Here is a 144,179-nt window from a genome sequence, read left to right as displayed (position 1 = left end):
CCCCCATGGGGGGACTAAAATCATAGTGCAAATGCACTATAATGAGTCTATGGGTTACCTTGGGGCAGAAATGGAAGGGGAAAGTGCATGTGCTGCACCAGTGGCTCTTGGTCTGTTAGTCCTGGGGTCTTGGAAGCCACAAGACCAGGATGTTGAGGGGTTTTGAAAGCCACAAAGTCAGGATGCTGTGCCCCCAATCTTCTAATGTGTAACCTATTTATCAGTGTTCTTGCCTGCAGCTCATGTCTAACTAACTGCCTACTCTATCACAACCTTATATGTTGAGCAGGTCATTGGCAAAGCTCCTCTAGTCAGTTTGAGTTTTCTTTTTAGCTCAGCTTGACTAAGAATGTTTATAAGCATTACTCAGTGTTATTTATTTATTTATTTATTTATTCATTCATTCATTCATTCATTCATTCATTTATTTAAAGAATATGTAAATTGTTCTGTTTCTGTGACCATGTCTACCTAGGGAGGTGGAAGATAAATAGGTCAAGCAAGGCACCTGACCTAGGCAAACGGAGGAAGTCTTTCTTTTCCTTTCCATGCTTGGGGGCTTAGCTGGGTGAATGTGTCTTGGAATGCCCCTGTGTCACTCTTTGCAGACCTGGTCACCAGGCCTCTGAAATCCTCTGTGGGGCTGCAGAGACCACCTACTCATTTATCTTAGAGATGCATGCTCACTATTTGAGAGAGGCCCCAATAATAAAGGTACAGCTCATAGAACAAAAAAACATTTATTGAGCATCTAATATGTGCTCAGCACTGAGCTGGATGCTGAAAAAATTATATATTATAAAATTATAATGCCTATTATATATTAAGTATTAAAACCACCATTATTATTCACATTTTATGATGAGGAATTGAGCTCAAAGTGAGTAAGATTAAACAATCTCCCTAAGACCATGCAGCTGGTGGAGCAGAAATTTGATGGTAAATGCCCTTAGCTCAAAGAAGGCACTGAAAGGCCCTTTCCTGTCATTTTAGGACTTCTTTTAAGATCCTGAAATCCTGAGGATATAATGGCTTATTTTCCAGACTATGGTATTAGGGAAAATGTGGATTCATTGACTGCATGTTCGGTTCTGTCTTCTGTTTTTTCACAGTCCAAATATTTACGTTTGGTTTTGTCACAAGATCTCTATTACTGTGAGGGCTTTTCTCAAGGCACAGGAAGTATTTATGTGCCACTATTTCAAACAGTACTCAAAATATACTTTTATTTACTTCACTATCTGTTTGCTCATCTAAGCACAGAGTATTTTATCTGGATCAGGTTCATCTGACAACTCCAGAGTGATTTTTCCACCCCTACATGCTCCAAATCCCTTACGCTAGGAGTTTTATTTTTCTGTCACCTTTTCATTGGCTCAGTTTTCTCAGAACTTTGTTTCTCAGGGCCAGAGTGACTCATGCCATGCTAGGTCAGCAGGGTGGCCAGGGGAAAGGGAAGCAGAGTCAAACTTGGGTATATCCCTATTAGGGATGATGGCTCAGAGAGGAATAGTGTCAGACAAAAGACAAGTTGGTAGCCAAGGAATAATAGCCACAGGTATCAGACTATTACAATAAATCATGATGTGAGCTTTCATGGAGGTAAGTGAGGCACAGTGGAAGCTCCAACACCCATTCTGTCTCCCAAAATTTTTTCTCTTTCATCATATTTACTACAATATGAAATGAGTGTGAATGTTTAATTACCTCTTAAACGTATGTTCTTTCTACTAGACTGTGAGCTCCATGAGGGCAGGGATCTTATCTGCTTTATTCACTACTGTATATCCAAGTTTATTTATCCACTATGCCTGAAACATAGTAAGTACTCAGTATTAATTGAATAAATGAATGAATGAATGACAACCATTCTATTCTGAGAAGGACCAGGAATTTCATCTCATAGTAGATGCAATGTAGAAATGTTTAACAACAAACTAGATATAGGTAAAGATAATTAGTGAATTATGAGATAGGGCAGAAAAAATGTCTAGAGGAAAAAAAAATTGGAGAATACAGATGAAAAGTTAAGAGGCAAGGAGGATAGTATGGGAAGACCTAAATCAATTAATCAGAATTGTAGTAGGAGAAGAAAGAGAAATTTGGAAAAACAATATATGAAGAGATAATAGATAAAAATTTATAGGAAATGAAAAAGATATTTCAATACAACAATTTAAGTAGCTTAATGAAACCAAGCAACATAAATAAAAAGAAATCCATACCTAGACACGTCATAATGAAACTTCAGAACTCCAAAGACAAAGTGATTTTAAAAGAAGCCAGAGGGGGAAAAAAAGACAGATTGCTTTCAAAGGAGTGACAGATTGTCAGTTGACTTCTCAACGTAACAAGCAGAGCGAGAAGACAGTGGGGTAATATCTTTAATGCACACACACACACACAAAATTGCCAACATAGAATTTTGTATCTGTCAAGAATAAGGGTAAATAAACAAAACAGAGAGTTTTTCCACAGCAGACCCTCACTGAAAGAAGGTCTAATGCATATGCCTTAAATAGACTGAAAATCATCCTAGAGGGATCCTTAGAGAGAAGGCCTACAGTTTAAGAAGAAATAAAAGATAGTAAAAGTAGTAAATATATGGGTAAATTGACTATATAAAACAGTAATGATGTCTTGTAGTATTAAAAAAAAAAGAAAATATATGGTTAAAGTACATGACAAAAATAACATGTAAGTTGGAAGGGTTTTAAATGGTATTAAAAGTATACTTGGGCTTTGTATTTTCCAAGAGGAGATGGTGATTAATTGTACACTTTGATAATTTTTTATATTGTTGTTTCTATAGAAATCTTCAAAATAACGGAAACAAAATATTTAATTTCACACTTAGCAGAGAATAAAAGATTCTAGAATACTGGAAAATACTAAATCTAAGAGAAGGCAAAAAAGGAGAGAAAAATACACATAGAACAGATGTAACAAATAAAAAGCACAAAATAAAATGATATATTTAAACAAAATATATCAGCAATTACAATAAATATAATAATAATTAATAAACTGGATTTATAAAAACTAAGAATAAATGTTTAGACACATCTAAACCATAAAGACAGTAAGAGGTATCTTAAAAGAATGAAAAAGATACAGTATGCAAATACACCAACAAGTATGGTATGGTTAATAAACATAACACAAAGTATACTTAAAGATAAAAAGAATTACCATATGCAATGAGAACCACTCTATAACAATAAAAGGCTTAATTCACCAGGAAAACATTACAATTTGAAATTTATAATGCATCTAATTTATAGCCTTAAAACATACAAAGCAAAAATTGACAGAATTGTAAGAAATAGAAAAATGCACAGCTATCATGAGAAAATTAAAAAGTTTCTCTCAGTAGTTGATAGAATAACAATACAAAAAAGATCAATAAGGATTTAAATGATTTAACTAACATTAACAGATTTGACACAGTGAATTTATATAGGACACTGTACCCAACAACTACAAAAGTACTTCCATTTCAAACCCACAAGGAGCATAGTAACAAATTTGACAATATACTGAGCCTTAAAGAACAAAAAGCCACAGACTGGGAATCATGCAGATCATGTTCTCTGACTATGATGTAATTAATCTAAAAATTGGTAAAAACAAAACAAAAACAAAACCTAGAAAATCCCTAAATGTTTAGATAATGAGAAATACATTTATAAGTAACCCATGAGTTATATAAGAAATCACAATAGAATTTAGAAAATATTTTGAACTGAACAATAATGTATATGCTGCATAGCATACTATTGGGATATAATTAAAGCAGTTTTTAAACAGAATTTATAGCCTTAAGTAAGTAGATCAGAAAGGAAATACACCTGAATGAGTCATCTATTTAAAGAAGTTAGAAAAAGCATGACAAAATAAGCCAAAAGAAAGTAGAAGGAAAGAAATAACAAATATAAGAGCAGAAATGAGTGAAGTAGGAAACAGAATAAAATAGGATCAACAAAACCAAAAGGTAGTTTTTGGGAAGACTAATAAAATTGACAAATCTCTGGTGAGATTGAGTGCATGTGTGGGAGAAAGGTTGGCATGGGGGGAGAGAAAGGGAAAATAAAGGTACAAATAACCAATGTTAGGAATGACAAAAGAGCCATCACTACAGATCTTGCACACATTAATATGATACCAAGAAGATTTTATAAACGATTTTATGTCAATAAATTTGAAAAGTTAGGTAGATGGGAAATTTTCCCAGAAAAATATAATAAACAAAACTGATTTAAAGAGAAAAAAGTAAAATGAATAGTGCTATAAACTAAAGAAATTGAATCAGTAGTCAAAATAAGAAAACTCCTGGCACAGATGGCTTTACCAGCGAGGTCTGTCAAATATTCTATATAGAAATAATTTTAGGAAAACCTGGGTGGCTCAGTTGGTTAAGCTTCTATCTCTCAGTTCATGATCCCAGGGTCCTGGGATTGAGTTATGTTTTGGGCTCCTTGCTCAAGAGGGAGTCTGTTTCTCCCTCTGCTTGCCACTCCCCCTGCTTGTGCTCTCTCTCTCTCTGACAAATAAAAAAAAAGAAAGAAAAAAGAAAGAAATGATTCTAGTACGAGACAAACTCTTTTAGAAAATAGAAAAAGTAACATTTCTCTAACTCATTATTGGAAACTAATATACTTTTGATACCAAAACTGGACTAGGACAAGATAACTGGACAGGAAAGGAAAATTACCAGACATCTGACTCATGAAAATGGGTACAAAAGTCTGAAGCCAAATATTTAGCAAGCCAAATCTCATCATATATAAAAAGGATCAAGACCAAATTGCATTTATCCCAGAAATATAAAATTGAATAACTTTAGAAATACAATTAATATAATTAACCACATTAATGGAATGATGTAGAAAAATTGTATTATTGTCCCAAAAGATACAGAAAACCATTTGATAACATTAAGTATTCATTTATAATAATAGGATAAAAAATCTCTTAAACTAGGAACAAAAAGGTATTTAAGCTGATAATGAATATGGACAATAACCTACTGCAAACATTCTTAATGGTGAAACATTGGAAAGCATCTCCTTTGGGATCAAGAATAAAACAATGCCTGCTATCACTTCTAATCAGTGTTGTACTAAAAATCCTAGGAAATACAGTAAGTCAAGGAAAAAAATAGATGGTATAAAAATTGGAAAGGAAATAAAACTATTGCTAGTCCCAGATGACATGACTGTGTAAGTAGAAAACCTGAAAGAATCTACAGATAAATTAGTAGAATTAACAAGAGCATTTAGGAAGTTTTCTGGATACAAAATCAATGTATGAAAATAAATTGTAGTTCTAGATAACAGCAATGGTTCATTAGACATGAAATAAAACTAAAAATATCACATCAAGTGCCAAGGATCATGTCTATCAAAAGATGAGCAAGTGAGCATGGATACCATGGAGAAAATTCTAGCATTTTATTGAAAGACATCAAAGAAGACATAAATGATTGGACAGTTCTACCATATTCGTAGGATGGATAACATGATTTTGTGAAGATGCCCATTCTTTACAAATTGATTCGTAGATTTAATGTTGTGACAGTCAAAATTCAAAAAGATCTATTTGTGGAATTTGGTAAGCAAATTCTAAAACATATATGAAAGTGCTAATGGCTAAGAATAGTCAAGATAGAAAGTGGAAGAACTTGTTTACTAGACTTTAAGTTTAAGACTGCTTGGTAAGCCCTAACCAGACAGTGTGGTGGTATTGGTATAAGGACGGAAAATAGATAAATGGATAAAACAGAGAGCCCCCCCCCAACAGATCCATGCATATCTGGACAAGTGACTTGTGATAGAGGTAGTATATGGAGCAGTGGAGAAAGGGTAGATTTTTTAGTAAACAGTACTGGGAATATTAGGTATCCAAATTGAAAAAAAAATACTATTTGGGATATATACTTTATACAATACACAAAAATAAATTGTAAATAGTACTTAACATGTGAAAGGAAAAGACAAAAATATTTTAGAGCATAACACGGGAGGAGAATATCTTCATGACTTTGCATGCAGGGACTGATTTCTTAAACAATATCTGAAAAGCACTGATCATAAAGGAAAAAATTGATGCTTTTGACTACATTAAAATGAAGAACTTCTGTTAACCAGAAGATACAATAAAAAGAATAAAAAGACAAGCTATGGAAGAGGAGACAATATTAATAACATATAAAACTGATAGAAAAACCTCACTAGTAATCAAAATATATAAAGAACACCTATGAATCAAAAAGAAAAAGGTAGACAATCTAATATAAAAACTGAATAAATGGGTACTTCATAATACAGCAAATTTAGTTAGCCAATAAGCATATGAAAAGATGTAATCAGGGAAATGCAAATTAAAACCAACCAACCACAAATGAAATGCCATCACACACCCACTAGACTGGCAAAATTAAAAAGACTGACAATACCAAGATTTGACAAGGATGTAAAGTAGGGAAAACTGTCATAAATGTTGGTGGGAATTTAAATTGGAACAACTTTGGAAGAGGTTGGGTTTATCTAATAAAATAGAAACTAACCATGGCCCATGAACTTATGTATGAACCCTGGAGCACTTGTTCACATGTGCACCAGGACATGTGTATGAGAATGTCAACAATGGTATTTTCCATAACAGCTGTGCTTGGGAAAAATTAAACTGTCCATCAAGATTAAGTGGATTTTCAAAACCATGCTGAGTCAAAGAAGCCAGTCACAAAAGAATAATAATACATACTAGTTGTAGAATCACTATGTTGTACACCTGAAACTAATGTAACATGGTGTGTCAACTATACTTCAATAAAATTTTTTTAATTAAAAAAGGAATACATACTGTATGGTTTCATTTATGTAAAATACTTGAAAATCAATCTATCATCTACAAAACAATCTATAATGACAAAAAGCAGATCAGTGGTTGTCTGGGGGCCAGGATGGAGGAAGGAGTGGACTGCAAAGGACATAAGGAATCTTTTGGGAGATGTTCTGAATCTTGGTTTTGGCAGCAGCTTCACGGGTGTATAAATTATGTCAAAACTCATCTAATTATACATTTTTTAAAAGCTTCATTTATTTATTTTAGAGTGAGGGGCGGGTAAGGGCAGAGGGAGAGAGAAACCCAAGCAGATGCTGTGCGATTGCAGAGCCCCACTCAGGACTCCACCCGATGACCCTGAGAGATCACAACCTGAGCCAAAACCAAATATGTGCTCAACTGACTGCACCACCCAGCCGTCCCAAATTATACATTTTTATATAGGTACAATTTTTAAGGTTTGCAAATTGATTTAAATAGCAGCTGACAAACAACTATAGGATCAGGGCTGACCACATCATTTGGCAGGCCCAGTGCCAAATGAAAATGTGGGCACCTTCAAAAAGCAAGAAGAAAGCCTTGTCCTTTCTTCTGTGGTTTCTCTTGACCTGTCACAGTGTTTATGATTTGTTATTTAATGTCATGCTCTCCTGGGTTCTGGGACATTCATGGAACAAGTGCAGATCCTCCCAGGCACTTGGGAGCCCTACCTCATGACTCCATATTGGCATAGGCATGAAACCCACCAACTGCTGGGTTACTCTTCCCACCAGCTTCCAGACCTGACCCCCAAAGTTGAGGCAGTCATCTCCCCTTCTAACCCACAAAGTATTGCAACTTCATGCCTGGAAGTGCTAGGTTCTTGGGCATGGGTCGATGAGAGGTTCGTCCCCATCAAGTCACCTCTGAATTCGCCATGGCATTCCCAGCGTAGGACAGGGACTATTGCCATCATACTCTGCTCCCCCACCCCCCGCCCAGATACTGTAGAACATTATCCTGACCCTCTTTGTGCCCTTGACCAGACCTCTAGTAGGGGGTTAGCCATTGCTGCATGGGGCTGGGACCAGGAAGCCTGGGATGACTGGGGTGGGGAGTGGTTGGCTGAAAACCTACTCAAGGAAGATAGCAGTAGGTAGGATCGTTCTTGAGCCAAGACTTCAAGCCTGCAGCACATGCTGCATTGTTCCATCAGACTTCCCTTACAAAACTAAAATTCAAAGATAAAATTATTAAACCAAGAACAGGTCCTTCTGAGTGTGGGACCCTGTATGACTGCCTTGGTTGCAAGTCCCATGAAACAGACCTTGTAGGATATTCATGTGATGGAATAACATGGAGCACACACATAATATATGTAAATCTCACAAACATAATATAGAGTGAAGGAAATTAGTCACACATAAGAAAACATACAGTATAATTTTATTTATATAAAAGTTGGAAACTGAGGGAAACTAAATTATATTGTTTAGGGTACATACATAGGCTGAAAAATAATAAATCAAACAAGAAAAGTTAAGCACAGGGGCACCTGGTGGCTCAGTTGGTTGAGTGTCTGCCTTTGGCTCAGGTCATAATCCCAGGGTCCTGGGTTTGAGCCCCACATTGGGCTCTCTACTCAGTGGACAGCCTGCTTCTCCCTCTCCCTCTGCCTGCTGCTCCCCCTGCTTGTGCTCTCTCTCTCCCTCTTTCTCTCTGTCAAATAAATAAATAAAATCTTTAAAAAAAAAAGAAAGAAAACTTTTATCACAAAGATAAAGATTACCTCTAGGTGTGGGGGGATGGTGGGCTTGTGACCTCAGTTTTCTTATCTGTTCTTGATCCTTTTTGTTTACATATGTTAAACAGGACCTCTGAGGGTGGTCCATCTCTTTGCCCTTAGGGATACCATTTCTACAAGCCATCCCTAGGGATCACTGAGGCCCCCTGCCGACCGTTCCAAACTTGCTGCTGTTTAAGTGCTGCCCCTGCCCTCTAGTATTCCAGGGTCATGTCATCTTCCATGTTTTTAAAAGCCCACTCCGTAACAGCATCTTCTACTGTCAGTCCTCATATACAGAAAACAAATATTACTAGGTTTTCAACAATGCTTACGTCCCCTCTCACCAGCATACTTTTTACTGCTTTGGTTAATGAAGTGTCTTCTAGGCCCTCCTGATCAATGGACAGTGATAGGTGTTCCATGTTTATAGAGTAGGCTCATTTTAGCATTCTGACTTCTCTAAGCCTTCTGAGACTTTCCTCCACAGTTTGCCATCACAGTTCTGGCACCTCTACTTCATTTACAATGGGCCATGTTTTTTTTCTAATCTTCAAGTACCATTTCAGTAATATATTTGAACTGTCACCCAGGACCCTTTTACAGCCAGGTGTTAAATCCTTTATCTAGATTTTCATTCTTCCGCCCTTGAAGAGGCATCAACTCCCAGGAATACTTTCCCAGTTCCTGCCAGTACATGCCAGCCAGGTCCTTTAGCTCTTTTGGTATATTTTCTCTTCTGTTCCATTAGCAAGCCTCAGACTTCCCAGTCAGGTTTTACTTAGACGTGATAATGTGTCCAGTAGCCAGATGGAGGTGGGGGCAGATTATGAATAGGGCAAGAATTGCCTTAAAAATAGGATTTCCAGGGGTGCCTGGGTGGCTCAGTCGGTTAAGCGTCCCACTTCTTGGTTTTGGCTCGGGTCATGATCTCGTGGGTCGTGCGATCAAGCCCCATCTTGGGCTCTTGGGCTAGAGATGGAGCCTGCTTGATGATTTTCTCCCTCTGCCCGTCCCCCCTCCAAAACGAATAAATAAATCTTATAAAAAAGAGGGTTGCCAGCTTTAGCAAATAAAAATACAGGATACAGGAGACTGGGATACTAAAAAATTATTCATTGTTTATCTGAAATTCAAATGTAACTGGGCATCTTGCATCTTATCTGGCAACCCAACTTGTAAAGCACTGCCTCATTGAGATCTCCTTATAGACTTTAAGGAGTATGAGGGCTCTATCTTTCAACAAGGGAAAGTTGGTCAGTTTTGTAGGCCTAGGCGTTTCAGGCAACCACAAGTTCTCGATCTATCCTCAGCCTGGTCTTCAGCCATGCCTCCCCTCCAGCTGTAGGAAATGAGTGTCTCTTTAAATGTGTTGTCAAGGAGATACTCTGATGTTTCCACTGTTTAAAATTGTGCATTAATAAACTTGAGCCTGTGATTTTTCTCTCTGCAAAGAATTAGTGAGTACCAAGAGCTATCCAATTCCACAGTCCTTTCTTACAGTCACTATTGCTCCCATACCCCTCAATTGCCTGAGACAGTATTCCTAAACTTGTCAGCACATTGAAATCACCGGGGAGTTTCTAAAGATATTGGTGCCTGTGTCCTTCCCCCCAAGAAATTGTGATGCAGTTGTCTTATATGTGGTCTGGGCTTAGGAATTTTTAGAGATTCTAGGTGACTTTAATGCTAGGACATTGTACCAGTTAATGCATCTTCTTGTGTCTGGATCCCATAATAGCTCACTACAGGTAAGTTTTAATAATCTACTACTACAGCATCCAGGCAGTATCAAAACCTACTTCTCATTGTTATCTAGCTGGTGTGTAATTGAATTACAGAAACTCACCTTTAGTGTCTACTTTCTAGAACCCTTCCTGGTATCAACTGTTTTAGGTAGGGTTCCCTGAAGACAGGGATTCTTATCCATGTAAGTTGCTGGGAATGCTCTCAGAAAAAGAGACTGAGGAAGGCAGAAATGAGGTAGGAATAAAAACCCGCAAGAATGTGGGCCCAGCTGGAGCCTAACTATAGGATCCAATCCCATGGGAAGCTCCTACTCCAGGGTTAGCCCTGTCTTGAGGCAATGGGGCTGACCTTTTGTCCGCTCACGTCAGTTAATCATTGACTGAGATCCATCCCCAGAGGGGATGTTGGAGGGCTGGCGATAGCTTCTTAGCCAGGGCCAGGACTAGGGTGAGGGGAGCAGGGTAAAATTTGAAGGGTGGCAAAAACTCAGGAATCAAGATGAATACTATTTTAATGCAACATTTTAAGTAAATCAAAATTAATTTAAAAAATCATAATGAACAAAATCAAATTTTAAAGATAGAATTAGGGGAAGGAAATTCCTATTTGGCCTAGGGCAAGTCTCAGAGAAAGAAGGCAGCTATTGGTAGTTTATAGGTAGTTTAGTGTCGACATTCACAGCTTCCTGGGGGATGGGTGCATTGGCCAGATAAAGGGAACCTGGGTGGGGTACCAACATCCATTACACCGCTTTACCCCATACAACATTTTCTTGTATTCCAGTTTGAGTTGACTCCACTCCCCTGGGATTTTTGGGAGGGAGAAGTGAGAGCAATACTTGGACCTGTTTATTAAGGTCAGAAATCCCTGGCCATGGCGATTGGTTCAGGGATGAACTTGTGACCCAAACAAACCAATCAACATCTTCTCAAGAATATTTCTGCTGGAGCTAACAAAAAAGATTCCCCAGACAGCATAAGCTGGAACTTCTGGTGACCATCTTTCCTAGCTGTATTGAAGGAATCTGCCTGTAATAGGAGAGGAGGTCAACATGCAAAGAAAAGCCAAGCCAAAATGAAGCAGGGAGAAGGAGTAGCTTGAAGATCTTGATTGCACCTTTGGACTCAGCTGTATCAAGACATTCCCTTCTGTGATGTATCAATTAAGAATAAAAAGTCTGACTTAAGGAATAAAACCAACTTGAGGAATAAAAAAGGGTGGGAGGGGAGAAGAAGAGGGAGAGAGAGAGAGAGAGAGAGAAAAACCATTGGCTCACATAACCAAAGGTGTGGCTGGAAACAGGGCCTGCAGGACGTCACCATGATCTATTTCTTGGATCCGCTTTCTTGGGACTGGCTCCATCTTCAGGTTAAACATGAATCAAGCAATAAGCTGGGGGAGATACTCTGGTTTCCTCAAAATCTACTTACACTCTTGGCAATTGTTCCATGATGCCTGAATATTCATACCTGAATTCTTTCTTTAGGAATTATTTCCTAGTAGTATCAGTTTTCTTTGACAGTTCTGTCCTCATGATCACTTATACCCGACTCTTAATGTAGGACTACACCTCCCCATCCTGCTCCAGTACAGTGCTCCAGTACAGTAAAATACTTGTTCATTGCTGCTGTCATACTTTTTCCTCCCTTCTCTAAATTCTGGTACTACCTTACTTCACTATCCTTTCCTTTTGGTTCTCCCTTCTCAAACAAGTTCTTAAACTTCTGGATGATGCAGCCTTTCTTCCTTCTTCCCAAGATAATACACATAAGGTGGTTAACATAGTGCCTGACATATGGTATGCTTAATAAATAGCTGTGATGATGATGATGATGATGATGATGATGATGATGATGACAACTACGATGACGACAACAATGATGCAGCATCCCTTCCTTACATAGTTTTGGGAAGATTTGACCAAACCAATGCTTAAGACCCTGATGTAATATTGTCTTTATAACTTACCTATACTTCCTGCTGCAAATAAACTATTTCTAGTAAGTTCTGAATATAAGCAATTACTCAGGGAGAATGAAATTCTTAAAATTTTCGTTGATCTGTCACCTTGTTTAAGTCTTGCTAAAGTTTTTTGGTTTTGTTTTTTTCCCACTCAAGACACTTTAAACCCTAAGGACATTCACATATGTTAATATGCATGCCTGGTTTGGACATAGGAGTAGAATTTATTTTTAATATTAAAAAAAGCATTCCTTTTTTTTTTCTTTCTAAATTGATAATGAGACTCTCAAACTCTGAGACTATAACTCTAAGAGTGTTCAACAAATAAACTGAAAACTAGAGGAAAAAGTAAATCAGTAAAGAAACCCACTATGTTTTGATTGTTTGGGTTGGCTTGCTTTTTTTTTTTTTTAATGGAATAGACTTGATGTTTTCCCATCAAGTGGATACAGCTCAACTGTTTTACAAAGGTTGTGGGTCCTGAAGCCTGAGGGCACATACTTGAAGTGTGCAGTTAAAAAGTGGCAGGTGGACTGGTGAAAACAGCATGTAACTAGTTTGTGTTGTCAGTCAGCATGGCAACCCTATCCTGGCATGTTCTAGTAAGAACCTTCAGGTATATGCTGTGGGTTGCAAATATGAACCTAAAGAGTTTTAATTATTTGGCAGTCAGTGCGCTGGAAGCAAAGAAACTCTGCTTCCTGCTTTGTGTCTTTTGGGTCTCATTTCTGAAATTACCTTTGCCTTACCTTCATACTGGATCTCTGAAATAGAAAAGGATCTTTTCATCTTGGTGACTATAGCAAAGACTGTGATTTATTTATTTATTAATTTTCTTGAAAGATAACAGTTTTATTACTGAAAACTTAATGTTTCCATTTTATTAAAGAATCTAGGTTTTTTTTCCTTCTTTAAATTTTAAGTCTAGGGTAGTTAACGTACAGTGTTATATCAGTTTCAGGTGTAGAATATAGTGATTCAGCACTTCCACCCATTATTTAATGCTTATCTAGATAAGTGTACTCTTAATCTCTTTCACCTATTTCACCTCTCCCCTACCTCCCCTCTGGTAACCATCTGTTATCTATAGTTAAGGGTTTGTTTTTTGGTTTGTCTCTTTTTTTCCTTTGTTTATTTGTTTCTTAAATTCCGCATATGATTAAATCATGTATTTTCTTTCTCTGATTGGCCTATTTCACTTAGCATTATCCTCTCTAGTTCCATCCATGTCATTGCAAATGACAAGATTTCATTCATTTCATGGATGAATAATATTCTATGTCTAATAATATGTAGACATATAGATATATAGATAAATCTCACATCTTCTTTATCTATTTGTCTATCGATGGACACTTTGGCTGCTTCCATAATTTGGCTATTGTAAATGATGCTGCAATAAATAATGCATATATCTTTTTGAATTAGTGTTTTCATTTTCTTTGGGTAAATACCCAGTATGGTATTACTGGATCATATGGTAGACCTATTTTTAATTTTTTGTGGAACTTCCATGCTGTTTTCCACAGTGACTGTACCAGTTACCCCAGTTTGCATTCTCACCAACAGTGCATGAGTGTTTCTTTCTCTCTACATCCTCACCAACTTGTTTCTTGTGTTTTGGATTCTAGCCATTCTAACAGGTGTCACTGTAGTTTTGATTTGTATTTCCCTGATGATAAGTGATGTTGAACATCTTTTCATTTCTCTGTTGGTCATCTGTATGTCTTCTTTGGAGAATTGTCTGTTCATAGATTCTGCCATTTTTGAAAAAAGATTTTACTTATTTATTTATTTGAGAAAGAGAGAGTGGAGAGAAGGGCAAATGGAGAGGGAGAGTGAAAATCTCAGGAAGACTCCACCCTGTGTGTGGAGCCCAACATGGGGCTCAGACTCACAACACTGAGATCATGACCTGAGCTGAAATCAAGAGTCAGATGTTTAAAGGACTGAGCCACCCAGATGCCCCTCTTATGCCCATTTTTAAATTGGATTATTTGGGGTTTTTTTGGTGTTGAGTTTTAAAAGTTCTGTATTTTGATACTGATGCTTTATCACATATGTCATTTGCAAATATCTTCTCCCATACCATAGGCTGTCTTTTAGTTTTGTTGATTGTTTCCTTCGCTGTGCAGAAATTTTTTATTTTGATGTAGTCCCAATAGCTTAATTTTACTTTTGTTTCCCTTCCCTCAGGAGACATATCTACAAAATGTTGGCTACAGCCAATGTCAGAAAAATTACTGCCTGTGCTCTCTTCTAGAATTGTTATGGTTTCAGGTCTCATATTTAGGTCCTTAATCCATTTTAAGTTTATTTTTGTGTGTCATGTAAGAAAGTGGTCCAGCTTCATTCTTTTGCATGTTGCTGTCCAGTTTTCCCACCACCATTTGTTGAAGAGATTATCTTTTTCTCAACGCATATTCTTGCCTCTTTTGTTGAAGAGTAATTTATTCAAAGACTATGATTTATACTACTATTTTTAGTCTGGTAGCTGTACCTGAATCATCTCACCTTTCCAACATAGTTTAGGTTTTCTTTCATCCCATTCTGATTGAGTGCAGAGAACTCCTGTGGTCCATCTCTCCTAAAGCATCTCCCTTAAGTTTCCTTTTCCCTGTCATTTGGATTTGCTTCTGTAGTGGAGTGTACTTAGCCCTGCCCCTGATCTGATGAACCTAGGCACCAGGATCCAGCTTGGAAATGTAAGGAGGCTCTTCTAGTTCAGCAACTTAGAAATGCCAAACTTACAGGGGCTAATTGTGCCCGCTTTCTAACTGGTTTTCCTGCCTCCAATTTGTACACCCTTACCCTCCAAAACCATTTTCTGCATGATTGCCCTCTAAGGCAAAAGTCTTCCAAATCTGGACTGGGATCCCTTTGCCCTTGAGAGACCCTTTTTGTCTCTCAGCCTGACTGTACAGAATTTCATGTTTTATTTAGTAAGGGCAGAACTTTCTGCCACCTTGACAGAGAGGTAGGTGTTCTTGAGTCTGGAAATAATCTTGACAAAGATAAAGGTCTTAAAAAGATGACTCTGGCTTCAGCAATAAGAATGGAAAGGTCCCATGCATGTAAGGTGATTGCATGTATCATCTCAGGCCCTGGGTTGAGATGCTGAATGAAGGACTTCTCTTCAAGTGAAGCTGATGTAGGAGGAATTGTAGGAGCATTTCTGGCTTTCAGCAGGGTGTGGAGGGACTTCTGGGCTGAGTGTTATATGAAAGAATCCACATTCACCACTACTAGTCCACGATGGCTTCCTGTTCCCATCCTCCCACTACTAAAGCTCACTCACCACCTCCCAACCCACCCTACACCCACAAGCTACACAACTGCTTGTTTCCTGTATCCTTCCCCTTCCCTCCCCGCCTTTTCTCTTTTTCTCTCCTCTCTTCTCAAATGTATAATCCTCATCTTTTTTTTGATTGTGCTTGATCTCATGAAGTAGGTATTATTAGCCCTATTTTACACATAAAGAAACCTACAATCAGAGAGATTAAATTGCCCAAGGTCATATGCCAACTCCAGCAATGCCAGGTCTATCTGACCCTGATGTCCATGCTTTTGCAGCATTTTAATCTGTTGACACCCATCCCCCAGCTCTTCCAGCTAACAGGAAGCACAGAAGGCACTATAAAGTGGAAAGCACCAACCTGAAGGTCAGGAACTTGAGTTCTGGTGCTGGGTTTCTCTGATGTTTGGTTAATCCCTCTCCTCTCCGCCCTTGTTTGCTACATAAAATGAAAGGGCTCTACTAGACACTTTCTCTATTTCTTCCATGTCTAATAGACTGTTAGGATAATTTAGTGACTTTTTACTTTGTTTACTTTATTTTGGAAACCTTTGAGTTCACAGTGTGTAATCTCAGGAACAGTGCTATACAGTCGGATCATGGGAAAAGAAGCCACTGTGCCTCATGCAATGGGTAGGAGTAAGCTGGCACTACTGCTAGGGTGGAGAGCTACTTTCTGAAATAACTTCACATATATTTTTAAAGGGCTTCTTTTCACAATAAAACATTTAAAAAGTAGTAAGTACTCTAATCTTTGTCATGTTACACTTGTTTATAAAAAACTACTACATTGTTCTTGTGTATATGTGAATAGGGAACAATGTAAATGGCGCCAGGATGAAGAAAGCATAGGTACTTAGTTTTCTCTGAAAACGTCATTAGTAGACAGCTTTGACCCAAGATACAGCATCTATGGTTCCCCCAACTCTGAGATTCTGATTTAGACTTTACAGGTGTAGGGCCCTACAAAAACTGAGGTGTATTCTCATTCACTAACAACAATTTATTAATTGCTATAGGCAAAAGTGTAGGTTAATAGGAAATAATTTGAGAAGTGGGAAATCTTATGTACTTTTTCATAAGACGTGAAAACTACTGATTCTGATCTCTTTTCTGTTTCATTCATTATCTGTGCCTTTTATTCTTAATGCTTGTTAATGCACTATTTTCAGACAAATATTTTATTAGGAAATGTATAAGGAACAGACAAAAATAACTGCTCACATAATTAGAAATGTTTTAGGACATGCCAGCAAACTTAAAGTGTAGTAAGGTTCAGAAATGTTGTTGTAAACAGTTTTCATTTTCTATTCCACTTTAACTTTGCCACCACCCCACCCATCTCTGAGGGAATCTTCCTTTTCTGTTTCCACATATCTCCAGACCCTGCTTCTCAATTCCTGTGGTATCCAGCTTCCACCTCCCATGAAGGCCAAGGACTGTTTGAGTTCCTCTAAGCTCTAAGATTATATGATTCCATGAAATGAGAGGTTTTACTTAAGTTAATGAGAATGTCTACTAAAATTGAGGAGTAGATACAGGGCACACCTTTACCTCCTGTGTAGGGCCATGTGACTGTAATCCTGCTTCCTGTTGGCTGGGAAGATCTGGTCTAGTGTGACTGCTCTGAAATAATGGGCTCAGAAGGCTGAGATGGGTCAAGGGATGATTATCCTGGGTGGCCAGAGGCAGCTTTTTTAGGGAGTGAATCCAAGTCATACTTAATGTGGGGAAACTAAGATTTTAATCTGGTTGAGGGAGATGATTGTCAGATCTAAGTGGTATGGCAAGGACAGGAGGCAATTGGGTGATCAAAAGCCAAAGCTAGGATGGTTGGGAGAAGTTGGCATGTAGAGCATGAAACTACCCAGAGCAAGGGGTTTAAGACTAAGGCTTTATATAACAAGATAACACTTGCTTATTTCGTGGTTTGAAGTCCCCCTGGAAACCTGGAGCTCCTCTATATATTGTTTGATGGCCAGAATCATGGTGCTTGGTGGGGAAGGAAAGTTTAAGGATAGGAATGAATTATTGCTGGAATGAGTATTCTGTGATCCAAGGATATGGTGTCACTACAAAGCCTGGGTAGTGTTTAGGTATGTGGCCCAACAGAGGTAGTGGTATTTGAGGCAGGCTTTAATGATGAACAAGAGTCCAATAAACAGAGAAAGATGGGGAGAAATATTCCAGAGATACAGAATAGCATAAATGGAAACAACCTGGATAATACAGGCTATATTTCAGAAATTATTAGTAGCTAAATCTGGCAGTGTCATGGTTTTCCAATAAAGACTGGTGAAGAGTTGAGTTAGTTTCAAGTCCCACTGTTGATGACTTTGGATGTTAGATTGAAGGCACTCAATGGTAGAGTGGGAGAATAGTGGAGTTCCAGGTACAATGGTAGATTAAATACATACATCTAATTCCATTACCTTCTGAATTCCACTAAAACTAAAGAAAAATTATTTATTTAAGTGGAAAAATTTAACAGTACAAGAATAGGAGGGGAGACAACAGTTTGGAATCTGAAAAGTAGATGGATGAGTGATAACTAACTTAATAAGGCAGGACAGCCAAGTCTTACCTATCAGTGCAGAAACCCAAGAAACAATCCAGTTTATACTCCAGAAACATCAAAAGCCTCAGGAACTGGCAGAACTGAGAACCAATTGAGGATGAAGTTTGGGTGGAATGATAAGGGCCAAAATAAGGAAGACTGGGTAAAAGTTGTTTGATAGGAGTTATTGCTGAGCTCTTGTTTCCCATTCCATACCACTGGGCAACTTCCCTCTCCCACCCTGGTAGAAGTCTAGAGTCTTGTTCTCTGGAGAGCGTAAAGCAGAAAGTGTTTCATTTGGGAAACATCTCACACATTTGAGGATGGAGTTACCATACTGAAAGTGTATAGATTAATACATTTATTCATATTGAATAAAACCTGCACAGACCCCACCACTATCACATGTGCGCACGCACACACACACACACACACACACACACACGAGCACACACACCTCTTTTCTCTCACTCGCTTCCAAAGTGGTGACACCCAGACTTCCACCTTTTAGGCAAGATACTGGAAAACTACCAGCAGAAGAGGAAAGATCTAAATATGGTTTCCCAGCAAAGGCCCACCTAGGTCCCTTTACTGTAATGCTAAAGTTGACACGCTCATCCATAGACTTAGGTCCTCCAAACAAATTTTTAATTCCTTACTCTTAATCATGAACAATCAAGCATCATCAGACATCTGAGGAATCCTCCAACATGGATAATATAGACCAAAGCAAACACACAGGAAGAAACAACTTGGAGGACACAGAGATAAGGGAGGAAAAGCACTTAAACACCTATCATTAACATCTTCAGAGAGCCAAAAGATGATATTGCACAATTAAGAATGGACTCCTTGAAGAAAGAAACATTCAGAAGCCAAAAAAGAACTCTTGAAAATTAAAATATGATAGCAGAATACAACAGAAAGTTTGGAAGATAAACTTGAGGAAATCTTTAAGAAATAGAACAAAAGACAAAAAGATGGAAAAGAGGAGAGAAAGATAAGACAATGGGAGGATCAGTGTAGGAGATCCAACATCAGAATCCATATCACAGAATGAGAAATTAGTGAAATAGAGGGGAAAAATTAATCAATGAAATAATTCAGGAAAATTTCCTTAGAGTGAAGGACATGCGTTTTCAGATATAAAAGGCCACCTCAGTGTAAATCACAGTGGATGAATAGCCATTTCATTACAAAATTTAAGAACACTGGACATAGAAGATCTTAAAAGCTTCCACATATAAAGAGTCAGAATTTCTGTAGCTTTCTCAAGAACCACACTGAAAACTAGAAACAGTGGAAATAATTTCTAATCCAAAATTCCATATCATGCCAAAAGATTAATTAAGTGGGAAAGTAGGATAAAGACATTTTCAGATACACAAAATCTCATTAAATTAATTTCCCATATATCCTTTCTCAGAAAGCTACTGGAGTATATATACCACCAAAGTGAGGGAGTAAATCAAGAAAGACAAAAAATGACACACAGGAAATGGGAGATCCAGTTCAGGGTGACTGTTGTTGACCAGACCTACAGTAAAACTTGTTCAAATTGGAGCAGGCTCAAAAATTTGTGTCTAAAGGGATGCCTGAGTGGCTCAGTTGGTTAAGCATCCCACTCTTGGTTTTGGCTTAGGTCATGATCTCAGGGTTGTGAAATTGAGCGCTGCTTTGGGCTCCTGTGCTGGGTGTGGAGCCTGCTTGGGATTCTCTCTCTCCCTCTGCCCCTTCCCCCACAGTACCCCCAACCCCCACTGCTTGCACATATTCTCTCTTAAAAAAAATTGTGTCTGAGGATAGTGCAGGACTGTATAAGTATTTTTTCTTATGGAGTGAACAGGCAGACATGGTGAAAGCCAATGGAATCTCACTTTGATTACAAGATCTACAATAATGCTGGTATAATGGGTGAGACTGAAAACGGATACAGTAATATGTTTTTAATATGAAGGATTATACTGACGGCTGGTGTCTCTCTTAATCATCTTAGCAGAAGTCTTATGTTTAGGCTGTTTAGTTAGGTGTAGAATAAAACCAAATCTACCTAATAAGGGGAAAAATACGTACCCATACAAGCACACACACTTTTATGTATGTATATGTATATATGCATGTACACTATTTTTATGTATGTATATGTACACATACACACATATAGGCATAGTGTGTCTATGGAAAGATACATAAGAACTTGGAGATTGTAGTTGCCTCTGTGTGTCTACAGAAAAAGAATGTGAGGAGACCTTTTTTTCACTATTTATCTCCTTGTTCCTTTTGATGTTTTGGACAGAACACAGGGGAAGAGAGACAGTAGACTAGGATCCGTTGGGTAGTGATTGTCATGCTCTTGGATTGAGGAAATAAGGACCTGAATGAGAAAAGAAAGGGTGGTTGCTGAAGTCAGAGGAATATTTGCATGGTCTTGTGATAACCAAATGTGGCAGGAAGGTGGGGTGGCAGTGGGTACTGAGGGAAAGTTTGGAGGGCAGTAGTCAGAGGTGACTCTTTGCTTTCTAACCCAAGTTAACAAATGTGAGAACACTGAGTGGATGAAACTGGTTTCAGAATGGCAGAGGGAGGTAGGTGGATTGCAAAAGAGTAAGTAGTAGGGGCGGAGGGGGAGGAGTTGGAGGCAGCAGTTGTAGTTTGCTTTCCCTCTGAGCAAAAACTCAGTTCTTTTCTCCTTCTTCTTCTTCTTCTTTTTTTTTTTTTTTTGGTTTGCCAGTTTTTAATGATGAATTTAAAAGTTTTTCACATCTAAACTTTTAACATGGCAGATAGTTCTTCCTAAATTCATTGTCTCAAAGTCCATTTAGTTATTCTGCCCTTTGGGGAGGGTCGGGGAAATATGATTTATATTTCCCCATCTATACAAGTTTTAGTGTGTTCTTTTTTTAATTTAAAATCAATTAATTAACATATAATGTATTATTAGTTTCAGAGGTAGAGGTCAGTGATTCATCAGTCTTATATAATACCCAGTGCTCATTACATCACATGCCAAAAACTCATTTCTGCTGGTCATATCATGTGCCTTATCATCCACAGCTTCTGGCCTTATGAGATGCTGGCATGGCTTCTGGAAAACTCAATAATGCATCCTCTAGAGGCACCACCTTGGAGGGCTGAGGGAGTGTAGTGTAGGATGTGGTGTAGGCACTCAACCTACAACCATCCAAAGTGTTGTCTCTTCTAGGGCTGGGAAACAAAGGGGTAGAAAGAGTAATGCTTTGCAGAATTTTCCCCAGTTCTGTCATTTAGTGACCTTGGGTTAATTGCTTTGACCTGTCCATGTCTAGGTTTCCTCATCAGCAAAATTGTCATACTATCCACATACCTACATCACAGGGTCATTGTGAGGAATAAATGGGATAATGAGTTTAACAGTTTAGAAGAGTCCCCGGTACAAGGTGAGTATCAGGAGTGTTAACTAGTACTATTATTATACTTAATGACCTCTTTCAACTTTTCTTGGCTTTTCTTTCCCCAGATTTGGAACATAGAAAATCTAGAGAATTTAACATACAACGGAGGGATGTTTTCACCAGAACACACATTAATGTTTCATTCAATCTTTGAACAAATACCTTTGAGGTACTTTTGGGTGCCCAGGATTCATTGGTAAAGAAATTAGATACATTGTTGCCCTCACAGAACCTGGAGTTTTCTTTTTTCCAGAATTTTCCTGGGTCTTCTCACATTGTCATATATATATTGCTACATGTAGCAATATGTGCTAAGTGCATGCAATATACATACATTTATTTATTTTTAGTTGAGGTATAATAGGCATATAATGTACTAATTTTAGGTATACAACATAATAATAATATATATCAAATTATTATATATATTTTATAGATATATAATATATAATATATATTATCAAATTATTATATATATATAGTGAAATGATCGACACAACAAGTTTTGTTAGCATCCATCACTACACATAGATGCAAACTTTTTTTTCTTGTGATGAGAACTTTCGAGATTTACTCTCTTGGCAACTCTAGAAATATACAAAATAGTTATAAGCATTCATTTTGTAATCAAGGCATTTTAAGGAATATTTTACATTAAGCTTTTGCTTAATGTACATATGAGTACATAGTTTAAAATTACAGAATATAAGAAGTTACAAACTAAAAAGCAAGTATCTCTTTCCTAACTCTAAATTTCCCAATTGTCCTCAGAAAGAACCTTCTTTGCTTGATTTTTTATGTCTCATAACTGAGATAAACATTTAGAATCATGTAAGCCCCCCTTTTTTATATAATTGTTAAGGGAAATGGGAAGAGGAGAGGGTTTGGATGAGTCAGAGGCCTCCAGCCAGGGTGACTGGAGAATGAGGCTTCCATGGAGACATTGAGAGGGAGGAAGTACATTAGGAGGGCAGAGGAAGTAATGTCAGACTACAAGGGTTGAGTAGTACTGTTGAAGTAGAAGCAGAAAATGGAGACTTTCAAATCAATTTAAGAAAAATTTATTAAGAGCTCACTGTATAAAACATGTTAGGAACCAACAAGATGCTTAGAGCTTAATGAAGTCAGAGGCGGGGCACAACACACAAATGGTAATATTACAAGGCAAGCATGGCTAGCACAGCTGTCTACAATCTTCTAGGTTCCTTTATATAGAATAAGAAGAAATATTTCTGTGGGTTGGGCCTCCCAAAGTTCTCTTTCAGTTTGGACTGAGGCTGCTCCATCCATTAGTGATGCTGCCTTAGTGATGCCAGGGTCACCTAACTCATTTCTACCAGGCTAGTATAGTCCTCTTGTGCACCTAGCTTTCCCATCGTTGAGAATGACATAGACAGTCCTCAGACACAAATCTGCGAGTCCTGCTCTGGGCCAGCTGATCCCTTCCTAGGACACCTGCCAGCTATGTTGGCCTCTGGATGATTTGCATCTTGGTCCTCCTAATTCCACTCTAGATCCTTCTCTCCCAGCCATGAGTTGGGAGAGTACTAAGCCTCCTTCCATTTATCCCATTATCAAGATGATAGCTGTCCCTCCCCAGCTCTGCCTCCAGCCAGATGGAAAATCACAATAACTTGAATATTATCCAAACTTCTCACCAACCACCAGGGAAGGTGCTGTCTGTCTCCAGTCCTTTTGGACAGTTTGTTCACCTGTTGCTTGCTGGAGGACTGGACAGATAGGACTTTCATGCGCATCTCTGTCAGTCAAAAGCTTTCCTTCTCTCTCTCTCTTTTGAGTATTGTGATCTCTCAGTTGTTCTTGAACAGTTACCCTGGGCCATCATCTCAGTCTTTTCTTTCAAGAAGAGAAGCAGGGTTCACAGTGCATAGTGCTTTCCTGCTTTACACAGTGCTCTCTGCTAAGACTTATTAATAGCTTGTTGGGCAGGTGGATCCTCCTCGGATTCACAGCAGCCCAGACAGAAGTGGCTCCAGGATTCAGAGCTCGTTCTATCTCCATCATGCCTAATTTTCCAAATTTTGATTTGGTCCGCACACCAAGCCATCATTTTCTTACTGACCCTCACAGAGCAGTGGGTAGACTTTTCTCAGGGCATAGTAATTACATTATTATAGTACACATCTCTTTATGTTTCAAAATATTAATAGCAACACTATAAAGCCATAACATACATAACTCCCACCCAGAGTGAAGAGGTAGTCACAAATATACAAGATGGAATGAGGCACTATTTGAGAATTAAGCATAGATAAAAGCCATTATTCCAGTAATTGGGGGGTTCTACATAAAACACAATTTATAAAATTAAGAAAAGAAGGCTGAATCTGAAACAGGAGGTGTTGGTCTTAAACATTAGTCCCGAGCCAGGAGCGTGTCAGGTGAGCTCGGCCCACAAGTGTGCTCTGAAATGAAAAGAAGCCGTTAAAACCTGCTCCTGACATAGGGAGCAGAACTGGCAGTATAGGGAGGCTATCTCACTTAGAGGGAGTCCCAGAGCCTCTGCTATTATTAATGGTAATAATAATATTAATGGACAAGAAAAAAAGTAACCCAAAATTTGAAAGCGAAGGCATATAAACAATGGATGGTCATATGGACTTTACTCTTTAATTAAAAATGTGTAGTACTTTTGTCGCCCGAGGTTGTCTTCGAAATGTTAACACACTGGGCTTCATCAGCTTTTTCAGGTACATGGGGTTGTAGTCTGGAAAAACAACAACAGAAAAGGAATTGGGTGAGATTTCACAATTGACCCACTTTCTTTTTCTAGATTTCAGTGATAGGGCAGAATACAGGGAGCCATTGAAATAGCAACAAGGAGAAACAAACTGTTGAAGAGAATGGTGGAGATGTGCTGTTCATGCTTCCTTCAATTCACTTGCCTTTATTTTTGTCTGGACCTGCCCCTGCCATATGTTGATTACTTCCTGCCTTCTACTTGGAGGCTCTTCTGGACCATATCTGAACTGAGTCTAAGAGGGCAGGCAAGACCTCAGCACCTGCGCTCACCATCCAGGATTCCTAGACTCACTGCAGCGTGCGTATTCAGGTACATGCTGGGCACTCTGGGGCTGTTAACCCTGGGGTATTGACTATATCTTTGTGACCAGGCTTTTGACTTAGGATTGCCTGACCCTATGACTGTGTGGCCAGAGCCCTGATATTCTTGAGAGCCCTGTTCTTCAGGGAGGATGGAGGTACAAATAATCTGATTCCATCATGTTGTGAAAGGAATGATTGCCAGGAATCTTTATGTGTTCCTTCATGCATACATTCATTCTTTCAACAAATACTTATTACAATAACCAAGGTACGGAAACAACCTAAGTGTCCATTGATAGATGAATGGATAAAGAAATTACGGTATATACATATAATGGAATATTATTCAGCCATAAAAATGAATGAGATTTTGCCATTTAGGGCATCATGGATGGACCTTGAGAGCATTATGATAAGGGAAATAAGTCAGACAGAGAAAAAAGACAAACACCATATGATCTCTCTTATATGTGAAATCTAAAAATAAATAATAAAAAACCCACCTCATAGACACAGAGAGGAGATTGGTGGTTGCCAGAAGTGGGGGGTGAGGGTGAGAGATTGGGTGAAATTTTTGGTTTTCAGTTTGAATAAATTGAATTTAAAAACAACTGAAAACTTGAACTCTTAAAAAAAAGCACCTCACCACATTTGTCTTCTATAGCCCCTACTATGTGGACAAAGGAGAATATAAAGAAAAGAATATATACATTTCCCTTGTGCTATATTTAGGATTGCTTATTTGAATATGATTAGGTTAAGAATCTAGAAAGTAAGCAAATAAATGAAAAATAAATAAAAATCAAACAACTTATAATATTGCTCAGCTGAAAGCAAATGTAAGCTAAACCCTGATGAATAGTGTTTACACTTCCATGAAACTCTTTTTCAACATGTTATATATTTATCAAACCATGACAGTGTAAATTTTATGAGTAAGTCCCATTATCTGTAAACCAGTAGATGCCATGAAATTATAACTATAGAAAATTGTTAGTATTATAAAAAGGCTACTTTCTATGGATTAAAAAATATCTGCTGCTACAATTTCACCGTAGAAAAAAATTATTGAGCAACTACTATATGCCGGCACTAGGTGCTAGCAGCACAATGATAAGCCTAACTGATATGATCTCTACCCTCTATAAAGTTTGGTGTAGTTCATAGAGTTTAATAATGTAATTATTCAAAAATGAAGTATTACCTGGTGTTATGAAGAAAAAGCATAGGGATCCATATGACACGATAACAGGCTAACATACTCTAGTTTAAAAAAGGGTTGTTTTTTTAGAAGTGCAGCTTGAACCAAGATCTGAAGAATGAGATAAAGAAGTGGCAGAAGAACATTCCAAGCAGAGGGCACAGCAGGTGCAAAGACCCTGAAGCTAAAGGGAACATGTCATCACTCCTCATTTATTTATTTATTTATTCATTCATTCATTCCACACATGTAGGATTCCCACTAGTCCAGTCACCATGATAGGTACTGCGGTTGCCATGGTGAATAATATACAGCCCATACACAACACAGACCACTTTGCTATTAATTTTTTACTTTACCTTGACTCAGCTTGCTGTGCCCCTTGAGCATTGTGCATTGGACATCCTGCCATCCACTTATAGCTAGAACATTTCTTTCCAGATCCTAACTTTCCTTTCCCTCTCTATTAGTTCATGTTTGCTGAGGTCTCAGCATGCCTCAGACTTAACTGATGGTCAAGTTATAGATCCTCTGGAGATGGTACCTCTTTCAGCAATGTTGTAAGGTCAGGACTCACCTTTCCATGGCCTGTTCACTCTCTTTTCTCTCCATTTTGTTGGTTTCTGAAAGAGACCAAAACAACTTCAGAAAATGTATTGCCTGTAGATAGTAAAAGAGGGAAAGTTTGAAGAGAATCCAAAGTCTTAGGACTCAGAGAGAAATCATTCTGTCCTAATATGTGGAATAGATGGTTACTTGATGCAACTGAGGAGGTTTTTTTGCATCCAAAAACCAAATGCCTACCTTTATTCACCGTGCCTTAAGTTCTAATGTTGGAAATAGGTTTTTCGCTTACAGCTCTATTCTTTACTAAAATAAAAATACCGCCGGGAGGGGTAACACACTTAGTTTTAGCAATCATTTAGTGATTGGAAAAGTTTTCGATCCTTTTCTGAAAGTAAGGTTTAGAAGAAGAAAAGGAAATCTTGGAGATATTGCTGCCTTAATGGGGCACTACCAGTCAGCCGGCGCTACCAGTATGACAGTGTGGCATGGATGGGCCCAAGTGGGAAAACCTCTAACTGGCTAGACCTCCCAAAGCCTGAGCTGCTATTGGTATGGGCTTACCACTGATGCAACTTGGGGTTTAAATTCCTTTCGGTTGACTGTTGTGACAGTGCTCTTGTCCCACTCAGAGCCTTGCAGCAGGGGTTGTTAACCTGGGTATCCATGCAGGACTTTAGGGAGTGAAACAACATCCTTAATGGTTTTGAATACTTCCTACCATTGGCAGTTCTCAGATGTGTGCACGTGTGTGTGTTTAAAAATAATCAGCTTTATTGAGGTATAATTAATACACAAAAAATCCAATAATTTTCTATATAGATTTTGGTGAGTTTAGCAAATGTATAACTCATGTAACTACCACCATCACCAAGACATAGAACATTTATATAAGCCCCAAAAGTTCCCTCCTGTCTCCTTTCAGTTGGTATCTTTCCCCATCCCAACCCCTGATAACTACTGATCTGGTTAATGTCACAATAGTTTTACATTTTTTAGAATTTTATAATTCAGAATGATCATAAATGTGTGGTCATGTGGTCTTTTTGTGCCTGGTGTCTTTCTCCTAGTGTACTGCTTTTTTTTCACCGTAGAAATACTAAATGAAGTGTTTTAGAAAATTCTAAATATTATCTGATTTATAAATTTAAAACCCATTAGTAACACAAAATAAGAATGCAAGTTGGTACAGCCACTCTGGAAAACAGTGTGGAGGTCCCTTAAAAAGTTAAAAATTGAGCTACCCTATGATCCAGCCATTGCACTACTGGGTGTTTACCCCAAAGATACAGACGTAGTAAAGAGAAGGGCCATATGCACCCCAATGTTCATAGCAGCATTGTCCACAATAGCTAAATCGTGGAAGGAGCCGAGATGCCCTTCAACAGATGACTGGATTAAGAAGTTGTGGTCCATATATACAATGGAATATTACTCAGCTATCAGAAAGAACGAGTTCTCAACATTTGCTACAACATGGACAGAGAAACAAACTGAGGAATTCAGAGGGGAGGGGGGTGGGGGAATGGGATAGACCGGTGATGGGTAGTAAGGAGGGCACGTATCGCATGGTGCACTGGGTGTTATACACAACTAATGAATCATCAAGCCTTACATCGGAAACCAGGGATGTACTGTATGGTGACTAACATAATATAATAAAAAATCATTAAAAAAAAAAAAAGAAATGGGCAGAAGACATGAACAGACATTTCTCCAAAGAAGACATACAAGTGGCCAACAGCCACATGAAAAAATGTTCAACATCACTCGTCATCAGGGAAATACGAATCAAAACCACAATGCAATACCACCTCACACCAGTCAGAATGGCTAAAATTAACAACACAGAAAATAACAGATGTTGACAAGAATGCAGAGAAAGGGGAACCTTCTTACACTATTGGTGGGAATGCAAGCTAGTACAGCCACTCTTAAAAACAGTATGGAGGTAGCATACAGCTTTTGAAATCCATCCATGTTGTAGCATGTTACTAGTAGTCTATTCCTTTCTATAGCTCAGCAGTATTTCCTTATATGAATATATCACCATTTGTTTATCTACTCACCAACTGATGAAAATTTAAGACGCAAGGCTTTCAATATTATGAAGAAAGTTGCTATGAACATTTGTGTGTGTCTTTGTGAGGACATATATTTTTATTTCTCATGGGCAAATATCTAAGATTGCTGGGTTGTGTAGCAGTGTATGAGAGTTTCAATTGTGTCACATCCTCTCCAGCACTTGATAGTTACCAGGCCTTTTAATTTTAGTCATGTTAGTGGGTGTGTAGTGGTATCTCATTATAGCTTTAACTTGTATTTCCCTAATGACTAATGATGTTGTGACTGTGTGACTGTGCTTATTGGCCATTTGTATATTTTCTTCTGTGAAGTATGTGTTCAAGTCTTTTTCTCCCAACCTTTTGTTAAATGGATTGTGTTCTTTAGTGGGTAGTAATATATAATTGTACATTATGAATATAAGTCCTTTTGAGATACGTATTTTGCAAACATTTTCTCCTAGTCTGTGGCTGGCTTGAGTTTAATTTTCTTAACAAAGTCAAAGGGCAAAGTTTTTAATTTTGATGAAGTTCAGCTTATCAATTTTTACTTTTTATGCTATGCTTTGTGCTTACTGTGTCCTATCTAAGATCTGCCTACCCTAAGATCACAAAGATTTTCTCCAGTTTTTTTTAAGTCTTTTAATTTTAGCTCTTATTTTTAGGTCTATCGTCCACTTCAAGTTATTTTTTGTGTGTTGAGGTTCATATTTTTCCATGTGGCTATCTAATTGTCCCAAAACCGTTGTTGGAAAGACTACCCTTTTCTGCATGGAATTACCTTGGCTCCTCTGTCCAAATCAGTTGACCATGTGAATTTACTTTTTGATTACCCATCTTGTTCCATTGGTTGGTATGTCTGCTTTCACCAATATCACACTGTCTTGATTACTATAGCTGTATAGGAAACCTTGACATTAGGTAGTGTAAGTTGTCTGTGTTTGATCTTGTTTTTCAGAATTGTTTGGCAATTCTGTTTTTTGCATTTCCAAGAAACTTAGAATTAGCTTTTATTTATTTATTTATTTTTAAAGATTTATTTGACAGAGACAGCCAGCGAGAGAGGGAACGCAAGCAGGGGGAGTGGAAGAGGAAGAAGCAGGCTCCCAGCGGAAGAGCTTGACGTGGGGCTCGATCCCAGAACACTGGGATCACGCCCTGAGCCAAAGGCAGACGCTTAACGACTGTGCCACCCAGGCACCCCTAGAATTAGCTTTTAAATTTACACTGAAGAGCCTGCCAGAATGTTGATTGGTATATCATTGAATCCATAGTTCAGTTTGGGCTGAACTGATATCATTTTAAAAAAAGATTTTATTTATTTATTTGAGAGAAAGAGAGAGAGAGAGCAGAAGCAGGGGGGAGAAGCAACTCCTGCTGAGCAGGGAGCCCAAGAGCCAGTCTCAGGGCTCCATCCCAGGACCCTGAGATAATGACTTGAGCCGAAGGCAGATGCTTAACAGACTGAACCATCCAGGTGCCCCTGGGCTGAATTGATATCTTAATATCTACTCCTCTGATCCATGAACATGGCATAGTTCTCCATTTATTTAGGCCTACCTTAATTTCTGTCAATAGTAATGTCTTTTAGCTTTTAGTGTATAGGTCTTTTACTTGTTTTTAAAAACTTACTCCCAAGCTTTTAATATTATTTGATGCTATTGTAAATGCTATTTAAAAATTTTTTCAGTGTCCAAATTGTTTGTTGTGAGTATATAGAAATGTAACTGATTTTGGTGTTTTTTTCTTAATTTGTAACTATTTTATTAGGAAGGAGGCTGACTATATTTTTGACTTTCTTAGCCATTTACTTCAGATACACAAATTGTTTTTGAAAATGCATTGCTTTTATGTACTAGGATCTGTGTGTTTTCATCCCCTTCTTTCAAGGAAAGAATGGCAATTTTTTCATAAAATATAACTGATTTTGATTTTGTGTATTGACCTTGTATCTGGAGATTTAGCTACACGCAATTAGTTCTTTTTTTTTTTTTTTAAGATTTTTTATTTATTTATTTGACAGAGAGAGAGAGCACAAGCAGGGTGAGTGGCAGGCAGAGGCAGAGGGAGAAGCAGGCTCTCCGCTGAGCAGAGAGCCTGATGCAGGACTCCATCCCAGGATCCTGGGATCATGACCTGAGCAGAAGGCAAACACTCAACCGACTGAGCCACTAAGATGCCCACACAATTAGTTCTAATAGTTTTTTTATGGATGCCTTAAGCTTTTCTACAAACATGGTCATGTTATCTGTGGGGGAAAAAAAAGTTTACTTCTTCCCTTCCAATATGTATGCCTTTTATTTTTTTCCCTGATTGTTGCATTGGCTAGGACCTCCAGTATAATGTTGAAGAAATGTAGTGAGAGTGGTATCCTTGCCTCATTCCTGATCTTATGGGGAAAGCAGTCAGTCTTTCATCATTAAATATGATGCTAACTGAAGTATTTTGGTATATGTCCTTTGTCAGATTGAGGAAATTCCTCTATATTCCTACTTTTATGACAGTTTTTCTTTCTTTTTTAAAATTATGAATGGGTATTAATTTTGCCAAATGCTTTTTTTATATCCACTGACGTGATTACATGTTTTTTCTTTTTAGTTTGCCAATATGGCGAATTTTATTGCTTGATTTTTGTACATTGAACCTAGCTTATATTCCTGGAATAAACCCCACTTGATCGTGATGTATCATACTTTTAATAGCTTGCTAGATTGTAGTTGGTAATTTTGTTAAGGATTTTGCCATCTATTTTCACAAGATATGTATAGTGTTCTTTTTTTGTAATGTTTTTTTCCAGTTTTGGTATCAGGGCTGCCCCTACTTTTAGGGTAGCCTGGAAACTGATTCCAGGCAGTAAGTTGTGGGCAATCATAGGGCTCACCTTATCTTTTTCCTTCTTTCATGGACTACAGTTTTCTACAGCTTATTGTCTTATGACTGAAAACAGTTGTTTCATATTTTGTCTGATTTCTAGTTGTTTACAGTAGGAGGGACATTCCTGTAGCAGTTAATCTTTCATAGGAGGAAGAAGTTTTTGTCTTCTATATAATTTTAAAAGAGCCGTAACTGTTGGAAAATTCAGTCTTATTTCTTTACATCTTCTCATACTGTTCATGCACTGAGATGCCCTTTGGAGCCACAGCTAAGTAAGATCTTTGTACCCTGTGACAGCTTTTAAGATATTTGAAGGGAACACTTTTCTCCTCCCCAAGACTTCTTTTCTGGCTAAGCATTCTCAGTTACTTGAACAATTTCTTATTTGACTGAGCTTCTAGACACTGTAAATCTGGTTAGGTTTTATTTTTTTCAAACTTTCTCTTAAAAAAATGCTTACTTGTAACTGAATATAGTATTTCAGATGTCTGCAGACCAACATAGAATACTTATATTGTCCTTTCATACCCATGACAAAATCATCACCATTTCAAAAACAAAAAGTTTCTATTTTGAATGAATGGAAGCAGACAATAAAAAGGCAGATTCTAAACTTGTGGATTTGATTACAAATTTAGCATTTTGAAGGCCAGATGTGATGATATCATCAACTTTCAGTTTTTAAGTCCTGTGAAGGTTTCTGTCTAAATAGTGGTTAAAATTATTTATTTCAGAAAAGACACTTGCCCTTTAAGAAATCATTCCTGAAAGAGCCGAGACTCTTCCACGGTTGGTGGAAGGCAGCAAACTGTAAAAACTGTTGGTTGCTAGGGCTCTATTACATACAGATATCAGTCACACAAGACCCAAATGAGGAAGTAAAACTTTAGGAGGAGCTATTTTAGTCTCTCTCCCCCATGGGTAAGCTGATAGGGTAACTTCTGATTGGGAAAAGACTGTAATTCAAGGTTACAATTTCTCATGCCTAGTCTGCCCTATTTGACAAATCAAAAAAGAGAAGAGAGATTAGAAACCAGCTAGAATAACAGTGGCATTTCCCTTTCTGTTTGGCCCCAACAGAGTAAATGTGGATGGTTGGGGCCTTGAAAAACTATAACTACCGAACAAACACTGTAAAGGACTTTTGATGCCCAGTTAGTTTGAGGGCCATCTCCTCTGAGAAATGGATTAATGTTGGATTAGGGGGAAGCACCATTTTTGGAGAAATTCCTACCGGAATTTCTTACTTATCAGTAAGCTTGTGTCTCTGTGGATGGATCATATGGCTTCCATGTCTGTTTTTCAGCAGAATTTAGTTCCTTGTGGTTGTGTGACTGAGATCCCCATTTCCTTGCTGGCTCTCAGCTGAGGGCCAGTCACAGATTCTAGAGGCCACCCACATTCCTTGTCTCATGTCCCCTTCCTCCAAATTCAAAGCTAGCAATGGTGGGTTAAGCCTGTCTCAAGATTTGGATCTCTCCTCCTTCCATCTCATCTCTCTAACCCAGCCTGGGAAAGGGGCTCTGACTCATGTGATTAGATGGGGCCCACCTAATCTCATCATCTTAAAGTCAGTACCTTAAGCACATATGCAAATTCCCTTTTGCCATGTGAGATAACATATAATAGGTTCTGTGACTAGGAGGTGGACATCTTGTTGGGGACATTACGCAGTCTATCATACAGAAAATTCCAGAGGTATCCACAAAGGAAGTGCAGACATTGCTGAATTACAGAACCCAAATTTACAAACATATCTACATGGCATGGTTACTTGGTACATCTTCCTCCTCCAGTGATATCAAGACTCTTCTTTTTGACCAAAGTCACTAGCACAGGTGACTATCTGACCAAAATTTCCTAGCAATATTCTTTATCACATTCTTGGGGGGAGGAGGTCATATGTTATATTCTCTTGTCATAGTCTGCCTTTTACCACTCACAGCTCGATTTGGCCATTTCCTATGCACACACACACAGCTTCTTGAACTCTGTTCTCCTGAATTTTTCTGATTGTGTCTTGGGGGAAGAAACATTCTTCCTTTCTTTTTCTCCTTATTCTTTGTTTCATTTGTAAGCTAATCAGTCCAATGTGAAAGTAAATTAGGAAACAGCTTATTTCCAAGCTGAAGGAGCTTCTGCATAGTTAGCTAATTTTAAATGGCAATGAGATTGAAAGAAACAGCTCAAAATTCTCACCTTGAAAAGCCAAAGCTTCAATAAGCATGATATATCTGTACATCTGTCCCTGTGCTCTGAATTTTACACTTTTATAGCATAGAAATCTATTATTACATCAGCACACCCCATATTTTAGCAGTTTGAATATGACTCTACCATAAGCGTTGTATTCATTTCTTGAAATTGGATACTCACGCCACAATTTACTGTTTTTAAAATATATCGGGATGAAATGAGTGACTGCTAATGTCATCCATCTATTTTCTAGTGGATCTTAAAATCGGTACAGTGAAATCTTAAATAAGATGCTGATCAGAAGCATTACTCATCTGGTGCTTTTTACGAAAGTGAGTAAGAAAGTTACCTTAATTATTAGCACCAACCAAACTTCTAGTACAGTCATTACTGAGATAAAGTCCAACCTTACCTTGCAACTTTGCCCAAACCAGCCCAAACCACAAAGAGGCATAAGATTATTATAAAGTCAGGGACCTCTTTGTCCCCCATTAAGCACAGTGCCACTTTTACAAAAGTCAATGAGGAGGCTGCTCAGTGCAGTGCTATTTACAATAACAAAACTATGGGAACAATCTAACTCTTCTACAATGTGGAGTTGGTTGAATAAATTAAGGTGTATCCACAAAATGGAATATCTCACAGCCATTTAAAATGATGCTATAGAATGATAATTAATGACACTGAAAGTTTTCTTACTATGTCTAGTACAAATAAATTAGAAAACAGCATATATGATATTATCTAAACTGTGAAAAACAGTCCTTATAATATTATTTCACTTACAGAAAATAACATAGATTCCAGAAAAATCTGGAAGATATACACCAAAATGTTGTCTGTATAACCATTTCTTTCCTACTAGTAGAACTAAAGATATTTTTTTCAGCATATTTGGTAATGGGTATATAATACTTGGTAATCAATAAAAGTTAATATTATTTTTAAAAAGTCAATGGGGAACAATTCATCCTGCTTTTTTTCTCAGAAACCTAGACTTTTAGAGATAAGAAAGTAAATTTTATGGTCATCTAATCCTCCTCCCCCCACCCCCAAGATTCCCTGATTGAACACTGCCAGGTCCATAGTCATTAACACTTAGAAGTGTTTTCGTGATTTTACTTCTTTGAATCCTCACAGTAACTTTATGAAGTGAGGTAGCTAAAGCAAGGAATGATCAGCTTTGTCTGGAAACCAGAAGTACATTTGTAGACCTTAGTTTAGAAATGTTGCCTCTCCTAGAAATCCAGAGCACTGTTGAGTCCCATCTATACGGGCTCCAAACCCTGAGGGAAAACCTTTTCCTCCAACCACTTGCTGACTTTTTGCTAATCTGAGCTCAGCCAATGAGCTCCAGAAGGCAGCTGACCAGAGGTAGCTGCAAAATGGCAATCTGCAGAGGGGACAAGCACTGACTCACCACATTCATGAGAGGGGCCAGGCTGCTTCTTCTTCCTTTTCCTTAGTGTTAGAAAGCACACCAACACCATCCCACACAAAATGACCAACATTACAAGTAGAGCCGCAATCCAGAGGATGGGGTCTTGGGCAGGGGGGGGTTTCGTATGTGCATCTAGAAATGACCACAAGTTTTTAATCAGCCAGGAAGATCAATTATAAAAGGTTTATAATTACTGTTGTCTTCATTTACAAGTCAGCATCTCCCCAGGGCTCTACTGCCAGAGGAGCCTGAAATCCACAATATGAGGTCATAGAAAGTCCCAGGCTTAGGGCCTTAGCAGCTTAGAACCAAACCAGTGCTTCTGGCCAAATGCCTGGACTAAGCTGCCTTCCCTTCCCAAAGGTTGGGATGACAATGACTGTGATCTAGAAGAAGAAAGTCAACCTGGCCCTTAGTTCTGCATGTAGGTATGGTACCCACGCTTAAGCTTTGAATGTATAGTCATCTGTGCAACACCCTGCTTCTTTAGCCCATGTATAGCCAGGCCTGAGGTCCTGAAGTTTCCCTTGTCATAATTTCTCCATCCACTATCATCTCTAGATCAGGCTTCAGACACACCTTATTTGGATGTGTATAACAGGATAAATACCTCCGGTTTTGCTTGTTTGTTTGTTTTTCCACTGAGGTTACAGTGGAAGAAACAGGGCTTTCAGAATGTATCACCTACTAGAAAACCTTTAATATCTCTTTGTTCCCTGAGGAATCAGGGTTAGAATCAGCTCCTGGGAGGTCAGGACTTTCTTCCTTGCATGGGGACTTCTAATTTTCCAGGAAGTTGAAAAACAGATTTTGAGGGGAAAGCTTAGAACTGAATGGCCCATTTTATAGACATTTATGGGACTCATTCTGATAGTTAATCTCAAATTACAAGAAAGTAATACCAGCTGACCTATTAGTTTAGCTGCAACTTGTGGACACATGCCCCGTTCCTGGGACATTAGGAAAAGGACATTAGGATATGGCCTGCAATGCAGCAGGCCATATCCAACACTGTTTGAGTCTGTCCTAGTTTTATCCCACTTGAGCCTGTTTGGCATTACCAGTAAAGGGGGGTTATACTTGATAACATGGAGACTGCTACCTTTTGACACCCCAAAAGATTCCTTGCTTCAATGGCCTATACTATCTCTGGTTAAGCCATAGAACAGGGATACAGAGAGGCAAGCCCTGGCTTCCTGAGGCAGCTGGAGCTGAAATGTTTCTGAAGATTGTGGTAGCTGGGAAGGTTTGGGCAGTAGTTGAGAAACAGCAGAAAGGTGAGCCATGATGAAGCTATAGGGATGGCAAGGCCCTATTCATTTGTAGACTCTGGGAGCCATGGCAGAGGAAGCCATGGCAGAAGGCCCCAAGGCATGTCATGTGTGGTGGTGTTGCTGGCTCCAAACAGGGATAGTTTGAGAGAGGCTTCCTTTTTTTTTTTTTTTTTTTTTTTTTGAGAGAGGCTTCTATTAGGCCAAGAGAGGCTACAGTAAAAGCAATCAGGCTCCTGTGCAGCCTAACTACTTACTGGGCTCTCAGAGGCAGAGATGTATTAGAAGAAGGAAATCAGTACCAAGAGAAGGGATTGGCCCACTTGTATAGCTTACTGAGAGGGACTGGCTCCAGGGGCTGTCCATAAGAATGTGTCCATAGACCAAGTTATGTTTGAACAATGAGACAGCAGGAGAAAGGAAGCAGCAAGGTTAGAGGATGAAGCAAGGAGTTCGATGGATGCCTCAGGAGAGGGAAAACCAAAGGGCCAGAATTGGAGAAGGGGCCAAGGTAAGCAGAAGGCCGATGTGTGGGAAGAGAGGGGTCAGGATCAGAAGAAGCACTGATAGGGACAGTGTGGGTGCCAGAGTGCCTTTATACCAGGAGACAATCTTGCAGTTACTGCTCCTCAAAAATGGGGTCTCAAACACGGATTTCCCCCAGGGCAAAGCCAGGACTTTAAAATGTTAGGCTTCTTTCTATTAGCGGACATTGCTTTAGTTTCAAGCCTTTCCTCCAGCTGGACTGGACCCTGTACCACACTGTCAACATGCCACAAGAATTTTTGCTTCTTAGTCTTTCCTTGACACTTCTGCCCACCACCACAACCTGTGCCCATATCAAATACTGTTAACTGATTTTTGTCCTCTCACCTTCTCAGCTTGGATGCTGTCTGAGAATTTTTCTTTCTGTTCAGGAAACCACAAGTCTGATACCTGTCCTTTCTTCACCATACTTTTATTTTTTTTACTTTTTTTCCCCTAAAGATTTTATTTATTTATTTGAGAGAAAGTGAGAGAGAGAGCACAAGTGGGGGTAGGAGCAGAAAGAGAGGGAGAAGCAGACTCTGGCTGAGCGGAGAGCTGGACATGGGGCTTGATCCCCGGACCCTGAGATCGTGACCGGAGCCGAAGGCAAACCCTTAACTGACTGAGCCATCCAGGCACCCCTTCACCATACTTTTAAAGCCCAGTTATCTTTTATGGTGTTTTAAGGTCCCATTTCCTTTAGGAAGACTTCCCTAGCCCTCAAGGAACCTAACTACCTCTGAATGCCTATAAAGTTGATTATCAGTCACTCATATTTTTAAATTTATTTGCATATTTCCATGGGATATGCTTTAGATCCCAATTCAATCTTTTTAAAATCCAGTTTTTCATGTGTGTACATAATGGGGTTCTGATTCTTTTGGAAGTACTTGAAGGCAAAGAGCCCCCATGTCTTACACATTTTAGGTTTCATGTCTGCAGCCAACAACATCTATAATAGTTCTGTACTCAGAGCATGTACTGCATGTATGAATGAATGGATGGATGATGATGATGATGATGACGATGATGATGATGATGATGTGTGTGTGTGTGTGTGTGTGTGTGTGTGTGTGTGTGTGTATGAATGGATGAATTCTAGCCTGGAGGAATCTTGCATTTTCTGACTTAAACTTCAGAATCTTCTACCCAAAGGTAGCCCAGAAGACTGGGTCAGTTTCAGGTCTAAGAACATACTTCCTCAAGTGCAGCATATATTCATAGTCTCTGGGACCCTGCAGCAGATGAAGAGAGGAGCTTTCCATCTAGTTCCTTCCTAATACCACCACAAAATGGCCCTGTTGGAGGCTTCTTGGCAAGCAGGGCATATTGAATGATCTGCCTCAACCATTTGGGTATAATACCTGATGAAAGAAATAGTCTTGGGAAGCAGCTTTACCTATATTGTACGGTAGGGAGTGAAGTTCCATTGACTCAAGTTGCAGGACACAGGTGATGCTCACATTGCTTGCTTCAGGGACTGAAAAAGACAAGCTGATAGAAATGTTGTACAGTTCTGTGACATTATTTTGAGATTTCTTCATGGCAGTATCATACTTAGTAGTTGAATTCTCGGTTTTTAGCTTAAAATACATCTCCTTAGGTTCTGGGTAACCTTGTACAGATGAGCAGGTCAAATTTATGATGCCAGAATTTTCTGTTCTATTAGAAGTTACCATTATTTCAGGTTGAGTGAAGTTAGCTGAAAGCAGAATAAAGATACAAAAGAAAAAAAAAGAAATCAGTCTAAAATTTAGATGTGTCTAGAAGACAACTGCAAATAACTGGCTCTGATCCGGGAACTTACTGGGGGCACACTTGGGAGCCTCTGGGTGTCTAAAGTGTGGGCCTCAGCACATGGTGAGAGCCACATATGGACCCCACATTTATTTTTCAAGAATGGAGCTTTGGGCCATGCTTACTTCCTGCTTACATAAATCAGGGTGGGGGGGTGCTCTCTGATTGACGGGAGGGCTGAAATTGAGTCACCAAAGATTCGCAATGAGGCGTTGTTCTGAGGAGTGGAGTTTTGGGACGGAGAAGTAGTCTGACGTTAGAAACCAGCTGTCTCGTGGGGTACATTGCAGCTTGCCAGACTAAGCATCAGAAAGGGACTGACACTAACAGAGTTCATGGTGCTGGCATGCTCTGGGCCATATCTTCTAGAAACCCAGGCAGGATAGTGATAAGTGAGTGGATGGGGATTTTGGATTTAAAAATCAGAATAAAGCAAACACAACTGATGGCATTAATGAGGAAAGGGTAGTTAACCTGATTACAGTATATAACATATCTAAACATAATAAATCATTTTTTCTGGGGAAAAAAATAAAAAAAATAAATAAATATCATAAAAAAAATCAGAATATTGGTTTTGGGTATTATTGTCAAGCTTTCTTCATGATGTACTATAAGATGAAGGCCAAACCAAGCCATTTTTGGGAAAATGTATGATTTTGATAAACGCAGAGCTTCTCTCACCTTGGTTTGCCATTCAGATTTTGATGGCTGTCAAAGATCACTGGCACCTAGCCTTTCGCTAGGCCAAATCCCTTGATATTCTTCAATAGTTACTATAGTTTTCAGGTTCTACATACTAATTTCTAATTTACCTTATTGTCTCTAAAACCAGTGATTTGCATGTCACCTTTCTAAGTTTGCCGTATCAACACACTACTTAAGCACTCCGCTTGTACTTTATGTGGTCTGTAGGAAGTGCATTGTCACGGTGCTACCTCCTTTGGCCTCCTTAACATTATCTGTGAAATCACAGGTTGGATAAGTTAGTTATTGTTTTTCCTAATACATTAAAATAAATATAAGATGGTTAAAATAAAAAAAATGATCGTGTCCCACCTAAAATATACCATGTTCCTCAATGGTATCTGTCCATATTTTGAAAACACTTATTTATCACTTGGCAAAATGTTCTAAAAGTCCTACAGCCTAGTTTGAATCACATAAGGCTTAATTAAAGGGAGGGCTCCTCATTCTATTTCTACTTTCGCCTTTTCTTTACTCTGTGGTTTCAGACTCGGTGTTGATCTGCCTTTTCCAGTTTCATCAAAAGTCAATCTGAATCTAGTAATGCCACACCTGGGTATCCACCTTAGAGAAACGAAAACTTATGTTCACACTTATACGTGTTTACAGCAGCTATTTATAATAGCCCCAAACTGAAAAAATCCCAGTGTCTTTCCATGGGTTGAGTGGATAAAACAGAATGCTCCTCAGCAATAATAAGGAACAGGCTTTTGATACATGCAACAACTTAGATAAATCTCAAAGACATTATGTTGAATAAAAGAAACCAATCTTAAAGGTCACATGCTATATGTCTCTGTTTATGTGATGTTCTCAAAAAAGAGAAGACTTGGGGCACCTGGGGGGCTCAGTTGTTAAGCATCTGCCTTCAGCTCAGGTCATGATTCCAGGGTCCTGGGATGGAGCCCTACATCGGGCTCCCTGCTCAGCAGGGAGCCTGCTTCTCCTTCTCCCACTCCCCCTTCCCCCTGCTGATGTTCTCTCTCTCTCTCTCCCTCTCTCTCTCTCTCTCTCTCTCTCGCTGTGTCTCTCTGTCAAATAAATATAATCTTAAAAAAAAAAAAAAGTCCAGACAGTAGGATGCAAAACAGGGCTTAAGGGTATGGAGAGGTTACGATTATAAAGCAAAAGCATGAAGAAATTTTTTTAGGGTGTTGGAAATGTTTTGTATTCTATTTATAGTGGTGGTTACAAAAATGTATATGTATGTTAAAATTAACAGAACTGTGCATCAAAATAAAAAATAATTAATTTTACAGCATTATAATAAAAAAGGTCTGTAGTGATATTTAGGCTTTTCAAGGCCTGGAAAAAAAAAGAGGAGCTGATTTGTCAGCTTCAGGATTATGTGTGCTGGGTTATTTCCCTTTTGTCTAGCAGGCTTTTAGTTGGGCAGCAAACAACTCATAAGTGACCACCAGGGGGCTGAAGGAAAAACCCAAATCAATCAGCTGTCACCTTCACTAGGAGCTCTAGGCAAAGACTCAGTGGGTGAGAAATCTTGGACCAAAGGAAAAAAATGAATGTAAAAGAGATCTGAGGCCTGTATAGTTATGTAAACTTAGTAATGGCCAAATTACTCGTGGTTTTCCCTTAGCCACATTACCTTTGTTCAGTTAGCTCTAGTTTGTCCCCAAAGCAAATTCTTACTGATCCTTCAGAGGCAAACTATAAAAAGTACAAAGGATTTTCAGTTCCCTATCACCAAACCCTGCATTCCCTTCAAATGGACTTCCCAGAAATGGCTATCTCCTGCCTTCTCTCTACAGGTACCACTCACAACCCTCCCACCCCCTCGGCCCCCCTCCCACACACACACAACATTTCTCTGCTCATTGCTGTCTCTGAGAAGACCAGGGATCTGAATGTGCCCTTGACTACATACCAAGCACTGATAGCTCTGAACCCATGTGGTACATGGGAACTAGTCCTTTGGGCCCTTTATGGTGAATGAAACATTGATATGAGCCCATGTCCTTGATCTGAATGTTGTGGAGTTTCAGGGTCCAGTTGTCCTTGTCAAAGCTTGTGCGGCCTTTATACTTGGGATGGACATTTTGAGGGTTCTCTTTGCCTCGGTATAGCTCATACAGAACCAGCTTATCCTGGTCCTGCCAAAATACTACCAACTCATCCAGGCTTATGTTTTGAGAGTTTGTAAAATGGCACGGCAGTTCTCCAGTCTTGTTGAAATACCCTTGACTCGTCATGGAAGCAGCACCTAAAAAAAGGAAAGCTAGAGATTAGGGAAGGAGAAACAAGAAGGAAGAAGAAAAAAACAACTCCGTTTCTCTTTATTCAATACCCAGATGCTATCTTACCAGTAATAATACTGAAGAACTAGGTATTAAACTCTGGAATGTGCATACATACTGGCATCTAGAGAATGGAACTTTTGTCCTCACTCCACTGCTAACTAAACGTAGGCCTTGTGCAAACTGCAACCACTATCAGGCTGAGTTTCCTTACCAGTTTAGTGAAGGGGTGGACTAAGTGTTCTAAGAATCTTCCCAGTATTATGGTTCTGTGAATTTAAATCCCAGACCAGGAAAAAACAGCAGAGTTAGACAATGCATCCACCCATCTGTTAACCTTCCTATAACCTAAATACTGATTCTCTTCACTGTAGCTGTTTCAAGCTCCATTACTTCTATACCATTACCAAAAGTTCTCCTTCCCCTCCTCATCCCCTTATTCCTTGGCCTGTTACAGTGAAAAGATTTCTGATAATGATAATAAATTTAATATCCATCCCCCTTTCATTATGCCTTACTAGTTGGGTATCGCATTGAGTAATATCTTTGAAATTCAAATAGTTCCCTTTATAGAGCTTTCCTCATGAATGCTACTTCCATGGCCAGCTTGCCCAAGGATGTAAAACAGTTTGAAAATGACACAGTCAACCAAAGCCTCTATTTTCAGTGACCTCTCTAAGCTCTTTCAGGGATCAGAAGGAGAACTGGGCCAATATGATGGTTGTTTTGGGATTGTGGTGGTCAAAGACCATTTAAGGTACATGAATGAAATGCTGGAAATGAATCATAGATGAGAAGGTGAGGATGTGCTTTTGGAGTATTGGGAAAACCCCAGGTACGAGACACTTGCTCTTTCCAGTATGCATCGCCACTGGAAATTTTTACAACCCCTGGAGGACATGCTGGAAGAGTTTAGGGAAAGGCTTCCACCCCTGAACATATTGTAGTTTGTGGAAGGGATGTGTGCCACCTAACTCCTTAAATGTGATCAATTATAGGGCTTTGTAGGGCCTATTCTCTATCACAGAATTACTTGAGAGTTGGCCAAGAAATTAAGCAGTGGTGGGTGAGAATTGCAGGGTTAGTGGGAAATGCTGTTTCTTAGTTAATAGAAAGTTAAATGCTGCCCTGGGGAGAATGTTAGGGTGGGTTTTGAATAATGCGTCATCATTCCAGACTTCAGTGAAGAGTCATTGACATTAAGGGGGAAAGGGGAGGTAGGTTGATGAGAGAGATGAGAGGAGTTTCCTTTGAGGTGTTCTTTAAGAAATTAAATTGATCTAATCAATGGGTTTCTCTTCTAAGAGGGAGTAGGACAAAAAACAGTGACATGAACTTGGCAAAATTGAACTGTCCACAGAGTGGCCCAGTGAGAACACAATCAAGAGGGTTGGTGGTGGTCTTGAATTCTAAGGGAAGAAGACTCAGGCACCTGTGAGAGTCAGCACAAGTTCAAATCACTGCCTATTGCAATTGTGCTTACTGTGTGAAGCACTTGGCAAGTATAAAATGCAGCATATGTACAGGATGTGTTCCCCTATTGGAGGGTGGTGGGAAATTTTACCTGAGCACCTGGAACTATGAAAGGGGAACCTAAGGAAGATTTACTGTATTCAGCAATTGCCTTACAAGGCAGTCCTGGGGCTCCTGCTACTTCTTTGCTAAATTCTGAATGATAATGTAAGAGTGCCACCTGCTGTAAAAGCTTCTAGCAGCTATATCTCTGGGGAAACTCATTCTGGTTTTAGGGCAGATGACCTAAGGGAGAAACCAAACTCATAGTTGAAAATTCTGCCAGTTAACGGTCGCCGTTTTGTTATTGCTTACTAGTCAATTGTACCTCCTGTGATCGGAAATTACTTCACCTTTGGCTTCTTCTCTCTTCTTGATTTATGACTATTTCTCTGCAGAACCTCACAGTATCTTCTCTCCTTCCCACCCACTCTTTCCAATAACAGACCAGTCTAAATTCTCTGACTCAGGTCCCCCCTCCCAAAGATTATAAGGGCTTTTCCTTATACCCATCTGACTGCCCCACTCCTCACCTACCAATCAAAAGTATGGTCTGTGTTCTAAAGGCATGGGCATCACCAGGGGGCTGGTCAGAAATATGGAATCTCTGCCCCCCACCACACCTGCTGAGTCAAAATCTGCATTTTAACAATAGCTCAGTTTGCGAAGCTGCAAGAAAGGATCTCTATCTCTGTCTCCAGAGTAGAACAGAGAAGGTAATGATAGGAAAAATGTGTTCCTATCTGTCCCTCCTCCTTCTCCCCTCACTCGGGGGTGGAAATCACTCTGAGGTCCATTTTGAGTGGAACTGAAAGTATTTCACAATTTATGCTCTATAGTTCCTCACCAACTACTGCCTTCCATGACATCACTCAGAGCTATACGTGGTACACATGCTAATTCCTGATGAAATGGGAAAGATTTAGCTCAAGGTCTACTTTTCCTAAACAGCTTCAGGCCTCTGCTATGATGAATCCACATCTTAGGTCACCCAGCTGCTGGACTCACTGGGACTCCATTGGTGGGTACGCACTGAGATTCTCTCCCTTGCCCAGGACTTGGGTAAAATAAGGGTCTGGGTCTAGTTATAACTGGTTGCTATGATGATGTCAGGAGCTAGGCGTGCAAGAATCCATCTAGACACCTCCCTAATCAGATAGAGAAGTTCATTCCTTAGCAATATACTGTTTGAATGCTACACAAAAACTGTAGTCTTCTAACCTTGTGAGATCTCTGACAATACCTGGGAGATCTCTGACTACACCTGGTACTTCAGTCTTCCCTGGCCACTACCCCAAATGCACGTCTTTTACATTCAAGAACCATCTTTTTCTCAAGTTACTATGGTTGTCTGTACTCATAAGTTTTTTCTCTTTTACTAAACTTCCTTCAAAGCTTTACTAGGTCCTCTGGAAATCTCATTCCATTGTTATAAATTCTTCTGCATCTCAACCTCTTCATCAAATGTTTCCCACAAGGTTATGCTTTCACTGAAATCTGGCCCTAAACAAAGGACACCCCTTGTCCTCAGTCACTGCTTGTTTTAGCACACTTCACAGGGAACTTGAGCAACAACATCCTTCCCGTTTTGAGGTGCCCACCTCTCTCACTGTTGTTAGCTACTAATCATTTGTCATTACTTCTTGGTCACTGAAGATTTTGGCAGTAGACCTAAGGTCCTTCTTTCCAACCAGCTATTACTATCAATTTGAGCTATTTCAGCATGGATAAGTTCACCAACAACCTTGCTTCAAAATTCTTTGGTCTTTTCCATTTCAAAGCTCTTCATTCACAGGCTATTTAAGCAGCTCCTCTCCTACGACATAACCCTGAACCTTTTCGCCAAGAACAGCTCTGCTCCTAAAATCTTAAGCCACAATGTACCTATCTCTGTCCACAAGATATCTTCCTCCAACATTTGTTCTTTGACTTCATCAAGACCTCAGCTCTATCCAGTATAGACCCTGTAGTGCAGTGCTTTCCAAAAGGCCTCTCTGCAATGATGGAAATGTTCTATATTTGTGCTGACCAACGTGATAGTCACCAGCCACTGTAGCCATTGAGCACTTAATATGTAGCCAGTGTGACTGAGAAAGTGAATTTTTAATCTTTTTAAATTTTAATTAATTTAAATTTAAATAGCCACATGGAGCTAGTGGCTATCATATTAGATAGCACAGCAATAGTATAACTTTCCAATCATTCTCTTGCCAATAAACTTGCCTCCTTGTGCAGATTTCATCCTAAGAACACTTCACTGTTGATCTACATACCTGTTCTTACAACTAAATGTTTGAGCAATACTGGAGGAAATTATTCAATTGTTCAGACTGATGATGTTACAAATCTGTTCCTGTCCCATTTAATTTGTTCTGTGGGCTGGTTACCCTGCTTATTACCCTCTCCCTTCCTCATAGCAGTTTCTTCAGCAATTCCCTTTGCTACTGCTTTTAGTTTCTTTTTCTCTTATAGTCAAACTCCCTGAAGGAGTAAGTAGCAATTGCCGCCTCCACCCCTAGCCTCTGGCCCCCACCTCTCTGCCAAAACTTCCCTCACAAGGCTTGTTAGTGACTTCCCATCAGTGCCAAATTCAGAGCTCTTTTCAGACCTCATGTGATTTGACCACTCTGTTGAATGTCGCAGTGTTGGCCTTATCTCCTTCTGGAAACTCTCCTCCTTCCCATTCTCTGACCTCCTGGTCAATTTTCTCTGATCATGCCTTAAATGCTGATTATCTTGAGTGCCTGTTCTTGATCTTCTCCTTACTTTCCACTCTCTCTGGTTTTTTTCTTCTATCCCAATGGATTCAACTGCCAAGTATAAGCTATTAATTCACAGGTGCTTATTTCCAGCCAATCACTTTCACTAGAGTTCCAGATACCATATTTAACTATGTTGGATACTGCTGTTTATATGTCAGCAGACACTCTCTTCCTCCCCTGTCTCCACCTCAGTGAAAGGTTCCCCCACTTGTTGCTGTCAGTACTTATCTGAACCATCTGTAGAAAATACCCAAGAGAGGGTCTGCACAGATGTGGCTGAGGAGATGTAGAACTATGATAACCAGAGCTGAACTCTAATATGGGTAAGAGAAGGGTGAGGAGACAGTATGAAGCAAAGAAAAAATGGCTTTGTATTTATCCAGAGATCTTGGAGACATCATCTTTTACGCATGATAGAGACTCTTGGCTTGATCAAAATTTATTCAGGCCCATTATCCTTGTTTCCCTTTAGAAATTTTCCATCCACTGACCGCCCCCTACCCTGCCCCCAACTTTCTCCTTGGCTATAAATTCCCACCTGCCCATGCTATATTTGGAGTTGGCTAAATATCTCTCCCTCACTGTAAAATCCCTCTGCAGTGGTCCCTATGCCTATCTCAGTAGCACTCCCACCCCTTGGATAAAGTCTTCTTGACTGTGCTTTAACAAGTGTCATCTAATTTTTTTTTCTTTAATAGTAAACTAAAGAGAGATCCTCTATTGTAGAGCAGGGATGGTTCTTCAGGAGTTTTCATGGCCTACATGGTATTTCTGTTAAAACTAGCTTTGATTCATTTCAAGCTTACCATGTATCCTATTATCTATATAAATAAATATATATATATATTTATACATTATACATAATATCTGTATATGTTTTGTAAAATTATAAAAATACACTGTATGTTTTATGAGATATGATTGATTAAAATTTATGAAGCATCATATAATGTAAAATGGAAAACACATCATTTATATGTTAAAAAAAAAAGCCAACTCCTTCAAAGTGCAAGCCATCAGACTATACTACCCACAATCCCTCATGGCTGCTGCTGTTCATCTTCCTCCTTGGTGCCCCTTATTCACTGAAGATCTGAGCACCTGGCTGGCTGCAGCCAACTTCTCCTGCCTTCTCCTTCACTGCCCCTGTCTAGGTGATTTCAGCCTCATGCACACAGTGTGGAACCTCTCACTTTCTTGTCCTCTTCCTCTCCAGTGGTCTTGTTGTCCACTCTGCCCCAGCCATCTCCTCCTTGGACCAGACCCCAGACCAAAGTGCTCCCTCTATATCTCCTAAAAACTCTCAATATCAAGCACCTCACCTTATTACCACAACCTCCCATCTTTTCATTTCATTCCATCTCCTACCCCCATTCCATCAATTCTTCTGCCTCACTGAGATAGATTATGAATTGGAATATTTTTCACTGGGTCTGCAGATACTAACCTTGGCCAAGCCTCCATTACTGCTTGACTGGATAATTGCAATTGCCTCCTAATTGCCCACTTTCCTCCTTGCACCCAAGTCTAGTTCCTCAAGCCCAAATCATCCTTTAAAATGTATCTCCGATGACATAATTCTCCTGTTCAGAAGTCCCTGATGACTTCCCACCACACTGAAAATTAAATCTAAATCCTTTCCCATCACACTGAGAACTAAATCCAAAATCCTTCCCTGGCCTACAAGGTCTCATGTAACCTGGTCACTGGTACCTTTCAAACCTCTTTCCCTCATTTACTCGGCTCCAGCCACACTGGCTTCCTTGCCATTCCTCCAAAAGGCAGGCACATTCTATCCAAGGCCTTTTCTCATATCAATCCCCCTGCCTAGAAGACTCTTCCTCCATATAGTCTCGTAGTCACTTCTTCACTTCTATAAGTCTCTCATAAAATGTTACCCCCTTGGGAGATTTGTCTGACCATCTTATTGAAATAGCATCCTTGTCACTCCTTATTTCTTACACTGACTTATTTTTTTTTATCAGAATACTTATCATAATCTGGCATGATGTGGTATGTTGGTTATTGTCTGTTTCTCCTGAGGAATCTAACTTCTAGCTAAAAACCTATGTTAATTTTTTTTGTCCTAATCCTAGGCAATTACAAAGGTTTTACCTAGCAGGCTTCACTGGGGAAAACTGTCCTCTCCACACCAGATTTGTTGCACAGCCCATGCACAGCAGTCCCTGACGGGAGTTGTAGTCAAAACTCAAGATCTGTGGCCAGTCACGCTCATTCACATATTTACATTCATAGACCAGGCACCTTCATTCCTAGATTTCTTTATCTGAGGCCTCAAGTAGAGGTCTTCATCAGATGCCTCTGCTGAGGCCTCCTCACGTTGGGGAGGAGGGAGAGCCTTGAAGACACTTTTCTTCATGATGACTTATTATGTCCACCCCAGCCCTTCCCCACCCCCCACCCCAGGGTCCATAACATGGCTGGAGCCTTTTGTTCTGGGCTCCCTCAACAATGAGAAGAACCCCTTCCCCCATCTATGCTGATCCACCTGACCCTCGGTTGGCATGCTGTATACAGAAAGAAAGAAGTAAAAATGTGGAAGAACAGATTAAGAGTCATTAACAGTCTGAGAAACTCTAGAGTTTCTTGAGAAGAGAACGGAGGGAATGGTAGATAAACAATAGTTGAAGAGATAGATCGTGAATATTCAAATTGAGCAGAACATGAGTCCTCAGATCAAAAGTTCATTCTAAGTACCACACAAGATAAATGAAAATAAATCCACACCTAGAAATATTGTGGTGAGGCTGCTAAACATAAAGCATAAAATATTTTGTCAAACTTACAAGCTCAGTCTTCAAAAACTGGAGAAAGAATAGCTATAAAATGATGACAATTAGATTGAAAGCTCCTTAGCAACCAAAGAAGACAGTGAAGCCATAACTTCTAAATGAATAAAACACACATGCGCACACACACACAAAATAAACCAAATTATATCTTCAATTCAAGGGACTAATGCAATTTCAAAAATTATAAAAACGAAAATCATCTAGAAACTTTAGAAAGTATGTATGAAACAATATTGAGTAAAACATATTCAGGGATTTGCATATATATTGTGATCATAACTATATATAACTATTTTTACTCTAGTCTGTTGTTTTATAGTAAGAACCAGAAAAGTGACTTTTAAATGGAGAAAGGAGTTGAATACTTTTTAATAGAGACCTCTGTAAGAAGAAGTGAAAGAAAGTGAAAACGAAACCAAGAATGGGTAAATACTCTTAGAGGGTGTTAAAATTGTTTTCATAGTTTTGAGGTCCTGGAACTTGGCCCTGTGGCCTGGCAATATAAGAGAGGTCACCTCTGGGGAATAGATCAGCTCTAGAGGTAAAATCTTGCCTATATAGTAAGGGCTACCAGTGTTTGTTTTTGTTTCCATAAATCTCAACAGTCCTGGGGTGGGGTAGGGGCAAAATCCAGAGTTACATATTCTGGAAATTATATTAAGATCTCTCAAAAAGGAAAAATAAACCAGTCTGCCAAACTCCTGCTCCTTCCTGAAGGGGTCTGCCTACCATTGCAGCCTCTGTATTCCCTATTCAAATGGAGCAGGACAAGAGTTCTCAGATCAAAAGTGCATTCATTCTAAGTACCAAGCAAGATAAATGAAAATAAATCCACACTTAGAAAAAGTCTTTGTTCCCAGTTTCATTCTTGCTTCCAAACAACCCTACACTTATCCTATTTGGTGAATAACTTCCACTAAATTATCATGGCTGACAGCCCGTACTCTTTGGAACGTACTCTACTAAAATGATTAATTACTTTGAGGGTAAGATACTCCCTACTGGGTAGCATACATGTATTTCAAAAGACCTGAAACAGTAGCTTATCACGAAGGAGTGACTCCAATAGGAGAACTATTAGGCTTCATGACAATTCTTTGGAAATTTTGGAATTAAGTCTGAATTATCTGTTCACTGCCAGGGGGTGATTTTAGCGACCACTATCAACAGTAGCAGGAAATAGGAGTTAGAGTAACCATATAAACATAATCCCCATGCAATCACCCACTAGGAACCTGAAAAAATCTGGGGGGAAATAGCAGAACTTTCCATAAGATGTGAATGAGGGTTTGAGCTAATTTTATGTGAATTTTAAAGTGAAGAAAGATTTTCAGCTACACTCCGGTTACATTCATTGGACCAGCGGTATTGTTCAAGAGAAATGGGAAGCAGTACGACCCAGAGAACCCCCAGACAGTAAGAGAGCCACCATCGAAAGTCAAACTAGAAAGAAATTTCCTTCTGACGTGTGAACTAGTGATTTTCCAAATAGCACTCTGACTCCAGCTTTAAAGAGTTATGGAGGCGCTGGGCTAGCAGCAAACAGAACTTGACAGTTAAAGGTGCCTCTGCAAGTTGCACTTAGAAGTTCCTTTACCTTTATAAATGCAAAGCACAAATGGTAACCTAATTCTGCAAAGCTGTCCAGCCCTTTTCAGTCTTGAACTCTCATCCAGTTTTCACCTCAAGGGCAGGAGCAGCAACTATGATGTCTAATTTCCCTGACTGGGGGAGGACGCAGAACATATGAGGGGAGAGGAAAAACAGAATTATTTTGCTGCACTGTTTTATCTCTGCCATCAAATAAATTATTCAGCCCTGCATTTTTGTTGTGGATTAACTAGGCCAATTGCATCTCCTTTCTCCCCTTGGATGCCTGCCTATGGCCAGGTCAGTGCTCAGCAGCCCAGTAAGCAGAGATGTGTCCTGAGAAGAAAGCTAAAATTCAAGTTCATTCTTTTCCTTCGTTAAAAAAGAATGGTATCTATTTTGTTGTTTTTCTTGTTGTTGCTGTTTTTAATAGCATGTGAAGTATTGGTAATGTGATGTTCTAATCTGGTGTCACCATCTCAGTATTGAAATTTATACTGCCAAATATATAATCACTTATCCTTTTACTGCCATAAAACTTAACCAGTTACCATTTGGGGAGGTTATTTTTAAGGTTTCAATATTGGTAATTCTCTTTTCTAAGGCCAAGAAGTATCCAAGCAGGGCACTTTGAAACTTCAAAGGCGAGGCAAGGACAAAAGTGACATCTGGACTCAGCTTCGATAGGGCTTCTCAGCTTTATTCTCACTTTCAGTGTGCAGAGTCAGAAAGTTTGGGGGGAAATGGTATCAGACTTTTCTAAAAATTTGTTTCTAGGCCATTTTTCTTCATTTTTTCCCCCAAGTCATAAGAACTAGACTGGTCAATCCAATGGGTGGGGGGCCAGCATTAGGAACAGATGAGGTGCTGGCTGCAGGAAAGGTGATGGATGTGCTTGTGAGAAGCTTGTGAACTTGGCTGAGGCATAAGTGACATTATCCACCAAAGTTGTTTGGGTCTGTACGGAACAAATCCTACCACTTATGATTAGTTCATGAGCAAGAGTTGGAAGAAGCAGTATAAAGTCCAGGTGAAGTGAACAGATGCTGAATCTACACTGCGTGGGGTGAATCTAAGCTCTGCTACTCCTTAGCCAAGTTGATCTTAGACAAATTACTTAACCTCTCTGGGCATTACTTTCCACATCTATAAAATGGTAAATCATAAGACCTAAAGCAGCAAGTTATTATGATATTTAAATAAGTTATCATTTATAAAATGTTTAGAACAGTACCTGGCACAAAGTGCTACATCTAAGTATTTGTCAAGTCAACAGAATAGGAAGTGGAATGGGAAAGGCTTTCTGCTGGATAACATTCTCCAGAGCCTTGTCTTATCTTCTTCCTCACAAGTACAGTTTGCATCCCCAAGAGCTAAAGCTAGCAGGTCATTGGCCCTGCTAAGTAGAAGCTTCTGTTCTGACCTATATTAGTGAAGTGGTTGGTTAGCACATCTATAGACATACGCTCAGGGACTCAATGAGCTCCAAGGTGCTAAGCAGAAAACAGAAATCACAAAAGGCCTGTCCCAGCCAGCATCATTCGGAGGGAGCATCTCTCCCTAGAGCCTTGACTCTTTGCCACACACAGCAGGCATGAGGACAGCGGCCAAGGGCCTGGTGCATAGCCATCTGGAGGATGTGAACTCATGGGCCGGCCAGTTAGTCAGGGGCAGCCTGCCTGCTGCTGTGGCCGAGCTCAGGCTCACCCCTCACCCTCTGTCGGCCCCATATCAAGACTGGAATGGCTTCCCTCTCAGCACTGAGAGTGGGGAAGATGTGCACCAGGAAAGGGCGGGAGAGAAGAAACTAAAGGCACCCAGTCACAGGATGTGTGGCAGGAACCTCAGCCAACCCCAGGTTATAGATGAAGAAACTGAAACTCAGAGAGGAGCAGCAAACAGGGAAGATCTGAGTTTTGTGAGGCTGACTCTTCTAAAACTTCTTTCTTGGGGGGTGGGTGGGTGGGGTGCTCTTTAAGAGAGAATATAGAATTCAAGTACAAAATGCTTGTGGCCACTACCATGCCACCCAACAGAGGGAGAATGTGATGAAGGGAAAAGTTGTAGTGGAAAGAGACAGTGGTCTTAACTATTGTGGTTAAAATATCATACTTATGAAGATTTTACCAAAGAATAAGACATGTGACCACACTGGTAGGGCCCCCAATGGAGGCTTGAAGGGGACTTCGGAAAGGGCTTGTGTAAGTGAGAAACACTGAAGCTCAGCTTCATTCACTTCATGGTGACTCGGCTGATGCAGCTAGCTAGCTGAAGTGCAGTGAAGTGGGGAGTAGTGGGGCTGGGCTTCTTGATCCTCCCTTGATTGCTCCGTAAGCAGGGGCAACTGTGATCTATGGGCATCGACTTGTAGGGAAGCCTGTGGAGGAGGAGAGGGAAGGTAGGGAACATGGAAACCAATGTTCCCTAATGGAAGGCTTTTAGAAGCCCATTGGCTATTTTCTAAAAGCCTGAGAATGCCAGGAGTGGGAACAGAGAAGACCAGAAGGAAGTACATGTGGAGCAAAAGAGTTAAGCCTCAGGGGTGTCAGAGCAGGGAACTTCCCCTAGCTCCCTGGGTGCTGCTGGACAGGCCAGTCTACCCTACTTTGTGCATCCAGTACCATGGGAGTAAGATGGCAGAGGGGAGGATGCAGAGAGGGGTGGGGCACCATCCCAGGCTAGACCTGCCATCAGCTGAGATACCTGTTCTCCATCATGATGCTTCTTTCTTCTCCAGGAAAGTTGCGTTTTTTGGTTTTTGTTGTTGTTGTTGTTGTTGTTGTTGTTGTTTTGCGTGTGGTGTTATGCAACACTGGATAGAAATAAGTAAAACCACCAAGTCTCAGGCCTGGGCTTGCAGTGGCCAGTTCATCAGGAAACATAGAAGGATCTAGGACTTTATAAAGCCAAAAGGTTCTTACCAGAGATCAGGAGGGCCATCCCAAGGAGAATGTTACTCAGTCCCATAGTGCTAGAGTTAGAAAAGAAAAGATAAAACTTGATTAGAAAATGACTAAAAACCAAAACATAAGTGGAGCTTGGGATTCACTTAGGCCCATGCTATGTGTTCACTAAGGTCATTTCCTTTTCCTTCTAACTCCACAGATAAGCCCTACATCCCAGCCTCCCCTGCAGTTAGGTGGGCCATGTGGGGGGCCGTGATTGGGTTCTGGCCAATGGAATTGTGGATGGAAAAGACTGGGGTTACTTCCAGACCTGCCACTGAAGGCTCTCTCTCTTTCCTCCCTCTCCTTTCTTCTTGGATGCAGAGAATTCAGAGGAGGAGTCCAAGGCCCTAGGGGATGTCAAAGCCTCACTCTGAAAGGAAGCTGGGTTGGTGAACAAATTAATAAAGCAGCTCTTTCCACCCTAAAGTGATCCATATTGGACTGTGACTTGAGCAAAACATAAACTTTTATTGTGACAAGCTAATGAAATTTGGGGGATTGTTTATTGGAGTAGCTAGCATTACTTATTTTGACCAAGACAATGGGTGTGATGGGGCAAATGAAGAATATTTATGTTTAGAGATCGACTTGCCTGTGATTCTCAAACTTTACTGTGCCTAAGAATCACCTGGAAGATCATGTTAAAGCCGTTGTCTGGGCTTTGTCCACAGAGATTCTGATTTAGTAGGCTCAGTGAAACCCTTGTCAACAAACTCACAGGTGATGTGGTGCCGCTGGTCTAAGGACCCCACTTTGAGAACATGATGAGCCAAGGAAAGCAGCAGGTATTGCTTTATAACTTCTATCCTCCCATTCTTCCTCTCCCTTCCTCCCTCGCTCTTCACTCACCCACTTACTCCAACTTAGACCAAAAAGGCTATAGAGTGGCTTAGAATGACCAAAATTAGAAACAGCTAAAAAGCAAACCAAATGCAAGAATATAAAATAGAGCCTGATACAAGTCCAATGCTAAATATCTGCCATTTAGAAATCTGCCCACCTTGCATGGTTCAGGTCACAGGTTTGGCCTATATCTTTTTAACAGCCAAAGTGAAAATGAAAACCTCATTGGTGAATTAATTTACAGATTTGTCCATTAGAATAAAACAAGCCAATGCTCAGGACAAGATGCACAGCTATTTGTGGTCCAATAGCAGAAATTTCTTCCTTGGGGGTGGTTGGTCTAGAAGCCATTCCTGATCCGTTTGGGCTACGCTAGACACCCTTCCTCTCTGCTCCCATAGCACTCAGGACACGGCTTTGGGCTAAACGTGTCTGTTAGGTTTCTTCCCTTCTAGACTATAATCTCTCTTTCTAGTTAAAAAAATTTGATTAAGTCATACCTGCACATGGTACTAAATTTAAAAGGCACAGGTGATAAATAGTGGAAAACAAGTCTTTTTCCCAACCCTGTCCCTTAGCTATCAAGTTTTCCCCCACAGACATCACTGGAGTGACCACTGTTACCTGTTAACAGCTTCCTACCTCTACTTACAGTGATTTTAGGCAAAACAAAATGAAAACATAGACCCATATTCTTTATTCATTTTATTTTTAAACACATGGTAGCAATTAATATGTAATTTTGCGCACTTGCCATTACCTTAGGGGTTGTTCTGTATCAGCATGTACTGGGTAACTTCATTCTAACAGTTGCATATTCTGTTGTATTCTATTGAGTGACAATAATTTTTTTTACCAGCCTCTATCAATGGACATTTAGGTGTTTACAATATTCTACTGCAATGAAAAACCTTGGTCAAATGCCAAAACATGTTTGTGGGAGTAAGCTATCTTCCTAGAAGTAGAAATGGCTTGACCAAAGGGTCAAAGGGTAATTGCAATTTTAATTTTTAAAGACATTGAAAAATTGTTCTCCCCTAAGATTATATGTTTATGCTCCCCTGCAGCAAAACATGAGCATGCTTATTTTCACATAGCTTTTGCCAACATAGCATGTTTTCTATCTTGTGATCTTTACCAATAGGGAAAGTTAAAATGACATCTCATTGTCATTTTTAAAAATTATTTTTCATTGTGGTAAAATACATAGAACATAAAATTTATCATCTTACTCATTTTTTAAGTGGTATTAAGTACATTGTTGTGCAACCATCACCACCATCCATCTCTAGAATTCATCATCTTGCAAAACTGAAACTCCTTACTTACTAAACACTAACACCCTGTTCTCTTCTCCACCCAGGCCCTGGAAACCACCATTCCATCTTCTGTCTCCATGAATTTAACTACTCTAGCTACCTCGTATTAGTGAAATCATACAGTGTTTGTCTTTTTGTGATTGGCTTATTTCACTTCACGTAATTTATTCAAGGTGCGTCCATGTTGAGCATGTGTCAGAATTTCCTTCATTTTTAAAGCTGAATAATATCTCCACTGTATATATGTAGGCCACATTTTGTTTATCCATTCATCTGTTGTTGGATATTTGAGTTGCTTCCACCTTTTGGCTGTTATGAATAATGCTACTGTGAACATGGATGTACAAATATCTCTTTGAGGCCCTGCTTTCATTTCTTTTGGGTATATAGTCAGAAGTGGAATTACTGGATCATATGGTAATTCTATTTTTAATTTTTGAGGAACTGATATACTGTTTTCCACAGCAACTACATAATTTTACATTCCCATTAACAGTGCACAATTGCCCTGTTGCAATTTTCCACATCTTTGTCAACACCTGTTATTTTTTTCCTTATGGTATCCATCCTAACGGATGTGAGGTGGTGCTCACTGTGATTTTAAAATGAATTTCTTTTATTATGAGCTTGAACATCTTTTCGAATGTATAAGAGATAACTTTCCTTTTTTTTAGAGAGAGGGAGAGAGAGATGGGAGTGGCAGAAGGAGAGGGAGAGAGAGAATCTCAAGCAGGCTCCATGCCCAGGGTGGAGCCAGATGCAGGCTTGATCTCACAACCCTGAGATCATGGTCTGAGCTGAAACCAAGAGCTGGCTGCTCAACCAACTGAGCCACACGCACCCCAAGAGATAACATTTCTGTTTCCATGTACTATCCGTACATTTCTTCCACCAGTTCTTAATTTGAGTCTTTGGGCTTTTTATAAATTTTTCTTAATTTGTAGGAGCTCTTTAATATTTAAAAAAGTAGTGTAAATTAGTAACTACTTAGAAAGGCAGTGCTTTGTGACAATGAGTTGCACATATACTCAGTTGTTGAAGCACACAGTAGGTGTTCAGTATATGAACCTCACACTTACTCCTGATTACCCTCTTTCTCCCTTCCAATGATTTCAATAGGTTACAGAGCTTGGGAATTAACTGTTGGGCCAAAGCTGACACCACTCAATGGTAGAGCCTGGAAAGAGAGTTCTCTGTTCGATTCCTGTGCACTTCCTCATACTAAACACCACCAGCATCCTGTTTGTCATAGAATCTGTGGACTGGGAATCCTCTGAATCTGAACTCCCATGTAATTTAGGAATCTCCCATTGTTTGCAAACCCCAAAAACCAGCATGCTTGACCTAACAAAAGATTTGTTTTTCCTTGGGGTGATGTGTTGAACGGGGACACAAAATCAAATTATATTTTACTATAAATTTAACAAATCACCTTTAATTCAAATTATTACATGAATCAGTATGGCCCATGATATCTTCGACAAATGGTCCCTGTAATTCATGCACTGGGGAGAAGCACTGGGTATGACAAGGAAATCAATACCATTTTAACTTCTCTATTTGGAAATTCTCTCTTCCCCTGAGCAAGAAACTGCCTCTCCTTAACTTCCTCTCATTAATACTGGTGTCATTCTCTGGAGCTATGCAGAGAAATCTTAACATATTCTGGCAAAGCCCTTTAAGAATTTGGGGACAGATATCACATTCCTCCTCAAAATCCTGGCCCAGCAGTGAGTCTTTCTAATATACTTTTCTAACATTAATTTGAAGATTGGACACTGTCCTGGACAACACTTTGGACACTTCATTTGTCAGAGACCCTAATAAACTATGATGCTAAAATATTTGAGATTGACATGATCCTCTATACCCCATGTGATGAATTTCTCTCAACTCTAGCCATGGAATATGTCTGAGGATGGGGGCTTGGGTTAGGAAACCAGTTTCTTCAATGTTGTTGGCTCTGAAGAAGAGCGAAATGTCACTGTTCCCTCCGGAATGAACTTTCAACCACAACCACGAGTCATTGCTTTCTCCAGAGGGCCTGAGAAGTAGAAACCCTGGCTTTTGAAGGGAGGGAGCAAAAAGGGGAATGGGAGAGGAAAGAACCTAAGAATTTACGGGGGGATTCTCTGAGAAGAGATTTCTGCCAGCTCTGTTTAGAATAAGGTCTGTAAGTGGGTGAACTGGCCAAAAACCTAAAGCAAGTATCTTCCATGTAGCTGAAGGTTCATTACAGAAACCAAAGGGCACCTACCGTACAGCGCTTTTCTTTACTATGTGTGCCTGGCTCATCATAGACCATGAGTGAGAGACAGCTGAATGACTAGTTACACTCTTATTCCTCACAACAAAGTGGGATTATTTGCCCCCCACCCCACGTTACAGATGAAGAAATGGAGGCTCAGAGAGGTTAAGGAACTTACCCTAGCCACCAAGTAGTAAATGATAGAATTGAGTTTTAAACGCACACAGCTTCGATGTGTTCTTTTTAACACTGGTATAGTTCCTTTAAAAGTTCCAGCCAGTTTCAGCTGGGCTGTGGGAACAAGGAGATAGGATTCTGATTCTACCTAGTCTTTAGGTAGCGGGGAGCAGCACACCCCAAAGGCCAGGTGTGAGAGTGGCTCCTGGGATCAGAGTGCACGTTCATGGGAGAGAGGCTGCACTGGGGAAAGGAGGACCCAAAGGGTCCCTCCCTATCAGGAGAGTTTCTGTCCTAAGCTTCCATTCATCCCACAAATATTACGTGAGCACCCTTTACGTGCCAGGCAGAGAATGCTTCTCTCTACTCCAGCCCTGGACATGTTATCAGTTTCCTAGCATGGACCTAGCTCCAGGCATGCATTAGTGTGTTTCAGCAAGTCGCACCTAGAAGAGCTCTGAGGAAATACGTGTATTTTGGGCAGAAAGAGAAGGGGATAAAGAAGGGATCTTTTGTGTCTCAGATCTAAGGAAGATGTGGGATCTAGTTCAGGCAAAAGACTGTATGAAGGGATGTGGGGTGGTGGTGGCCAGCCAGAGGGTGGGACGGGAGTGCAGATACCGTGACACAGGAATAGAGAGAAGAATTCAAGGTAGAAGTTGGGGATCAACAGAGAAAAATGTTCCCTGTTTCACAACTTTGTCTGGAATATTAGTGGTGTCAGGATATCAGGAAATGTGCTAAGTTTGCTGGTATCTAAGCAAAATTGTTCATTGAGATCATCTTTCATGTAAACATTTACTGAATTTACTCAGTGACAGGCTTGTTCTAGAGGTTGTGGGGGAAATAAAGATGTGTGGGCCTTGCTCCTTCACCCAGTACTAAAAAGAAAGATAGGGTATACACATATAACTACAATTTAAGCTCTAGGATCAGTGTGGAAGGTGGCAATGCATATTTCCTCCTGGTACATATGAGAGTCCTTGCTTTAGGCAAAGTAGGAGATGATGCTACAACCTCCAAGGAGGGAGGATTAGGTCAGCCTCAGCCCAGTGCTCAGGGCCTCTGTCAGTTCATCCTGTCACTGGACAAACCAAGCTTGCTGGACTGGCATCGTGAATGAGGTCCAGGAGGACCACAAGCTGCCTGAGGCCTTGGTTTGCCTCTGGTTTGACATGCTGCGTGAATTACTTCTCAGAGCACCAGAACCTGAAGCTATATTGTTAGAGCAGCTATTACTACCTTTGAGGTACTGGGAGGAATAGGGTAGGCTTATTTCCTTTTTTATAAAGTTTCTGAACTACAAAATAATAAAGTTGCTGGGAATGGAATGTGTCTGAATTTTAACAAGGCTTCTGACAAGCTGTTTTGTGATATGCTTGAGAACAATACGGAGAAATGTGGGATTGATATTAACTAGTACAGTTAATGGCTGAAAAGCTGTGCCCTTATGTTGTTCATTCATTCAACAAATATTTATTGAGCCAGGCATTGTTTTAGGTGCTTGGAATATAATAATGAAAAAAAAAAAAAAAACAGAAAGAGCTCCTTGTCACATGGTTGCTTATATAGTGGAGGAGCAAGATAATCACACGAATAAGTGTAAACGTGTAATGATGACAAGTGCTACAAAGGAGAGGTTCGTGGTACTTTGAATGTCTATTATAGGACTAGTCTAAACTGAGATTTGAAGAATGATGTGATAGATTACAGATGGACATGTATTCTTTGCTACTCCCCCCATGAAGAAGCAAAGTCTAATCTCTTCTCCTTAAATCTGGGCTGGCTTGAGAGACTTGTTTGACCAATAGAACGCAGCAGAAAGGATGTTTGGGACTTGAGAGGATAGATCATAAGAAGCTTTACAGTTTCTATTTTTCTTGGAATACTCTTTCTCGGGCTCTGAAACATCATGTAAGATGTCTCACTACCCTGAGACCACGATGCCAAAGAGGCCATGTGTTGGTGTTTGGGTCAACAGTCTCAGCTGAGTCCTGCCTTCCAGCCATTTCTGCCAAGCCACCAGACATAGGAATAAAATCTTGGATCTTCTAGATCACAGGTCAGCAAACTGCAGCCTGCAGACCAAATCTGGCCACCACCTACTTTTACAAATAAAGTTTTGTTGGAATGCACCTGTACCCATTTATTTAATTATTGTCTATGGCTGCTTTTCCATTATAGTCGTAGAGATGAGTAGCTGTGTTAGGAACCATATGGCCTGAAAAACGGAAAATATTTTCTATATGGCCTGTTACAGAAAAAAATGCTGACCTTTGCTATACATCAGCACTGTCCAATAAAAATACAATGCAACCACATATATTTTGAAAATTTCGAGTAGCCACATTAAAAAATTAAAAAGAAATACATAAAAATTAATTTTAATGATATATTTTATTTAATTCAGTATATCTAAAATACTATAATCTCAACATATAACCAATATAAAATTATTAATGGATATTTTACATTCTTTTTTCTGAATAAAATCTTGTAGGTATTTTATACTTATAACACTTAGATGAGCTACATTTCAAATGATCAGTAGCCACATGTAGCTAGGGCCTACTGAATTGGACAGTGCAGTTCTAGACTACCTATTCACCAGATTAATACCAACCACCAAGTGACTTCAGCTGATGTCATGAGGAACAGAAAAATCACTCAAAAGCCTGCCCAAATTTCTGGCCCACAACATAGTAAGGTAGAGTAAATATTTGTTGTTTTAAGCTGCTAAGTTTGGGGGCAGTTTGTTATGCACTAATAGGTAAACAGAACAAATTGAATAAGTGTTTTATAGGTGAAGGGGAGTGGCTTGTAAGGATTCTAGACAAAAGGAACAGCAGGTGCAAAGGCACTGGGGCAAGAGGGAGCATGAGGGAAGGTTGGTGTGGCTTAAATGACTAGAGAAGTGGGGAGACAAGCCTGCCTAGGTCAGCAGGGACCAGACCACGCTTATCTTAGGGGTCAGTGAAGGATTTTGGTGTTTATTCTGAGTGCAACATGAACCACTAAAGAAATTAGATGAGTGACATTATGAGTTTTGCATTTTGAAAAGACAGCTTGGCTACTATGTAGCAAATGGATGGTAGGGAAGCCAGAACAGATGCCAGAAGACCAATCAGTTGGCTACTACAGTCATTTAAATGAAAAAAGATGGCCGCTTTGTCTAGGGTGGTAGTAGGAGAAGTAGAAGCGGATAGGTTCAAGCAATATGTAGGATTATAATCAACAGGATGTGAAGATGAGGATAAGGTATTGATTGACTGATTGATTGATTGATTGATTGATTCAGTCATTCATTCATTCAACAACTGAGTGCCAGGAATCACTCTTGTTTAATAGACTAACACAGTGGATGTTATGGGGCTTTTTTACTTTTTCACTTGCACAAATAATGGGATATTCATTTCTCTAAGTAGAGTAGGATAGCTTAATGGAGTCTGGAATGCCAGATGAGTTTGTATTTGATGTGATAGAAAATTGAAAGTGTGGGATTAATATTTGGGAGCAGAAAAATTATGTAATGAAAGTTTAAAGAAAATAAGCGGGTCAGTGTCCTGAGGAAGGAGGTGAGAGCTGGTACCAGGGTGATTAAGAAAGCCAATATTAAAGTCTCATAGACCTGAGATGAAGAGGCTGAATCAGCATAGGGGCAGTGGGTATGACAAGAAAGAGATGAGCATGAGTGACGCCTTGATGAAAACGTGAACCCTCCCTGGTGTATGGTGGACACAGGAGATAGTGATTAGCTATGGATGCACATCATGCATCTTGAGCTTTACTGAGCTCCCCTACCAGCCATGTCTCTTTCTAGCTCAGGCTAGATCATATGTCTGACTTGGTTTCCAGTCTTGTCTTGGAGCAAATCCTCCTGGCCCCCCGTTTGTGGAGAATTTTTCATACATAACACTGCCTTACTTTGAGTAGCTGTCCTTCCCCTCACCCATCTGGGAGCATGGTGTTTCCACACAGATATGAGGGGAACAGCATCAGTGATGCATAGGTACCAAGAAGAAATGTCTATGTAGACTCATAAGGAGGAGAAGGCTGCTTTTATTCATCCCTGATGTTGTGCGTAACTAAGTATTAAAATCAAGAGTCCATTCCCCTCACTCACCCAAAAGAAGGAGCATAACATGGTGAGAGCATTTAGCTTTTCAGTCTCCTTATAACAAGTTTGTGTACAAGACAGATGTCCAGTTCTTCTAGTCATATCTAGAATCAGATCTTTTTGAGTCAAGGAGCATCACTTTTCCAAATTATCAATAGTTTTGCAAACCATTTTTTCCTTTTCTACCAAAAAGTGCCTGTGGGTAAGCATCATGAAAAATTTTACAGGTGAGTCTGTGCACATCTGTTCAAGGGCTCCGCCTACCACAAATAAGACCCACAGAACTCACTAAAAGATATTTATGCCAATCCTGGCCCTGTAAGAGGGCCCCTTCCTGTTCTCTCAGAACCAGAATCATGGTCAAAGAGAGAAAGCCAATGTTTCAAGGGCACAATTTGAGGGACGTCCCCTCTCCCCAATCTATGTACCAACCCTACCCTGGTGCCTGGAATTCCCAAATTACTCATTCCTTGGGTTAAGGCATTTTTGAAAGCCCCTATTAAAATGCAAATGCTAGCTAGAAGGGAGTAATGTTTTTGTTTTTAGCCATTAAGAGTTAAGTTCAAATTAATTTATCTAAATAGGAAATGGAACTCAGAAAGGAATCATACATGTCAAAAGAAGGAAAATAGTGAATGGGAACCTTGCTATTCTGATGCGGAGATGGAAAGTGCTGAAGACACATTTTTCTTCTACACATATTCAAAATGGCGTCTATTTCCCAAACCTTACCCTGAGTGTACTACAACCTCAGGGAGTTCAGAAACGAGTCTCCATATTAGGTTAGAGATGAGGATAAAGGTCCAATAAAGGATTGTGTGCCCAGCCTATGGCCTGATCCTTCTATTCCGCCCCCTAAATACTCTTTATTTGCCTGACCAAGAAAGGTGAATTGTCAATATTTGCTTGGAATCTGGAAAACTACTTAGGAACCTTCCCCCCACCCTCCTTGCTTGTTTCAGACATGTTTTGTTCTTGTTCTATTTCTTCATAGCTTTAGTCTCCTGGCCCAGAGACCCCTGAACTTACCTCCCACCTCTATCCAGTTTTGAAACATGGTATTTGAATCTCGATTTTCTCCTAAAGAATCTGGCTTGGCTTACCTTTTCACCTCTTATCCTCTTTCCTTTCCCACCTTAGCCTCAACTCCATAACATCCAATCCTCATCTCCCAGAAAGAGACATCTGATATCCAGGGATAATAGGGTACACAAAATATCAAGCTCAAAGACATAGTTATTAAACAGTGAGCAAAATCAAAAGAAGCCATTTCCCTGCCTTCAAAGCATTGTTGCCATACAATCATTTTAGTGTGACTATCTAATTAATACTGTTCTCCCACTAGTCTAAAATCTTCAAGAGTAAAAGGACCATGTCTTTTATGCTCCCTGTTAAAAACCCACTACCTATGACATAGTTGAGCCCTCGATAAGAAGTATATTTAGAACGTACCAATGAACAGAGATTTATAAAAGCTTATACACAGGATAGCTCATGTAAATAGCATTAATGGTACCTGCAACAGCAAACACATGAAATAATACAGAACTACAAGCTTGTGCACATACTTAGACTCGTTTAAGTCCAGAGTCTTAGTTCCAAGATTGAGGTTACCAATCCTGGCCCTATGTCAGAGGAATAGACCATCTCCTTAGTTATTACAATTTGAGAGGAGTGGGAAGTTCCCTTGGCCAAAAATTATTTTCACCTGTCTCTCCTTAAATAACTATTAGTGGAGGCACTATTTTAAGCCTATTTGCAAATGCAAATATGTTCATGGTATACAGAACACGAGAAACCACTGCCTGGGCTCTTTTTTGACCTAAGACTTTCTTTTCAAATGAGCTATTGGTCTCTGGTGCCAAGAGGAGACAATATTGTGATGGGGCATTTTGATGGGAAGAAGAAATGGAGAAAAGAGAAAAAAAGAGAGAGAGAGAGAGAGACAGGAAGAGAAAGGCCAAATAAGAAAGCAGAGACTATGCAGAGGCTGTGGGTTTTGCTCCAGTTCTCTGGACTTCTCACTGGCACAAGGGGCTCAGGCAGGGCCAGGATCCTTGGATAGCTTCTCCTGCAGCAGAGCTACTTGGAGCCCCCAGCACCCTGAGGCCAAGGGTGGCTGCTGGTTGTTTGGTAAGTGGTGCCTTCTGTTTCCTGCCTGTCCTGTCTCTTAGCTCACCAAAGCAGACAAAGGGATCTGGCTGGAAGAGACAAGTTTTTGTAATGTCCTACCTCCAACGTAGCCAGACTCAGAATCAAGCCTGATGATCAAAAGCTTTATGCATGTACTCCACAACCCTTCTTAAGAACCCACTCCCTTTCCAGCCGTCAGACCCACCTCTGAACATCTGCCCCAGACGCAGCTTCATCTAACACCATGCTCCCCAGGCATACGAGCTTCATAAGAACATACCTGTCACAAATGCCCATCCACTGCAGCTCCCAGAGACCAGATGCATAAGCCCAGTGGCATTCCCGAGGAACACAGAAGCAAGGTATTAAGAATAAACAAAGAAGAGCCTTTGTGAGCTCCCCAGAACCTCCTAACACTCCTTGTAGAGAAACAAATAATGTCAGGGCTGAGGCTAGAACTCAAATGCAGAAAGGGGAACTGACAAGAAAGAAATAGCACCACAGACAGGGGCTGGTTCCAGATAACTTCTGATGGCAGGTGGGCATTTCCACCGATGAAAATGACTACAAATGCACTGGTGGAGAGTGAGTGAATGTAAAGCCCTGAGGAAACTCCCCAAAGACAGCCCAGCCACAAACATGACAAAGACTGACAGAGATCCAGGAGTGCTGCCTTTGAGGCCCAAAGGTAAAGGTTCAGCTCAGTTTAACAAGTGTTTTACTGGGCAGCCATGTACCCCGTACTGTTTCTGGCTTGGCAGGGCAGCAGGAGACAGTCTGCAACCAGAGAACCCAGAGACTGGGTATTTTTCTTCTCCTACCCCCAAACCATTCATTTGAGTATACCTTCATGGATTCTGTTAGAAACCAATTAACATACACGGCCCTTTTAAAAATTATCCGAATCTAATCCTCATTGTCTTAATCTAGAATGTTTCTATTACCTTGGCTCCTATTCCTGGAAGTGGATGGTACTCTTGAGCCTGGGAACAAATCACAAGCAGAAGACTGAAAGCTGTGTGAATGCCAAGTGGATTTTTCCAAACCTACTGCTTCCGCTGGGACAGCTTTCACACATACAATAATCCTGCCTCAAATGTATGGTTTCTTTTCTGACCCAATCAGGCCCTGAAAAGTCCTCTGCTCGATGGTGTGTGTGTGTGTGTGTGTGTGTGTGTGTGTGCGCGCGCGCGCACGCGCATTTATGTGTCTTCTGAGCCGTCAGCATTTGCCCTCAGGAGAGAAGGCATGCCTCCCTCTGAGCATGCCTCCTCCACTCTCTTGGAGGCTAGCTGTGCCCTGCAGGGCTGGAGAAATTAAAAGTAACAAAGGGAAAGCTGTTTGTTGCCAGGGTTGAGAAGGAGCACCCAAGCAAAGACCTGTGGTGCAGGGGAAGTAGCGTAGCATGGGTTTGGAACTGGTGGCCCAAGGTCAAATCCTGGCTTGACCACTGAGCCCTGAACAAGTTCTGAACATCTCCCCATCTCAGTCTTCTCATGCAGAAAATGTGACCAGCATCCTTGCTGCATTGTTCTGAAAGACAAATGGGATCTTGCTTGTCAATCGCCTGGCACAGAGCACGCTATGCAGCTCCCTAGTCTTCATTATTACTTTTCTGTCTTCCTTTCAGACTTTCCAGTTCTCACTTTGACCTTTTTTGACCACAAAGATTATCCTTAACCACTGGAAAGGTGATGGTCATTCTTCCCAAAACTGGCCTGTCAGTCAACTCCTTCACCTTCCATCCAGGGCCTCTCAAAGCCATAGGGCTCCTGTGTGGGTCCTGGCCCCTGACTCATACGGTCTTCACTTCCTCTCACCCATTCTGTGTGCATACCTTGGAAACTTCATCCTTTATGCGGATAGGCCCCACCTGGGGTTTTCCTCTGGATTTTACAATCGTATATATTTTTTTTATTTGAAAGGGTCCATTTAGTTTCCTTATTGTAACACATGAAATTACCCATGTATCAGGGCACAGGAGAATTAATTTACATTCCCCTCAGTTTTTAAGTTTCCTTCTTTTCCTTGTACTCAGCAGTCCAAATACAAAATAGACTAAATTGGGAAGTCTTGCTGTCAAAATGTTTGGAATAGTATTTCCCAAACTACAGTCATTCTAGCTACTGGTACCACTTCATATCTATGTCAAATCTGTGTTATTTTTTATACACTTATTTTCTCTTGACTTACTTTGAGTCAGTTTATTTTAAAAGGAATCTCTTATCAATATGAAAAATTCTAAAACCCAGTATCATTTACCATAAATGAGGGGTGAGTAAAAATAACACCTCACATAGAGCTTTGGAATTACAGAGACCTGGGTTCAAACTCTGGCTCCACTAGTTGATATGTGTGTGTTCTTGGGGAAGTCACTTAACTTCTCTGAATCCTAGTTTCACCAAAGAGGTAATACTAAATATCTCATAAGCTTGTTGTGAGGATTAAATAGGAACACATATAGATGGTACTTCACACGGATCCTGATATATAGGAGGTTTTTTTTTTTTAAAAAAAAAAAGTTGTTTTATTGTGTTCTCTTTTCCATATCTTCTCTCATCTCCTCATTTCAGCTCCTGCTTAGAGCAGTGTCCAAGGCACTGCAACATCAAATTAATGGGAGATAAGGGGTGAGGCCGGCAGCAGAAACAAAGGACAACGTGGTGCATGGAATTCTCTTACTCTATGACTTCATTAGCATTGCAGGGTTGTCTAAGGGGCCTCAGAAGTCCTCCCAGTCTCTCACTGTGAAGCAAGGACCCCTTCAATGTTATCTCTAGTAGATGGATGTCCAGTGTTTGCTTTCTCACTTATGTTGGAAAACTCACTACCTGATAAGACAGTTACAAGAGAAAGGTCTTCTTTATAGTAATCTCACATCTCTTACCTTTCCCTCCCCAGCCCTATAAGTACCATCTAGTTGTGTCTGCCATTTTCTAAAACTACTGGTATATGTATTTTTAATCCCTTTACATAGAACACTCCAAATAGTTGAAAGCAGATATCAGAAATTTCCTCAATAGTCTATTTTCTCAGCTAAATAGCATCAGTGTCCTCAACTTTTCCTCATACGACATGGTCTCTAGAACCCTAACCAACCTGGTGGTTCTCCCACTGGCACCTGACTCCCTGAATTTATCAACATACCTCTTTGCAGAGAGGGCTCACAGAATGGAATGCACGGTGATAAGATCACTTTCATTAATGAGTCAGAGATCACATAAGCCTGTGAAGAGTTGTACTGGAGTAGCTGACCATGATTTTTTTTTAAATGTCATGTCAGATCACCACCTCCTGGCCCCATCTTATTTGTGTGTTAGTGTTCAGCCAATCAAAATTACTCTGAATCCCATATATGTCTTTCATTGTATTAGTCATCCCTCCAAACCTTATGCCACTCAAAAATTTGTTAAGGAGGCCTTACTCAAAGGTCATCAGAGCCAAGGATGGATGGGGTTCAGCAGTGATGGTGATCGACAGTATCAAATGCTGAGATGAGGTTAATAAGCAAAATGAAGATCAGTTCCTTGTGTTTAGTAAGGAGGAAGTTACTAGTAACCTCAGAAAGCTGCTTTCTGTGTGGGGCTGCTTCCTCCATGTCTCACTCCCAGATGTTCTAACGTCTGAGGAGACCAAGGCTACAAGAAAAAGCAGCAGGAGGGGAGGGGCCATAGATGGTAGCTGGGTCAGGGAAATAGATACCTTCATGATGTTCTTGCTCAACTGTGCCCAAGAGATATTCCTCTGGGACCACATAGTTAGGATCTACTCTGGGGGCAGGAAAGGGCAGAGCTAGGAACTTGTGGACATTTGGAAAGATCAAACACTTGGCCAAATTTTCCAATTCCAGCCATATATTTGTTTGTTATACTTAAATGGCTTCCTGTGGTTACTGGTCAAGAGCCAATATAAAAATATTCTAGGTTGTAGTGGTTCCAATATTGCACAAGATAGTTTCCACAAATAATTGTAGCAGCATTATTTATTGGTATGTTAGCGTTTGTTTTCTGAGATTTCTTTTTTCAAGATTTACTTATTTATCTGACAGAAAGAGAGAGCACAAGCAGGGGGAGGAATAGCGGGAACGGGAGAAGCAGGTTCCCTGCTGAGGAAAGACTGACCTGGGGCTTGATCCCAGGACCCTGGGATCATGACCTGAGCAGAAGACGGACACTTAACAGACTGAGCCACCCAGACATCCCTGTTTTCTGAAATTTCTTGACACATAGATTTTTTGCAGGGGAGAAAGCAGAAGAGACCTAAAGTCAAGGCACTTTTGGACTTTGGTGAAAGCCCATGGAAGAGATACAGGTGTTCTAGAGGAGAATAAAAAAGAGAGTGCTTTTGAGATGCAAGAGGAAGGAGGGGCAGAGGTGTTTGGGTCCTGTGAACGTGGAATCCAAGCACCCCCTTCTCAGTGCTCCCAAGAGGATAAAATCTTTGGGAGTGATGGCTCTTGCCTACAGAGGCAGTGCACTTGGCTCATGGGCCTCAGTTGATAACCTCATTCCCCACTGTGGCATGGGGACAGAGAGCTGCCAGATTTCACAGACTACCATGGTTCAGATAGTTAGGTTGCCAATGGCAACCAAGACATTCCTCCATTTCTAGGCATCAGGTAAGCTTCCTGAATTCTGACTGGGCTGCAGGAAGGGAAGGGCACCCCTGTATGATCAAGATGGAATCTCTTACACAACTGGTCTCACAGGTGAGATTATGTTGAATTAAAGGAAACACGAAAAGTGATTATCTCTTACATACCTGGATTCCTGGCCAAATTCAGACTCTACGCATAGTTCCTAAACAGTTTTTAGTTTAGAAGTCATGCAGCTGAGGAGGGTTCTGTTCTTGTTCCTAGCCCTGCTACACAAACTCTCTTAGTGTAGGATAGCCAGCCACGGCTCCCAGACCTGACTCTTTCCTTTCAACGAAACTCTTCTGGGTTCACAGACAGGGTTCCCTGATACCACTTGAGAGGGAGCGTAAAACATTTGCTATAAAGTTTTTCTTTTACTGTTGTTGTAAAATGTGTTTCTAAAACGCTTCCTCCTTGAAGCATAAACACAGTAACTGCTCAGAGGATGAAAAGATAAGCCACAAAGTGGAAAACATATTTGCAAAGCACGAACCTGATAAAGGACTGATACCCAAAATGTACACAGAACTCTTAAAACTCAAGAAAAAGAACAACTTCGTCTAAAAATGGGCAAAAGATCCGATCATACGCCTTACCAAAGATGATATACAGATGGTAGCTAAGCATATTAAAAGATGCTCGGTATCATATGTCATTAGGGAATTGCTAATTAAAACAATAATGAGCTACTACACACCTATTAGAATAGCTAAAATTAAAAAAAAAAAAACCTGACAATACCAAATGCCGACAGGGATGTGGAAAAATGGGAACTCCCCTTAATTGCTGGTGGGAATGCAAAATGAAATAGGCACTTTGGAACTCACTGTGGCAGTTCCTTACAACACTTAACATAAGCCTCCCACGTTATCCACCAATCATACGCGTAGGTATTTACCCAAGCGAATTGAAAACTTATGTCCACACAAAGACCTGTATTTGAATATTTATAGCAGCTTTCTTTATAATTGCCCCAAACCGAAAGCAACTAAGATGCCCTTCAGTAAGTGAATGGACAAACTGCGGTACATCCATACAGTGGAATATTATTCAGTGATAAATAGAGATGAGGTATCAAGCCATGAAAAGACAGACAAACTTTAAATGCATATTTAATGAAAGAAGATGTTTAATGAAAGAAGCCAACCTCAAAAGGCTATGAACTGTATACTTCCAACTAGATGAAATTCTGGAAAAGGAAAAACCATTGAGACAGTAAAAAGATCAGTGGTTGCCCAGGAATGTAAGAAGGGATGACTAGTGCAGCACAGTAAAACTTTCTGCATGATACTGTAATGGTGGATATATGTTTTAAATTTGTCAAAGCCCATAGAACTATAGAACCCAAAGAGGGGCACTTAATGTAAGGATGAGTTTTAATTAACAATATTCGTTCATTAATTGTAACAAATGTACCACACTAATGCATGATCATAATAATAGGGAAAACCGTGTGCAGGGGAGAGGATATATGGGAATTCTCTGTACTGTCTGCTCAATTTTTCTGTAAATCTAAAACTGTTCTAAAATAAAGTCTATTAATTAAACACACACATGCACACACACACACTAACCACATGCACTGATTTCTGGTAAAGCAACTAAGTTAATGACATGATATTTTAGAGGGCTTCTACACTAGTGGGTAAGAAAATTAGCATCAGTTTCACGGTCCACTGTTCACTTCTCCATGTTGCACACTCATAATCAAACACCATACATAAAACATTGCTGCAAAACATCTCTAATTTTGTATTTCTGCCCTCTATTTCGCCATTTTCTGCATCTTTCTGGTGCAGAATCATAGGTTTTTATGTCAGTTCCTTAGGTACGTTAAAAAGTCCCATTGTTTTCTAAGGGCCAGATCAATAAAAAATAGCTTTCAGTTCCATGTTTCTGGAGGAACATTCTTAGAAACGTAGTTGAGTTTCTTTTTTCTTTGAGGGGGAGATACAGTGTTGGCCTACATTTAAAAGCAATTTTATACAGTTAAGCTTTGGGGGTTGAGTCTTTTTCTTTTTCTTAGCCCAAGTTTTGCAGCCTCCATTTTTATATTTTAGAAGAGGGTAGGGAGGGACCCTCACTCTTAAAACCTCTAGCTCAGGTCCTCTCTAGTCCTGGGCTGGTGTCCCTAGCTGCCCTGGGGAGTCTTATTTTATTCATGAGAAAGTGAATTCACTTTCTCGTGATGCAAATTCACACCCATCATTCATGCGTGCTAAGAAAGAAGGAACATGTATTGTTTCTTAATTTATATTCGATCGACTTCTGAGCACAGAAACTAGGACTCAGTGACACACTTTTGCCTAGATGTCCTCTAAGGAGAAGTCAGAAACAGAAAGGACACCAACAGTTATTTACAAGATTCTATCAAGTGAATGCAAAAGATTCTCATCTATACTTTTTCTCAAAACCAAATGGTGGCTTCATAGAACATATCCGAACTTCAGCAACAAGATACATTTGTTTGGACTGAGGATTACATTAGCATGTAGTAAAAGGCAGGATAAGGAAAAATTGTCAAAAGGCAAGTATCAGAATATGCACATTTTAGAAAAAGAAGTACTGTTGTACCTGGGATGGGTGTGGCCTTTAGATGAACTGTTACTTTAGCAGCATGGGCAAGTGGGGAAGTTGAAGAATGTGGCACCACGCAGAGCTCAGGCTAAGGACAGCAACTCCAAAAGGTAAGGAGCCAGCCATCCCAAACCCAGGCTCTGAGAAGGGTTGGGTATCTGGTGGAGACATGGCAGAGTGGGGTGGAGGTGTCCTGTGGCATACCCAGAATTGGGATTTTCTGGGAAGTGTGATTGCTACAGTGTGGTAGGGGGAGACACTTCGTTGTTTCTTCCAGTGGAACAAGACCCATCACTGGAGGATAGGCTCCAGGGGCCCATTGGGAACTGGACCACAGATCAGGAAACAAAGCCAAGCCAGAGAAGAACAACAGCTTGGGGAACTGAGAGACTCACAGCTCACTCCCTGGACACTAGACATCAGAATTGTAGCAGCAAGACCACATCCAGAGCACCCTTCCCACTGTGCCTGCCTGCTATCTGTACAAACATGTCAGAAAAGGGACTGGCCAGAGCTTCAAGGGTGGTTCCAGGGTGTCCATGGGAACTGGTAACAGCTGTAGACTCTCGTAACAAACAAATACACATATTTTATGCTTCACCTTTGTTTCTACCCATCTTTGTATCTTAACAATATTTCCCATTTTCCAATAATACTTTAAAATCCAGTGATGTAATTGCACCACTTGGAATTTCTACTTTTTAGTTTGCTCTCATCCATTCAATAAATGCTTCACTAGCCTTAAGTGAGTGTAGGCTTGGGCTGGTCCTAGGATACAAAATGAGCAAAAGTAGAGGGTCTCTGCTCTGCGAGAGCCTGCAGGTGAGGGCAGGAGACCTATACCGGTCTAATAATGTCAAGGGACCTGCCCCAAGTGATTTTCAACATAAACAACTTCAGTTATGTAGGATGTCCTAATGATTAAATAACTTCTTAAGAGCATGTGGTAGATTCTAACTAGGTTGTATAGGTCTCAGTTAAGAAAAAGGAATAGGCTTCTCTAAGAAATGTTGGTTCTTCCTCATTTCATATTTTAAATGGTCACTGTGTCTGCATGACCATCAGTCATGGGTGGCAGAGTAGAGAACTCACTCGAGAGAAGGGTGGACTAAAATGATACTTAACTTCTAATTTAATAATTCAATATTCTAGCTATCTAGTAATGTTTACAATACAATCGTAGAATCTCAGAACTTCTGAGAGTTTAAACAAAAGATGGCCTATTAGTTAACAAAATAATTATTAGATGGCCTATTAGTTAACAAAATAACAAATAACAAAACTATGTAAAATCTTTCCAAGATGAATGAAACACATACAGCAGTAAGTTTAAAAATTGATACCAATAAACTACCAACATCAGTGATGGCACCTTTCAGAATTCAACAAAGTAAATATATGATTCCAAATGTATTATTCTTTCAATCTTGAGTGTTACCTGGGAACATTAAACCCAAATTCAGAAGATTGTGATCTCTGAATTTAAAGTGGCCCATTTGCTTAAGGGTATGCTCTTACACATTCTGAGAAACTGTCATTTCTTTCACAAAGCATCTGACATTTACCATTTCCTTTAAACCTTAGTTAGAAAAAATAAAATGAGGTAATATTCTAAATGTAAAAGTGGCTTGAAGAGTTAGGTCCATATGCTTTTTCCTATTTGTGCAGAGGAAGGAATATAATACATAACAAAACTAACACATTTTAACAAATGGCAGCATATCTCAAATTTAGGGAAGCATGATCTGTGAAAGCACCTTTTTATGCAAAATATTTATATAAGAGCATAAATAAAATGTGCTCTACAAAGTAAAATAAAATAGATTGGGGCATTTAGAACACAGCCAATATGACTAGGCTTGTTGAAAAAACAAAACATAACAAAAAACCACTGGATTTTTTAAAGCTTCCATTTCACAACAGGGTTGAGGGAGGGGACATTGCACACTCAGAGGCTCACTTTCTTGTGGCATCTCTGTAACCAAAAGCAATGCACAGAAGACTTCTGGGAACCCTTAAAATATACATTTATCAACCTGGATTTGCAATTTTCAAGTTGATGGTACAGAACCATTGAGATGTAATTTTGCAGCTCCCTTCACATGCCTTTCTCTGGAAGATTCTAAAGGTCCACCACCACACAGACACATTGCTACCTGGAAGAAATTTTCCAGTAAAACAATATGTCACTCTTCCTACTCTTCAGCCATGTGAGTAAAGGGTAGCTTCTTTTGAAAAGTGCCTTAAATAGCTGTCCTCAAATCTGGTTTAAGATGGAAAATAATCTCAGATAAGCCTTGTACCAGTTGGCAAGTTTTAACAAGAGGAGTTGGAATTCTTTTTTTTTTTTAATGTATCTTTACCTTTTTTTTTTTTAAGATTTTTATTTATTTATTAATTCGACAGAGATAGAGACAGCCAGCGAGAGAGGGAACACAAGCAAGGGGAGTGGGGGAGGAAGAAGCAGGCTCCCAGCAGAGGAGCCTGATGTGGGGCTCAATCCCATAACGCTGGGATCACGCCCTGAGCCGAAGGCAGACGCTTAACCGCTGTGCCTCGCAGGTGCCCCAGGAGTTGGAATTCTTAAGGACAGCATTCGTAAACCAATCTTTGTGATTCATGTATTGGAGGCAAAATATTGTATTTGTCATCATACTTGAGTTGCATTTTCACTGTGCCTGGCCTATTTGCATACAAACAAAAGAGACTATTTTTAAAAGAGGTTTTCTGTGTTTTTGTTTTGGTTCTTTGGGATGACTGTGGTAAATAAGGGAGCAAGCCATTTTCATACCTTGGATTTGACACATTGTGTTTATGTCATTCTTCATTCCTCTTCCTCATTACCCACTTCCAATTCATTGGTGGCCAGTTTTGGGGTCTCTGTCACCTCTTGTCTGGACTACTGCAATAGCTTCCTGGGTGTTTCCCTTTCACTCTCCTTACCCCATCATTACCCTTCACCAAAAGCAATCTGATTATGAAACCTCCTTACTTTGAAGACTTGCTCCCTTTTCCCTCATGACCTAGTGGCCATACTTCTTAGGAAGACACAGAAAGCCCTTCACAGCCAGAATCCAACTTTTCTCTTCTGCTTTTATCAGTCAACCCACATAACTTACCTTCTAGTCGCACTTGAACTGTTTCACTGTCCTTTGACCCTCCTAGACCTTTCAGGACTTTCTGTATTCTTTGCCTTTGCACAAGCTATTCCATCTGCCTGGGATGCCTTTCTTGCCTTTCTGTATGCAAAACTCCCCTGTTCCTTTGAGATCCAGATCACTCCACAGTTCACAGTTGGAATCTTCCCTGCCATCCTTCCCTCCTTTTTCACTGTATCTGTATCTTCCTCCCTCCCAAATCACATCATTTACTCTTTCATTATAACAGTTTCCTCCTTGTGTTAAAATTTCACTGCTCATATGGATGTCCTGTCCTGACTTCCACAAGGGCAGGGAACATGTTTAATTCGTTTTGCATTCCTGATACTTAGTGCAGGTCCAGGAAACATTTTAAAGTTAATATCTGTTAACTGATCACTTATAAGCTAGCCATTCTGTTAAGTACTTTAAGTGCATTACTTCAATTAATCTATACAATAAATGTAGAAAGTTTTGCAGATGAGGAAAGTGAGTTTCAGAGAAGTTAAGCCACTTGCCTAGGGACAAGCAGCTGGTGATCTCAAGGTTTTAGCAAGATATAGAATTGAATCTGTTTTCATTTCTAGCTGATAATGCTATATGACTATCATTAGAATGTCAGTGTACTTTTTTGGTGTGGTTTGGCTCTTTATAAGTAAGTCTCTCCACTCTACATTTTACTAATTTTGCAACCTTGAGTAAGTTACCAAACCTCTCTAAACCTCAATTTCCTCATTTTTTTTCAATGGGGAAAATAATACCTAATGTATATGGTTATTGTAAAGATTCAGGGACAACACCTATGTAAGGTTCCCAACCCCACCGCTGCCCATCACAGCAATCACTTATTCCTCCTGCTCTCAGCCGTGTACTTCATATTCTTCCATTCACTCACTTCATTCTTACCCTCTGAAAATTGGAAACTATTAAACCTTCTAACAGATGAAGAAACAGGCTTAGAGATGTAAATAACCTGCCCAAAGTTCCTTTAATCCAAGGAAATTTTCTTCCTCAGTTCCCCCAGAACTAAATAGTACCCTCAGATCAGTACCTAAGTGGTGTGTAAAGGGATCACTCTGCCTGTATGTGTGAAAACACAACTAGAGGCATTAAAGAGATTGAGTTTGCATTTTTTTTTAAACTTTTTTCCCCCTGGCAACCATGAACACTTAACAAGCCAGAGAATTTTCTTGAAAACAGAATCTTGGGTGAGCCACTGCATGGACATATTAACTTTTCTGCTCCCTGCTGTCTAAATTCTCCATGTCCCTCAAATTTCCACCTCTCCACTGAGGCCTCAATCAAGTTCCCCTCTCTCTACCAATCCACTTCCTTCCAACCCCCAAGCAAAGATCTTGGGACCACTTCCAGCCCAGTCAGAAGGGAAGAGGTAAATGCTCTGCCTTAGGATCTGGCACCCTGGGGAAGTGTCTTGCTGGGTCCACATTCTCGAAACCCCTAGCTTCAGTAACTCTCAGCTCTCACCTGTCTTATTCCATTTGGTTATTCCTTCCCACCTGCTGATTCCTCACTGTCTAGGCCAAGGCTTTTAGACTCAAGTGCCTGCAGGGTCCTGGCAGATAATGGAAATCAATGAGCAAAGTAGGCCACATAGGAAAAGGAGAACTTATACCCCATTGGAAATTGAGCAGCCTCTTCCAGATTCACCAGTTGTTACCATATGGGAATGTGGGCCCAGCATTACTGGGTATTCTGATTTATGTGAATTCTCCAGATTTTTTTTAAGTATTGGTAACTAATTATAATTTAAGTTTTAAAATTTTTTTATTTTTTATTTTTTATTTTTAAAAATTATTTATTTTTATTATGTCCAATTAGCCGACATATAGTACATCATTAGTTTTTTATGTAGTGCTCAACGATTCATTAGTTGCCTATAACACCCAGTGCTCATCACCACACGTGCCCTCCTTAATACCCATCACCTGGTTACTCCATCCCCCCACCCCCTTCCCTTCTGTAACCCTCAGTTTGGTTCCCTGAGTCCAGAGTCTCTCATGGTTTGTCTCCCTCTCTAATTTCTTCTCGTTCAGTTTTCCCTTCCTTCTCCTGTGGTCCTCCACGCTATTCCTTGTGTTCCACAAGTGAGCGAAACCATATGATAATTGTCTTTCTCTGCTTGACTTATTTCACTTAGCATAATCTCCTCCAGTTCCATCCATGTCGATGCAAATGGCGGGTATTCATCCTTTAATTCTTATCTTTATCACTTGGTTGCCAGAGGTTGTTTTGGACCCTGACACAACACAGCTCTCTCCTGAGCACAAATCTTTCCACGCACAGATCTGTCTTGCTGCTAAGAGTAATCTCATCCTTTCCTGACTCCCATAATATATGCTCTCATAATGCTTGTTCAGAGCTTTGGTCTGGTATTAGACTCTGTATCAGCTATGCGACCTGGACAAATTATTTAACATCTCTAAGATTTAGTTTTCACTTGTGGAAAATGGGGGATAATAATACTACCTACCTCCTGGAGTTGTAAGGATTAAATGAAATAATATATGATGTGATATAGTATGCCATAATGCCTGCCACGTGTAATGAAGTTTCCACCATTCATGTGCCATGAGGGTATAATAAACTATAGGCCTGCATCACACTTCTGTTATCTGAGAGTCTCTATGGGCATTCTGTGATTGCCATTCCTGACTTACAGACTGTATCTCACCACTAGATTGCTTTTTAACTTGATTTCATCCTGCTTAGCAGAGCAATATAAATTCACTGTAGATTTAGCAATTTCAAAGAAAAAAAAACCCTATTTCTGTAATCCCACCAATCTAGAGATAACCAGTATGACTATTTTGACATACTTGATGCTATGTTGTTTCTATGCATTATTTTCCTTATAATTCCATAACCTTATGATTCCTTCTATCATTAAAAAGTAATCAACACATGTGCACGTACACACACATACACACACAAGTCATCAACAAATTCATTTTTAATTTACTTAACCATTCACCTACTATGAAAAATTTAGGTTGATTCTTATTTTTCATTATATTAAATAATGCTATAATAAACATTTTGTACACAAATCTTTTCCATGTCTCTTATTATCTATATCCTTGAAGGTGAAATTATTATAGAAGAGGAATAAACATTTTTATGATAAACAAAAATGGTAATTTATATATCTTCTAGAATTAGAAGTGCGAATTTGAATACGTTACCCATGATGACTAATAAGCAAACAAGTCTTTATAAATTAAGAGCAGACATTAGCAGACGTAACATACTTGAAGTCCAGAAGGCTAAACCACGGCTTTCATAGCTTTGTGAAGATGTACGTAATTACCAATTATAGGACAAGATTCTTTTTTAAATGTTTTTGGCATCCTACCTTACATAAAATATATTTTAGGTGGTTTTGTTGTTTGGCTTTCACCTTATTCACCTGCATTGAGCCTGCCCTTCTCTTATTAGAGGTTTCCTATAGTGACTTCTGGGTTTTAAGGAAGAATCCATTTGCTAGAACTGAATCAGAAAAGGCAAAGCTAAAGAAATTTAAGACAATTTAAAATACAGAAAACAATAGATTTAAAGAAAAAGAATGTGAAGACCGAAATATTTTATTTCCACGAGACTTCACGTCCACCATAAATTCTAATAAGCCTCATGGCATTGGTGAGTACTCATAGCCACATTTTACAGATGAAGGCACTGAAGTTCAGGGGGCAAGGTAACTTCCCCAAGGTGACACTGCTGGTAAACAGAGAACTACTTATTAACTACTTATTGTTTGACACCAGCCAGACTGACTCAAAACTCTGGCACTTAGCCAAGACATACTGCCTATGGACAAATGGAAAGCAGCTACCTTTGTTCTCCTGTGGAACCTCGCACACTTCATTGTTACTTTTTAAAAATCATCATATTTGATATATTTACCTTGAGAAATCATGTTACTCATTTTGGTGTATTTCTAATGTGTAGCCAAGGACCTGGAACAAAGGTGCTGAATGAACTGAAAAATGACTAAGAACAGAGAAATAGGCAGTTGGCCAGAATGGGTGTTTTTAAGCATTTTTAAGCTTCTTATAGTTGGCAAATTGCTTTCCAGAAAGGTTATCATCATTCATAATCCTACAATCAATAGTATATGAAAGTACCATTCTTCTTGTATATTTATTATTATTAGAGAGCGAGAGAGAGAGAGAGAGAGAGAGAATCCTAAGAGGGGGAGGGAGAGAGAGAGAGAGAGAGAAAGAATCCTAAGCAGGCTCCACATCCTGCATGGAGCCCTACACAGGGCTTGATCTCACTACCCTGAGATCATGCCCTGGGCCGAAATCAAGAGTCAGACACTTAAGCTACTGAGCCACCCAGGTGCCCCCTCATTAGCATTATTATCTCCACCCCAACAAAACATAATTTGATAAATAAAAATATGTAATTGGTATTTGCATTAGCATTTCTTTAGTGTTTAGTGAAGTGAACATTTTAGGTTTTTTTAAATTACTTTCTTTAAATTACTTTTTAATTAACTTTAATTCAAGTATTGTTAACATACAGTATTCTATTAGTTTCAGGTGTACAATATAATGATTCAACAATTCTTTTTTTTTTTTTTTTTTTTTAAAGATTTTATTTATTTATTTGACAGAGATAGAGACAGCCAGCAAGAGAGGGAACACAAGCAGGGGGAGTGGGAGAGGAAGAAGCAGGCTCACAGTGGAGGAGCCTGACGTGGGGCTCGATCCCGGAACACCAGGATCACGCCCTGAGCCGAAGGCAGGCGCTTAACCGCTGTGCCACCCAGGCGCCCCTGATTCAACAATTCTATACATTACTCAGCGCTTATCAATATAAGTGTACTCTTTAATCCCCATCACCTGTTTCACCCATCCACCCATCCCATCTCCCCTCTGGTATCCATCAGCTTGTTCTCTGTAGTTAAGAATCAGTTTTTTGGTTTCTCTCTCTCTTTTTTTCCCTTTGCTCATTTGTTTTTTTCTTAAATTCCACATATGAGTGACATCACTGGTATTTATCTTTCTGTGACTTATTTCACATAGTATAATACCCTCTAGCTCCATCCATGTTGTTGCAAATGGTAAGATTTAATTCTTTTTTATGTCTGAGTAATATTCCATTGTATACATATATACACCACATCTTCTTTATCCATTCATCTATCGATGGACACTTGGGCTGCTTCCATAATTTGGCTATTGCAAATACTGCTGCAATAAGCAGGGGTGTGTGTATCCCTTTGAATTAGCATTTTTGTATTTTGGAGGTAAATACCCAGTAGTTCAATTACTGGATGATAGGGAGGTTCTATTTTTAACTCTTTGAGGAACCTCCATACTGTTTTCTACAGTGGCTGCACCAGTTTGCATTCCAGCCAAACAGTGCACAAGGGTTCCTTTTTCTCCACATTTTTGCTAACACTTGTTTCTTGTGTTTTTGATTGCAGCCATTCTGACAAGTGTGAGGTAATATCTCAGTGTAGTTTTGATTTGCGTTTCCCTGATAAAGAGTGATTTTGAGCATCTTTTCATGTGTCTGTTGATCATTTGTACGTCTTTGAAGAAATGTCTGTTCATGTCCTCTGCCCATTTTTTAATTGGATTATTTGTTTTTTGGGTGTTGAGTTGTATCTTTAAATTACTTTTTAGATGTTTTATTTTGAAATAATTTAAGATGCCAAGAAAGTTGGAAAAAAATGTATAAGGAGGTCTTTTGTACCTTTCACCCGCTTTCCCCCAATGGTAACATCTTGTATAACTGCAGTACAACAGTTAAAACCAGGAAATGGACATTGGTATAACCCACAGAGTTTATTTAGATTTCACCAGTTTTATGTTTTATGTGCCTTCATCCGGGTGTATGAGTGTGTGTGTGTGTGTGTGCGCGTACAATTTTATCACATGTGCAAATTCATGTAACAACTGTCATTCATGTAATAAGGAAATATTTCATTACCACAAGTCTCCCTTGTGCTAACCCTTTGTAGCTGCATACCTCCTCCTTTCTCCAGCACCCATGGCTAAACCACCGATCTGCTTTCTTGTCTTTATGATTTTGTTATTTCAAGAATGACCTATAAATGGAATCAGATGATATGTAACATTTTGGGATTGGCATTTTCACTTCACATAATTCTCTGGAGATTCATCCAAGTTTTTGTGTCTATCAATAGTTCTTTCCTTTTATTGCTGAGTAGTATTCCATGGTACATATGTACCACAGTTGTTTAACCATTCACTCGATGGATATGGTTCCCCCGTTTTTTACTATTATGAATAAGTCTGGTATGAATATTCATGTATTGATTTTTGTGTGAACATAGGTTTTTCATTTCTCTGGGATAAATGCCCAAGACTGAAACTGCTGGGTCATATGGTAACTGTATGTTTAGTTTTGTAAGAAACTGTCAAACTGTTTTTCCAGAGTGGCTGTACCATTTTATACTCCTAACAGCAAAATATGAATGATCCAGTTTCTCTGCATTTGGCAATCATCTGATGTTACCATTATTATTTTTTTTTAGTCATTCTAATAGATGTGTAGTGATATCTCACTGTGGGTTTAATTTTTATTCTCATAATGACTAATGATGTTAAACATCTTTTCATGTGCTTACTTGTCATCTGAATATCCTCTTTGAGAAAATGTCTTTGTATATCTTCTGCCCATTTTTGAATCGGATTGTTTGTTTACTCTTTAATCTGATAAATGAAAATATCTCATTGGAACCTGAATTGGCATTTATTTAACACCTAGTAAAAAGGATCATTTTTTATCATTTATATTTATCTTTAAAAATAGCTTAATTATTAACTACATTGGATTGCTTTTGTCAATTTACAATTGTTGGTCTCTATTCCTAATTACACAATAAAGAGTACATGTTAGTTATTTTTTTTTTCTGTATTCTACACAGTTCCTTAAAATGATCAGGTTCTTGAAAAGGTGTATTGTTTTCTTGGTTGAAAATAGTTGCAAGATGAGGGTGCTGATCTAGGTTTATCTTTTGGGTAGTTATTTTTTCAGGTTTTTTCCCATAGTTAGTTTCTGGCTGATATTGACTAATTGGTTTATTTAGCTAACTATTAATTAATTCCTTTTTATTTTTATTAGGTTTTTTAGTACAGTCAAATTGCATTCATTTGATCCCATATAATATAGAACTGTGACATTTGGATTGTTTGATAATTTCCCTAAGACTATAGAAAGCAAATTTTAGACTCAATTTGACTTCAGAGCTTTCTAAGAAAATGCTTTAATACTTCTTCTTTCTAATTCTACTATATTTTCTGTTTAAATCATGAGTGAGCCCCAAAATTCCGCTTGTGTTTGTTTTCTTCTTTACATCACCAGATTTACCACAGTCTTCATCTCTGAGAAGTCTCAAGTAACAACTTTCTTATGGCTTTACAAAATAGAATGGAATCTCTTTTGTGTCAGTACTAAAAATCTAATTTGTAAAATGATAGCTGCAAAAATCTTTTTCTTCCTGAAAGCCTTCTCAAACCATTTTGGTGGGGAAAAGTATCTGGTTTTTTAGCAATTAAAGTAGAGAAAGGAAAACTCCAGGTCTGGCTGACTGGACTCTAGATTGTTTCCATGCGGCGGTTATGGACAGCAGACGTGCGTTTGGTCCATTGAGGAGATCTCCTTTCATTGCCAAATGTTTGCAGGAGTGGTCCCTGTGCTGCCTCTGTATTCTCAGCTCTATGATTTACTCCCTCTACTCAACTGGGAGATCTCTGCAAAGGTCACCAAAGGCCTCTGGACTGACATTTTCAGTCATTCTCCTACTTCACCTTTCTGCAGAATTTGGCACTGTGGCTACCCTCTGCTTTGTGAAGTATTTTCCTTCTCTTAGCTTAGGTAACATAATCCTTTTTCTTCCCTCCCTCCCCTATACACTTATCCCTAGTTTCTTTCTCTGGCTGTATGAACTCTTCTCACCAAGGTATTATGCACACTACCAAGTGTATTAGTTTGCTAGGGTCGTAGTAACAAAGCACCACAAACTGTGGCTTAAACAACAGAAGTTTATTATCTCACAGTTCTGGAAGCCAGAAGTCCTAAATGAGGGTGTCAGCATTGCTCGTTCCTTCTGAGGGACGTGAGGGATGGATCTGTTCCTGGTCTCTCTCCTTAGCTTGTGAATGGCCTTCTTCTCCATGTCTCTTCACATTGTCTTCTCTCTCTATGCATGTTTCTCTGTCTAAATTTTCTCACCTATCATCTTGGATTAGGGCCTACTCTATTAACCTCATTTTGGCTTGATTATCACTGTAAAGACCCTATCTCCAAATGTGGTCACATTCTGAGGTAGTGGGGTTAAGACTTCAGCGTATCAATTTTGAGGGGACACAATTCAATCATTGACAGTCCTTAGACACATTTTTTTCTGTTGTATCTCAGGTGTTTCAATGTAGAAGTTTGGTAAATACTGTTTGCCTTTCCCTGGGGATCTCCTATTCTTGCTTGCATCTATCTCCTCCCTTGGTTTTTATGACATCACTTTTCTCCTGCTTTGCTCCAATCTCTCTAGTCCCTCTGTGATGTCTACTGTGGACGCTTCATCCTCATCTCCCTCCTTAAATGTCAAGGTTTTCCAGGTTCCATCCTTGGCATCTTCTCACTCCATCATCCTTTCTCCCTAGTGATCTCACCCACAATGAGAATTTTAGCCTTCAGCTGTACTCATGCTGAATACTGTTAATATCTATTCCAGCCTATACCTCTTCTTTGAGTTTTGCACCTGTATATTCATTGGGCATCACCATCCAGCTGCTCCACAGGATCTCAAATTCAGCATGTTCAAAAATGAACTCACCTTCGGTCCTCTCCTTCCCCTGGCTCAAACCCAGTCCACTTCCTATATCCCCCACTTTATGAAGGATGCCACTGTGTACTTAGATCTCTCCTTCCAAGCTTCACATCTTTCAGAAAACAAATCCTGTCAATTCTTGTGCTTAAACATCTTCTAAATGCATCCTCTCCTCTCTGATCCCACCATAATTGCCCTGGTTTCATATCCTCAACACCTCTCCTTGGATTATTTCAATAATTTCCTAAATGATCTCCTTGTCACCCAAATTATTTCTGCACTCTGCTGCCAGAGGAATTGTTTAAAACAAATGTTATCATACCTTTGCTTGTTTATTATTCTTCAAACTTAGGCTGTAACTTTAAGATAATCATGGCTGGATACCCGGGCTCCAGGTTTCCTTGTTCTGGCCCTCCTAGTTTCTACCTCATCCTCTGTTATTGCTATCTGTCAGGCACCTTCTCACAGCAATACTTGCAGCCCCTCCACCCCCCATCTGTCTATTTAATCACCCAGACCTTGGGTCTTTAAACCATGTTGACCCCCCATGAAACTCTCAGCTGGTGGTCTATAAAAGCCTCAGCAGATCTCTGAGCCGTCTCTTCTCTTCTGTTCTATCTCTGCTCCTGGCTTCATCCCTGCATCGAAATTGACTCTCTGCTTTCTTAACTTCACCCCTATTTCCAGTATTTGGCTTCTCATTGTAATCAGAGTCATTCCCAGGAAGTTGCTGGCCTTGTCCTTGGGCTCTGTCTATTTCAAGTCAGCTTCACTGGGAACCCAGGCTGTCTTAACAGGCTAAGAGGGTACTGCACACTTCTGTTGGAAAAAACCTTCCTGAATTCTAGTTCTAGCATTGCCATCAAGTAATTGCGTGATCTTCGACGGATCACTTCCCCTCTATTTCTTAATCCTAATAGTAATAGTAATAAAAACAACTAATAATGATTACTGAGTACTTATCAGAGCAAGGTTCTAAGCACTTTACAGGGGTTCTCTCTCACAATCACTTATGACTTATCGTAATTATCCCCATTGTACAGATAAGAAACTGAAGATCACAGTTTTTAAGCAACTTGTCCAAGGTTATACAGTCAGAAAGCAGAAGCTAGGATTCAAGCCCCAGCACTCCGGTTCCAAAGCATGACCACTTAACCACTGCCCTGTTCTTCCTTCCAATATGCAGCTCACTCCAGAGCCATGCCATCACATCTGTAAAATACGGAAGTGAGCTGTCTGGTCTTTCCACATAGAACATTCTACGAAAACCGGCCTATTAGGATCTAGTGAGTATATTTGAAGTTAAACACAAAAGGCCAAAACCCTAAAAATGGAATTCTACAAATTATGAGTGACCATGTAGTACTAGACAGCTGTCTCCTTTTCTGAGAGAAGCCAAATATTGATTTATTTTTTTAATTATCTAGTTTTATTTTTCTGCCTGCAGATGTGATCCAAGTTCAAAAGCACAAAGTAGAAAATAAAAATCATCTGTATTTCTGATTAACATTGTGTATATACATTTATCATGTATAAAAGTAGTAACACTGTACATTCTGCTTTTTTTCTTTAGCTAAACACATTAAAAATCATTCTACAATAGAATTTTTAATGGTTCATGGTATTCCATTATGGATGTTCCATAATTAACCAACTACTTATTTTAAGGCATTTAAGTTGTTTCTAAGTTTTTCATCATTAGAAACAATGACAAGAAAAATATTTGTGTCACTAAAATTCACAAACATATATGATTATGTCTTTATAATAAATTTGTAAAAGTTGAACTTCTTGGTTAAACGGCACATACATCTTAAGGACTTTTGATTTGTATCACCAAATTTTTGTTCAGAAAGATTATATTACCATCAGCAGGTAATAAGGGTATAAATGTTCCTCCTGCCTTAGAAACTTGTAGGCTTCTTGCTTGCATGCTAGTTGCTTCTTAAAAAGAAACCTGCCATTTTGATAAAGAAAAATAATACTTCACTGTTTTAATTAGCATTTCTTTTATTTCTGTTGAGAGTCCACATTATTTATTGGTTATTTATATTTTAAAATTTTTCTGTTCATTATCAATTTTCAGGCACTGTGAAACAGTGAATCTTAACAAGAACAATATAGACAGTAGCCTGTGGTTCTATGGATGTCTGCAGGCAGCATTAGCATAATTAAATAGTATCACTGCTACAGTTTCACAAAAAGGATAAATTCAGAATCTTTTTCATACATGTGTAATATTTCAAAATTTTACTGCAAGGAAAAAGACTCTTTCCTTGGAAATTAAATTCTAATCTTCTGAAAAAGACTCAGCAAAGCTGTTTCCTGAACCAGTAAGCACTGCATAGACAAGTGTTACTTAGATTTTCAAAGAACAATAATAAATAATGACTGATTCCAGCTGGAGGGTGGATGTGACTGCTTCCAGTAAGTCACAGCCACAGGGCTGTGTCACACATGAAGAAACCTTGTGGTGCAGAGCAAAGCAGCAAGAAAGATTTTAGCTTTACTCTTACATGAGCAGTGTGATCCTAGCAAGTTATTTAGGCTCTTTAAGCCACAGTATCTTATCTATAAAACAGAATGATACTATCTGTCTGAGAGTCATTGTGAAGATTAAAATCCAATGACTATATCATGAATAAAGTACACAATACATCATGTATGTTCAATACTGCGGAGCTAATTGAATTATTACTCTACTTTTTTCTACTATCTCACCCTGCTCAGAATCTCCCATGGCCTGTTTGTGACTCATTTTCTGGTTTCTGCATTTTCTTCTTACACCTCTTTTTCCTCTTCCTTTTCCTTGGCCTCTCTCCTTCTACCTTCTCTATCTCATTCCTCTGCCCCCAGGCCAAACTGTCCTTGGCATACACAAAATTTACTCTTGACTTTGTAATGCTTATGCAGACATTTAAACTTTTCCTGATTCTTAAAATCAACAACTGCAACATTTAAATATTCGAAAAACAAATTTACAAAATCAAAATTAATCACTTAAAAAAACACAGCAACCACTAAACTTTTTGGCATCTCAAATAATTCTTAACTTTGAGTGGCAGTCAAACATCTTCGGTAGAAATTTCTTTAAAAGATCCCCTGTGCTGGAGCTACAGGATCGACCGAGAGTGGATGCTCTCAGAAGGAGAGAATGGCTTCCGGGACTTCATCTAATTTTTCACAGCGTAGATTGTTCTGTATCCCAGGTGTTCGTGCTTTTGGCTTGTGTATAACCTTGCCCTTAATACATATTAGCACTCTTGAGCAGGAAGGACAGAAAACAGAGCACCATCCTCAACCTCAGCCTTCTGCTGAGGTAACTTACCTCCATTTTTTTTTTAAAGATTTTATTTATTTGAGAGAGAGAGAGCACAAGAGTAGGGTGAGGGGCAGAAGGAGAAGCAGACTGCCCACTGAGCAGGGAAACAGATGAGGGGCTCAATGCTGGGCTGGATCCCGGGACTCCAGGATCATGACCTGAGCCAAAGGCAGACGCTTAACCGACTGAGCCACCCAGTGCGTCTGAGGAAACTTAACCTTAACTGCCTGTCAAATAATAATAAGAATGATCACTCACCATCTGAGATACATCTTGGCTGCGGCGGCTCTCGTGCTAACGTCTGGGAATGCCTCTTGTCTGTCTGTACTAATCTGTGTTACGGTGGAAGGAGGAGCAACTCCCTCTATGCCTGTGAAAGCCTTCCTCTCAATGACTGTATATCCTGTAACTTTTTTCAATAAAGGCTGTTCCTCTTTTTTCTACAGATTTTGCCAACACTTGTGGAAGAAATTTAACCCTTTCCTTGCATTTGAATTCACTGACCTAGGTCTAAATATTTTTTTAAAAACAATTCAGTGGCTTGAGTTCCAAACCTGACATTAAGATGAGACTGACTAAAATTCCCCCTCTTGAAATTCCCTCAAAAAACCTAGAAAATAAAATAATTAAAAAGAAAAAAAATCTCTGCATTTATAAATAGAATAAAGAATATTCTACAATTTTGGTAAGATAATAACAAGTATGATTTATTATGGATGTGGATTGGGAGTGATTAGCCTCTTCCTTCTGATTTCCACCACAGAGATAATAGAGGATTTCACTGAACTTTGGGAGCAAGGGAAAGTCCTGTGAAAGCTGCACAACCAAGGAGGGCAAACAAAAACTACTGCTTTTATTATTTCATTCTTACTAGAGGCAAAGATTAAATTGATCAAAGAGAAATTTCCTGAAATAGAGGACTGGAAAAAAAAAAAGCAGTATCCTAAAATTAAGAGATGCACCTGAGAGAGAAACATAAAATTCATCAAGTAGAAACTATTTTCAGACGAAAAGAAATTTCCACATATGAACTGAAAGGGACACTATGAAGGAATTCAAAGGATTCACATTGTCAAAAAAAAACTTTAAGAAAATTAGTTTTCCTCCAGATAAATCACAGTGAGCATTTCAAATTGCAAAGACATTGAAAGCTAAAAGCAAAATGAAAAAGTAGGATGACTACAGTGAAAGATAAACCAGCTTGACCTCTTACTCAATCCTAAATGTCAAAAAACCACAAAACAATATCTATAGTTTTGAGGTATCATTCTCTACCTAAAGAAGATGCCAATTAAGTGGGAAGGTCAACAGAAATATATCACCAAGCAGACAGAATAACAAAAATACCACTGCAAAGACAACCTTCCTAAATAAATTACTTGAAGATGTGTTCCAGGAGAGTAAGAGACAAATTAAGGGTGAAAGCATAGGATACAGAAGTTATTGTCTTGATTGCCTGCTCCAAAAAGGAGAAAAAAGAGAAAAATGGAGGAGGAGGAAGGGCACAGTGAAAGCAAGTGCTAAGGTGGAAATTTATAGATGTAAACACTTATTTTAAAAATTAAGAAAGATCTCAGAAAAAAAGAAGAAAGATTTCAAATCAACAACTTAACTTTACAACTTAGGGAACTAGAAAAAGAACAAACTAAACCCAAAGATGGCAGAAGGAAGGAAACTGTAAAGATTAAAACAGAGATAAATGAAATAGAGAATAGAAAAAAAAATAGAGAAAATCAATGAACCAACCCCAACGTTGGTTCTTCAAAAAAAAATTTTAAAAATTCACAAAACTTTAGCTACAATAGACTATGAAAATAAGAGAAGACTCAAATTACTAAATAAGAAGTAACCAGCGGATCAAAGAAATCAGAAGGAAAATCAAAAAAGAATCTTGAGGCAGGCAAAAATGAAAACAAAAACTTATGGGATGTAGCAAAAGCAGTTCTAAGAGGGAAGTTCATAGAAATAAATGCTTACATTGAGAAAAAAGTAAGATCTCAAATAAACAATTTAACTTTGCACTGCAAGGACCTAGAAAAAGAACAAACTAACCCAAAAGTTAGCAGAAGGAAGGAAATAATAAAGATTAAAGCAGAAATAAATGAAATAGAGACTAGAAAGACAATAGAAAAGATCCTCAAAACTAATAGTTGGTTTTATTTTTTTAAAAGATTTTATTTAATTACTTGAGAGAGAGAGAGCAGGAGCAGAGGGAAGGGCAGAGGAAGAAGCAGACTCCCTGCTGAGGAGGAAGCCACTTAAAGGACTGAGCCACCCAGGCACCCTAATTGTTGGTTTTAAAAAGATAAACGAAATTGACAAACCTTTAACTAGATTAAGGACAAAGGAGAGAAGACTCAAATCAATAAAGTTATAAATGAAAGAGGAGACATTACAACTGATACCACAGAAATACAAAAGATAGTAAGAGAATATGATAAACAATTGTATGCCAATAAGAGAGGCACATGAAAAGGAGCCCAGCATCACTAATCATCATGGAAATGCAACTCAAAACCACAATGAGATACCACCTTCCACCTGTCAGAATGGTTAGGATCAAAAAGACAAGAAATAATAAATGTTGGTAAGGATGTGGAGAAAAAGGAACACTTGCACACTATTGGTAGGAATGTAAATTGGTGCAGCCATTGTGGGAAAACAGTATGGAGGTTCCTCAAAATATTAAAAATAGAAATACCAGGGCGCCTGGGTGGCTCAGTCGTTAAGCGTCTGCCTTTGGCTCAGGGTATGATCCTGGTGTTCTGGGATTGAGCCCCGCGTCGGGCTCCTCTGCTAGGAACTTGCTTCTTCCTCTCCCACTCCCCCTGCTTGTGTTCCCTCTCTCCCTGGCTGTCTCTCTCTCTGTCGAATGAATAAATGAAATCTTTAAAAAATAAAATAAAATAAAATAAAAAATAAAAATAGAAATACCATATAATCCAGTAATTCCACTACTGGGTATTTACACAAAAAAAGGAAAACATTAATTTGAAAAGATATATAAATCTCTATGTTTATTGCAGCATTATTTATAATAGCCAAGATATGGAACCAACCCAAGTGCCCATCCATAGGTGAATGGATAAAGAAAATACAGTATATATGCCCAATAGAATATTAGTCAGCCATAAAAAAGGATGAGATCTTCCCATTTGTGACAACATAATAGATCTAGAGGGTATTATGCTAAGGGAAATAAGTCAGACATAGAAAGGCAAAAACCATATGATTTCATAAGATGTAGAATCTTAAAAAACAAAACAAATGAATAAACAAACAAAAAGCAGAAACAGGCCCATGGTTCCCAGAGGGGAGGGTAGTGGAGGGATGGGTAAAATGGGTAAAGGAGAGTAGGAGATACAGGCTTCTAGTTATAGAATGAATAAGTCACAGTAATAAAAGGTACAGGGTAAGGAATATAGTCAATGGTATTCTAATAGTGTTATATGGTGACAGATGGTAGCTACACTTCTGGTGAGCATAGAATAACATATAAACTTGTCAAATCACTATGTTGTACACCTGAAACTAAAGTAACATTGTGTGTCAACTATACTTCAATTAAAAGTGAATCAATAGATAGAATTGGCAAAATATATATATACACCAACAAATTGGATAACTTAGAAAAAATGGATAAAATCCTAGAAACATAAACCTATCAAGACTGAATCACAAAGAACAGAAAATCTGAAGAGACCAATAAAGAGTAAGGAGATTGAAGCAGTTATCAAAAACTACAACCAAGAAAATGCCCAGGACCTGATGGCTTCACAGGTGAATTCTACCAAACATTTAAAGAGGAATAATGCCAATCCAACTCAAACTCTTCCAAAAAATCGAAGAGTAGGGAACAATTCCAAACTCATTTTACAAGGCCAGCTTTAGTCTCATTACAAAGCTAGATAAGGGCACTATCATAAACAAGAAAATTACAGACTAATACTCCTGATGAACATAGATGCAAAAACTCTTAACAAAATACTAGCAAACTGACTTCAGCAGTACATTAAAACGTCATACACCATGATCAGATGGAATTTATCCCTGGGTTTCAAGGATGATACAGCATATGCAAATCAATAAACATGATATACCACATTAACAGAATGAAGGGTAAATATCATATAATCATCTTAATAGAAATGCAGAAAAAGCATTTGACTAAATTTAACATCCTTTCTTGATTAAAAAATAAAAAACAAAAAACCTCTTGACAAATTGGTATAGAAGAAATGTACCTCAACATAATAAAGGCCATATATGACAAGCCTATAGCTAACATTATGCTCAATAGTAAAAAGCTTAAAGCTTTTTCTCTAAGATCAGGAATAAGATAAAGATGCCAGTTCTCACTGAAATCCTAAAATGTGTATGGAACCACAAAAGACTGAAGAGCCAAAGCAATCTTAAGAAAGAAAAACAAAGATGAAAGCATCACACTTCCCAATTTCAAAGTATATTACAGCTTGTCTTTCAGCACTTTAAATATGTCACTCCTCTGTCTTCTTACTTGCATGGTTTCTGGGAGAAAAAGTCCACTGCAATTCTTATCCTTTCTCTTCTGTAGGTAATTTGTTTTCCTCTGTGTATTTTCAAGATATCCCTTTGGTTTTGGTTTCCAGCAGTTTGATTTTAGTATAGACTGAATTGTGTCCCTCTGAAATTCAAATGTTGAAGTCCTAACCCCAAGTACCTCAGAATGTGACTGTAATTTGGAGATATGGCCTTTAAAGTGGTGATTAAATTAAAATGAGGCCAATATGGTGGCTGCTAATCCAATCTGACTGGTGTCCTTATAAGAAGAGGAAGTTTGGACACAAAAAAAGACACCGTGGATGACATCCATGGACAGAGGCATGACCATGTGAAGATACAGCAAACAGGTGTCGGTCTTCAAACCAAGAGGAGATGCCTCAGAAAAAACTAACCCTGCTAGCACCTGGATCTTGAATTCACAACATTCAGAACTGTGAGAAATACATTTCTGTTGTTTTAGCCACCCAGTCTGTAATATTTTGTTATGGTAGCCCTAGGAAACTAATACAAATATGATATGCTTAGAAGTGGGGTTTGTGTTAGTTTCTCTTGTTTTGTTTTTGGTATTTATCCTTCATGGTGTTTACTGAGCTTCTTAGATCTGTGGTTTGAGGCATGGCATCAATTTTAGAAAATTCATAGTCATTATTTCTTCTATCTCATACTTTCTCTCTGTTCCTTCTGAGATTCCAGTTACATGTATATTATGTTTGATATTTTCCTTCAGCTCTTGGTTGCTATGTTCTGTTTATTTCCCTCCCATTCTAGTTTTTCCTCTTGCTTATCAGGTTAATGATTTTTATTCACCTATTTTCAAGTTCCATGATTTCTTCTTTTGCTATGTCAGGTCTACTAATGGGCCTATTTAAAGCATTTTTCATCCCTATTGCTACATTTTTTTTATTTCTAGCATTTCCATTTGATTCTCTTGTTTATAGTTTATATTTCTCTGCTAAAATTATCTGTCTGATCCTGCATGCTGTCCCTGTAAGATAGTTCCAACATGTCATATTTGTGCCTGGTTTTTTTTTAAAGATTTATTTATGAGAGAGAAAGCGCACGCACGAGCATGAGGAGGGGTGGGGGTGCTGGGAGGGGCAGGGGCAGAGGGAGAAGCAGACTCCCTGCTGAGGAGGCAGTCCCCCTGATGCGGGACTCAATCTCAGGACCCTGGGATCATGACCTGAGCTGAAGGCATATGCTTAACCCACTGAGCCACCCAAATGCCCTTGTGTCTGGTTCTGATGATTGTTTTGTCTCTTCAGATTTTGATTTTTTTTTTTTTGGCCATTTTGTATTCCTCTGCTATAGATTGAATTGTATCCTCTCACAAATTCATGTGTTGAGGCTCTAACTCCCAATGTGATGATATTTGGAGATGAGGCCTTTGACAGGCAATTAGGTTTAGATGAGATCATGAGGGTGGGGATTTCATGATGGGATTAGTGCTCATATAAAATGAGATACCAGAGACCTTGCTCTCTTTGTGTCTCCACCATGTGAGCACATAGTGAGAAGGCACTTATCTAAAACCCACAAAGAATTCTCACCAGAACTCAGCCATGCTGGCATTCTGATCTTGGACTTGTCAGCCTCCAGAACTGTGAGAAATAAATTTCTGCCCAGGCTATGGTATTTTGTTATGACAGCTTAGCAGACTAAGACAGCCTCATGATTTTTTGTTCAAAGTCAGACATGTTATATAAGATAATGGATACTGAGGTATACATATTTTATGCCTAGAGATAAGCATACCTTTCCTTTTGCTAGGCCCTTAGTGATACACAGATTTGTGTTAAGTTTGTCTGGAGTTGAGTTGGGCTGGAAGTTCGGTGTTGCTATGGTTAACCTCAGTGTACCACAGGCTTTCAAATTTCTCTAGTGATACCTTGTGTGGGCTCTTTGTCAGAGTGTTTCTCTCAATATCTGCTCTACACTTGGCTTCATGTGTTTCTGCTTTCCTTTGAGTCTTCCCTTTGAACTGCTTCCCCCAAATAATCTGTCTTTTGAAGCTCTCCTAGCTGTATTCCATTCTTATTTTTACTTACTGTTTATTAGAGTAGTTATGGGGAGGGGGGTAGGCAAGGCTTAGGTCTCTGATGTTCTAATTGCTTCAGTTTTTATCAGACATTGTGAACCTGTGGGCCTTTACTAGTGTTCTTGCCTTCCACTGGACCTAGTGCTGGGCCAGAACCTATTCTTAACTTACTCCCAGGGTAAACATTTATTCTCCTATTTTCCTCTCCCAGTGGCAGTGGGCTTCCACCAGTGCCCTAAGGATACAGTTTTTGTTTCCATTATCCCTGCATATTGAGCCTTTTGTTTCATAAAAGAGATAGAATAGATGGGTTTGAGCAGAGTTTTGGCAATGACTTCTAGTCCCCCTCATCCAGCCATCCCTGAAGGAAAATGTCCTCAGAGTTTTCTTCAATTTTCTTTGTGAGCTCCTGGTGAGGTTCTCACAGAAAAACCCTTCAAGAAGGGTCCACACTGGTCCACACTCAGCCTTTAGAAATTTATTATAGTTTTCCAGCTATTCTTGTTACTGGCTTATATGGCATTGGGAGGCATCTGCCCCAGATAATCAAATGTTCTGATTATGTTTTTCTATAAAGGAGTTGTCTCTCCCCAATTTTGGGTTACATTTTTGCCCTGTGATAGCAATTCTCTTAAGACTTCAAGAATCTATTAGTTTTGCAGTTTGTCCAGCATTTTCTTGTTGTAAGGGTGGGAACAACTCTCTTCATAGCTCTCTATACCTCTGAAGTGAAACCAGAAGTAATTCCTATATTTTTTTCATATATTTCATACAATTTCTAGGACTTGACCAAAATAACCAGACACACCAGTTTGCTGAATACAAGGTCAATATACAAAATCAACTGAATGTCTATACACCAGCCATAAACAATAGAAAATATAATTTTTAAAATGATATTTAAATTGATATAATTTACCATCAAATTATATCAATACCTACAAATAAGCCTCATGAAGATGTATGATATTTCTACCCCAAAAAACTAAAAAATACATATATTAAGAAAAATTGAAGAATATAAAACAAATGGAGGTATATACTAAGTTCATAAATTGGAAAGCTCAAAAATATAAAAATGGCAATTCCTCCCAAATTGATCTATTGATATAAGGCAATCCCAATTAAGATCCTAGCAGATTTTTGTGTAAATTAGCAAGTTGATTCTAAAATGTGTATGGAAATGCAAAGGACTGAGAATAGTCAAGTCATTCTTGAAGAAGAAAATGAAATGAAAGGACTTGCTCTAGTAGGTGTGAAGAGCTGTTATGAGGCTATAATAATTGAAAGAATGTGGTATTGGCACAAGGGTAGGCAAACAAATAGAAAGACCAGTGAAAGAAAATGGAGAGTCCAGAATAAGATATACACATGTATGGACACTTCACTTTTGGAAAAGCTGACATTGTTAAACAGAAGGGAAAGGAATTAACTCTTCCTTCTTTTCTTTTCTTTTTTCTTTCTTTCTTTCTTTCTTTCTTTCTTTCTTTCTTTCTTTCTTTCTTTCTTTCTTTCTTTCTTTCTTTCCTCTTTTTTAGTGTACCCCCAAGCAAACACAGGAATTAATATTCAATAATTAGTCTTGGTCAATTGGATATCTGTATGAGAAAAAAAATGGAGGGGTACCTGGCTGGCTTAGTCAGTAGAGCATGTGACTCTTGATTTTAGGGTCATGAGTTTAAGCCCCACGTTGGGTGTGGAGCCTACTTAAAAAAGAGAGAGAGAAAGAGAGAGAGAGAGAAATGGAATTTAACTCCCTACTTCATAAGTCAGTTCTACGTGGATTGTAGATCTAAATGTAAAAAGCAAATATAATGCTCCTTGGAGATGACAGAGGAGAATATCTTCATGACCCTAGAAAAGGCACGTATTTCTTAAAAACACTAAAATCTCAAAGACATTAAAAGAGAAGATTGATAAATTAAACTTCTCCAAAATAAATAATAAAAACCCCTGCTCATCAAACAATATCACTTAGAGAGCAAAAGACAAGTCACAAATTGGGAGAAGATATTTTTAACCTGTATAACCACAGAAAGGACCATATCCAGAATACAATAAGAAACTCCTGTAAATCAAGAAAACAACAGAAAACTGAATAGAAAAAAATAAGCAAAAGATTCTACCAAAGACAAAAAAGGATATCCCGAAGTCCTGAAGGCCGATAAACATATGAAAAAGTGTTCAAGTTCATTAGTCATCAGGGAAATGCAAATTAAACCACAATACAGTACCATTACACACCCACCAGTAGAGCTATAATTGAAGACTGTCAATCCCAAATATAGCCAAGGATGTGGAACATTAACACTTTCATACATTAGTGGTATGTAGGTAAATTTGGAAAAACCTAAGTCTGAACATATGTTTACTATACTGGTAATCTATTGCTGCATAACAGCAATATTGTTTCAGTGGCTTAAAATAACAAACATATATTGTCTCTCTTTCTGTGGGTCAGGAATTTGACAGTAGCTTAGTTGTGTGGGTTTTGGCTCAGGGTCTCTCATGAGTTTAGTCAAAATGTTAGCTCTTCTGAAGACTTGACTGCAGCTAGAAAATTTCCATCCAAGAAGGTTTATTCATATGGCTATTGACAGTAAGCCTTATTTCCTCACCATGTGGACTTCTCCATAGGACTGCCTTAGTGTCCTCATGATATTGCAGCTGGCTTCCCCCAGATTGGGCAGAAAGAAGCTGTAATACTTTTTATGACCCAGTCTTGGAGGTAACACACTGTCACTTCTGCTGTTCTGTTCATTAGAAGTAAGTCACTAAGTCCAGCCTACACTTGAGGGTCATGGATTTATGCTCCCCCCTTTTGAAGAGAGGAGGGTCAGAGAACTTGGGGATATATATTGAAATCACCACACAAAGCCCATGAACAATTTTACTCTGGGAGTTACAGAAGCAAAAATGGGTGAGTGTAAGGCTCTCCAAACATTTACAACAATGTTTATAGCATCATTATTCATAATAGCCGAATAGTAGAAACAAAATGCTTATCAACAATACAATAGATACATAAATTGTGCTATATTCTAACAATATAATACTATTCATAAGTAAAAATTAACATAGATACATGCAAAACCACAGATGAATCTTGCTAATACTAAGATTGAGCAAAAGAGACAAACTCCACAAATGTGTACTACATTACTTTCTTTATATAAATGTTAAAAGAGGCAAAACCAATCTATACTGTAAGAAGTCAAGATGGTGGTTACTTCTGGGGAGGAGAAGGGTGGGAATGATTAAGAGGGGTTATAAGGAGGTGCTTCTGAAATCACCATTTCATTACTGATCTATAACTTGCCCAGAGTGGTAGTTGCAAAGATATGTTTACATTGTTATAGTTCATGGAGCCATATACATCTGATTTGTGCAGATTTCAGAATTGTCTTATACTTCAAATTTGGAAAATTTTACAAAGATGCCAAAGAAAGAAAGTATTCTTCGGGTAAAAACAAAACATGTCTGTGTGCTGAATTTGGTCTGCAAATAGCCAGTTTGTAATATCTGCTTTAGACCAGGTTGATAAATATGATCTTCAGTAGGCCTCAAAGCATATGGGTTATGTTAGACTTTGGTGGTAGAATAAATCTATTCCTGTAGAATTTAGAATTGTCGAATGTTGGTTATGGAAAAACCCTTCTGGATCAGTTAATCCACTGATTTTTCAAATGGACCTCTCTGGCAGAGGCAACCCTTTAGGTACTCCACAGACTGCAAGTGCTTCTCAGAACACAGTGTAAAAACCACTGATCTAGCTAATGCCCTTGTGTTACAAATAAAGAAACTGAGGTTTAGAGAGACTGTTATTTGTTTAAACAACCACTTGGTGGTAATGTCCTGAGATTTACTTCCACGTGGAGGTACCATGAGTGTATTGTGATGCCCTGGTGAAGAAACCCAAAAAGGGAAAAGTTACATATCTCAGGACCTTGGTCTTTGGAGTAGAAACTCTCCAATTCTGTCATTCACGGTGGTGGTAAAGCAGAATTATCAAAGATAACCTGAGACAAGAAATGTGTTGGAAAGTGTTGTGTGTAGGGACTGCCCTGGGGAATACCCTATTTGCTAACAAAGATGTGGGGCATTCTCTCATCCAGCTCACCCTTCAACTAGCTTCTCAACTCTGGCTGTACATTAGAACCACCTGGGAACTTTTGAAAAAATACTGCTTCCTGGGTCTCCCCATAGAGTAATTGAATCAGATTTTCTGGACTGGGCTGGAAAGAACTGGATATTCTGACCCCTGCTGAGCTTTACTGAGATGTATATGGACTGAGCTCATCATCTCAGAGAAGCTCTGCATCTAAACAACAAATTGGGCCTTGCCACAAGATGAAAAAACACTAGAGAGAGAGAAAAAAATCCCTCTGGTGGTTGCAAAACAGGCTGCCTACCTTTATTACTATGAGGACTTGGACCTCTTCTGTGTGGTTCTGGCCTCAGGAAAGCAGCCCCTCATTTGTCCCTAGTTTTTCTCCTTATAATAAAATATTGGGAACACCAGATTCTTAGGCCTTACGTGAAAAGTGCAATTAAAGCACCTTGGTTTCATGCATGGCTTTCGCAGAACATGGAGTCTGTACCTCTGCTTAGAATGGGTAGAGCCCATTCTCTGAGGAAAGTTACCCTTAGGGATCCTTTGTTCTGTATTCCTCTATCCAGTCAAGGGACATCTTCCTACTCTGCGTCCTTCTCACCTTTGTAGAATACTAGAAGTGTGAAGGACCAAAGAGGTTATTTCACCCAGTTTCCCACTGATAAAAACATTCTTGGCCATAAGTAACTTACTGAAAGTCATACGGGATATCAGTGGAAATGTCATGGCACAAATACACATGGTCTGATTCTGTACCCCGTGCTCACTCTTTTTTGTCTTAAAAGTATTTTTAATTACAAAATATGCTGAAGATAGAGAAAAGCATATGAAATTTAACTGATTTTACATTTTTAGCATATATTTCAGATATTTTTTTAAAAAATAAAATATTACAGGGGCACCTGGGTGGCACAGCGGTTAAGCGTCTGCCTTCCGCTCAGGGCGTGATCCGGGCGTTATGGTATTGAGCCCCACATCAGGCTCCTCTGCTATGAGCCTGCTTCTTCCTCTCCCACTTCCCCTGCTTGTGTTCCCTCTCTTGCTGGCTGTCTCTATCTCTGTCAAATAAATAAATAAAATGTTTAAAAAAAATAAAATAAAATATTACAGATTTAGCTGAAGTCCCTCCTAACCCATACCTCTCTTCCCTCCCTCTCACAAATAACAGCACTCAAAGATTGGTGAATCCTATTCCCTGGAATGTTGTTATACTTTGTTCTACATATATATGAATCTTCCATAATACTATATGATATTGTTTCTTGTCTTAAAATTTGACAAAATATTATAAATAGTAACCTGCAACTTCTTTTATTCATATATATATATATATATTATATGGTTTAGATTTACTTAATTCATTTTAACAGTGTCATATTATCTCATTTCATTGATAAGTCCCATTTTATTTACTTATTCCCCTCTGATGGAAAGTTGTTTCCAGGTTTTGCACAAATTGTTTCACAGCCAACATCCTTGACATGCACCTCTGTGTACAAGAGTGAGAATTTCTGTAGATTGGAGACATAGAAGGGAAATCACAATTCCTGGATATATGCGCCTTCAGCTTTAAGATATTTTGTCAAATTGTTCTCCAAAGTAGTTGAACCAATTTACACTTCTCACATCTTTACCAATACTTTGTTTGCTCAGACTTTTACATTTTAATCAATTTGTCACAGGTGAAATAGCATTGTTTTAAATTTGTAATTTCTGATTACTAGTCAAGTTGAGCATCTTTTCATATAATTAATAGTGAATCAGATTCCCTCTTATATGAACTGGCTATTCATCTCCCTTACCATTGGGTTGTCTCCTTACTTTTTAGGAGTGTTTTAAAAACATATGGTGGAGAATATATCTATCTATCTATCTATCTATCTATCTATCTATCTATCCTTTTAAATGCACAGAAAATATCTTTCTCCAGTTTGTGGTTTGGTTTTTCATTTTGTATTTATTGTCTTTTGCTTATAGAACTTTCAAATTTAATATAGTCTTCTGTATCAGCCTTTCTCAATGAATTATTCTTTTCGTTTTCTGTTTAAGAAATCGTTGTTTTCCTCAAGGTCATACGGGTATTCTACCATATTTTCTTCTAAAAGCTTGAAATTTTTGCTTTTAATATTTAGATTTTAATCAGTTTGGAATTTTGTATGTAGTATGAATAAAAGATATCTTACCTTTTAACGTAATAAACACTAATTGTCCTAGCATCACTTAGTGAATAGTTTATGGTTGTCCCATTGAATCATGCCACCTTGGTTACATATCAAGTTCCCAGCTATATGGGTATCTATTTACAGAATCTCTTTATGTTCTACTTGTCTGTTTGCCTATCTATGCCAGTGCCACATTGTTTTAAGTGCTCTAGCTTTATCATTTAAAGAGGCAACTTCCCCTCTTATTTTTTTTCCAAAATTATCTTGGCTATTTACCACTGTATTCCATTTAATTTTAGGAATATCTTGTGAAGTTCTGGGGAGATTTTTCAGGTTTGTGTTAGAAATATTTAGAATTTATTATGATCAGCGTGATACATCATATCAACAAGAAAAGACTCAGGAACCATATGATCCTCTCGATGCAGAAAAAGCATTTGACAAAATACAGCATCCTTTCCTGATTAAAACCCCTGTGAGTGTAGGAATAGAGGATACATTTCAATTCTTCATAAAAGCATCCACGAAAGCCTACAGCAAATATTATTCTCAATGGGAAAAGCTGGAGCCTTTCCCTTAAGATCAGGAATACACGACAAAGGATGCCACTCGCTAACTATTATTCAACTATAGTACTAGAGTCCTTGCAACAGCAATCAGACAACAAAAAGGGATCAAAGGTATCCAAATCGGGTAGGAAGAAGTCGAAATAATCTTACTCCAGATGACATGATACTTATGGAAAACCAAAGAATCATCAAACTACATTAGAAGTTATAGAGCAATTCAAAGTAAGTGGTGGGATACAAAATCAATGCTCGAAATCAGGATTGCATTTCTGTACATGAATAACGAGACTGAAGAAAGAGTGTTCAGGAACCATCCCACTATTGGGCTTCAGCACCAAAAACCACGCTACCTTGGAATTAACTTAACTGAGAGACTTTTAAAGGACTTCATGGATTCTAGAAACTATAAATCCCTCTTGAAAGACATTGAGGAACATTACAAAAGATGGAAAGATATTCCATGCTCATGGATCGGAAGAATTACCATAGTGAAAAATGCCCATGCTTTACCCAGAGAACACCTACACTTTCAATGCTATCCTGATTCAAAATACCGCAGGCTTTTCAAAGAACTGGAAACAAATAGTCCTTTTAAATGGAAGTGGAAACAGAAAAGGCCCCTTAATCCCAAGGAATTGTTGAAAAGGAAAAAACTAAGCTGGGGGCATCACAATGTCGGGATTTCTGAGCTGTACTACAAAGCTGTGATCACAAAGACAGTATGGTACTGGGCACAAAAACAGACACATAGACCAATGGAACAGAATAGAGAGCCCCAGAAATGGACCCGGCTCTTTGGGCAACTAATCTTTGATAAAGCAGGAAAAACATCCGGTGGGAAAAAGACAGTCTCTTCAATAAATGCAGGCTAGGAAAATTGGACAGCTACATGCAAAAGAGTTTTGAAACTGGCCACTTCCTCACACCATACACAAAAATAACCCAAATGGATGAAAGACTCTGCATGTGGGAGACAGTGAATCCATCAAAATTCTCTAGAGGTGAACATAGGCGGCAAACCCTACGATTATCGGCCAAAGCAACCTTTTTCATGACACATCCCCAAAGGCAAGAGAAACAAAAGATGTGAACTTATGGGACTTCTACCAAGATAGTGCTTCTGCACAGCCATGAAACAGTAAAAACTAAGAGGCAGCCCAAACGGAATGGGGGAGAATATATTTGCGGTAAATGACACTACAGATAAAGGATCATATCCACATCTACAAAGAACTTCTAAACTCAACACACGAGAAACAAAATAAACAATCAAAATGTGGGCAGAAGATATGAACAGACACTTTTCCAATGAAGACATGCACAAATGGCTAACAGGACACATGAAAATGTTCAAAATCATTAGCCATCAGGGAAATTCCAAATCAAAACCACACTCGAGATACCACCTACGCCAAAGTTAGAATGGCAAAAATTAACAGCAGAAACAACAATTGTTGGAGAGGATGTGGAAAGGTGTGATCCCTCCTACATTGTTGGTGGGAATGCAAGTTGGTACAAGCCACCTGGAAAACAGTGGAGGTCCCTTAAAAGTTAAAAATTGAGCTACCCTATGATCCAGCCATTGTGGTGCACTACTGGGTATTTACCCCAAAGATACAGACGCAGTGAAGAGAAAGGGCCATACATGCACCACACCCAGGCAGCAAAACACTGTCCATTATTATCAACATCTCTCGCCTATTATCTGATCAAGAGTTTCGTGTCCATATACGCCTTGTACTGCAGAATATGCTTCCAGTCATTTCCAAAACAGAAAAGAACGAAATTCTCAACATTTGCTACAACATGGACGACACTGGAGGAGATAATGCTAAGTGAAATAAGTCAAGCAGAGAAAGACAATTATCATATGATTTCTCTCATCTATGGAACATAAGAACTAGGATGATCAGTAGGCGAAAAAAGGGATAAAGAAAGGGGGGGTAATCAGAAGGGGGAGTGAAGCATGAGAGACTATGGACTATGAGAAACAAACTGAGGGCCTCAGAGGGGAGGGGGGTGGGGGAATGGGATAGGCCGGTGATGGGTAGTAAGGAGGGCACGTATTGCATGGTGCACTGGGTGTTATACGCAACTAATGAATCATCGAGCCTTACATCGGAAACCGGGGATGTACTGTATGGTGACTAACATAATATAATAAAAAATCATTAAAAAAAAAGAAATATTTAGAATTTATTAATTTGAAAAAATTATCGTCCTTAGTGATATTGTTTCTTTCCATGAATATGGTACATCTTTGCATTTATTTACATCTTTGAAAACTGTTTTCATTAACTTTTTACAATTTTCTCCATAGAGCTATTTCACATATATTGTTAGATTTATTCCTAGTTACTTTATAGATTTGCTTCTATTACAAATATATATTTTAAAGTAATATCTTCAAAATGGATGTTATTGGTATATACAGATGTCAGTGACATTAATGTATTGACCTTGTTTTCAGCAACCTCTTTTGTTAGTCCTTATACGTATAGATTCTCTTCAGCAGTCTGTGTAATCATAACACTGTGAATAACAACATCTTTATTCTTCATTTTTGGCCTTTTAATTTTCTTATTGTGCTAATTAGAAGATTCAGCATAATGTTGAGTAGGAGTATTAATAATGAACAAATTTGTTCCCAAACTCCTTTCACTAGATTCCACCACCTCCTGCTTTTAGCCCTACTCCAGGGTGAATTGTATCTTGGGTTATATCCCACTGACCAAAAAGTAGGTCTCCCAGTTCCTACTGACCCAGACCTCCCTTATCAAGCATGCAGCTCCTACCAACCTCATTCAACCAATTGCACTTAATAAAGGTGTCCAACCATCCAGAGGGGTTTCATTTGGATACTCCACTATTCTCTCAGGTGCAATGTGTCTGAAATGATTCAAAACTTTTCTATATATCTGTGTTCTTTAATGGCATCACCATCCACACTGACTCAATAATCAGAAACCTATATTCTCTCAATTCCCACATCTAATTTACCATCAATCTTGTCAATTCCACATTCTAAGTATCTGCCGAGGTATTTTCTCTTCTGCATTCTCAACACCAATGACTGAGTTGAGCCCTCAGTATTTCCATCTTGACCATAATAACAGTTTCCTAACTGATCTCTACACCTTTCATCTCAATTCTTGCTTACAATTCTTCTCATTGCTGTCAAGTTTAGTTTCCTAATATGCAAGTCTGATCATGCCTCACCCAGCTTAAAACCCTTCACTGCTTTCCCATTGTCTACTGTATGAAGTCTTAGTTCTCCAGCTGGTCATACAAGGCCCTTTATTTACCCTGGCTCTCTAACATATTTTCCTACCACTCCCCACCTTGCCCTAGCAAAACTGAAGTGCTTATAGTTCAACTGTGCTATTCCCTGGTGCTATGATTTTTGCACATAGTCTTTCTGTTTGGATTGCTCTGGCAAAATCTTTTCACTTTCAAACCCAGCTCACATGTCACTTCTTTCAGAAACTATGGATAAAGAGCTCAGCAATATTTATTGAGCACCACCTATATGTCAGCTAGATGCCAGACATACAAAATGCATAAGATGTGTTCCAAACGTTGTGGCATCAGTTAGCTAGTTTCATTTCTTGCCTCCCTTTAGGTTTAATGGCCTGGAGCAGTATTTTTACTTACATGCTTATTTTCTTTCTTTCATTCTTTTTAAAAAAAAATATTTTATTTCTTTATTTGACAGAGAGTATAAGCAGGGGGAGCAGCAGGCAGAGGGAGAGGGAAAGGAGACTCCCTGCTCAGCAGGTAGCCCAATATGGGCCTTGATCCCAGGACGCTGGGATCATGAGCTGAGCTGAAGGCAGATCTTAACCGATTGAGCCACCCAGGCGCCCCTCTTTCTTTCGTTCTTGATAAATACACAGTTAGATATAAAAATATCACACTTTTCTTAAGAAGAGATGTACATGCATATAGAGACAAGTATTCAGTAACATTTATGGACAGTTTTAACTAGAAAGTGTGATTATAAATGATGAAATCATAAGCTCTGTATTTTGTGGTTAGACTCTGGACCAATGAACACAAAGAAACACAGTATGGCTAGGGTAGTAATTAAGGGTGTGTTCTCTGAAGGCAGATTGCCTGAATTTGCATCCCAGCTTTGCTACTTACAAGCTGGGTGACCCTGGGTAAGTAACTGGACCTTTGTCCCTCAAGTTCCTAAGCTGTAAAATGGGGACAATAATAATCCCTGCCTCAGTGTTGTTGAGAGAATTATTGAAGTTAATATAAAAGTGCTGAGAATAGTCCCAAGCACATTATAAGTGTTTAATAAATGGTACCTATTTTTACTTTGTATATGAGGACACTTTTGTCTCAGTCTCTATCAGCAGGTCAAGTGACTTTCACTTCTATATTGAGCAATACAAGAACTGTTTGTTGTTCTGAGCCAAATGTATATTTTTACCAAATTTTTATTGAACCAATGCCACATGTTGGCAGAACAACTGGCCCAGGAAAGCTCATAGTAGTGGAATGGAGTTTTACTTCATATAGAGCTAAATGATCTCTGTGGAAACAAACAGCAGTAGCTGACAGAGTCAACTAGCTGTAAATTCAGATCGAGACATAGCTAGGTGAGACTGTATGGTCTAAGAGCTAACAGCAGAAGGTATGGAGTCAGACTGCCTCACTTAGATTCATAACTCTACCACTTACAAGCTTTGTTACCTTGGGCAAGTTACTTCTTTGTACCTCAGCTGCCACATTATTATCAATGGAATTGATAATAACAGAAAAACAGTCTCTATTATGTATAGTTACTGTAGAAATGTAATGAGATAATGCATATAAAGCACTTAGAACATTGCTTGGTACAGAATATAAGTGGTAAAGAAAAAGATGCATGTAGTAAGCAGAGAAATATATAATCTATGTGTTCACTCCAAGAAAAGCAATGGAGGTAAATGTTCAACTGAATGAGTAATCCCAAGAAAAAATAAAAACATTTTAATTCTACTACACTTGGGATAACCTTTGTAAAAGTCATATTTTGTTACTATAGCAGCCTCCAATGTATGCCTCCAGTTATGCTGGGTTTAGCCCTCCAGAACTTCCCAAAATATGTTCCATGAAACATCTGCCCTAAGATATGTATAAGAAAAAGGGCTTTGGGGTTGAATAATACTGAAAAATGCTATATGACTTATTTCCTTAGAAATTTCAAATGTAGGGTCACCCGGGTAGCTCAGTTAGTTAAGCGTCTGCGTTTGGCTCAGGTCATGATCTCCAGGTCCTGGGATCAAGGTCTGCATCAGGCTCCTTGCTCAGCAGGGAGGCTCCTTGCTCAGCAGGGAGCCTGCTTCTCTCTCTGCCCCTCCCTGCTGCTTGTGAGCTGTCAAATAAATAAATAAATAAAATCTTTAAAAAAAAAGAAATTTCAAACGTATAGTGGCACTCTAAGGGCTTGAGAAATGCTGCAAAAATGTTTCGTTTAGTTTAATCCAGCATTTCTTGAATTTGATCACAGAGCCTTTTTTTCTATATGCTGTTTATTAACATGCCATGGAATAAACATGGAGAAATGTTGGCCTCCAATGAGTACTAAAAATGACCTTTATAGCAAAACAAGGGCTGAGGGGCATGGGAGGTAGGTTTGAAAGAGAGGGCTCATACTTTTTTAGACTGGGATTGAAAATTTGTCTAGAGCAATTTACAAATCTAGGGGCCACACAAACCCCTCAAGGTCACAAACACTCAAATACATACAATGTTCCTGGGAGCAATATTCACAGTCTGGAGGGGGCTGGGGGAGCACCCCTCACATTATATCCTGCTTCAGCTGCTGTGCTGAGATCCCACTGTGGAAGGTCTAAAGGCCCCTGAACATACTGTACCATCTGCCTTTGGCCATGTACTACCTGAATTTACTTCCCACTTTCTTGAAGAGAAGAGGCTACAGGAAAAACATTTAAAGTGGAGAGGCCCAATTGGGGAACTAGAGGCCAGACTCAGGGGGAAGAGGGGAAACTGGGAGAAGGGACTGGGTTGACCTCTAACCAGTTTCAGGACAAGGATGTTCCTCTGGGAGGAAGTGAGATGGGGGACACCAGTAGCTCTAATGAAGAGCACCCGTCACAGCAGAGCAGGTCAGGAGATACACTTAAGAAAAATAATATTGCCTTCCAAGGGCAGTGATGAGAATGGGAGCTTCCTGAGGGGCAGAAACCATGTTTAATGCATCTTTATAATTTTTTTCTTAAGGAAAAAGATGGCGGCTGGGGGTGGGGGGGGAGGAGAGTACAATGAATAATCCCTAATAAGGGAGAAGTGTATAAAACAGCTTGCTATTTCCATTAACCAGTGTTTAGGTGACTTTCCAAGTTAATGTTGTTGGTTGGTTAGTTCCTGAAGGCAGGTGTGTTTTACCGCTCCTGGTGGGTTCCTGCCAAGAAAGGAGAGACTGGATTATATCCTAGTTGGCCTGGTGCAGAGACCTTGGGAGGGCTGAGTCAGTGAGGAGCTGCTGAGCTGCACTTCACGCAGGAGGGAAACTAAGAACAAGGAATACATCAACACTAACAATGCCTAACTATGAGTGGTGGCAGCAGGATTTTTTTCTTATCTCCAATAATTTATTTTTCTAACTTTTCTATAATAAGCATCTATGACTTCTATATTTGTGGAAAATTAAATCTATCTCGCTAGGTTATACTGTCCATCTTTAGTTTCTAGAAAACCTGAGCAGACATTATGTGCAAACTTCATATTCGTGTGTTTTTAGTGGGGAAAAAAAGGTTTTCCAAGCATGTATGAGGGAATGGAAAATACAACGTAGGAAATACACCCCAGAAAGTTATATCCACATAATTCTACAAAGAGGGGAAGAAGTCTGCTAGGGATAAGATTTCCCAAGAACTTCTGGGGGGAAAATGGTAACGTTCTCTATAGGTGTGGCAAGAGACAGGGTTCCAGCGAGACGAATTACCTGGCAGCCTGGGGAGGAGGCGGTGGCTGGTAGGAAAGGTGGCCCGGGTCCTCCGGGACGGGGGGCGGAGCAGGAAAGGGCGGCGCGTGGGGGGCGGGAGGCGGAGCCGCTCGCGCCCAGGTGGGGATGAGCCGGGGCCGTACCTGCTCGGGGACCGCGGCCGGCCCTCCCGCCGCCCAGCGCCGAGAGAGCGGACAGCGGAGGGATTCCCTGGAGAAGCGGTGCGTCCTGGGGCGGCCGCCGTTGAAGAGAGACGCAGTGCCCCTGAGCTGACAGGGGCCAGAGAGCGGCCGGCATGGGCCCCGAGCTGCCTGCGCCTTGGCTACTGCTCTTCACCTGGCTCCCGGCAGGTGAGCCTTGGGACAAAGTGGGTCTCACCCTGGGCCCGGGGAGACAGGAAGCCATTGCTGCCTGGCCTTGCAGAACTGGTCACAGGCAGGCCAGTGGAGGCCTGGGCCGCGCTCTGGCAGCTCTTGGCACAGGCGCCAGGAGGTGCGGGGACTGGCTCGAGTTTCTGCCTGTGGGAACCTGTTGTTTTCCTCTTTTATTAGCCCCGGCCCTTGCGAAACAGGTGCAAATAAGGAAGAAACCCAGAGCCTCTGGGCTTCCGTCCTGCAGTCTGTAGGCACTTTTTGGTCTCGAAAGCTGAACTGTTAAACGTGGAAGCACCAGTCTTTTCGCCCCTCATTACTTTGCCCTTTCATCGGATGCTTGCTTTTAGGTTTTCAATATGGTGACAGAAATGCATTTATGTCGCTCCTGGGAGCTTATAACGTGTCCTCAGTGTCATGGGATGTTCGAAATGATTCCGAACCTGTTTTACAGGACTGAACCTTGCGTCTCTTTGCTCATCATGTTCAGTGTCGTTTTTCTACTTTCTTTGTATCCACCCACTTTCCTAACTTTATTCCTTGTTCGTTCTCTTCCCATCAGGTGCCCAAACACCCACCCACCCCTCCCTTCTCTTAACCTTCCCACCGTCTCCTTCGGAAAGCATGGGTTGGTGTCTCAGTGTATCTCTTGGAAATGTGACAGGAGTACGTATCTGCAGGAGTAAAATCAGGTAGGAAAGGATAGCCCAGTGCCTGACTGTGCAGGACTTCCAGCCCTTTTCAGTTTGGGTGTAGGTGTGACCTTGCAAACAGAACGGTATGAGTTCCCTTGGAAATTTCATTTTACCATTCCCCACCCCCTCTTTTAGAAATAACTGCCCTCTCATCTCTAGGTTGTCAGTGGGAAGTCTGCTCAGTTTGCTCACAGACCAACCTGAGTCTTGCATTTTTCTGAGGGAAAAGATGTAATATGAAGGTGCGGGCAGAATTTCATTTTTACCAGCTTGATAGGACTTGAAGACAACTCGGATGTAACTAAATCTCATTCAGCAAGATTCTACAATAGTTTAAGCTTAATGCTGAGAATAAAAAACGGAGAATTGCAAAAGGGTGAGAAAACTGGAAAATCAGTATTCCTAAGATCCTCGGGCTCATGCCATTTGCTGCAAGATATGTGTCCTATCAGTTGTCTGAAGTTGACCAGGGTAGATGTTGGACACATGGTACACAAGGAAATGGACTAAACCTCACCTAAGTTGAAGTGCCTGAAATTCCACCAGAGCAGTTACCCGCTTAGACTGTGACAGCAAAATCCTAAACGTCCCAGCTTCTCACAGTCCTCTCTCCTTTGCCTTATGTGTTTAGCTCAAATTCCACAGCAACTAGGTGTTTCTGAAGCTGCTCGAGCTGCCTTTTCAGGAAAATCGAGGTCTACTCCCACCTCTGCCCCTTAGCACCCCATCCCCAGATTAGGACTTTGTAGCCAGCCATCATCCAGGTCAATAGAATAAGAAAAGAAGCCTTACACACAAAGATCTTATTAGGATATAAACCCCAATCCTTAAATATCAGCATAATGTTTTAAAGGCTATTTGATTCTTATGAAGAATATTGAACACTGAACATTTTTTCAAATACAGTGATTATGACCAAAGGGTATATTCTTATAGTAAGCAGATTGCTAAATGGACAGGGACTGTTGTTGTTTTTTTTAAGATTTTATTTATTTATTTGTTAGAGAGAGAGCACAAGCAGGGGGGGAAGCAGGCTTTTCACCTAGCAGGGAGCCTGATGCGGAACTCGATCCCAGGGTCCTGGGATCATGACCTGAGCTGAAGGCGGATGCTTACTGACTGAGCCACCCAGGCGCCCCTGGACAGGGACTTTAGAAAGTGGGGTTCCAATTGTTCAGGAAAGAGCCATGCAGTGTTAGTAGCACGATGCTGAAGTGGTAAAATTCTACAAACTGCCGTGTTTCCTGCCTTCTTTAACTAGAAACCTACCTGCATGACCTGCTTTAGAACCAGAGAATTCTGAATTCAAAAAAGTCCTAAGTGAACATCTAATCTCACTTTTATTTCATAGGTACAAAATTGACATTTCAGCTGTTCAGACTCCAACACTTTGAGAGGAAATAACTATTTGAGCAGATATTTTCCCCAAATGTGTTTAGGAAATGTAAAAAAAAAAAAAAAAAAAAAAGACGAAGGAAAAAAAAAAGCTGCATTCAGCTATTTAATGTGCATTTGGATTTTGCATCCTCAATGTTTGTGTGACTCTGGTCAACTTACTGAACTGCTGGAAGTCTGCAGTAAACCGGGATGATTATAGTACATATCTCAAGATTTTTGTGAGGATTAAGCGATATGAAGATTTTAAGGCACTTAAGATAGTGGCTGAAACAAAGTGAGGGCTTAATAAATGTTAACCTTGGTGATAACAATACTCATGATTTAGACCCAAGGGGGACTTTTTAGAGCTAACTTTAAAGAAACAATTTAAGTGTCCCCTCCTCCTCCTTCCCCTATAGCTAAGAAACTGCAGTTAATAGTAAGTCAGGTGGACTGTCTGGAATTGGAATTCAGATTCTTTCTCTTACTAGCTGTGACTTCAGAGGAATTACTTCAATTCCCTTCATCTAGAAAACAGGTAAAATTCCTGACGAGCCCGTCACACTTCCCACCCTCCCATAAGGCCAATTTATGTTGGGGGGGTTAAGGTCAAGCACAGTATCTACAAAATGGTCATCACTCAGGAAATATTGGGTCCCTCCCCACCACCCCCACCTCTTTATTTTTAGACCAAACTTCCTAAAATTCTCTAAGATCAAACTGAAAATCAAGTTTCTTCTCTCACTTCCAGTATCTGCCAAAGCAGTGCTTTTCCTCAAACTTTTTTTTTACATTTCTCACTAAGAAATACAGTTTATGTTGTAACATGTACACATATATAAGATTTATAAAACAAACAAAAATACACATACACACAAACCCATTACTATGCTGGATAAAAGAATAACAAATTGACATCACATATTATTTTAATAGCATTTAAATTAGTAGAAAATAGTCCCCAAATTAACATTAAATAGAAAAATCCAGTAAGTTGATTTTCTCAAGTTCTGCTGCAAATTGCATTATGAACTTTGGAAAACCCAAGAGTATGTTCATTTTGGTCCATCACCCTGTTATTTTCTGTTTCTAGAGAAGAGTTAACCCAGCTTCTGGTTAGCATCCAAGTTTCTGCAGTTGTAAAGTGTGGGCCATTAGTGGAAATATATCAGATTTGGATATTGGCTAGCTAGTCAGTGTGACCTGTGGCCCTGATGAAGCCTCTCAGGTCAGGAAGTCCTGGGAACTTACCACAGTCCCTGTGCTCTGAGCTGTGGAAAGATCACTTGTCAGAGTTTTGGTTTATTTGTTTTTGTACTTCTTCAAAGTGTCTTTATTTAAAAAGAAACTTTTAGCACACAAATGATACTTGTTCCTTAAAACAAAACATCAAGATAATCTAAAGTAAGTACTGCAGCCTTTTCCATTATTGGCTCATGGTTCTGATTACCTCCAGCCAGCCTCAAAGTTTATTCCTGGAGTGAAATTTTAGTTTTCCACCCAAATGCTAAAAGGGTGTGTCTCATTGGGGCTTCTGTGAGTTTTTTTAAGATTATAGAGTGGAGTTAACTCACAGATTCACATAGCTCTCAACTTGTATCATTCTTCGGGAAATCAGCCAGCTGACTCCTAAGGGACACGATTCTTAGAGAGCATATAGGCCAGTAATTTTCCCTTGGTGGTGGGGATAAAGTGTGGAATCACGGTAAAGACTGAATGACATCTCAACCCCCAATGTAGTGGATAGGAAAGTGGAACTTCTCAGGCTAAGCGGGGTGTGGGTGGTGGATGGGAGCTGCCCACTCTGCTCCTTCATTACCTCCATGGGGTCCCTGAAGTAGCTCCCCAGAATCCCAGGGCTCTGCTGAACTCAAGTACAAATCACACCAGTCCCTGTCTGTCTTCCCCTCTGGGCCAGTTTTGCAGATAAGGAAATCTGTGTCCAGGAAGGTCACAGCCTTAGGCTGACACCATGGAGTTAGTTTGAGAGCTGACACCAGAACCCTAGCATCCTCACTTTTAGTCCATGGCTCTTTCCCCTGTTTCATACCATGGAGCAAGTTTGTGTTGTCTAATTGAATCCTGGTATGCAGAAATAGAAATAGATTGCCTCCTGGATATCTAACTAAATGCTATTTATTAGCCAACAAGGATGCCGTGGAATAAGATGCTGGGTCATTGATGTACTGTCCGGCTGGGTTTCTTTCAGCACAGGACTGTATTATATCATGTCCTTGGGGAAGAAGTAAAATGGTGTGTTTTAAGAATTAAGAAGACTTTGATCATGTGTCCTCTTTCTCTCATCTTTCTTTTTTTAAAATTAAGATTATTTATTTATTTGAGAGACAGAGATAACGACAGAAATAGGAGAGAGAGCAGGAGCAAGGAGGAGAGGGAGAAGCAGCCTCCCCATTGAGCAGGGAGCCTGATGCGGGCCTTGATCTGAGGACCCTGGGATCATGACCTTAGCCAAAGGCAGATGCTTAACCGACTGAGGCACCCAGGTGCCCCTCACATTTATTTCTGTAGTTTTCAACCTGTAAATCTTAGTGTAAGGTGGGGTCAGAGGAAGGCAGTTTTGACACTTTCTTCATTTCCCAAGCCCTATTAATCACCATGTTCTGTTTCTTAATCCCAGGATCTGCCCCCTCTTTTCTAATCCAGGTGATAAACCTCACACTAGCCTATTTTAAGCATCCTAACCATCTCCTTGCCTCGAGGCCTGCTACTGTCTCTGTCTCCTTCCAACCAGCCTTGACCCAGATGATAGGTTAACCTACCTGGGTTCATCTTTCCCACTTCACACTAATCCTCCAAGCACCTCTACTAGATCTCCATAGCTTTTAAGAATGCGTTAAAGCTCTTTGTTTGGATTTCAAGGCTCGCTCATTCTGGCCCCACTCCTTCGGGTAGCCTTCTCCCCAGTGATCCGGGCGTGCTCCCGTACTCCCTCTCCATTGCCACACACTTTGTTTTTTTGTCTGGCCATGCTACAAATGGTTAACTTTATTTATTTTCTGTACTTTTAGAGTGCTTAAAATTTGCTCCAGGCAGTTTAGCCTGTCTTGTGTGAATTCTTTGTTCTTCTGTTCAGCAAATGTTTAATGCATACCACGTACAAGGCATGCTGGCAAACACGAGCTGTGTGGCCTTACACCAGTTACTTAACCCCCCTGAGGATTTTTCTCATCTATGAAATGGAGATAAAATAAGGCTTATCTCATGGGTGTTTTACAAAGGTTAAATGAGATACTATATTAGAAAGCACCTGATACCATGGCTAACAACATAGCAAGTGCCCAGTACATATGTTTCCTCCCTAGCATGGCCACATGCTTAGCACCGCCCTGAGCCTCACGCTACGGAGTAGCGTACACCAGACCTTCGTTCAACATGGAATACATAGACGTAATTCCTCCTCTGCCCCAGCCCGCTTCTCTTTGTCCCCTTTCCCCATCTCCTAATTCTCTCGATCCCTTACTTCTGGTTCACACTCACAGCTACTCCTTCTTCCACTTGATCCTTTCATATTTGTACTGTTATCTAAGGAAATGTAACAAGTACCGATGGCAAATAGACTTGGGGAGATAGCTTGCTCAGACATAAACTCTGATAGGATTAAACTGTGTACTTTTTGTTAACCTGCTTAATGGAGCATAGGTGACTGGGTACATGAAAACACTCAAGAATTGAGACCTTCTGTCAGGAGTTAGCACTAAGCCACTGCCCCTTGCCTGGAAAGACCGTGCTCCTCCCACTGCCTGCCACTCCTCTCCAGGCAGGACCCTTCATGTGTAAAGGAGGGGAAATGCCATTCAGTCCCCTGAAAACAGTTCTTAGTTAAAACAAAATTTAAAAAAAAAGTTTTGTATCTATATCCCTGTGTTGTATGGATAAAATATTCTAGAAACTGTAAAACATCTTGCCCAATCTGATATGACACAGGGAAGACAGACTGAATAAAGAAATATACAAAGATATGCATGTGTTTGGAACACATAGCATTTAATTGTAAAGATAATCCTCTTTTGTTGGTATGTTTCCTTTCAACTTTAATATAGGACGTAGTCCCCACTCTGCACAGCAGTGTCGTCTTGGAAAGTACTTCATGGTAAGAATCAGAGAATCCTCTTCCACTTCCCTCCTTCCTAGGAGCTCGGATATCTCATCTGAAGTTAGTTTCCACCCTTAAATGACAGGTTTCCCTCCCTCTTTCAGAGGAGACAACCTGAGTGGGTTTGCCAGGGGACAAAGTGACGAAGCTTTAAAAGCTTTTAATGCCAGTTTACATTTGTATCCTTTTAATTCTTTCAAAATACTTTTACATGCTGTTTTCAATTGACCTCAATCTCTAAGGTGGGCAAGATAAGTACAAATGATACAAGTAAGAGCTAATGTTTATTCAGTGGCTATTATGTCCCAGGCTCTTTGCTAAGTGCCAGACATTTATTATCTCATTTAATCTTTACTACAACACTATCAGGGAAGTTTTGTTTTTTTTTTTTTTTTTAAGATTTATTTTTTTTAATCCCCTCTTATTTATTTATTTATTTATTTATTTATTTATTTTTACATTCTTCGTTTAAATTCAAATTAGTTAACATATACTGTATTATTAGTTTCAGGGGTTGAATTTAGTGATTCATCAGTTGCATATAACACCCAGTGCTCATTACATCAAGTGCCCTCCTTAATACCCATCACCCACCCCCCCTCCAGCAACCCTCAGTTTGTTGCCTAGAATTAAGTGTCTCTTATGGTTTGCCTCCCTCTCTATTTTCATCTTATTTTATTTTTCCTCCCCTTCCCCTATGTTAATCTGTTTTGTTTCTTAAATTCCACATAGGACTGAAATCATATGGTATTCGTCTTTCTCTGATTGATTTATTTCACTTAGCATAATACACTCTTGTTCGATCCACATCATTGCAAAGGGCAAGATTTCATTCTTTTTGATAGCTGGGTAATATTCCGCCACACGCACGCACGCGCACACACACGCACGCGCGCATACACACACACATCTTCCTTATCCATTCATCTGTCAGTGGACATCTGGACTCTTTCTATATTTTGGCTCTTGTGGACATTGCTGCTATAAACATTGAAAGATTTGTTTATTTTAGAGAAAGAGAGCACATGCACGCATGCGTGTGAGTGGGGAAGGGGCAAAGGGAGAGGGAAACAAGCAGATTCCCCACTGAGCAGGGAACCCGGTGCAGGGCTGGATTCCAGGACCCTGAGAGCATGACCTGAGCCAAAATCACAAGTCAGACACTTAACTGACTGAGCCACCCAGACACTCCTATCAGGGAAATATTATTATCATTCCAGGTTTGAATATAAAGAGGCAACCGTAGTTTGGAAGTAACTTGTCAGGTCTCTTAGCTGGTGGGGGAGTGGAGGCAGAATCTGAACTTAGGAAGTCAGTCTCCAGAATTGAAGTTTCAAAAAGAAAATGATCGAGATATTTAGGAAATCAGATGGCAGTTAGCTGAGGGGATGGAGATGCCACAGGATGAAGGACATTTAAGAATAGAAAGAGGTGCGCCTGGGTGGCTCAGTCGTTTAAGCATCTGACTCTTGATTTCAGTTCAGATCATGATCTCAGGGTTGTGAGATCGAGCCCCGAGCTTATGATTCTCTCTCTCCTTCTCCCTCTGCCCCTCCCCCCACCTCAAAAAAGAACAGAAAGAAAATATAAGAATTTGAAAACAGTTTAAAGAGCACAGATCCAAAAAGGACATCTACCTTGTTGAATCTGTTCCTCTTTTCAGCTCAGATTCTGCTGTTCCTAGTCTCTTCTTGAAGACTTTACCTGCGTAGTAGTGTGCATGCCCAATGTGGTTAGTTTTACCGAGAAGTCCAAGGCTAAAGGACAAGAAGGATGGGAGGGTTTTGCCTTTAAGATGGGCTGTCCTCCTCCCAATCTGGAAAATCCTCCTGCTTTTTGAGTCTAGCACCAAACTTCCACTTTGAAAGTCAAGCTTGCCTGCGTGGGAGAGATGAGGTTTACCCAAACCAGCAAAACCAAAACTCCAGCAAAACCAAATCCTGAAGCTGAGAGGGCTTGGCTTATTATCGTGTCTGAACCTTTGCCCATGTATATGAAGAGGACTGTTCCCACCCAGGGGGTTTTGTGAGGAGCACGGACCATGTGTGTACGTCACCTGGCACGCAGTAGATGCTGAGATCCAGAGCCATGGCTGAGACAAAGGGGGCGAGGTTTGCTGGTTGCTCAGTACCTTTTGTCCTGGGCCTCTTCCCCGCTCTTCTTGCAGAAGGCCAGGGGTAAAGGTCTGAGAGCTGGGCAGGTTGCTGTGGGGCTGGCAGACCCCCGGAGAACATGTGAGTAAGCTCAGTATGGTCAAAATCATGGGAACCTGACGTATTTCAGGGCTTGAAATTCACAGAGGGGATGAAATCAAAGAGAGGGTGAAGGAATAGTACCCAGGCAAAGCCAGTGCTGACGTTGGTAAAGGTGAGTCGTGTCACCGAAGGTGTGTATTGGCATAATAAAGGCATTCATGGAACGGGAGCTGAGGGAGGACTTGGTAATGAAGGTGATCACCCTTGTCCCCGTTCTCCTCCCTCAGAGTGTCAGATTCAGCAATCTTCAAAGCTCCCCCAGAGAAACTCCTTTCCAAATTCCTTTCTCTGACTCCCAGCAAACTTGCCCTCCTGCCCGATGTTCCACCTTTACACGAATAATGTTAACTACTGCCCTTTGAATGAATTGCTATGTATGTCTAATTACCATTCAGCAAAACAAAGAATATGTAGGTTATTAATCACAGTAGCAGAGTGACTGCTGCCAGTTGTCCCCTGGCTGTCCACTCCGATTATTTGCAGGCTAATGAGTACCAAACATTTTCCTTTATTTAGAGAAGAACCGGGCAGAGTGGAGAGAGCACTGCTCAGGGCGGGATCTTGACTCTGACCTCCTTAGAAAGTGAATGAACACAGACAAGCCGCTCATCTTTTCCAGTCTCAGATTTGTGGTGTGCAAAAATGGCCCTGATTGTTTTCTCCCAGGGGTCATATTTGGTGTGTAAAAGAAAATATTTGAAAGTACGGTGTGAACATAGGATTTTGTTTAGACCATAAACGGGTGTTTTTATCTCTGTTCTAATCCATATATTTACCGAGCCAAATAAGCTAGTGTTGACAGTGCCATCCTTGTCATCGTCAAAAGCTTACCTGTAGTGACTTCTCTTTGGTTAAAGCTGTGTTGGGTGAAAACTCCAAGGTCTATTGCAGGTCAGTTCTGGAAAAAAGAAAGGGGGATGGTGAGAGTGGAGAAGCAAAAATAATAAAGCAGATTATAAAACAATCCACGTTAGACTTGAGATGCTCGTCACCGGCTCTTCCATTCTGATTGGACTAATTTCCAGGAATCTTACAGCTGGTAGAGGCAGAAGCTATTTTCCCCCCAAACTGCTCAAGGCTCATTTTCAAAATGATAATCTTTATAGCTGGATGAGGAAGTCAACAGGCTTCCTAAAAAAATCCACTTTTGCCCTAGTACTCTACAGAAAAGTCTTCCGTGATTACCCATTAACTAGAAATAGATGCTTCAGTGAGATCTAGACTCCACCTGGTCTCCCCACCCCCAGTCACCACCACCAGCCCCGCCTTATTTATCCCTCTGTTTCCCATAAAGCCAGGGGCTGGTTCCCTCCAGGTTCCCCAAGTAGCTGCCCCTTCTTGATAAGGGACTCTGCTCTCTCTTTCCTTCTGTCTTGAAACTGTTTCTCTGCCTTCGTCCTATTTTTCGTGTGTAATCTTCATCCTACCTGAGTGTTAGGGTCCAGCTTATATTTCTTTCTTCCATGATTCTTCCCTGTCCACAGGTCTCCCCCGCATTTCTGCAGACCCTCTGTCCAGCATGCTTGTCACAGGCCCATCCTTATTTCAGCCCAGCCCTGGAGACAGTTTGGGTCATTTCTGGGGGCAAGGGCCTGTCCTGAGCTGCACCCTGTTCTTTCTCTGTGGATGTGAGGAAAGTGGGTACATGTGCCCATCATAAGGCACGGCTTACTATCTTACAAGGGCTGTGTCCCGAACGTGAGGCAGGATCCAGAACTGTGTGGCCATGGTCTTTGAGCCAGGCCCACCCAGCTGCTGTGTAAGGGGTGAGGGCAGGAGCTAAATGTTTGTTTGTGGGAGTATCTCAGTCAAAACGGGAACACGGGAACATTCTAACATGTTGGTTATGTGTGGACCTCTGACCATGCCCTCTGTGCCACCGGGTTCCTCATCAAGGCAGACCTGGAGCTGCATGTTTGTAGCTTTGGAGGCTAGGGAGAGGGAGTTTCTAAAAAGACAAAAGAAAAATTCTTAATATCTTCAACTCTTTCTTAATAAAATTTGTCACAGTCTGATCATTTTTATTTATTTCATGCTCAGGTTGGCCACCTGTCCTGCCAGTTTCTACTGTTAATGTATTCTTGGTCATACATCCCTTTATTTGTTCAACAAACATTTACTGGGCGCCAAGGAGGTGACAGGTCATGCTTTAGCAGTGAGTCAGTGACAGAGTCAGCTGGCCTTCTCAGGGCCTGCAGTCAGCTGGCCATCACCAAGGCGTGTGAAACGAGCTGCCTGGGGAGGGGGAAGGCACTTTGGGAAAACACGTGAGACCCCTCTCCCAGATTTGCAGTCAGGGAAGGCTTCTGGAGGAGGTGAGGGTGCGGCGGAAGACCTAAGGCATACATAGTAATTAGCCTCGTAAAGGGAATGGAGTGGTGGCTGGTGCTCTGGGAGATGGCTCCAGCCGAGAGGCCCACACGTGGGACGACCTCCAGAACATGGTGATCCTGACACGGGAAGGAATGAAGCAAGTTCAGGGCGGCTGACACCCTGAGTGTGAGGTGGGCCTGGAAGGGAGGTGGGGCAGCAGAGAGAGGCTAAAGGCAGACCTGACTGGCTTCATAGGCCCGTTGAACTTCCCTGGGGAAGTGGGGGAAACATTTTAAAGAAAGTAACATGAAAGCGATATATACATATATCGGCAAGCTCACTCTAGTACATACACGGCCTTCTTTTAACATAGTTTCTTATTGTTGTTGGATGTGTTAAGACCGGCGATGGATCACGAGATCCTGGCGAGTCATCCTTGTTCTTTCTCTCCCCCATCTCTCCCAGCGTGTCTGTGTGGTCCCTGCCTCCCCCTCTGCCTGCCGGCCCCTAACTAGTCAGCTAGTGTGTTTGCTTATTTGCATTGCTTTTATTATCCCCTGAACAGAAGTAGGTCACCTCCCAGAGGCATGGGCTGCCTTCAGCATTGTCTCCTGCTCTTGGCTGCAGGGTGCCTGTCCTTGCTGGTGACGGTCCAGCACACAGAGCGCTATGTCACCCTGTTTGCCTCCATCGTCCTCAAATGTGACTACACCACCTCCGCCCAGCTCCAGGACGTCGTGGTGACATGGCGCTTCAAGTCCTTCTGCAAGGACCCCATCTTTGACTACTACTCTGCATGTGAGTCCCTCCCCCCTCTGCCCACATCCCTCCGTGAAGCATGGTTATTAGGTCATTGGAATTATTTAGGATCACAAATCCTCATGAGAGGGAGCCACAAAGGTCACTTAATGCAGTCTCCTCATTTTATAGATAAACAACCCAGAGAGATGAAGTAACTTATTTGAGGTCACAAACTATTTTATTTTAAGAATTATGTCCTACCTTGTTCTAAAAAAATATAGGCAGCTCAGACATTAAGTTTTTTAAAAGGCAGTGCCAGTCCCGCCTCCTGGCCCATTCTGGGTTCGTGCCGGCACCCTGAGATGAGTGTGCAGTCTGCCTCCATTCCCCTTCCCACCTGGGAATGTGGACAAGTAGCCCCCTACATCCCCCAGGACCCCGAGTGAACCTCCCCCCGCCCGCCACCGCCACACTCCCTTTTGTGGCCAGCTTTCCTAGTGGCCGAAGAAACTCTCCAAGTGGGCGAGAGCCCACTGCCGCCCGGGAACACGTGCTCAGTGCTGCACAAACCGCACCCCCCCCACGCTTAGCCAAGTCCTGCTTCTCAGTAGCAGCCGCCCCACTCATGTCAGCTGTCCTCCCTGGAACCAAGGTCTTTCTAGCTGCCTCTGTCAAGGAACAGAGAAACCCAGATCCTCACCATCAGCCCTGGACAATTAAGCTTGTAGAAATTTTAAGGGGTACAATAGACACCCTCTTTGTAGGAAGGAGGTGAGCTTCCTAAGGTGAAGAAAAAGGGGAGAGGCATCAGCTTTACCTCTTTTAGCCCTGACTAATGTCTTATAGCAAGAACCCCAATACCTAAATGTCTTAGTCACCCACTGGCGATGTCCCCAAAAGACACATCTCTGAATCAAGGCATGATTTCTGGGGGGTCACTCTTCACATAAAGTGAGAAGGGAGGAGAGCCGGGGTAGTGGGCACTTGCCACCAGCAAATGTATTATAAGGGCAGGTGGATGAACCCTATGGGAGCCAAAGCTGGGGTGACCAAAACTAAAGCAAGGGTAGTTGGAATGGGAGCTAGGGGCATGGAGCCAGGATTTGGAACTGATGGCCTTTTAGACGGGTCTGGATCTTGCTGCTCAATGGTAAAAATGCAGACTCCCAGATTCTTACTCCAGACCCACAGAATCAGAATGTTCAGGTTGAGCAAGATTCCCAGTAGACACATGAGCTCAGGATAAAAATGAGAAGCTTCACGGCTCCAGGCAACAGTAAGGGCACCCTTCCTCACGGGAATTCCCCATGGCTGTGTGACTTGGCTGTGTCCTCTTTCCTCAGCGTACCAGGCAGCTTTGTCCCTGGGCCAGGACCCATCCAATGACTGCAATGACAGCCAGCGGGAGGTTCGCATCGTGGCTCAGAGGCGGGGGCAGAGTGAGCCCGTGCTGGGGGTGGATTACCGGCAACGCAAGATCACCATCCAGAACCGTGAGTGCAGGGGAGGCGGCAGCGATCCGGGGGCGGCAAGAGGTGCAGACATCGGGCCTGGGCGGCTGAGTCATAGTGGGGATTTCCCTTTTTCTTTCTTTCTTTTTCTTTCTTTCTTTCTTTCTTTCTTTCTTTCTTTCTTTCTTTCTTTCTTTCTTTTCTTTTCTTTTCTTTTCTTTCTTTCTTTCTCTCTCTCTCTTTCTTTATTTCTTTTTCTTTCTTCCTTCCTTCCTTCCTTCCTTCTTTCCTTCCTTCTTTCCTTCCTCTCTTTCTCTCTCTCTCTTTCTTTCTCTCTCTCTCTCTTTCTTTTTTTGTTGTTATTTGTTTGTTTAAGGAAAATGCCAGGTACATAGAATGCTGTACCACCATCTGAAGTCACTCCCCCTGGAAACTGGTCTCTGGATGAGAAGGTGTCCTACAGCTTTGGCTAAAGGTCTGGGAGTGGGTGGTTTCTTTTGCTTTTTCATGGCCCCGGTGTGGCTCAGGCTTGTTTGCTCCCTCCCATAAATTGCTCTCAGGGCCTGCATGAACCCTAGGCCCCTGAGTTTCCCTCTGGCCACTCCTGTTGTACGTCTAAGGGGCTTCCAAGTAGATGGCTACCTGGAGACCATCATTGCCCATTGGTAGAGGAAAGAGCATTAGCCTTAGAATCTAAAGACCTGGCTGGGTCTCTTGTTGCTTCCACCTGCTAGCTCATGGGCCGGTAGCAGACATTTTCTCTGGCCTCTGTTACCTCATCTGAAAGATGGACATAATCGTCTCTGTCTCCGTACACCGAAGTAAATATCAAATGTGATATTTCAGAGCTATGTGTAAAGCACATTCATTCTTTGTGCCTAGTACAGGGACTGGTGGTTAGAGCCCTCAGTCTTCAGTCAGACTCGGGTGTGGGTCCCCATTCTGCGCTTAAAGGGTATGTGAACTTGGGCAAGTCCCTTCAGTTTTTTTAGCCTCAATTTCTACAAAATGGGACTTGCCGTAGTACTACCGATCTCCTGGACAGTTGTCAGCATTAAGTGTGATGACTGCATAAAGCACTCGGCAAATATGAAGTGTGCAGTGAGCTTTGGTTATGATCACTGAGTGCACTTTTGGATAGATGGGCTGGGGCCCCACATTCCTACCTTGTAATCCAGGATTGCCACGATGGGTTATTGGCACAGAGTTCAGAACCTGTTTCAATGAGCTTCACGTGCAGTGTTAAATAAATATTTGCTGATTAAAAGGGGAAAAAGAAGGGAGAATACGTGAAGCAGGCCACTCAGGGGACCTGTAGCAACAATGTGAGGAAATCAGTGAATGCTCTATGACCGTTTAAAGGTAGATCACTTAAAGGGAACCAATTTAACATTTGCTTCCAAATTTGTGTATAATACTTTGGCTGTAATATTTAAGTCTTCTTCTTTCACATGCGATCTCCGATTTCCCCAAGCCAGCCCATAAACTCTCGGCCTTAAGGAACATCTGTCCTTTTCTGGTCTCTAGGTACATTCTTAAAGTGGTTCTGTTTTTCCCAGAGCCTGCAGAATTAGCCTTCATCTGACTCCAAAGTTTAAAGTCTCTTTAACTGGCAAGTCTCCTTTACAGTTTTTGAAGGATGAAAGTCCCCACGGGTGACAGTCCCCACTTTTCTTTTTTTCTTATTTTGAGTAATACTATCCACTATGTCTACTCCCAGTCATGTTTGGATCAAACTCTGCTTCTCACTTATACTCATGGAAAAGCAGTATTTCCCCTTGGTTTTTATTTCTACCTCCGTACTTGTCCTGACTTCTGGAGCCCTTGTTTTCTGACACTTTCTGCCGGTGCGTGCATCATTTGAGATGACCGTGTCAAGTCAGTGCTTGGATTATTTAAAATATTAACATACCTGAATGTCCTCATTACTGTGACATCCCTAAAAAAATCTTTATGTGTCTAGTAAAAATTGGGGCAGATTTTTAATGTGCATTAACATTGAGAGAGAACTTCCTCCAAAGCATTTTTACCATTCTTCCAAGTCTGGGGTAAGCTTGTTTCTGGGAAAGGTAGTGTGTTTGGAAAATCATGGGTAGGAAAAAATCATAGAGATTGACGCAGAAAGAGAAGGAAACAGAAGTTGAAGGTAGCTCCAGTGGTGCATGACCTTGCATTTTTGTTTCATTTCCTCAATGAATATTTTTTGACAAACAGATAATGAAGATAAGAATTATAGATGGGACTGCCATCTCTAATTTCGTGTCCATGTGCACCTTTAAGAGAGGATAGGAAATCGTGCCTTTGTTCTGGATGGCCACATCCGTGACCCAAAGTTATATGACTGTGAGAGAAAGTTATATCCCTGGGAGGCAATGTAATGTGTACTTCACCCACTCGGAGAGCTGTGGTGGGAATGAAATGAGGTCATGTCCAAAAGCCATTCAGGGTACCTGGTAGGGCTCAATGAATGGTCAGTACTGTTTGGAGAAAGAGGAGGGTCTCAGTGAAAGGACTTTGAGGCCTTCCTCTCCTCTACGAGGGGCCCCCTTAGGTTGTGGAAGGACAGTGCTGGGTCTTTAAGCCCTAGGTCAGAAACCAGGTCAGAAACCCTCTCCTTTAACCCCTGGCACTTCCTCCCTCCCTCCCTCTCTGTAGGAGCAGATCTGGTGATTAATGAAGTGATGTGGTGGGACCATGGAGTGTATTATTGCACCATTGAGGCTCCCGGGGACACGTCAGGAGACCCAGATAAGGAGGTGAAGCTCATTGTCCTGCGTAAGTGCTGCTGCAGCTTTCTCTTTAGCACCCCCATCACTGTGACACTTCTACACACAGAAGAAAACAGAAGCAAGCAAGCCCAGGTTGTTGTTGGATTGCCAACCTCTGAAGGTCCCTTACCAAAGCTAAACTTTTTTTTTTTTTCCACTATATTGATTGAACGTAACCTATAGGTCAAAAGCTGCATTTATTAGACCTCTAGAAAGTTAGGCCTGGAAGCATTCACCAGCATACTTAGTTAGCTTGCTCTTGGCGTCTCCCCTGCAGACTGGCTGACGGTGATCTTCATCGTTCTGGGCGCCCTCGTCCTGCTCCTGCTGATCGGGGTGTGTTGGTGCCAGTGCTGTCCTCAGTATTGCTGCTGCTACGTCCGCTGCCCCTGCTGCCCTGGCCGCTGCTGCTGCCCTGAGGCAGGTGAGAGGGGACGGACGAGCAGGAGGATGGGGTGACTCTGCAGACTGTTGTCCCAGATAGATCCGCTTCACACACCAGGCCAAAACCTTGGGTCCTTCCCGGTTCTCCTCTGTGCCCTTCTCCCATCACAGGCTCAGAGGTCTTTGACCTCAGCCCAGAAAATGATGCTCCAGGAAGTTGTAGACCCAAGGGGGAAGACTTCTGCCTGTCTACATCCTAGCCTGTCTAAGGCCTCCTTCCAGTGGTTCTGCCCACTGACGGCATTTCCTCCTCATTCCCTGATAAGCCTGTGCTTGGTATTTGCTCCTAGCACTCACCTTGGTTGGACGCGGCGTGGCCGGAGTGGGTGGTTTGAATGTAGCAGTGAGAGAGGAGGCCACCCCTTAGAGATGACTTGAAAAGAACAGATAGAGGAGAAAGGTGTTAGAGCAGTGGTTCTTAAACTTAAGAATCACCTAGGGCTTGTTAAAACTTAGCTGCTGGCTCTACCTCCAGAGTTTCTGATGTAATTGTTTTTGGGTAGGCCTGAGAATTTGTATTCCCAGAAAGTTCTCAAGTGATGTGATGCTGCTGAACAGTGGGCCACACTTCGAGAACCTCTTTTTAGATGAAGGAAGGAGGTTTAGATGAAGGAGAGAGAGAGCAGAAGAAGAGCTTCTTAATGTGATCTTTCTTTTGGCTGAAATTTGACCTTTTAAAACAGAATTATGACGTGTCCTAAAAAATTTGGTTGTGGAATGCCAATATTTTTTGTAGAAAATTATTCTATAAAAATCTTTTCTTAATAAATAGATGGAGTGGGATCAACTGCTTTAAATGGAAGGAGTTTTGTGTTCTTAAAATAACATTTTTCCCCTGATGATGTAAGTAAAGTATTACATTGTAGAAAATTTGAGAAATTCAGAAAAATGTAAAGACTAATCTGAGCACTCAGAGATAATCACTCTTATCACTCTTACCAGTTTGGTTCATTTGAACAGAAATTTTTTTAAAAAAGAGATAAGGAATTACCTCTTAAGATAGAAACAAAACTTGATCTACGATGTCAAGAAGGTCAATGTCCTGTGTCTGGTTTCAGGCCTGTGTTCCAGGGTTGTTGTCTTACAGGAAAAGAGAACTAACTTTTATTGGATGTCTGCCATGCGTAGGCCCTTTGCATATATTTCCCTATATGAATCCTCACAACCCTAGAAGGCTGTATCATCACCACTTAACAGATGAGGGGACTGAAGGTCAGAGTGGTCACAGCTAGTAAGTAGCAGTGGCAGTATGGTCTTGAATCCGGATTCATCTGACTTATGAGTGCCTGAATTTCACACAGTAGAGGCTGCCACAGCCTTTATGTGGAGATTACAGTGGGCTTGGCAGAGATGCCAGATGACCTCCTTAAAGAGAGAAAAAATAGCAGAGAACTCAGTATTGGGCTGCGGACTCCCTACCTCTCGAGAGCCTCTGGCAGAGATGCCGTGGAGAAGTCACTGTCACTGGGTTGTAATATGCAGGAAGTGATGCGAAAATCACTCCCAAGATGCTTTCGTAGAATCCCTAGGTCCGTGGGGTACTAAAAACAGGCAGGACTGAGGATAAGGCCAACACAAATGATAAATGTACCCACTGTTTCGGTAAGCTGATAAACGGGTTCTGGGGGAGAGCGGTTTCTCCTAAGTGGTTAGAGTCACTTAGAAGAACTGGTAGCATAAAGAAATGCAGGCCACAAGTAAAGATCCCTGGACTTGAGCAAATGAGGTCACTTTCAGAGTGAGTCACTACGGCAGACTGTCCTGAGAATTCTGAGGACAAGAGGAGAGTACATGGACGGGGCAGAAGTTGTTAAGGAGAACTCTTGGGTGAGGAAAGGGGGGTGTATGATTGTTGGTTAGAATAAGATAACCCCAAGCATATTTGTAGGCAAAGAACCAAGGCCAGTAGGAAAGGAGTAAAGTGAAGCCTTATGAAGTGAGACTGAGCAGGTGGAACAGGTGGGAGTGACATGAGGCCTACAGAGAAAGGATTACCTTCAGAAAGGAACTGAAGCGCAGCCTGACCTCTGGAGAGAGAGAGAAAGTCATTAAAATGTGGGGGATGGTCCAAGTAGAAGGGAAGAAGCTGAGAGATCTCACACCAACCTGTCTCAATTTTGGCAAATCAAAATTCTAGAGGCGGAAGGGAGCTTGAGAGTGACGTCAGTGTTTCTTGACCTTCTCTGACCACAGCCCACCTCCCTAACTTGGTCCCACTTTCCAGTGAGTTAATAGAGGACCAGCGAGGAGAAAAATGAGAATGACACCACATTTTAGTAACCCTTGACAATTCACTTAGTACTGGTAAATGACCCACAGTAAACTCAAAGATGCAAGTCATTGAAGCTGGACCCTAGATCGGTTACTGGCCATCCTCCCCACAGAACCTCTAGGCATAGCTTGTAGTAGGCCACAGACCACACTGGGAATCTCTGATCTGTGCCACCCACCTCCCCATCCCCCTCACAGCTGAGGGAAGTAAGGCTAGAGAGACTTCAGCACAATCACACACAGCTTGTTGGTGGCAGATCGTGGACTAGACATAGGTCTCTCGATTCCATGCCCAGGGCTGGTTCCTCTTCCTCAACCAAGATGATGTCATCAGCTGAGAGTTCATGGGGAGGGGAAGTCATGAGAAGTGGGGAATGTTTAAACTGCTCTTGAGGAGGGAAGTGGGCTCGTGAGATCAGTCAAGGGAAGCCATGTTGGGGAGTGCTGTTCGAGTGAGGTCAGTTGTCTGGCTGTGCAGTCAGCACGGGGACCAGAAGCGAAAGCTGAAATGGTAAGAGTTCAAGCTCATGGGATTCTAGGAAGCGCCTAAGGATGTCACTAAAATGACTAGCCAGTCAAGTTAGAGGGGACTGGTTGTATGGGAAAAAGTGAAAGGACTGTGTGACTATGGGTCAAAAGAGGGTAAAGAATGAGTTCTGTAAGAGTGGAGAGGGGCTGGTAAGGGCTGGTAAGCAGTTACAGGCAAGTGCAGTTGGAAAGCTTTGGGCGCCGCAGACGATGCTGGCTGCGGGGAAGGAGAGGCTCAGGTCTCTGGAGGAGGGGGAGGTGTGTGCCAGCTCTGTCACGAAAGAGACGTCTCAAAGAATAGGCCCCACGTTTTCCTCAGAAATGAAGATAAATATGCCTTTGGTGGTCTAGTCTCCAAATGTGTACTTTTGTTTCCTATGGGATCGAAGGCAAAAGAAGGGACTTATTATAACAATGTATTATGACAGTGAGAGCCTTCATTTAACCTCCACAACTTTAAGAAATAGGTATTTCTGTCCTTAGCTCACGGAGGAGGAGCCAGGGCCCAGAGACTCTGGAAATTCACTCAAAATCACACAGCTGGTACATGCTGGGATTCACGCTGAAGTCCGTCTGACCCTCAAAGCTTGTATTTAAGGAACCTTAACCCTGAGGACCATAGTTCTCAAAAGTTGTTGAGAATCCTCAATAGTCAACTCTAGTTGGGCTGCCTGCTTTAGTATTCAGGAGCTGGGGGAAAACACAGCTTGCACTAGACCGAAGGACGGTGCTTGGGAGTGGGATCTAGGAATCTGTATTTTTAACTCGCTCCTTAACATGGTCAAGGCAGACTTTACTCCACTGAGGTTCAGATATAACTTATTAGGAGTCTTTTGAGGCTTAGCTACTTTCTCCGTGTCTCTTATTTTATTGCCTGATTCCCCGCTAGGCGAACAGCAGAAAACCCTGACATTCCCATGGGACGCGAAGGCCAGGGAGAAGCTCAGGGCCCTGTTTTCCACTCCCATCTCAGCAGTTCCATTACATCAGGGAAAGGCGGGCCCCTGGGGGAAAGGGTGTGGCAGCTAAGAGAGCGGATGCAGTCATCTCTGGAGTATGGAAAATTTCACAGGAAAGCTCATGGAGGATCCGGAAGGGTCTCTAGGGAGTTATCTGTGCAGACGGTCCTGTTAGTTAAAAAAAGTCATTTGGGGAACAAGGAGTAAGCCCAACTTTCCCTTTGTCTACTGTGGAGTTGGGGGAGTAGGAGAAGGAAGTGGCCAGGATTCAGTTAGGGGGGTGGGGAGTGGGTAGGGTTGTTCCCAATGGAGTCAGATGCCCCAGGCCTTAGAGGCAGAGACTAGTGTGGAGTGGGTTCTGAAGTATGGAGCTGAGTTGGAGAGAAATAGAGCAAGGCCGTACCACTGTGGGAGGGGTTTGTTTTGTTTTGTTTTGTTTTGCTTCATCACAGAAGTAAAGGAGAGTCTGCGGACTCAGGGCTTTGGCAGGAGGAGCGCGGGCTTGGGCGTCAGAGAGGGACCTTGAACTGGGAAGTCAGCCTCTGTGCGCCGAGCTTCTCCATCTAATTCCCAATGAGAGACTGCTCTGAGGATTCCTTAGCTTACGCACAGTGACTGGCACATGGGTAGTGTAGGGAGCTGGGGAGGCAGCGGTGAGCCAGAGCGAAGAAAGCACGAGCGCGCGGAGGGGCTGGAGTGCTGTCCGCAGGAAGGTGTGGCAGCTGGGGGAGCCGCTCTGTTTGCATCTGATTTCCTCCAGGCTGGGCTGCGATGCAAGGTCAGGGCTGCGGCTCCGGGCATGTCTGAGGGCTCAGCTGCAACCACTTCTGGTTGTGCTGGAAGCGTGTTTCACACCGGAGCCACTGGGTCCAGATGGCCATTCAGCTGCTGGGCTCCGCAAATCCCCGACCCTTTGCGGTAGGGGCCAGATTGCCTGTCTTCTGCCGCTTGCACTGTGCCCGGAGTAAGCCTCGGGCAGAGCCCGGCTGCTTTAGAGGGGCCACAGGGCTTGAGGACGCAGCAGGAGGTGGAAGTGTCAAGCGCGGGGCCTGAGGCAGGCACTTCCTGCCCTGGAACACACAAGTACCTTTCCTATACGCATGGATAGACAGAGACCTTGGGAGACAGTTACCACGAACCAAACCAGCTGAAAGCTTTGGTTTCTAATTTGCACTCACAGGGGCGGAGGGGAGGGGAGGGGAGGGGTGGGGAGAGGACTGTGTGCTTGCTTCACACGGGCTGCACCTGGGGGACTAGAGTGACATGTGTATGGGTTCCTTGTGCTGCCTTTTTATAGGATTTTCTTTACCCTGAAAGGAAATGGTATTTCCTTTCTCCCTTCTCTGCCTTCCCGGCACCCCTTAGAGATTCCCCCTACTTAGGGAAAACCCCAGCACTTACTGAGATAAGGAAAAGAGTAGAAAGGATCCACTGGGATCTACTTCAGCTTTTTGCATCTCTTGCCTCCCTTCCACCAGATCCTCCCCGCAAGGGCTGGTGTGCCAGCTCGAAGGTTCTTCAGTCTCCTTCCCTTTACCAGTAATTCTGCCCAGTGACCTTGGCATCTACCTGCTTTGTGTCGTTGTTGCTTTCCTTTTTCCACTCTGAGCAGGCGGCCCTGAGCTGCCCTGGCAGCCCCTGCCTCCCAGCCCCCTCGAAGTCCTTGGTGTCTGCATCTTCTATATTTGGCCTGTGACTGAAGGCCTTGTTGGCCTGGGACCTGAGGTTTCATCACCTACTGATATCCATGTATCTACCTGCATCTTAGGTGAACCTGGGAATGGCAGGGTGAGGCAATATTTCCAAGACTGGAAGTCAGGTATTACAGGCATACTTTCCTGGCTTGCATTGCCAGCTCCTTGCCAGATGACCGACTGGTCACTGCTCCCTTAACTCTGACTCCTATGCAAGATAGATTAGAAACCGGCCTCTTTGCAAGGCCGCTGGGTAGAGAGAAGTGAAGTGGGAGGTGTGGGGCTTGTCCTGGCTGAGGGTCTGCATTTCTCCTTTTTCCCCTGCAGCCCTGGCCCGCCACCGCTACATGAAGCAGGCTCAGGCCCTAGGCCCTCAGGTGATGGAAAAACCACTATACTGGGGGGCGGACAGGAGCTCCCAGGTCTCATCTTATCCAATGAACCTGCTGCCGCCGCGAGGTAACCGTTGCCAGAGATTTGGGGTGGGAGAGGGCAGAGGGCAAGCGTAGGTGCATGGGCTGCCTCGGGGCCTTCCAGAGGAATATAGTGGGTATCTGTGATTGAGGATGGGGACAGGATGGACGCAAAACGCAAGCTGATCAATGTGGCACTTTGGTGCCCTGGTTCTGAGGGGCATGTTTTGAGCCAGCAGTTCTGCATGTTCTTATCCTTGTTTCTATTCAGATTTGTCCCAGCGATCCAGCCTCCCACAGATGCCAATGACCCAGACCGCCGCTCACCCTCCCATCGCCAATGGTGTCTTAGAGTATTTGGAGAAAGAGCTGCGGAACCTCCACCCCGCGCAGCCTCTGCCGCCTGACCTCAAAGCCAGATCCGGCCAAGCCTGCAGCATGCTGTCCTCCCTGGGCTCTGAGGTTGTGGAGCGCAGAATCATCCACCTGCCCCCGCTGATCGGAGCCCTGCCGTCCTCACGGAGGACCAGCAACTCCTCCCGCCAGCAGTGGCGCAGCCCAGTTCCCCCTGGACCCTGGGATCTGAGGGAGGGGAGAAGGCAGCCCCATTACCCTGATTTCCACCAGGAGCTTCAGGACCGGGAGCCTAAGCGCTGGGCGTTGGAGGGACAGGAGCTGAACCAGCTCAGGAGGGGAAGGCACCACCGCTCCAGGCCGCACGGGTCACCCACGCCCTGGTCCGACTGGGACAGCCTCAGTGACGGCCCCTCATCAAGTGAGGCCCGCTGGCGGCCCGACCGCCCCCCTGTCCGGAGCCGCTGCCCAGCCCGGCCGCGCAGGCCCAGCCCCCGGGAGAATGCCCGGAGGCCCCCGAGGCGCAGGCACCGCAGCTACTCCCCTCCCTTGCCTTCGGGCCTCAGTTCCTGGAGCTCCGAGGAGGACGACAAGGAGAGGCAGCCTCGGAGCCGGGGAGCCCCCCGCCGCCGCAGCTCCCCCTCCTCGCACTGGCCTGAGGAGAAGCCCCCCAGCTACCGCTCGCTGGACGTCAGGCCAGGCAAGAATGGCCGGAGAGAAGGGAGTGTGGAGAGGCGCTCGGTGAGCCTGGGGCATCCTGCCGAGGGTCGGGCGTGGGCAGAGCGGGGCTGGGCCACAGCTGACACGGGCCACCCACATGCCACCCGTGAGGGTACCTCCTCCTTGAGCTTGCCCCGTGGGCGCGGCGAGACCTCTCGTCGGAGCTAGAAGGGGCCCAGTGCATGCAGAGCCGGAGGAGGGCTGGATGGTCGATGCTTAAAAAGGGCCTTCTCATCCTCAGACACAAGACAGTCTCGTGAGGCAGGGTTCCCCCATTTCACAGATGAAGAAACGAGGCTCAGAACAACTGAGCGCCCGTGAGTAGTGGAGTAAGACTTAAATGCAGGTTTCGTGGCTAAGGCTTTACTTCCTGTCCTAGCTGCCTGCCTTTACTTAGCAAGTCTATTTCCATACCCCAGATTAGACCGTGCAGCCTGACAGGACGTTTGTGCCGCTTCTGGGGGCTGCAAGGCAGTGTGCAAGGCCCTGTATTCGAGGATGAGGCCCTGTGAGACCCCCAGAAAGAATCCTTTTTTTTTTTTTTTTTAAGATTTTATTTATTTATTTGACAGAGAGACAGCCAGCGAGAGAGGGAACACAAGCAGGGGGAGTGGGAGAGGAAGAAGCAGACTTCTAGGAGAGCAGGGAGCCCGATGCGGGGCTCGATCCCAGGACTCCGGGATCACGCCCTAGGCCGAAGGCAGACACAACCACTGAGCCACCCAGGCGCCCCTCCCCCCCCCAAAGAATCCTTACACTGTTTTAAAACAAAAACAAACACCTCATATCCCAAATATGGGTCAAACTTTAGGGTTCTGGAACAGGCAAGGCACCAATGGGTGCCAGTCATAGCTTACGAGCCTAAAAGGCGCACAAAGAGGGATCATGGCCTTATAGGCCTCAAATTTTTTTAAGGATGTGACTTAAAAAATCATTTTAAAGTTGATATACTGAAACGATGGTATTCCCTTAATGTCATTTTGCAAAGTTATGCTGCCATGGCTCAAAAATATTCATGAACTGTCTTCAGAGTCAACTTAAATGAAAATCGATTTCTCTATGTGACCAAAATCCTTTTCTGTTTTGCTTCCTTTGAGATAAAGGGATATGTAGTAGGCTTTGAGGGAAGTTCCCAGAGTAGAGAATATTGTAGAAGAATTTTAGTCTCCCATACACTTCCAAAGATATTTGGAAATGCAAGTTCTGCTGTGATTTGTTTAAAAAGCAATCACATGCATGGAGTGTGCAAAGAAGCAGGCACCTTACGGGAGCTGTAGTGCTAGCCTTTCTAGAAAAGAGCCTTGGTGAGAGAGTAATTCATGAGGAAGGTAGCAAAGGCCTGCAGGCAGTTCTAAAATAATGGCAGTTCTCACAGACGTCCCAGGAAAGACGCAAAGACCATGAAACGTAGTAGTATCCTTACTAAGTGGTACCTAACTATGCACATTGATGCCATATTCCATTTAACCCTCACAACACCCTGTGAGGTTTGTACTGTTATCTTCATTTTATAGTGGATACAACTCTTTCTTCCATGTCACCAATAGGAAAATTACATTCTGAAAGGACACCTGGAACCAGTTAAAGCCAGGACAACTGCTGCTATTTTAGTCATAGAGTGACTAAACTGTCTCTTATCTTCATTTTAACAGGAAAAAAAAAAAAAAAAAAAAAGAACTTGAAAGGCAGGTTTTGGCCCCAAATCCAAACCCTATCTTTGAAGTTCTTCTTCGTTTTCTTCTCTTTAAGTGAAATTATGTGGTTTCCTGTAGGAGAGAGAAGGGTAAAAGGAACACCAGTTATGTTCCAGACATTGGGATAAGCGTTTTCCAAACCTTATTTATTTAATCTTTGCAACAACACGTGAGGCTCAGTGAGACTGGGTGTCATGCTTGAAGTCACACAGCCAGTAGACAGTGAAGCCAGAGTTTGAGCACGGATAGCCCTCTGACTCAAGCCTGCACCCTTTCAGTAACTTTCGGCCTCATTCGTAAGAAGCAAGAATCGTTTGGGGCAATGATGTTTTCCTGCTATATTTCTTCCTGGTAACTTTGTTTCTTCCTCATTTTCTGCAAGTATTACAGCTTCCTTTATCATTAAGGTTTACACACTACTAATTCTACCACAAGCAAACCAAGTTTTCTGTTGTAAAGTTGCTCATGAGACGCAAAGATTTCGCTCAAGATCATTTTGAAAGCCTTCATTGTTTTGGATTTCTCTGAGCTTATCTCCCACAGAGTTAGTTACTTTATCATGTTCAACTGTCTACTCATATTCTGAGTGACTACAGGCCCAGGGCCATGGCTGGCTTTAGACAGTTGGTTCGTTTGAAGGGCACAGTGTTTTGTTTATAGTTTGAATTTTGAATGCCTTCAGTGAAGCAAAAGTCTCCAGGGCCAAAGTCTTACTCTGCTGCTCTCCTCGGTGGGGCTGGGCGCTTCCCGCGCACTTTGCTAATCTCTGAAGTCTTCAGAGCTTGGAGCTAGCGTCAGAGATCATAATACAATTGGGCCACCAGATGGCAATCTTTGATTATGTATAATAAAGTTTCTGTTTGCTCCTTGAGTTAATAAATGTATCACTATTTTCTTAAATCAAGCTTTCAGCAGTTACAGCTTTGCCATAACTTTTTATGAAATATTTATTAAAAATACTTTGTTAAATATTCAGAGCTGTATGCATTAATTAAAAAACCTTTTGGCTTTCATCGAACCTTCTGTCTTAAGAATAATGTTTAACAAGTAGATACCGAGGAACAAGGGCTTCCATCCAAAATAGGTAAGAACTATTCTCTGCACAGTGCACATGAGAAAATGGGAGTTATGTTGAGGAATCTCCCATTTGACTACAGAATCAGGATTCCAGCAGAGACCTGACCTCAGGTCTGGTGGTTTTGTTTTCTTTTGTTTTTTCACTCCATCAAAGGCCACAGTCTCAGAAATGTAAGAAACTGTAATGTCAATTTTTAAACTCCTGTGGTTTCAGACTGGGTTACCCCTGTGCTTCTGGCCTCCTTCAAACTGAATATCTTTCTTCCCAATCTTGCCCTACGAGAAAGAGCTTCCCAAGGCATTTCTGGTTTGTTGCAAACTTGGCCTGCACCCACCTGTTCTAATACAAGAGAAAACTGCATTCCTTCCTCTCCAAGTTAAACTCAAACTTGCAGTAGAGAATCCAAGATTTTTTTTCATTTTTCTTGACTCAAGTTAATAAAAAAAATTTTTTTTTTGCTCAGTATTCTTAATCCTCTACTTTTAATACAATGCCTATTCCTTGATCATGTCTGGGTTTTTCTTCAGCAAGCCTTGCACAAGTTCCTTTCGTCCCCTTTCATTGCTTTCCCTTGTATCAGAGAATATTCATCCCATAGCATTTTGATTAGAAGCCACGCCCCCTAAAACTCACTTTCCTATAACATAATTAATAATTATTTAAAAAAATAATAAACTCACTTTCCTGATAAAATGGAAACACAACTTTTTTTTACAGTAACATGAATGTATATACACATGCATTTAATAGTATGTTTTGGGACAGATATCTTGTTTTGCCACTTCAAATAGGATATTAAAGGTCACATTCATGGACTACAGCTGTAGATATTCAAAACTTAGATAGAGATGATCCCCTACAATACATAGTTAGAGAAATATCAGAAATGTAGACCTTGCCCTGATAGAATAAGTTGAAAAAGTCAAAAGATCAAGTGTACTAACTTCTGAAGAAAAGTCACTGAGTTTGGTCAGAAAGAGGTAGCTAATGATCTTTGAAAAATAACTTGAGAGAAATACCAATGTATGAAGCTCAACTTTTTAGAAAAGGGCTGAGAAGGAACAGTTCAGGAGAATATGAATAAGAAAAGAAGAACTGGGCCATGTCTTCATGAACAAGTGGTAGGGAGATGCATCGGCTGATAAATGGACAGGGTACTTTATTTCAGTCTAAGGGAGACTTGAAGGTGTTAAAATCAGCAGGAGGCAAAGTGAATGAGACTGTAAGAAATTTTTAAACATTAAAGGTAGTTGAGGGAGGCTCCAGGGAGGTATGAAAGAAGAGTAACCTAAGCCTGGGGAAGAGACTGGCTTCATGAGGAATCAAGAAGTATTTTCTAGATTCAGTTATGCTGTCCCAGCATCCACTACTCACCTAGAATTTGTACCAGAATCAAGTGCACCTTGTATGTTGTATGCATAGACAATAGATCCCAGCTGACTGGATTCTTTTGTGTTCTGTTCCCCAGGAGAGAGCCAGCTCCCGTAGTGGAAGGAGTGTGGTCATTTAGTCACCAGGCACAGCACTACTTCTGTGGCTACTTCTCAGCTCCCACATGTCATCAGCATCACCCAGATTTCCAGCTGACTTGGGAGGCATACTGCAAGTCCCTATCTAACAGTTTTGGCTTAGATTCTGAGAAGAAAATAGAAAAATATTAAAAACAAGAGTTTGAGGAATTGATGACCATAGTGTTAGCCTTGGCTCACACTCTGCACAGAGTATCCGACTTGGAATAGACCCTAACTGGTACGTGATCCCTCAGGAACTTAGTAGCCTGAGTCTTCTGCTAGGTCACACAGCTCAAAACTATGGCCAGTCTCAAAGTGAGAACTCAGGAATCTTTAAGAAGAAACCGAACATGTTTCAGGTGCAGGAAATTTATTGAATACGGAAATTTCTGTGGGAACTTTGTCTCTATAGCATACGTCCATTTTAGGAGTCCATCTTGCTGCACTCTCGCCCAGTCCTGAGTGCTCCCGAGGGTTGAGTCAGAGATGGCACAGGAAATACTCCAGCAATGTGCTCTCTCGTGGGCTATTTATGCAAGTGTAGAAAATCACTAAGAAGCAGTTTTGCACCAAATTTATTCCTGCCCCTTGTTTTCTTCTTGCTCTTTTTTTTTTGCCTACATTTAATTTATATATCCTTATATATTATGTATCCAATTAAAATCAGTTTAAATGCTTCTTGGGAACAACACAGCATATAAATAAATTAGAAAGAAAATGTACTGGCCTAAGGATTCTGTCCCAAATAAATATTTACTTTGGTGTACTTGATTGAACTGAGTTTTCTTCCCTACTAAAACTCAGAGAAGAGCCCCAATTTGGATAGTTTGAAGTCACCTTTCTCCTGGCACCACTCAGCCTTGCAGAGTTGAGATTTCCCAAGCAGAAGCATCCAGGTAGGTTTGGCCACTCAGAGAACCCCAGGACGAGAGGGCTATGCTCTCTCTATAGTTAGCTCTACCACACCCTCCCATTTTCCTAGTCCCTTTGGTGTTTTCACGAATCCATTTGTGCTTGATGTAGAAATGCTCCTTGAGCAGATTGGAAGGAGATGGTCTGAACGGAGGGGTGTGTGTGTGGTCCTCAACAGTATCTTTATGTATATGGCCTTAAGCTCAGTTTAGATCCTGTTGTGTTGACACATTCATTTTGTTCCCCCAGCCTCATTAAGTACATCTGGAGAAAATAGGTTAAATGCATGCATCAGGCAAATATTTCTTTCAGATTTTTGATGTCTATAATGCAACTGGGTCTAAAATAGCAAAACGGAAACAAAAATAAAAAATTTTAACAGATAAAGAAGACATAAAAATCACTAGGTGAGAGTCCTCTGGTCTGGACAAGATGGCATAGACCTTTTCCTTGCTCCTTCCCGCTAAGCATAACTTTATAAGCCCTGGAAATGGCGCAAGAAACAGGCAAAGGAGAATTCTAAAGGATGCTAAGTAGAAAGCAAGGTGATTTGGGAACCCAGAGCATGAGGAATAACACAGAGGCAGGGTATCTTGAATCCCCCAACCAAAAAAAAAAAAAAAAAAAAAAGAGAGAGAGAGCCACCCAGAACTGGCATTTTCCAACTTCCCACCTCGCAAGAGAAGCTACTAGCTCATTCTTCCCCCTGGATTTCATGGGAGTCCCTTTGACAACCTCAGGCAATGGGGACCGACTAAGGCCCTGCCAAAAATAAATAACCAGGGGAAGTATGCTCCTTCCCTGCTGGGCCAGAGACTCTTCCATGGAGAGATACTGTGGTGAGTAGGAAGAACCAGTAAGAGAGACTCAGGTAAAGCATGTAACCCAGCTGAGAAAGCTCTTCGTTCCCAAGGGCCAGAGACTCTCATTCCCTGATGAGATAGTAGGGCTGACTAGGGAACCAGGAGAAAGACCTGTCACAGCTAGCAGCTTGGGCCTGGAAATCACTTTGTCTCCATGAAACTGAGACTCTCCTCCTGGGCCCCCCCACGAGGGGGGGTGGGGGGGGGGGGGGGCACCAAGAGAAAGATTTCTACACACCCCTCCCTCACCAAGAGATATCTGGCAACCCAGCCAGAGGAAATTCCTTCTATCCCCTCAGGCACCACCGACAGAGACCAGAGTGAGCCCCATCAGCACCAAATACATCACGTAGGCCAACATAACATCACAAAGTTTCTGAAAATTAAATTGCCATTGGCCTTATGGCCTGCAAAAGTAGGCTAAAACTTGTATATTGAACCTAATAGAAGAACTTCCTGTAAAATAAAACATTAAAATAGAACCCAGAGTATCCTAACATAATAGACAAAATGATCAGAATACAAACCAAGAACCAAGAAAATCACTTGAATGAAAGACAAAATCACCTGATGCCAACCTGATATGAATCAGATGTTGGAATTATCTGATAAGAATTTGAAGGCAGTCATTATAAAAATACTATAACAATCAATAACAAATCATCTTAAAAAATAGAAAATTTCAAAAAAGAAATAGAAGTTATGCAAAAAAGAAAAGGAAATTATAAAACTGAAAAACACAACAGAAATTAAAAACTCATGGGATGGGCTCAACAGTGGAGTAGAAATAAGAGGATAGAATCAGTGAACATGAGGACAGAACAATAGAATTCACTCAATTTGAACAATAAGAAGTAAACAGGAAAAAATGAACAGAGTCTCAAGGACCTGTGAGACTATAACAAAATATATCATTGGCGTGCCAGAAAGTAGAGGAGAAAAGTGGGGGTGAATGAGTATTTGAGGAAATAATGGCTGGGAACTGCCTGTATTTGATGAAAGACACCAACCTAGAGATTGAATGAACCTAAAAGCTGAATGAACACAAACAGGATAAACCTAAAGGATCCATGGCAAGATAGATCATAATTAAAGTTTTAAAAAAGAACAAAACTCCTGAAAGTAGCCAGAGAGAAACAAGGCATTCTCTGCAGGGAAACACCAATTTAAGTGGATTTCTTATGTAAAACCACAAAGAAGGAAATGGCAAAGTGTTTTTTAAGTGATGAAAGAAAAGAACTGTTAACCATAATTCTCTATCTGGAAAAGCTGTTTTTCAGGAATGAAGGGAAAATAAAGACGTTCATAGATGAATGAAAGTTAAGATTCTGTGACTGGCAGACCTACCCTGAAAAGACTGAAGTTATTCACACAGAAAGGAAATGATAAAAGAAGGAAACTTACAGCATCAGGAATCAAGAAGAAACATAGAAAGAACAGAAATCTGAGTCCATACAATAGACAATTCTTTTCCTTATGAGTTTTATAAATCATATTTGATGATTGAAACAAAAAATATAATACTAATACTCAAAACAATGATATTTAAAGGTGGGAAAGGTAAAGACACCTAAATGGAAGTGAAGTTTCTAAACTTTATCTGAAGTGGTAAATGTTGATAGCAGTACATCATTTTAAGTAGCACCCACAGAAACCCCTGTGAAAATTGTAGAGAGAGACAAACTCAAAAGTATTACTCAGCCATCAGAAAGGATGGAGGGGATTATATTAAGTGAAATAAGTCAAGCAGAGAAAGACAATTATCATATGGTTTCAATTATATGTGGAACATAAGGAATAGCATGGAGGACCGTAGGGGAAAGGAGGGAAAACTGAATGGGAAGAAATCAGAGAGGGAGACAAACCATGAGAGACTCTGGACTCCAGGAAACAAACTGAGGGTTACAGAAGGGAGGGGAGTGATGGGTATTAAGGAGGGCACATGTTGTGATGAACACTGGGTGTTATACGCAACTAATAAACCATTGAACACTATATCAAAAACTAATGATGTGCTATATGTTGGCTAACTGAACATAACAATAAAAAATAAAGTTTCTTTAAAAAAAGGTGCTCTTTTAAAAAAATAAACTAAGGGTTGCTGGAGGGGAGGTGGGTGAGGGGATGGGGTAACTGGGTGATGGGCTCTAAGGAGGGTACATGACGTGATGAGCACTGGGTGTTATACGCAACTGATAAATTACTGAACACTACATCTGAAACTAAGTATGTACTACATGTTGGCTAATCGAATTTAAATAAAAATAAGTAAATAAAATGAAAAAAAATTTAAAAAATTTAAAAAGGTGCTCTTTTAAAACTTTTATTTTATTATGTTATGTTAGTCACCATACAGTACATCATTAGTTTTTGATGTAGTTTCCATGATTCATTGTTTGCATATAACATCCAGTGCACCATGCAATACATGCCCTCCTTAATACCCATCACTGGCCTAGCCCATCCCTCCACCCCCCCTTCCCTCTGAAACCCTCAGTTTGTTTCCCGGAGTCCATAGGCAAACCATGATAAAATGTCTATAAATAAATCAAGATGGAATCCTAAAGCGCATTCAGGTAACCTGCAAAAAGGCAAGAAAGAGGAAAAGGAGCAACAAATAGCAGAGGAAACAAATAGAAAATAAATAATAAAATACTAAAGTGGTCACATATAGATAGTTAGCTTAAATGTAAATGGTCTAAATACGCCAATCAAAACACTGGGATTGGCAGATTAAAAAAAAAAACAACTATATCCTACATGTAAGCAATTCACTTGGAGCACTGATTTCAAATTCAGACACAGGTTGAAAATAAAAGGGAGGGAAAAGGTATACTACATACACACTAATAAGAAGAGCAGAAGTGGCAACATTAATATCTTATAAAGTAGACTTCAAAGCAAGGGAAATTATCAGAGAAAAGAGACATCATATAGTGATAAAAGGATCAATCTGCCCAGAAGATATATTATGCTAAATGTCTGCAAACTAAACCACAGAGCCTCAAATACATGAAGCATAACTGATAAAGCTGAAATGAGAAAGAGAATGATCTCTGGTTAGGGTTGGGAACTTCAATACCCCTCTCTTCCAGTAACCAATAGAACTACTAGGCATAGTCTTGAGGATACAGATCTGAACAACACAATCAATCAGCAGGATCTAACTAACATATATAAAACAGACCACCCAACAAGAACAGAATACATTTTTCTCAATTGCCTTTGGGACATTCACTAAATAGAAAAAACAAAACATAAAACATACCATAAACAAAACCTAGACAAATGTAAAAGAATTGAAATCATACAGAATGTGTACTCTGACTCTAATGGAATCAAACTAGAAATCTATAACAAAGAAAACAGGAAACTCTTGAAATACTTAGAAACTAAGCAAACACACTTCTAAATAATTACAGGCAAAAAGGAACTCTCAACGGGAATATAAAAAATGAAATAATTAAATAAATTAAATAAAAATGAAAACAACATATCAAAATATGTAGGATCCAGCTAAATCAGTACTGAGAGGGAAATTTATAGCACTAAATGTTTACATTTAAAATGAGGAAAGGTGTCATTTCTGTAACCTATGTTCTTAATTCAATAAGCTAGAAAAAGGAGCAAAACAAACCCAAAGTAAATGGAAAGGATGAACTAATATAAGAACAGAAAATAAAACTGGAAATAGAAAACATTACTAAAAAACTCAAGAAATAGGAAGTTTGTTCTTCAAAAATATCAATAAAATTGATAAACCTCCATTAAGACTGACAAAAACAGAATACATATCATTAATATCAGGATGAAATAGGAAATATCATTTCAGATACTGCAGCTAGTATAAAGTAAATAAAAAGTATAAAATAAATAATAAACATAAATAATTATCATATAGTTATTAAGCAGTAATTATAAATAAATAAATAATAAAAGAGTACTACATATAACTTTATGCTCATAAGTATAGTGGCTTAGAAGAAATGAAATAATTCCCTGAGAACCACAAACAGCCAAAATTCAACTAAGATGAAATAGATCATCCCAAAAGTTCTATAACCATTAGGGAAATTGGATTTTTTTGGCTTTAAGATTTTTTATATTCAATTTGTGCTACTTTCACATTGTGTCCAGTTTACTGATACAGATAAGTGACAACCATAGAAGTCTCAGTATCTGTCAACACAAATGAAGGGATAATGTTTGTTTCCAAGGCATTATAATGCTCCCATTAACTGGGTTAATGTAAAATTTTTTAATGCTCAAATGCTTTAAATTTGTGTGTATGAGATAAGAAGAATGTCCACATCAAACTGCTTCTGGAACAGGGCTAAGCTGGCCGTATCTCCCATGGAATAACTTGATGCCCATGGATCAAACCGATTTTGAACTGCCCAGCAGTTACAACTTTCTGTTCTAGATAATTCAGATTCTCATCAAAGTCTCCTCTTACAATATGAATATCACAGGCCAGCGTCTTGAGATAGTCATAACTGTCTTTGGTGCAAAGGTTTCCAGTACAGAGAATGTGCTGAATCTTTCCTGGCACCAGCAGGTTTTTTAGCTGACAAACTAATATGGAATATGCGGGTCTCCTAATACCAACACCAACTTCCTGTCACTGGGCTCCACTCAGTCACCACAAGCGCTGCCACCTTAGGAGATCGGATTTTAGAAATTTAGAAATCAGATTATAGAAAAGCTCTCTGAAATGACATCTCCAGACCCAGATAGTCTCACTGGAGAATTCTAGCAAAACTTTAAAAGTATAATTAACACTAACTTTACACAATCTCTTCCAGAAAATAGAAGAGGAAGAAATACTCCCTGCTCATTTAAGGAAGACAGTGCAAAGCCATGGCAAAAGTCATTACAAAAAAAGAAAACAATGAACAAACAACCCTCCTGAACTTAGATGCAAAATTCCTTAACAGAATATTACCAGATATTTTAATACATAAAAATAATTATACACCATGAACAAGGGGGAGTTGGTCCAGATACATAAGCCTGGTTCCCAGCATAGTAAAAACAATCTTGAAAGACAAAATTGGAGGACTTATACCTTCCAATTTTAAAATGTACTATAAAGCTATAGTAGTTAAGAGAGTGTGGTACTGGCATAGTATAGACATATTGATCAGTGGAACAGAATTGAGAGTCCAGAAATAAATCTTTAAATTTATGGTAAACCGATTTCTTACAAAGCTGTTTAGACAATTCAGTGAGGGAAGGATTGTCTTTTCTACAAATGATGCTAGGTCATTTGGATAGCCACATGTAAAAAGATGGATTTAGACCCATCATACATATGCAAATAATTAACTCAAAATGGATAATAGTCTAAATGTAAGAGTTAAAACTGTAAAACGTTTAGAGAAAAAGATAGAAGAAAACCTTTGTGTCCTTGGATTAAGTAAAGAGTTCTTAGATATGACACCAATAGCATAATCCTTAAAAGAAAAAAATTATAAATTGGACTTCATCAAAATTTAAGTTTTGCACTTCAAAAGACACCATTAGGGAAATAGAAATACAAATCAAAAACTTAGAGAATATATTCACAAATCCTTGATAAAAATACTTCTAATCATAATCTATAAAGAAATCTTACAACTCAATAGGACAACAAAATTTTTAAAAATAGACAAGATATGAATAGAGATTTCACAAAAAGGAAAACATAAAGATGGCTAATGAGCACATGAAAAGATGTTCTATGTAATATTATTATCCTTAGGAAAATACAAATTAAAACCACAATGAGACACCACGCCATACCCATTAGAATGACAATAATAAAAGAGACAGACAATAATAAGTGGTAGCATAGATGTGGAGAAATGGAAATCTTCATAGTTGCTGATGGAAATGTGAAATAATGTGGCTGCTTTGGAAGCCTTTTGGCAATTAAAAAATGTATATTAGACATAAATTTACCATATAACCCAAAAATTCCACTCCCTGTTATTACCCAAGAGAAATTATCTACATTAAAACATATATGAATGTTCATAGAAGCCTTATTTATAGTAACAGAAAAAGTAGAAAAAAATCCAAATTTCCATCAACTGGTGAACAGCTGAACAAAATGTGGTCATAGCCATACAGTGGAATTCTATTCAGTAATAAAGAAAAACAAATTACTGATACATACTACAATATGGATGAACTTCAAAAATATTATGCTAAGTGAAAGAAGCCAGATACAAAAGATCACATATCATATGATTCTATTTATATGAGATGTCCAGAAAAGGCAAATCTTTAGAGACAGTAAGTCAGTGGTTGCTTAAGACTGGGATTGGAACAGGAATTGACTGCAAATGGACTAGAGGCTTCTTTCTGGGGTGACAAAAATGAGCTAAAAATGGATTATGGTGATGGTTGCACAACTTTGTAAACTTCACTAAAAATCGTAAAACTGTATGCTTATAATGGGTGAAATCTATGATATGTAGTATACCTTAATAAAAATCTTAAGTATAGTAGGTCAAACATCATTACAAAGTGTGTTCTTTGATATATAATGAGTAATAGAAATCCTTTTAAAATGTGTTCATATGAATGTTAGTTTTAATTTAAAATTTTTTCCTTTTCTAACAGAAAAAGGGAAATTGAAACAAAACTGGAAGAATTGTTAAACTTCAAATATTTCACTCGAAGTGATTTTATTTTTGAAAAGCGCCCTCCTGGATTATGAAAAAGGACAAAGGAAAATGTTGAGCCATTGTGAGTCATTGTGCTTTAAAACCCCAGGTTTTGAAAGTGCTATTGGATTATGAAAAAAGACAAAGGAAAATGTTGAGTAGTTGAAGTCATTGTGCTTTAAAACCCTAGGTTTCAAATGCTAGCCACTCTCACATTCCCTGTAATCTCTGCTCACCTCTTGATTTAGTTTTGTTGTCAAAGCAAACAAAGTTCCCAGTTATATTTATTTTTAAAAATGCAAAAAAGATATAATTTTTATTTAAGGTTATTTTTTGGATACAAAGATATAGGCATCTTAAAAATCAAAAGCAATTCTGGTCTCAATTCTGTTGAGTAAAATGCCGTGCTTTTTGGGGGTAATTTCATGGAGGACAGAGTTCATTTTAAGTTCAGCTACATCAAGATATGAACTAGACAGGCCCTCCTCCCTCCCCCCCACCCTCGAACACTCTCTCTAATAAATAAAATCTTGAAAAAAAAAAAAAGGAACCTCAAATTTACATATTTTATTTCTTATAGATGAGATATTAGTTTGTTTACATAAATGTATATTGTATCAGTTATAACATATATTTTACATTCTGATGTGGAAAAGACTGAGGACGGTCTGTGGGGATATTTTTTCTCTTCTCTGTAGATCAATGGCTCTTAAAATATGGTCCTGGATCAGCAGCATCAATATCACATGGGAACTTGTTAAAATGCAAATTATCAGACCCCATTTTTTGGCTATTGAATTAGGAACTTTGGGTATAGAGTCCAGGAATGTTTTAACAAACCATCTAGATATTTCTCACGCATACTAATGTTTGAGAACTGACTAAATATTTATTTTTTTCTGCCTGAATACTTGAAGATATCTTACCTTGAAATTCAATGACCTAATCCACTAATCCAGGGTATTTTAGAATTGAGAGCTTTCTGTCCAAATTTCCTGAATTCCTTTCAGTGTGTAGTCTGGCTGGTCAAGGAAGCAAAGCAAACAAATTA

The 144,179-nt window shown here is 40.4% G+C and overlaps 2 protein-coding genes and 1 pseudogene across 8 annotated transcripts; 1 reads left to right on the top strand and 2 right to left on the bottom strand.

The window, feature by feature from the left end:
• Positions 1–22,924: 22,924 nt before the first annotated feature.
• Positions 22,925–107,471, bottom strand: CD86 (CD86 molecule). 6 transcript variants are annotated; one of them, XM_040621319.1, is made up of 8 exons: positions 107,093–107,471; positions 53,204–53,253; positions 41,236–41,571; positions 38,206–38,508; positions 34,987–35,139; positions 26,447–26,492; positions 24,254–24,330; positions 22,925–24,028 (listed from the first exon to the last, which is right to left on the bottom strand). In XM_040621319.1, the coding sequence occupies exons 2-8, from the start codon at positions 53,247–53,249 to the stop codon at positions 23,979–23,981; spliced, it is 1,011 nt and encodes a 336-aa protein (XP_040477253.1). In that variant the 5' UTR covers positions 53,250–53,253; positions 107,093–107,471; the 3' UTR covers positions 22,925–23,978. The 6 variants fall into 6 exon arrangements, with proteins under 6 accessions (XP_040477253.1, XP_040477252.1, XP_008706396.1 ...); XM_040621318.1 differs by lacking the exon at positions 107,093–107,471 and adding an exon at positions 106,950–107,086; XM_008708174.2 differs by lacking the exon at positions 107,093–107,471 and adding an exon at positions 86,822–86,993.
• An 11,171-nt stretch (positions 107,472–118,642) lies between these two features.
• On the top strand, positions 118,643–136,253 carry ILDR1 (immunoglobulin like domain containing receptor 1). 2 transcript variants are annotated; one of them, XM_040621316.1, is made up of 7 exons: positions 118,643–118,872; positions 120,159–120,308; positions 122,922–123,041; positions 123,312–123,458; positions 129,258–129,389; positions 129,615–130,438; positions 134,658–136,253. In XM_040621316.1, exons 1-7 carry the CDS (start codon positions 118,662–118,664, stop codon positions 134,697–134,699), a joined length of 1,626 nt encoding a protein of 541 aa, XP_040477250.1. In that variant the 5' UTR covers positions 118,643–118,661; the 3' UTR covers positions 134,700–136,253. The 2 variants fall into 2 exon arrangements, with proteins under 2 accessions (XP_040477250.1, XP_040477251.1); XM_040621317.1 differs by lacking the exon at positions 129,258–129,389.
• A 4,312-nt stretch (positions 136,254–140,565) lies between these two features.
• On the bottom strand, positions 140,566–142,263 carry LOC103678834 (annotated as a pseudogene).
• Between the last annotated feature and the right edge of the window lie 1,916 nt (positions 142,264–144,179).

This window comes from Ursus maritimus, unplaced genomic scaffold, assembly GCF_017311325.1.
Source record: "Ursus maritimus isolate PB19 unplaced genomic scaffold, ASM1731132v1 scaffold_4, whole genome shotgun sequence".
NCBI classification, from domain to species: Eukaryota; Metazoa; Chordata; class Mammalia; order Carnivora; family Ursidae; genus Ursus; species Ursus maritimus.
The sequence above is the reverse complement of the archived record's forward strand: the minus strand, read 5'-3'. Positions and strand labels throughout refer to the sequence as shown.

What these genes read in the sequence shown, in the direction of transcription:
- CD86 (XM_008708173.2), bottom strand. An exon ending in GATGGCCCTCCTGATCTCTG is followed by an intron (nt 41,572 to 53,203) that starts GTAAGAACCTTT and finishes TCCTTTTTTTAG; the next exon opens with GTGCTGCTTCCATGACGAGT. An exon ending in CTCCCTACCGTACAATATAG is followed by an intron (nt 35,140 to 38,205) that starts GTAAAGCTGCTT and finishes GGTCATTTCTAG; the next exon opens with ATGCACATACGAAACCCCCC.
- ILDR1 (XM_040621316.1), top strand. Translation starts at nt 118,662, where the DNA reads ATGGGCTGCCTTCAGCATTGTCTCCTGCTCTTGGCTGCAGGGTGCCTG. An exon ending in CTTTGACTACTACTCTGCAT is followed by an intron (nt 118,873 to 120,158) that starts GTGAGTCCCTCC and finishes CTCTTTCCTCAG; the next exon opens with CGTACCAGGCAGCTTTGTCC. An exon ending in CAAGATCACCATCCAGAACC is followed by an intron (nt 120,309 to 122,921) that starts GTGAGTGCAGGG and finishes CCCTCTCTGTAG; the next exon opens with GAGCAGATCTGGTGATTAAT.